Source organism: Heteronotia binoei, chromosome 5 (genome assembly GCF_032191835.1).
Source record: "Heteronotia binoei isolate CCM8104 ecotype False Entrance Well chromosome 5, APGP_CSIRO_Hbin_v1, whole genome shotgun sequence".
Taxonomy (NCBI): Eukaryota; Metazoa; Chordata; class Lepidosauria; order Squamata; family Gekkonidae; genus Heteronotia; species Heteronotia binoei.
Window position 1 is genome coordinate 22,886,000 of NC_083227.1, and position 141,575 is coordinate 23,027,574.

Consider the following 141,575-nt stretch of genomic DNA (forward strand, 5'->3'; position numbering starts at 1 on the left):
CTGAGGCTCCTCTCTCTCCTGGTCCCCTGGGGAAGGAAGGAAAGAGCCAGAGCTTCCTTTGCCCAGTCCCTTGGATCCCATGGGATACATACAAAGAAAACACCTTTGAGATCGAGCGCTGATGTTTTAAGCATGCTTTAAGGATTTTTTTAAAAAATATTTAATTGCATTTGTCTGTCTCCTTTATAAAGTTTATATTTCTGCTACCTAATCTTAAATAGGTACACACATGACCTGGCCCAACATGGCCCAGCCCAGCAAGCCCTCATTTATGTTAGATCCGGCTCTCATAACAAATGAGTTTGACACCCCTGTGTTAATCTGTCTGCAACAGCAAAAAACAGCAAGAGTCCAGCGGCACCTTAAAGATTAACAACATTTGTGGCACTGTACAAGCTTTCATGAGCCACTGCTCACTTTTTCCAATTGAGAATTGACTCGCAAAAGCCCATCAACCGCCTGCCATAGAAGAAGAAGAACTGAAGAAGAATTGCAGATTTATGCCCCGCCCTTCTCTCTGAATCACAGACTCAGAGCGGCTTACAATCTCCTATATCTTCTCCCCACCCCCCGCAACAGACACCCTGTGAGGTGGGTGAGGCTGAGAGGGCTCTCACAGCAGCTGCCCTTTCAAGGACAACTCCTACAAGAGCTACAGCTAACCCGAGGCCATTCCAGCAGGTGCAAGTGGAGGAGTGGGGAATCAAACCTGGTTCTCCAGATAAGAGTCCACACACTTAACCACTACACCAAACTGGCTCTAAATTTAACCACTACACCAAACTGGCCATAAATTTTGTTAGTCTTTAAGGTGCTTCTGGACTCTCACTCTTTTCCACTGCTAATAATTTTAGACTTCAGTAAGTAGATTCAGTATTGCAGATGCAACCATTAGTGAGTAAATAGTCAAAGGAGGACTGCACGGAGAACAGTTAGATTAACCTGAAGCAAAACACTGCCATCCATTCCGATAGATGCTGTGTGTGGAAGTATACATCTGGTGACCACATGGTTGCCAACCTCCAGGTGGGACCTGGAGTCTCCAGACTACAGTGATCCGTTTCCCTCAAAGAAATGGGAACTCTGGAGGGTGGACTCTCTGGCATCGCTCCCTTCTTTCCAAATCTTGCCCTCTCCAGACTCTACTCGGAATTTCCCAATCTGGAGTTGGGAACCGCAAGAGCACAGCAGAAGAACTAAGGAACTGAGCTGTGATCCAGGGAGTTGTACTGGCTCAAACCTCTTCTCTGCTACAAGCTCACCCTTTCTCAGCTTCAATTCTTGCAGAAGCAATATTGATATAATATTGATTTTTTTTAAAAAAAAGATAAATGTTTATAAGCTACATAGAAGATTACCATATACTGGAGAAAAAATAGAAAACGGAAGATCCAGTTTTGAGAGTTCATTGTGCCAATGCACATTACGCCATTCTGTCAACAAACTACGTGAATTCTTTTGTCTTTCAAGAGTCTATATAAAGAATGTCAAACAAAGCAATCGCCCAAAGCGATTGAACTGAACAGAAACAACATGGGAAGAAGCCTCTTTTCAATGGGCAGCGATACTCCTTGCAACCATTAAGGAGTTTAGAATCAGTTCAATAACTATGCCGCAGCATTCTGACCACATAACAAAATTGCTTGGATCTGAAGGGATAGGATCTTCCGTCATTTCTCAAAATGAAACTCAGAACTTGCAACGAAAATGCTTGAACAAGAGTCACAGATCAAAATTTACAGAATGCCTTGGGGGGGGGGGCTTTAATACCTTCAGCAAACACTGGACTATACAATATGAATTATATATGAGATACACACACACACTATGTATAATATATACAGTATGGTTCTTTCACACATATTGTGTGGCTCTCGAAGCCCCCACTACCCCGTCGGCTGGCTTGGAGAAGGCATCTGTCTCCAAGCCAGCCAGCAGCTTGGAGAATACATTTAAAGTTGCTTTCTTTCCACCTCTCCCTCCCTGTCTTGAGTTTCTCAAATATCTGATGTTAATTCTATGTGGTTCTTACATTAAGCAAATTTGGCCACCTCTGATATACAATATATGTTATACACAATGTGAATATTATGTTGGTCTATTTTACAGGGCTGTTGTTGGGATTTCAGTAAGATAACTGTCTATGAATCACTCCAGAATCAGTAAATGTTACCATTTTCTTCTATTTTTTTAAAGCTATGACCAGATAGCAGTCAGTGAACTGCAGATGGACAACTGGCCAATTTCTGACAGCAAAAATTGGGATGTGGGAAAGCAAACTAATTAAGATGATAGCTTAAAAAACTTTATGAAACTCTCTAAAAACCCCAAATTGTGAACCTTTGGAGCAGGTACTCTTTCTTAGTTAGAATCACAGAGCTGGAAGGGGCCACACAGGCCATCTAGTCCAACCCCCTGCTCAATGCAGGATCAGCCTAGAGCAGGCGTGTCAAACTCATTTGTTATGAGGGCCAGATCTAACATAAATGAGACCTTGCCAGGCAAGGCTGTGTCAGGCTGGGCCACGTGTGTACTTATTTAAGATTAGACAACAGAGATATAAACTTTATAAAGGACACAGACAAACACAATTTTTTTTTAAAAAAACCTTAAAATAAAACATGTTTAAAACATTAACACTCATTGGTCTTAAAGGAGCTTTCTTTATGGATAGTGCCAGCTGAAGTAATAAAAATAACACCTGAGACAGGTGAAGAAAAGTGGTTGTCATACAATCAACTATTAAAAATTCAAAGTGGCAAAATAGAACTGAAAACTGCTGAAGAGTTGAATCATAAATATGATTGGTTTCAAATGCAACAAATAAAGAGCTTGGTGGAGAATGACATTAAAACTGAAGGAATAAGAAAAGAGCAAACAGAAATGGAAAAAGTTCTGCATGGAGACAATGATAAATTAATTTCAAAAGTATATAAATTACTTCTACAAGGGTCTACAGAAGATGAAGTAGTGAAATCTCAAATGGTTAAATGGGCAATTAATGTAAACAAAGAAATACAGATGGAAACTTGGGAATATTTGTGAAAGAACTCTATGAAACTTTCAACATGTCAGAGTATTAAAGAAAATTGTTTTAAGATGATGTATAGATGGTATAATAATAAGATGCAGGACAGGTGTTGGAAATGCAGAAAGCATGAAGGTTTTTTCTACCATATGTGGTGGACTTGTGAAAAAGCTAAAATGTTTTGGCAGATGATTCAGCAAGAAATTTCTAAGATTTTGGGATATGAATTTAACAAAGTTGCAGAGACTTTTCTGTTGGGATTACAAATGGAAAAATTTCCAAAAGAAGATAGAACTTTAATCTGGTACTTGCTCTCAGCTGCTAGGACATTGTATGTGCAGTTGTGGAAGCAAGAAAAAATACCAGAGAAATGGCACTGGATTGTAAAAGTTATGACATGGAGTGAAATGGATAAGTTAACAAGAACTTTAAGAGACTATGATTTAGAAGTATTTAAGATGGAGTGGAAGAAGTTCAGAAGATATGTAGAAAAAGAATGGAAGATAAAAGGACATTGGACAATCTTTGATCATGATTAAGTATAAGTGGGAGGAGGTTATGAATTTTGGTTCTTATTAATTAGGGGTACCTTTTATAATGATATTTTGATTACAGTACACCGGCGGGGGTCAAGTAATGGGGGGAGGGGTAGGTAGAAAGTAATATATGGGATAGAGAAAAAAGTAATTATTAATGATATAAGAAATTGAATATATTGCCATATGTTACTAATAAAAATTGTTTGGAAAAAAAAGGAGCTTTCTTTGTATCTCCCCTTTGCGATCCAGGGAACTGGGCAAAGGAAGCTCTAGTTTTTTCCTTCCTTCCCCAGGGGAGCAGGAGGGGAAGGAGCCTCAGCCAAGAGAAAGAAGAGAGGCTACCAGCTCTGCTATGCAACTGAGAGCGCCTGGCAAAGCAAGCTCTGCCTCCCTCCCTTCCTCCCCAAGGGAGGCGCCTCAGCCAATGAAGAAGATAGAGGTTTTGCTCTGTAGCTCTTGTGCGATTGAGCAAGCCTGGCAAAACAAGCTGTGATGCAGAAGGAAGCAAGAGAGAGGGAGAAGGAAGCAGACGGCAGCCAGTTGCTCGGAGGCCTGATAGGAGCCCTCCTGATTCGGCCCCTGGGCTGCATGTTTGACAACCCTGGCCTAAAGCATCCCTGGCAAGTGTTCATCCAGTAGCTGCTTGAAGGCTGCCAGTGAGGGGGAGCTCCCCACCTCCCTAGGTTCTCTACGGCAAAATCAGTAGAAAAGGGCAAGAGTCCAGGAGCACCGTAAAGACAAGCAAAATTGGGGACAAGGTAAGAGCTTTCGTGAGTCATTGCTCATTTCTTCAGAATCAGCGCTTCAGTGAGCAGTGACTCACAAAAGCTCCTCTTCTGCCACAGATGTTGTTAGTCTTTAAGGTGCTCCTTGACTCTTTGCTCTTTTCTACTGCTACATACAGACTAACATGGCGACCCATCTTGATCTAGTACCTAAATTGCTACTCATATTAAGTATACCTTTAGTTGTTTATTTTACCTCATTTAGAAACCACAAACCAAAGCAGCTTGCTTCGTTCTCCTCTCCTCCCATTTTATCCTCACAACAGCCCTTTGAGGCAGGTTAGGCTGAGCGTTTGTGACTGACTCAAAGCCAGAGCTTCCATGTCAGAGCAGGGATTCAAACCAGGGTCTCCCAGGTCCTAGTTTGACACTTTAATCCAGGGGTGGCTGAACTATGGTTCAGGAGCCGCATGACGCTCTTTCACACATATTGTGTGGCTCTCAAAGTCCCCATCGCCTGGCTTGCAGAAGGTATTTGTCTTTTTAAATTACCTACTTCTCCAAGCCAAGGCCAGCTAGTGGCTTGGAGAAGTAACTGAAAGTTGCTTTCTTTTCACCTCTCTCTCTGTCCTCCCTCTCCCTATTCTATTTGTTTTCCTTCCTTCCTATTTTGCGACTCTCAAACATCTGATGTTCATGCCTTGCGGCTCTAAAGCATCTGACGTTTATTCTGCTTGGCTCTTATGTTAAGCTCTTTTTTAAAAAAAATAGGGAGAGAGACAATGTGAAATTCCTGGGACGCCTGCCTGACATTACAGCTTGAAGACACGCAGAGAGATAAACTGTTTATTGCTGGTGCTACAACTGCTGCCTTGAACACGCAGGGAAAACTTTATTCAACAAAATCAGCCCTTCGTCTCTGGAGGTCAGCCCGGTCTCTTGTGACGGACAGTGGCTCTCCAAAGCCCCTGTTTCCACAAGGCTACGTGAGCCTTTTAACTGGAGATGCTGGGACTGAACTGGGGGAACTTCTGCATGCAGCACGCCAGCTCTTACACTGAAGCCTTTGCCGGTGATTCCTGATCTGCCCGGGAGGGAGGGAGGCGGCTCGAAACATTTACACACTGAATATTTAAAGAAGAAACTGCATCTTTGCAGACCGTCTCTTTTCACTGCCTGCTAGGATTCAGCCCTGTTCTTTGCAGACTACCTGGCACCTGCTGACGGCAAAGATTTGTGCAAGATCGACAGTCTCAGATCTAGAAAAACAACATCCTGTCCCTTTAAAAGAGGCTTAATGGAATCTCTTTTACCAGGTGATGCTATTAATCTCCGTGCCAGCAAAAGCTTCAGCTACCCATTTCCACACATTAAGCTTCTATTAAAGGGACATTTTTCCTCTCCAGGTTGTTGGCAACCCACAGGTCCCCATCCTTGTCTTGTTATGCCTTTGACTTATAATATGTCAAAGACCAGACCCCTTACATTTTAACGTTTAAATACATAGGGTTGCCAATCCCCAGGTGGGGGCAGGGGAACCCCGGTTTGAAGGCCCTCACTTTGATCAGGGTCATCAGAAAGCAGGGGGAGGGAAAATGTCTCCTGGGCACTCCATTATTCCCTGTGGAGACCAATTCCCATAAGTATAATGGAGAATTGATCTGTGGGCATCTAAGGCTCAGAATGGGGGGGGGCTAGTTTTTGAGGTAGAGGCACCACATTTGCAGCATAGTATCTGATGCCTCTCCTCAAAACACCCTCCAAGTTTCGACAGGATTGGGCCAGAAGTTCCAATTTTATGAGACCCAAAAGAAGGTGCCCCTATCCTTCATTATTTCCAAAGTAGGGAAGGTGTTTAAAAGGTGTGTGGTCCCCTTAAATGTGATGGCCAGAACTCCCTTTGGAGTTCAATTATGCTTGTCACAACCTTGCTTCTGCCTCCACCCCCAAAGTCCCCAGATATTTCTTGAATTGGACCTGGCAACCCTTTTGTTGCTCAGTTGCACAGTCGAGTCCGATGCTTTGTGACCCCATGGACCAAGTCATGCAAGGCCATCCTGTCTTTCGCCATCCTCCGAAGTCTGCTATAAATACACAATTTGGGGGTGCACATACACTTGTGTGTACATCTGCTGCCTGAGGATTCCTTCACGCATGGGATGAAGCTTAGAAAACGTAGAAAACAAGGAATCAGCTTTCAGGATAGCTCAAGACCCCTTTTGTGCAGTGCTGTGCCCGACTCCATAGCTAGGACTGTCAGCCTTGGAAATTCTAGGAGGTCTGAGAGTAAACTAGAGAGGGACCTCAGCCATGTATATAATGACATAGAGGTCTCTCTTCAAAGCTGCCGTTTTCTTCAGGGGAACCAATCTCTTCATAAGAACATAAGAGAACATAAGAGAAGCCATGTTAGATCAGGCCAATGGCCCATCCAGTCCAACATTCTGTGTCACACAGCGGCCAAATATATATATATATATATATATATATATACACACACACACACACACTGTGGCTAATAGCCACTGATGGACCTCTGCTCCATATTTTTATCTAACCCCTTCTTGAAGGTGGCTATGCTTGTGGACGCCACCACCTCCTGTGGCAGTGAATTCCACATGTTAATCACCCTTTGGGTGAAGAAGTACTTCAAGGAGATCGGTTGTGATTCCAGGCTCTACCTAGAGCAGGAGTGGCCAACGGTAGCTCTCCAGATGTTTTTTGCCTACAACTCCCATCAGCCCCAGCCATTGGCCACGCTGGCTGGGGCTGATGGGAGTTGTAGGCAAAAAACCATCTGGAGAGCTACCATTGGTGCTCCTACCCGCTGCTAATCTGCTGGAATCTGCAAAGCCCAGATAACCTTTGGTCTGATCGGGCAAGGCTTTCAGCATCCACGCAGAACCACAGGAGAGCTTCAATTGCAATGAATTCCCCAGTGTGCACTTTTAGGGTCACTATAAATCAGAAACCACGCACACAATCTTAAAACAGCAAGGTGGGCTAGAGCTATAGGCAAGGCCACAGTGATAGACAGACAGACAGACAGATAGATATTAAAATGTGGAATTGGCTGCCAGAGGATGTAGTGATGGCCACAGGAGTAAACAGTTTTTAAAAGTGATGAAACATTAATGGAGGATAAGTCTGTCAAGGGCTGCTAGCCATGGTGGACTGAGGGGAGCCTCCATATTCAGAGGCAGTAATCCTCTGAATCCCAGAGCCAGGAGGTCACATCAGGGGAAGACCTGTTGTTGGCTGTCCAGAGGAACTGGTTGGCTACTGTGTGAGACAGGATGCTGGTTTGGATAGACCATTGGTCTGGTCCAGCAGAGCTCTTCTTAAATTCTTATAAAAGGAGATTACATAGATTCACGGAGGATAAATCCATCAAGGGCTTATGGTGGCTGAGGGGAACCCCCCCATTCAGAGACACTAAGCCTCTGAAGCCAAGAGCCAGGAAGCCACATCAGGGGAAGGCCTTGGCCTCTCTCTGGCCTGTTGTTGGCTGTCCAGAGGAACTGGCTGGCCACTGTGTGAGACAGGATGCTGGACTAGATGGACCACTGGTCTGCTCCAACAAGGCTCTTCTTCTATGTTTACAACCCATCCCAAACTCCAAAGCTTTTCAGGGAGGGGGGGGGGGAGAGAGACAGACAGACACACACACACACGATCTTCTCTTCATTCTAACTCTGTTTTTAATTCATTTCAACGCTCCGGTTTTCTTGGGGGAAAGGGAGTTTTTTTCCCCAGTGCCTTTAAAACATTACTTTAAAAAAAAGTCACGCCTGTTTCAAACGGTACCACTGCAAGCATTCTTTGCAGCCCACCCTCTGGACTCCGAGATCTCCATTTCTACGTGTCTGACGAAGCAGGGAGCTTCGACTCTCGGAAGCTCGAACCGGTTTTGGTCCCTAAGGAGCTCCTGGATTCGAAATATCGATCTGTTCGTCTGATTAAGCCGCCTGGAGCGGCCCCACGGAGGGGCAGAAAGGCGGGATCTATAGGGTTTTTTTTGCAAATAAATAAATAATAGGCAATAATGGTGCTTTGTTTTATATTTTTTGCAAAGCCCTCTGCCAATCTGCACGACCAGGCAGGGCCCCTCCTGGGGCTGGGACTGGCTGTCAGGTCCCCTTTCCCTCCACCAACTCTGCCCTCCCTCCCTGCCTGCCTGGAGCCTCGCAGTCCCAAATAACAAAGCCAAAGCGAGGGATTAAAGCAATCGCCTCCGCAGTCTCTTCCACTCACCACGCCTCCGGGAAGCCACAGCCCGAGCTACGCTGCAGATCCAGGATGCCCCCCGAGCGCAAATTCCTCAATGGGCATGGAGATTTGGTTCAAGGGGGGGCGGAGGGAGAGCGATAGCAGGTCCTCCCAGGCTTCTAGGGCGAGGAGCAGGAAGGGGCCTCGGACTGTTTATTGCTTTCCTTTCTCCTCCATGCCAGTCGGCCGCTCTTTCAGGGACTGGGTGGCTCTATGGTTTTAACCCTCCCAAGGCAAAGCCGCCGTGCAAAGTCGGCGCCTCTCGGAGGACTCCCAGTGGATGCCACCCACTTTACTAGGTATTCACTGACTAAATTTCTTTGGCTCACTACTCAGCCCACTTTCATACCAGTGTCTAGTTGGAGACAATTGGATGGGCCAGTTCTCTCCTCCCTCCCTTTTTAGAAGACCTATGTTGAAGAAGACTGTAGATTTATACCCTGCCCTTCTCTCTAAGACTCTAATTCAGAGAGAAGGAAAGGAAAAGGCCTCCGTGCCAGCACCAGTCGTTTCTGACTCTGGGGTGACGTTGCTTTCATTTTTTCATGGCAGAATTTTTATGGGGTGGTTTGCCATTGCCTTCCCCAGTCATCTACGCTTTCCCCCCAGCGAGCTGGGTACTCATTTTACTGACCTTGGAAGGATGGGTCAATCTCGAGCCAGCTACCTGAAAACCCAGCTTCCGCTGGGGATCGAACTCATGTTGTGAGCAGAGCTTAGGACTGCAGTACTGCAGCTTTAACACACTGCACCACGGGGCTGTTTCAGAGAGGGCAGGGTATAAATCTAGTCTTCTTCAACATAGGTCTTCTAAAAATCTGCACAGCCAATCAAATCTTCAATGACCAATCAGAAGCCTTGCTGGCCAAAGCCCCGCCCACTTTTAAAGTCCACTTTGTGGGTTCCAGGAAAGGTGTTATTGGGCACCACCTTGGAAACCCCTGGGCTAATCTAACACTTCTGTGTTGAAGAAAGGTCATCAAACCCCTGGAACTTTCTGCCAAGGCACCTGGGTTTGGCCCCTGCGTGACAGAGTGTTGGACTGGATAGCTTTTCTTGTGCTCTTAAGGTAGCAGTAGGCAGGGCTTTTTTGGTAGCAGGGATTTCTTTGCATAATAGGTCACACCCCTCTGATATAGCCAATCCTCCAAGAGCTTACTGGGCTCTTAGTATAGGGCCTACTGTAAACTCTTGAAGGACTGGCTACATCAGGGGTATGTGGCCTAATATGCAAAGTTGTCGCTGCTACAAAAAAAGCCCTGGCAGTAGGAATGCTGAGACTCAGATCCAAACCCCTACCCAGCTGTGATGCTCTGCGGGTGACCTCACGCCAGGCACTCTCTCTCGACCCTAACTTACCTCACAAGATGGTTGTGGAGAATCAGGTATGTTCTCTGAATTCCTTGGAGGAAAATGATTAAAAAATGAACAATAAAGGGAAGGGCCTGTTAACTTCCACTGAATTTGGGTAGGTCCTCATTAGGATGCTATAGAATCAGGGCTTTTTTTAATAGCAGGAACTCCTTTGCATATCAGGCCACACACCCCTGGAACCAACTGCCTGAGGAAGTCAGAGCCTTGCAGGACCTTGCTCAGTTCTGCAAGGCTTGCAAGACATTATTTCAGTTAGCTTTTAACGGAATGATGACGACCACCACGATATTTGATCCAATTGGATGTCCAAGAACACTGAATGCCATCCTAAATCATTTGGAATTAGCACCAAATTGTTTAAACTGTTTTAAATTGTTTATTTAATGTTTAATTTAACTGTTTTTATTGCTATTCTGTTTGTGAGCCGCCCGGAGCCTGCTTCTGCGAGGAGGGCAGGATATAAATAAACTAAACTAAACTATGTAGCCAATCTTCCTGGAGCTTGCAGTAGGTCCTGTACTAAGAGCCCTGTAAGCTCTTGGAGGATTGGCTGCATCAGGGGTGTGTGGCCTAATATGCAAATAAGTTAGTTACCAAAAAAGTCCTGTACAGAACCATGATCCTAGTTCTGCTTTGTATGGGCTTCTGTCTGTTACTGGAACCATTACATCTCAGACTTTGTCTATTACTTCTCTGATCCACGTGAACAATGTTCAAAGTGCTTTTCTATCTGCTCCAGAGGACGACAGATTTCCTTTGAACCATAATATCTAATGGATGTCACAGAACAGGGGTGGCCAAACTTGCTTAATGTAAGAGACACATAGAATAAACAGCAGACATTCAAGAGCCACAAGACAAAGATGAGGAGGAGGAGGAAGAAATTGGATTTATATCCTGCCGTCCACTCCAAATCTCAGAGCGGCTCACAATCTCCTTTACCTTCCTCCCCCACTGCAGACACCCTGTGAGGTAGGTGGGGCTGAGAGGGCTCACAGCAGCTGCCCTTTCAAGGACAACTCCTGCGATAGTTATGGCTGACCCACGGCCATCCCAGCAGCTGCAAGGGGAGGAGTGGGGAATCAAACCCGGTTCTCCCAGATAAGAGTCCGCACACTTAACCACTACACCAAACTGACTCAGACCTATGAACATCATAGGTCTGAGAAAAGGGAGGGAGCGAGGGAGGGAGGAAGGCAGGAAAATAGATCATAGAATCATAGAGTTGGAAGGGACCCCCAGGGTCCAACCCCCTGCACAATACAGGAAACTCACAAATACCTCCCCCTAAATCCACAGGATCTTCACTGCTGTCAGATGGCCATCAAGCCTCTTTTTAAAAACTTCCAAGGAAGGAGAGCCCATCACCTCCCGAGGAAGCCTGTTCCACTGAGATGGGGGGAGGTAGAAAGAAAGCAACTTTAACTTTAAATGCATTTTCCAATCCACCTGTTGATTTGGTTTGGAGAAGTGATTTAAAGAGACAACTGCCTTTTCCAAGCTGGCCAATGGGGTGGTGGGGGCTTCAAGAGCCACACAATATGTGTTAAAGAGCCACAGTTTGGCCCCCCTGTCATAGACTGACAACCGGGTAATAAAATGCAATGGGAAAAAATGTAAACTAGTACCACAGCTAAAGTATATTGATTTATTTTTAACAGCACCCCTCTGTGGGGGGGGGATTCTTTAATGCTGAGAAAGGTCCTGCAGAGTAGGCAATATTCAATGCAACAGAGTTTTGTCCATGTGTATCCTCATGTGTCTAATAAGATTCTCGCGCCGATTGAAGCGTTCCCCGCATTTTGAGCAGTCATAGGGCTGCTCCCCCGTGTGGATTCTCTGATGGCGGAGGAGGTCTGGGCTCCAATTGAAACTTTTCCCGCATTCTAAGCATTTGTACTGTTTCTCTCCTGTGTGGACTCTTTGATGGCTGATCAGGTTCTGACTCCGGTTGAAGCTTTTCCCGCAGTGGGAGCACATATATGGCTTCTCTCCAGTGTGGATTTTCTGATGGCTAATCAGGGACTGGCTCAGACGGAAGCTTTTCCCGCACTCGTAGCATTCATACAGTTTGTCCTCCGTGTGGCTGCTCTGGTGTCGCGTGAGGTTCTGGCTTCTGCTGAAGCTCTTCCCGCATTCGGAGCATTTGTACAGCTTCTCCCCTGTGTGGATTCTCTGGTGGCTAAGGAGGTTTTGGCGGCGATTGAACGTTTTCCCACATTCGGAGCATTTATACGGTTTCTCTCCCGTGTGGGTCCTCTGGTGGCTGATCAACGATTGGCTCAAATCAAAGCTTTTCCCACACTCGTAGCACTCGTACGGTCTTTCCCCGGAGTGGATTCTCTCGTGCCGATTCAGGCTGGATTTGTCACCAAAGGTCTTGCTACAAACCGAGCACATGTAGGGCTTCTCTCCCGTGTGGATTCTCTGGTGGGAAGCAAGGTTCGCGTTCCGACTGAAGCTCTTCCCGCAGTACAAACACTGGTACGGTTTTTCTCCCGTGTGGGTTCTCTGGTGTCGCTTAAGGTTCGAGTCGTCTCTGAATATTTTCCCACACACTGTGCACGTATTTTTATTTTCACCTATGTGTATTGTTTCTTGTATTTCTGGGAAGTCAGGTTTTTTGAAAGAAAAGGATTCTTTTCTCCAGGTCTCCATTATGCCCCCTGCTTGATCTTCCAGCTTTTCTTCCATCTCCTGACACACAGCTCTTTCTGGCAAGGCACCAGTTTGCTTTCCCTGATTCTCACTCTCCTGCCTGCTACCTGGTGGAGTAAAAGAGAGAAATACTTAAAGACATCCAAGGAACAGACCAAATTAACTGAATGCCAAACAACAGAGCTGGGTTTAATACCATACCCTTTCACTGCAGAAGCCACTGACCTTCATACATCTGACAAAGTGGGCTTTCGGCTCACAAAAATCCATGCCACAATAAATTCCATGACGTGTCAACGATTTGTTGTTCCTTCTGCTACAGCACAAATGCTCCTGACGAATGCAAGAAGCCGATTTATAGGGACTGAGACTAAGTGGTCTATCCAGGTCCGTATGATATTTGAGAGCCAGTTTGGTGTAGTGGTTAAGTGTGCGGACTCTTATTTGGGAGAACCAGTTATGATTCCCTACTCCTCCACTTGCAGCTGCTGGAATAGCCATGGGTTAGCCATAGCTATCTCAGAGCTGTTCTTGAAAGGGCAGCGTCTGCGAAAGCTCTCTCAGCCCCACCCACCTCATAGGGTATCTGTTGTGGTGGAAGAAGATAATTGAGATTGTAAGCCACTCCGAGACTCTGATTCAGAGAGAAGGGCAGGGTATAAATCTGCAGTCTTCTTCTTCTAATGTCCCCTTCTCCAGAAATCTGTAAACTGCTGTACTTGTGACCAATGTTCCCTCTAAGCTACAGAGTCTTGTGAGCAAAAATTCTACTTTGTGAGCTATTGGTATTCAAGTTGTGAGCATAAATTATTGTGCTCTGGGGTTATCCTTCCTGAGCTAAGACAAAAATGCGTGCGCTGTCTACGAGCTAGCTCATGCTAACTCCGCTTAGAGGGAACACTGCTTGTGGCACACGTCACTCATTCTGAAAGAAAACATTTTTGTAGTCTTTTTGTGCTCCCTGAAATGTTCCTGTTCTAATTTTCAGTGAGTAGGATAGCTTAAAAGACATTTTTTTTCCTTTCACCATCGCTGCAGTCAACTTAGGGTGACCCTTTAGGTTTTTCAAAGCAAGAGACATTCAGAGGTGGTTTTCCACTACATTCCAAAAAGGGGGAAGAAACCCTAACCAGACTTTTTTTTTAAAAGGACTTTCCAAAATTCTCCAATTTTTTCATCGGGAGCATACATTTTCCAAAAATGTGGAGGGCAGGAAGCTTTAAAAATCTGAATGTTTCCTCCCCGCCAGACTTTCAGAGACATTTTACATTGCTACTGAAGGGGAAATGGGGGGAAAGGAGCAAAGGTGACTAAACCAAGGGTGATTTTTTGTTTGTTTGTTTGTTTTAAAGAAGACATGGCTCACTGTACCTTTTAGTCAAACTGCTACCCATCCAACACATCACTACGAAATTACGGGAGTTTTGTACTGTGCAACCTGATAGAGAACATAAGAATGTACAAAGAGCCCTGCTGGATCAGGACCTGTTAAAGACATCCACTGGAAAACCGGGCTTATTCTAACCACGGTCAGCTTGTGGATCTAGGGTTTGGCTCCCAAGCAATAATTCAAATCCTAGCTTGCCTTGACAAACCCTGATTCCATCCCTTTCACACTGGCCTGGAAGTGGGCAAGGACAGATTCAGAGAACAGATGCCTGCATTCATATGTCGTATGCACAGAGGCCGTGGCTCAGAGGCAGAGCATCTGCCTGGCGCGCAGAAGGTCACAGGTTCAGTCCCTGATTTCTCCAGCTAACAAACCTGGCAGGAGAGTGACGTGAAAGACTTCTGCCTAAGACCCTGGAGAGCTGCTGCCAGTCTGAGTAGACAATACCAAAGGATAAATGTAATTTAATTTGGACCATGTGATTTAAAATATAAAAAGGACAAGATCTTTTGCTGTGGAGATGTAGGGGATTTGCCAAGAGAAGAAAACAAGCTCCTGATGTGGGCACCGTGAAAGGAAGCATGATGTGGGATACTTTCCTGGGGTTTTAGCAGAGAGTTAAAGAAAAACACCAAAACCATTAAGCTGCCTTATAAATTAAATCAGCTCAGCTCCTCTGATTCACAGCCACTTTCTAGAGCCCTAAGGCTAAGGTGTTTATTTTTAAAAAAAATATTTTCAGACCAAAGCACTCAAATCTGATTTAAGATCTACCAATAAAAATCCCCCTTAAGAAGAAGACAAAGAATTGCAGAATCAGAGATTCAGAGCAGTTTGCAATCTCCTTTATCTTCTTCCCCCACAACAGACACCCTGTGAGATGGGTGGGGCTGAGAGAGCTCTCCCAGAAGCTGCCCTTTCAAGGACAACTCTGCGAGAGCTATGGCTGACCCAAGGCCATTCCAGCAGGTGCAAGTGGAGGAGTGGGGAATCAAACCCGGTTCTCCCAGATAAGAGTCCGCGCACTTAACCACTGCATCAAACGTTAAGACCAAATGCAGCTACCAGAGATTCTCCTTCTGGGGAACTGATCCCGGGACCTTATGGTTGCAATGCCAGGACTCAGATCAAAACTGATACAGAACTGCTTTAATCAAAGCCATCTTCCTTAATGTTGTCTGTTCGATACCTCGAGCAGAAAAAGATCTTTCCCCAGACTTGCTACCAGAGATCTAATTGATTTTTTACCCTGCCTTTTGCCCAAAGCAGTTCACATCATTCTCCTTTCCTCGGTTTCATCCCCTCAGCAACCCTGCAAGATAGGTTAGGCCAGGGGTGGCCAAACTGCAGCTTGGGAGCCACATGTGGCTCTTTCACACATTTTGTGTGGCTCTTAAAGCCCCCCGCCCCATCGGCTGGCATGCAGAAGGCATCTCTCTTTAAATCACTTTGCCAAGCCAGCCAGCAGAATGCAATTAAAGTTGCTTTCTTTTTACCTCTCCCTCCTCCATCTATTTTCCTTCCTTTCTTCAAACACCTGATGCTCATGTCCTGAAGCTCTCAAACATCTGACGTTTATTCTATGCGGCTCTTATGTTAAGCAAGTTTGGCCACCCCTGGTTTGGGTTGAAGTGTCACTTAGTGTTTGTAGAATCTTTCGGCTCAAGTGCCGTGTTCTACTGGAGAAAGTTTTCCTTCCAGACGTTTCGTTCTCAGCTGCGGAGAACATCCTCAGAACAATCTCAATGCACAGCAGCCAAGAAGGTCAGAGCGCCTGCTCCGGCTGCAACGCCACTGAGGATGTTCTCCGCAGCTGAGAACGAAACGTCTGGAAGGAAAACTTTCTCCAGTAGAACACGGCACTTGAGCCCGAAAGATTCTACAAACCCTAATGATGTTACCAGCCGTGAAAACCTGAAATCTTTGATAGTGTCACTTAGCCCAATGTCCCCCAGCAAGCGTCCTTGGCACAAATGGAGATTCTAACCTGGATCTCCCAGATACTAGTATGACTCTCTTAACTACAACACCATGCTGTCTCTCTTTGCACTGGGGGTGCCAGAGACCTGAACTGTGACTTCCTGTATGCAAAGGACTTTTCTATCATAAGTTGAGGCCCAGTCCAATTCACTGAAAGAGCTTCCCCTTTTTTGGGTACATAGCATAACAACCAACAGACATTTGGTTTTGTACACCAAATCTTTAACTGACCAGGCATGAAACTAGCTGTCTAGATACAGCAAAAATGAAGATTCCCACCCCCCCCCCCCCCCCGCATTTGAGACTGGAGTTTTTACTAACCTTCCATGGCAGCTCCTGTCTAGTTCTTAAGTCTGGGTTATACATGCAGCAGAGAAATAGGATAGGACCAGCTCAATGAAATGGGTAGTGCCAATCAGTGTTCCTTCTAGTCTGAGTGAGTGTGAGCTAGCTCACAGTTCTTTTTAGCCTCCAGCTCACGCATTTTTGTCTTAGCTCAGGAAAAATGGCTCCAAAGCAAACTAATTTATGCTGTAATATAATAATAATAATACTTTTTATTTGTATCCTGCCCTCCCCGCCAGGGCAGGCTCAGGGCGGCTCACAGCATACGAATATAAAAATACAATAAAACCATACATAGTAATTACAGTTACAATTATAAAATCATCATTAAATCATTAACAACTTACATTAAAATTAACATTGTGGTGCTATAACTTAGGTCTTTAATAAAATTCAGTGGCTAAAACACGTCCAGCGAGACTTTCTTGACTCGGTATTAGGTGAAGGCTATTTTGAAGAGGTAGGTCTTACAGGCCCTGCGGAATTGGTCTAAACATTGCAGGGCCCGTACCTCCTCCGGGAGTTGATTCCACAGCAGTGGGGCTGCAATGGAGAAGGCCCAATCCCGGGTGGTCTTCAATCTGGCCTCCCTTGGCCCAGGGATATTCAGCTGGTTCTTTCCAGCTGACCTCAGTGCTCTCTGGGGTTCATATGGGGAGAGACGGTCCCTCAAGTAGGCAGGTCCTCGGCCATATAGGGCTTTAAAGGTGATAACCAGCACTTTGTAACGGACTCGGTACACCACTGGCAGCCAGTGCAGTCCGCGTAGACCCGGCTGTATGTGCTCCCATCTTGGGAGCCCCAACAGCAGCCTAGCCGCCGCGTTCTGCACCAGCTGCAGCCGCCGAGTTTGGCACAAGGGCAGCCCCATGTAGAGGCCGTTACAGTAGTCCAGTCTCGAGGTGACCGTAGCATGGATCACCGTTGCTAGGTCCCGGCGCTCCAGGAAGGGGGCCAACTGCTTCGCCTGTCGAAGGTGAAAGAATGCGGACTTGGCAGTGGCCGATATCTGTGCCTCCATTGATAATGAAGGCTCCAGAAGAACCCCCAAGCTCTTGACCCTGTAGCTTGCAACTATAAAGCCACTAGCTCACAAAGTAGAATTTTTGCTCACAAGACTCCGCAGCTTAGAGGGAACATGGGTGCCAATGTTTTTAAAATGTCCCCCATGTAGAAAAAATAGCAGCTTCCCTGCAAGCAGGATGCTAGAACAGCAGGGAATAGGCAGCTCTAATACCCTTCTCCCTTATGAGTTAGCTCTTTACTCACAGGGAGATTTTCATTGGGGGAGACTTCAGGCACTCTCAGCTGCTTTATACCAACTCAAATCTTTGGTCTCTCGAGGTCAGTTTTGTCTACTCAAACTGAGCATGGCTCTCTGTGATTTCAGGCAGAGGTCTTTCATATCACCTGCTACCTGACCTTTTTAACTTGAGACCCAGGAGATTAAACATGGAGTGTCCTGTATACAAGGTGAGTGCTCTGCCTTTGAACCACACATAGGGTTGCCATTCCCCAGGCAGGGGGTCCCCCGGTTTGGAGGCCCTCCCCCCCACTTCAGGGTCATCAGTAAGCAGGGGCAGGGAGGGAAATTTCTGCTGGGCACTCCATTATTCCCTATGGAAACCGATTCCCACAGGGTATAATGGAGACTTGATCTGCAAGTATCGGGGGCTCTGAGTGGAGGCTGTTTTTTGAGGAAGAGGCACCATATTTGCAGCATAGCGTCCAGTGCCTCTCCCCAAAATATCCTCCAAGTTTCAAAAGGATTGGACCAGGAGGTCCAATTTTATGAGCCCAAGAGAAGGTGCCCCTCTCCTTCATTATCTCCAGTGGAGGGAAGGCATTTAAAAGGTGTGCTGTCCTTTTAAATGTGATGGCCAGAACTCCCTTTGGAGTTCAATTATGCTTGTCACAACCTTGCTCCTGGCCCCACCCCCAAAGTCCGCAGATATTTCTTGAATTGGATTTGGCAACCCTAATTCACACCCCTGTCCCATTTAATCCACTCGCTCACAGTCTGATGCGGTGTCCAGCAAGGCTCGCCAACGACAGAGGAGGTGGCAAACCCTTAACCGGGATAGAAAAGTTTGAGTCCAGTGGCACCTGTATCGCTTCAGTCCAACACGGCTACCCACCAGAACCTTATCTGGGATGTACCGTTTCAGGTGCAAATCTGGATTCACGGAAATCAACGCGCCTCCCTGCAAGCCGATTCCCCGCATGCAGAACACTAACACAGACACCACTGCAAAGGATTTATAGTCTAGCCTGAAATGTTTGGTTTCCTATATGCAGGGACACTTTTATTGAGGTACAACCAGTCCTATATTGGCTCCCCTCCTTAAAGCCTAGATGCAATTTCACCAGCTCTGTGTCATCTACACTTTCCCGCACAGCACTCACCGCTCATCCTGACTCCGTGGGAAATACAAGGCCCACTTTCCCACGGTGCTGGGCGGGCCAGGAAGTAGCTTAAACAACTTCCTTTCCTCTCCTTATTGGCCTCTCTAGGATGGCCACTCTGTCAGTTTAACCCTATAGGGCGAATCGCGATTACCTCCCAACTGAGATGAAAACCAACCCGCGCCAGCCGGGACATCAGAGCCCGGCTCGTTTATATTGGCAGGTCTAGCTCCGGAATAAGTAATGTGCGCTAATCAGTCCCTCCTGTGCTGGGAATCGTTTAGGAGGGTACAACCCCCCCCCCCCCCACGCATTTTAACATCCAGAGAAAGCAATAAAATGGGAAATCAACACCGAGGCACTCATTCTCAAAAAGATTCCCTCCCTCCTTAGAAAAAATGGCCAGTGTGGCGTTCTGTGGGAAACTGAGACTTTCCATACGGGTAAACTTAGAGCGCCCATCCACAGAGGAGGCTGTCTGTTGTATCTCTCCGTGAGTTACTGCCCTGGCTTGGCTTTCTTCCAATCAGCCTGTGCTGATTTTGCATTGGCTGCAATGCGGTTAATGAGGCCCAGGAGAAGTAACAGCCCTCGCAGGAGGCTGCATGTTGCATCTCTGTTTGAACCTTGCCTGTAATAGGAGTGGGGTTATTCTAGGACTTCTTTGTGTTGGCTCCAAATGAATGAATTGCTTGTTCCCGTTAGAACAGGGGTGGGGAACCTCCGTCCCAAGGATCATATGCAGCCCTCGAGGTCACTTGGTGTGGCCCTCGGGGATTGCTGGGCCATGTGGCAGCCTCTCTGGGGCCTGGCTGGCCAGTGAGGATCGTGGGGCCCAGCCACGCTGTGCAGCAGCCTCCCCAGGGCCAGGCAGGAATCACAGGGCCCAGATGTACAGTGTGGCAGCCTCCCTGGGGCCTGGCCGGCTGGCCAGAATTGCTGCAGGGCCTGGAAAAGTTACTGTCACGGTTCAGTTTATACGTGATTATCCCAGATGGTGTGGCCTAATATGCTAATGAATGTGTGACCTAATATGCTAATATTAGGGGATGTGGTCTAATATGCTACTGCGTTCCTGCTGGGCTTTTTCTACATTTGCCTAGGGCGATGGGCCGTGTGTGTGTGTGTGTGCCAGATAAGGCTCTTCCCACATGACTTCAAATAGAAAATTAGTTATTTGCATTAATTTTGCTGGCCTGAATCATTCTCCCTCGGCGGAGCACTGTTTTTTAAGTTGATAATTTTTTATGGCCCGCAAATGATGTTATAAATATCCATATGGCCCTTGGCAGAAAAAAGGTTCCCCACCTCTGCACTAGAACAATCTGCTGCCCAAGGTGCCTGTTGCATCCCTGCATGAATTACTACTCTTGCCCTACCACCCAGCTGGGATGGTCTAATTGTGCTCCACTGCTACATTGGGTGCCATTGAACCATTCCTGATGCCCAGACACAGCAAGTTACCCACCAACAGTGCATCTCTGCATGAGTTACTGTTCCAGGCAGGAGGTGTTCTTGGAGCAGTGATGCAGAATTGCTAGGTGCGGATTCCTCAAAGATGGGTCTTGAAGGAAGAGCAATCTCCATTTTTAAATCTGAAAAAAGGCTATTCTGCAGCTACCATAAATTTGGAAGCAGGGTTCTAATGATCAATGTTTATTTAGAAATCTCAGACTTGAGTTAAATTTCTTTGGGGGGGGGGGAACCTTGTTTTCTTTTGCTTCTGGGTGGACTGTAGTGTCATCTAGTGGCTAGAATTTGTCATTATGGATACAATAATGTGACTTTTCTCTTGTGAAGGAATAATTCCAAAAGGGTGGCTGCAATAGTCTGTTGCAGCGAAATAAAACAGGGATTTTAAAGACCAACAAAAATGTAAACTGTTGTGAATGAGAGCTCATGGGTGGAAAAAGTATTTATAATTTTTTTCTGAGAACTTAAAGAGACCTTTTCCAGAGGCTGAGGACTGCTAAAGATATGCAAAAGACCAGTTTTACAGTCTGCTGGATCCCTATACCTTTCATAGCTGTCTAACAGGCAGAAATATAACAGGTGTTATTTTGGCTGGCATAGAAAGGCAGGGATGCTGGAGGCTGTACCCTATGAATATATGCTTGTCAGGCAGCTGTAAAAAGTACTACAGAAAAGGTGGCAAAGCTAAGACTGAATCCCCATTTACAGAAGAAGTTGAAGGCCAGACTAAGATCTGGGAGTGAGGGCCCACTTAAATACCCCTGCCAGGCCATTCCAGAGCATGGGGGCTGCCACCAAAAAGGCTCTGGCCTGATCAGCTGCCATCCAGCCAACCGGTAAAATGAGCACTTGGGGCTCTTTAGCTTGGAGAAACGTTGACTGCAGGGTGACATGATAGAGGTTTACAAGATTATGCATGGGATAGAGAAGGTAGAGAAAGAAGTATTTTTCTCCCTTTCTCACAATACAAGAACTCATGGGCATTCAATGAAATTGCTGAGCCATCGGGTTAGAACTGATAAAAGGAAGTACTTCTTCACCCAAAGGGTGATTAACATGTGGAATTCACTGCCGCAGGAGGTGGTGGTGGCTACAAGCATAGCCAGCTTCAAGAGGGGAATAGATAAGTATATGGAGCAGAGGTCCATCAGTGGCAATTAACCACAGCTTATTGCTGGAACTTTCTGTCTGGGGCAGTGATGCTCTGTATTCTTGTGCTTAGGGGGGGGGGGCACAGTGGAAGAGTTTCTAGTCACTCCGGTGGACCTCTTGATGGCACTTGGCTTTTTTGGCCGCTGTGTGACACAGAGTGTTGGACTGGATGGGCTATTGGCCTGATCCAACATTGGATCTTATGTTCTTAATGCCCAATCCAAAGAACATAGCTGCCTCAGGGAAGTAAATTGAGAGAGGCATGTGCCCCTGCATTCACAGCAGCAATAAAAGCAACGTGGAGAATCCTTGCTTTGTGGAAGCAACCAGCACCTGACAAAGTTGGATGGAGTTGTGAAAATTTATGTTCAAATAAAATTTGGTTAGTCTTTAAGGTGCCCCAAGACTCTTGTTTCTTTTTGCAGCAACATGCTCACAAGGCTACCCCCTCTGGAATGATATATAAACCTTTGTTCTCTGCATAACCTTCATAACAACCTTACTCTGCAGCCTTACCTTCAGACTTGATTTGACTCACTAGAAATTCCATCTGATAATCTGAAAAGCCAGAGTGTGCCAGGTTTTCCTAGCACCACATCCAATCGGCTTGGTGTTCTGTGTAATGCACCAATTAGAGTAGCCCGATTCGGGGGATTTGCAGGGCTGGCCCTGCCACTAGGCAAACTAGGCGATTGGCTAGGGCGCCAGCTTTCTGGGGGTGCCAAATTGGGCGCCCCCTATGTGACTGGGTGACATTCTCAGTGCAGAGGGGGGCACCAGAAGTCAGCCTTGCCTAGAGTGCCAGACAGTCTAGGACTGGCCTTGGGGACTTGAATATGACAAACTTGGGATTAGGGTTGCCAAGTCCAATTCAAGAAATATCTGGGGACTTTGGGGGTGGAGCCAGGAGAAAGGTTGTGACAAGCATAACTGAATTCCAAAGGGAGTTCTGGCCATCACATTTAAAGGGACCGCACACCTTTTAAATGCCTTCCCTCCATTGGAAGTAATGGATAGGGGCCCCTTCTTTGGGCGCTCATAGAATTGGACCCCCTGGTCCAATCTTTTGAAACTTGGGGAGAATTTTGGGGAGGGGCACTAGATGCTGTACTGAAAATGTAGTGTCCCTGCCTCAAAAAACAGCCCTCCCAGAACCCCAGATACCTGCTGATCAATTCTCCATTATTTCCTATGGAAATGTCTCCATATGGAATAATGGAGTGCCCAGCAGGCATTTCCCTCCCCTCCCCCTGCTTTCTGATTACCCTGAAGGGGGGGAGGGCCTCCACCTGGGGATTGGCAACACTAATGTTGAGCTACTGGCATTAAAGTTGTGAGCTACTGCATAAATTCATTTGCAGCCATCCTTCCTGAGCTGAGACAAAAATGTGTGATCTGGAGGCTAAAAATCTGTGAGCTAGCTCACGCTAACTCAGCTTAGAGGGAACACTGCCTGTGAGGCAGGTTAGGCTGAGCATGTGTGACCAACCTAAAGTCACCCACAGAATTTCTGTGGAAGTTTGGAAATTGATAGAAAGAGGCAGGGCTTTTTTTATAGCAGGAATGCAGTTCTGGCTGGCTTAGCATCAGGGGGTGTGGCCTAATATGCAAATGAGTCTCTGCAAGGCTTTTTCCTACAAAAAACCCCATGTGACACAAAGGTGATGCCAAGGGGTGTGGCCTAGTATGCAAATAAGTTCCGGCGGGGCTTTTTCTACCAAAAAAAGCCCTGGAAAGAGGGATGGGGATTGACTGGGAAAACTCAGGGAGGGAATTGGGACAGGTGGACTAGATCAAGATAGGTAGCCATGCTTGTCTATTGCAGTAGAAAAGAGCAAGAGACCAAGAGCACCTTAAAGATTAACCAGGTTTACGGCAGGGGGTGATCTACTGCACACTTGAAGCAGTGACTCATGAAAGCTCACTCTTTGCCACAAATCTGGTTAGTATCTGAAGAAGTGAGCAGTGACTCACAAAAGCTCATCCCCTGTCACTAATTTGGTTAGTCTTCAAGGTGCTCCTGGACTCTTGCGCCTTTCTACTGCTGCAGACTAACATGGCTACCCATCCTGATCTACCCCCTTCTCCCAGTTGCCAGCATCAGACTGACAGGTCCTTGCTGTTGCTTTTCCACACTACAGAAATAACAAACTCTCTCAAAGATCCCCATCTCCCTCCCCACATTTTACCTCACAACCACCCTGTGAGCAGTGTTCCCTCTAAGATGAGTTATGTGTGAACTAGTGCACAGTTATTTGGCCTCCGGCTCACACATTTTTGTCTTAGCTGAGGGAACATGGCCCCAGAGCAAACTATTTTATGCAGTACCTCACAACTTTAATGCCAGTAGCTCATGAATTTTTGCTCCTCGTCTTAGAGGGAGTATTGCCTGTGAGGTGGGTCTTTGGCTGAAATGTCTGATAAAGCCAACAAAACACCCACTGATTCTAGATGAAGAATAATACAACTACATATAAACCATATAAAGGACTTTATATGGTTTGTATTAAGAGTTTATTTATACAGATGCAAAGTGACAAAAATACTATTGAATGTTCCCACCTGGCAAGTAACATTTCCCTTCGTAGGGTTGCCAGCTCCTAGGTGGGAAATTCCTGGAGATTTGGAGGTAAAGCTTGGGAAGATCAGGGTATAGGAAGAGGAGAAAGCTCAGCAAGGTATGATGCTACAGAATCTGCCTTCCAAAGCAGCCGTTTTCTTCAGGGGAACTGATCTCTGTAGCCTGGAAATCAGTCGCAATTCTGGGGTTCTCCAGCATCCCTACAAGCCTCTGTCAAGGAGGGATAGCACACTTCTCTCTCTTGTTATAGGTCACTTCTAGGGTTGCCAACTCCAGCTTGACAAATTCCTGGTGCTCTAGGGGTTGTGCCTGGAGAGGGAGGGAGCTCAGTGGTGTGGTGCCATAAAACCCATTCTCCAAAGCTGCTATTTTCTCCAGGAAAACATATCTCTGTAGTCAGAAAAGCAGTGGCAATTCCAAAAAACTGGGCCCCGTCTAGTTGCCACATGTGCAGCTTTGAGTTCCTGTGTGGAAAAGCAAGGCGGGACGTCCATTTACGTAAAACAAATTAAAATAAGACATCTGGACTGTGATCACACACACACACACATAATAATGCACTTTCAAATCCACTTTCAATGCACTTTCCAACTGGATTTTGCCAGTTCACTCAATTTCGCATGTGAGGGTGATCTGGCTGCGACATCTGTCACCCCATCGATTGCCAGGGTTGATTCGGCTGATCTGGCTGGCTAGGCAAGTGTCCCCTCTCCCTCACCGCTTCATGTGCATCCCTCCCAAAGCTGGGCGCTCGGTGGAAGAGGACGACCATCCCAGATAGAAGGCGTGTACCATTCTTCTGTCAAGGGCATACGATAGCTGCGCTCCCCTGCCAGAACCTCCAGTTTCGCACTAGACCTTTAATCCTGGTTTAATTCTGTCCCCAAACTGACACTCCACGCTAGAATCAGAGAAAGCAACTCTATGATTTTAGTGCAGAATGTCACCTTGGGGACGAGGCTAAACCAGGATTAGAAGTCTAGTGCGAAATAAAATCCAGTTGGGAAAGTGCACTGAAAATGGATTGAAAGTGCATTGTTTAGTGCAGCCGCTGAACCATTTTGTCGACAGAATCCTCCTCCAACAATCTGCTTGGTCTTTCAGTGTCAGCAGAAACACCCCTTCTTGGTTTGAAGCATCTAACTCTGCCCCTTCGAGAGGGTTAAAACCGGCGGCGAGGCTGGCAGATTCCTAGAAAAGCCCATGGAGAGTTGAGCAGGAGAGGAGGCGTGCGAGGGAAGGACCTTCCTGTGTTGTTCTCCTGCTCTCCCCGTTCCCCGCCTCTGGAAGGGAAGCCCGCCCGGGTCTTGGCTTTCCGCGGGTCTCTTCGGCTCTGCCGGATTCCCACGAGACATTGAGGTGCGGCTTGCAAGGTGAGCGGCGAGGATCTGGGCGTCGTTTGGAAACGGGAGGAGGGGAGAGAGACAGACAAGAGCAGGGCAGGCATCTTCCTGGCCTCGCCCCCCGTCACCCCCCACGCTTACCCAACGTATTATTTTGGAAGGATGTTATTCGAAAGACCCTCCGTTTAGACTTAATTGTTTTAATATGCAAGGAGATACTGGTGTGTGCAAAACAAGTCAATAGGCAAAGCTTTGTGGCTAATTTCTTTCTGTTCCTCCATCCACTTTTTTCTCTGGATCATCCCCTCCCCTGGCTTACATGGATGTATTGTGCATATTTTGGGGCACGTTTATATTTTAGATTTTTTAAGTGTTATAATATTTGTCAGACTGTGCCATGATTTACAAGAGCCTATGGAAGTGACCAGCCCATGAAATTGTGGTTAAACTCATCATTTAAAAAAAAAATCCTAAAACTAAAGCAGGGTTTGCAGCAGGGGTGGCCAAACTGTGGCTCAGGAGCCACATGTGGCTCTTTCACACATATTGCGTGGCTCTCGAAACCCTCACCATCCCATTGGCTGGCTTGGAGAAGGCATTTGTTTCTTTAAATCACTTCTCCAAGCTAAGCCAGGTGGTGGCTTGGAGAATGCATTTAAAGTTAAAGTTGCTTTCTTTCCGCCTCTCCTTCACTCCATCTAGTTGCCTTTCTTCCTGTCTTGCAGCTCTCAAACATCTGACATCCATGTCTTGCGGCTCTCAAACATCTGACATTTCTTCTATGTGGCTCTTACGTTAAGCAAGTCTGGCCACCCCTGGGGCAGGCAGTCATGTTGATTTGTAGTAGAACAACTAGATTTGAGTCCAATGTTGCATGAAGGAAGATTTGGCCCTCGAAAGCTTAGACCCTGAAAAACTTGTTGCAGACTAAAGTGGTGTAAAAAATGGGCTGAATGGCACAACCTAGCATGAAATATGAGTAGCACAAATCAAACTTGCTCTTAAAAGGTTTCTCTTTCTATTTACGAGAGTGCTTTGGGAAATGGACAAATTTGTGCTCCATCTGCAGCTAGTAGCCATTATAGTGAAATGGAATTTCTCTGTGGGCTTGTTTGGCTGCTACAGGATTAGATGGATTTTCAGATTAGATGGATTTTCAGCCTTATTCCAGTGTGGTTCTTACATTCTTAGGTTTGTCTCTAGATCAGGGGTGGGGAACCTTTTTCTGCCAAGGGCCATTTGAATATTTATAACACCATTCGTGGACCATAAAAAATTATCAACTCAAAAAACAGTGCTCCGCCGAGGGAGAACGATTCAGGCCAGCAAAATTAATGCAAATAATTGTTTTTTTATTTGAAGTCATGTGGGGAGAGCCTAATCTGGTGCGCATACACATACACCCACCTCACTGCCCTAGGCAAATGCCCAGCAGAAACTCAGTAGCACATTAGACCACATCCCTAATATTAACATATTAGGTCACACACTCATTAGCATATTAGGCCACGCCATCTGGGATAATCAAGTGCAAACTTAACTGTGACAGTAACTTTTCCAGGCCCTGCAACAATTCTGGCTGCCCAGCCAGGCCCCAGGAAAGCTGCCGCACAGTACATCTGGGCCCTGTGATCCCTGCCTGACCCTGGGGAGGCTGCAGCACAGCAAGGCTGGGCCCCACGATCCTCGCTGGCCAGCCAGGCCCCAGGGAGGCTGCCACATGGCTCAGTTCAGCCCAGTAATCCCCGAGGGCCACACCAAGTGACCTTGAGGGCTGTATATGGCCCTCGGGACAGAGGTTCCCCACCCCTGCTCTAGATTGTAATGGCATTGGCTCTTATTAGCAGGGCCGGATCTAGGAGAGGCAGGGGGGGTATTTGCCCTGGGCGCCGATGTAGGGGTGTGTGCCAAATTGGGTATGGAGTCCGTTGTATTCTATGGACCCATAAGATAGAATGGACCAAAAGGAGGTGTCATTTTTTAATTTTGCCCCTCCTCAAAAAACATGTAGATCCAGTCCTGCTTATTAGTAGTGGGAGACTCAGAAATGAACTAGCTAACATTTTTCCTAATAGGAAAAGAAAATGATGGGGGGGGGGAATGTTTTGAGTTAACATCTGGGTTCAAATTGCTACTCTGCCTAGAATAGGGTTACCATATTTTGAAAAGCAAAAGAGAAGACCTTACTGACTATTTCAAAGAAAAGGAAGAGTCCAGGAGCACCCTGAAGACTAACGGAATTTGTGACAGGATATGAGCTTTTCTGAGTCACTGCTCACTTCTTCATGAAATGTCTTCAGATACCTGAAGAAATGAGCAGTGACTCATGAAAAGCTCCTCCACGGCCACAATTTTGGTTAGCCTTTAAGGAGCTCCAGATCTCTTGGTCTTTTCTACTGCTACCGACAGACTAACATGGCGACCAATGCTCCCTCTAATCTTGTGAGCAAAAATTCTACTTAGTGAACTACTGACTTCAAAGTTGTGAGCGACTGCATGAATTAGTTTGATATGGGGGCATTTTTCCTGAGCTGAGACAAAAATGTGTGAGTTGGAGGCTAAAAAACTATGATGATTCGATGAAATTGCTGAGCAGACAGGTTAAAACGGATAAAAGGAAGTACTTCTTCACCCAAAGGGTGATTAACATGTGGAATTCACTGCCACAGGAGGTGGTGGCGGCCACAAGTATAGCCACCTTCAAGAGGGGTTTAGATAAAAATATGGAGCACAGGCCCATCAGTGGCTGTTAGCCACAGTGTGTGTGTATATATAAAATTTTTTGCCACTGTGTGACACAGAGTGTTGGACTGGACGGGCCGTTGGCCTGATTCAACATGGCTTCTCTTATGTTCTTATGAGCTAGCTCACACTAACTCATCTAAGAGGGAACACTGCTGACGACCCATCGTGATCTACTTCAAACACGTGATGGTCACTGTGACAAATCTCATTTTAAATACTTTTACTATTTAAACTCTGGCATTTGCTATTAACTAGGAATATTCCTTAGTAGCCCCGTGGTGCAGACTGGTAAAGCTGCAGTACTGCAGATGAAGGTCTCTGCTCACGTCCTTAGTTCGATCCTGGCGGACCAGTCTGTAAAGGGCAAACTGAAGAGAGCACTCTTTTAGATCACAGGACAATGTATCTATAGGTTGTTGTGGCAAATTGCCCTCTGTAAATTTGTCAATAATTTTTTTCATTTTAATTCTTTCGCAGTATTTATGAGGCATTTTATAAGTTCCCCCTTCCCTGAGCTCCGTTTAGGCTGTTTTATTTATGGCTCACCTCATGGAAGATCATACAGGCTATTTAAAAACCTGCAGATAATTTTTAAAAGGAAATATTTAAAACTAGTTCATACCATTAAAACTGAAAAGTTCCAATAGCTCTTGGTGGTAGGTTCCAGACTGGGTCACCTGCTCTGGGTTTAGGGTTGCCAATCCCCAGGTGGGGGCAGGGGTTCCCCCGGTTTGGAGGCCTTCCCCCTGCTTCAGGGTCACCAGAAAGCGAGGGGGGAGGAAATGTCTGTTAGAAAGGAAAGGTCTCCTGTGCAGAGTCGTTTCCGACTCTGGGGTGACGTTGCTTTCACAATGTTTTCACGGCGGACTTTTTACGGGGTGGTTTGCCATTGCCTTCTCCAGTCATCTACACTTTCCCCCCAGCAAGCTGGGTACTCGTTTTACTGACCTCGGAAGGCTGGAAGGCTGAGTCAACCTTGAGCTGGCTACCTGAAAACCTAGCTTCCGCTGGGGATCAAACTCAGGTCATGAGCAGAGCTTAGGACTGCAGCACTGCAGCTTTAACACTCTGTGCCACGGGGCTCTCTAATGTCTGTTGGGGGCTCCATTATTCCCTATGCAGACCAATTCCCATAGGGCATAATGGAAAATTGATATGTGGGTATCTGGGGCTCTGGGGGGGGCTGTTTTTTGAGGTAGAGACACCACATTTTCAGCATAGCATCTAGTGACTCTCCTCAAAATATCCCCCAAGTTTCGAAAAGATTGGACTGGGGGGTCCAATTCTATGAGCCCCAAAAGAAGGTGCCTCTATCCATTATTCCAAATAGAGGGAAGGCATTTAAAAGGAGTGTGGCCCCTTTAAATGTGATGGCCAGAACTAATTTCAGAGTTCAGTTGTGCTTGCCACACCCTTGCTCCTGGCCCCACCCCCAAAGTCCCCAGATATTTCTTGAGTCAGACTTGGCAACCCTATCTGGGGTGGGAAATTCTTGGACATTTGGGGGTGGAGCCTGAGGAGGGAGGGGCTTCAGTGAGGTATAATGTTGTAGAATCCACCTGCCAAAGTAGCCATTTTCCCCAGGGGAACTGATCTGTGTAGTGTGAAGATCAATTTTATTTCTGGGAGATGTCTGGATCCCACTTGGAGTTTGGCAATCATTCTAGTGATTAAGCATTTTAAAGGGAGACTTTTAGCAAGTATTTTCAGGAAATAAGTGAATGGTTGTGTTTCTTTTCCTTCAGGGAGAAGCCCTTCCCGTAGCTCCCGAAAACACCCAGCACCTGTCTTAATGACTTCCAGTATAATCTTTTGCACCTGAGCCTTCTTGTGAATGAGCTAAGCTTTTGGGCCTGAAGCCAAATAAGCTGCATCTTTTCCCTGCAAAAAGAGACCCAAAACGAATCCAGCCCCTTCAAGATGGAAGTCGTGCCTGAAGAAGGAGGCACGGTGGCTGCTGCGGCCCCCTTGTTTCAAAATATGTTCACTTGCGGGTTGCCTGTGGGAATTAAGATGGAAGAGGCTGCTCTCGTGAGTGAGGAAGAAGGGGAAACATTGGCAAAGGCCCCGAATTTTGACCAGGCTGGGGACACCAGAGGGGTAGGGCCTCAGCTAATTAAACAGGAACCAGAAGAAAGGTTGGCTCAGCGTTGGGAAGCCCAGTGGCAGGAATTCCTGAAGACGCTGCAGCCCCCTCACACAGGAGGGGGTGACCCACAGGGGCTGTGGGGTGATAAGACTGCCGACGAGTTATCCTTGGCCGCCTCAGAGAACGGGACTGACATTGGCCAACCTCCCAATGTGGAGGGGGCACCCCAAACCTCCCTGGCCCATGAGAGAGTCCTGGGTGATGGAGATGGCAGGAAAGCGAAGGACGGCGTGTCGGGCAATGCGAACGTCAGCGCAGAGATCCAGCGCAAGCGGTTCAGGCATTTCTGCTACCGGGAGACCGAGGGGCCTCGAGAGGTTTGCAGCCGACTCCAGGAGCTCTGCCACCACTGGCTGAGGCCAGAGAGATGCACCAAGGAGCAGATCTTAGAGCTGCTGATCTTGGAGCAGTTCTTGACCATCCTGCCTCAGGAAATGCAGAGCTGGGTCAGGGAAGGCGGGCCAGAGACCTGCGGCCAGGCTGTGGCCTTGGCGGAAGATTTCCTCCTGAGTCGGGAGGAGCGGTGGGAAGAGGGGGTGAGGGCATTAACTCTCTAAGGCTCTAATAGGGGGTGACACTAGAGGGTCTGGGCCCTCCACGGTAGCTGGAGACCTCGCAAACTGGACCCCCCATTCCCCATTGTTGCTTCAGAGGCTGGTGGAAGAAAATGAGGGGGGGGGGTTCCTTTGGCCAATGTGTGACATCACTTCCAGCACAAACCCGGAAGTGACATCATCGTGTTGGCAAGTTGCTTAAGGATTCACTCAGAACTTTGTGGTTTAAGCATCCTCTCGCCAAGGTGATGCGCTAGAGTTCACCCAAATTCTGGATTCCCCCCAAACTCTGTGGTTAAACAACAGAGCTTAGATGAACCCTAGAGTGTCATCCCAGCACAATAACGTCACTTCTGGTTTTGGGTCAGAAGTGATTTCCCTGATCCCCAGGTTCTCTTGCTGGGCTGCCAGCTATCACTGGCAACCTTCAGTGACACCAAGTTAGAAGGGAGTCCTTTAAATGCTTGCTGTGTGCTCTGGAGAGACATTTCTGTCATGACAGACCAGACCCTTGGAATTATAATCTGTCACAGATTTCTCATGGCTGCAATCAGGGGTGGAATTCTAGCAGGAGCTCCTTTGCATATTAGGCCACACACCCCTGACGTAGCCAATCCTCCGTGAGCTTACAAAGTTCTATTTTGTAAGCTCTTGGAGGATTGGCTATGTCAGAGGTGTGTGGCCTAATATGCAAAGGAGCTCCTGTTAGAATTCCACCCCTGGCTGCAATAGCTCTGGGCTTGGGTGTATGGCCAGAAGCTGCCTTGCCACATCACGTGGTTGGTCGATCTAGCTCAGTATTGTCTCAACTGATTGGTGGCAGCAAATGAAGAAATATCTTTCCTAACACTTGAGCGCTTTTAATGATGGGGAGTGAAGCCGAATATTCTGCATGCAAAGCCGTTGAAGCAGTGTGGGGTCTGCAGGAGCTGGTTCCCCTTAGCCACCACATGAAGACTGTCAGCTGTAGAACAAGGAGGAGGAGGGGATTGAATCCTTGGAGGTTTTTAAACAGGCTGGATGGCCATCTGACAGCATGAAGATCCTGTGAATTTAGGGGGAGGTATTTGTGAGTTTCCTGTGTTGTGCAGGGGGTTGTGCATATTAGGCGGGCAAGGCAGTTGGCCCCTTTCCTGGAGGGCGACGACCTGGCAACAGTGATCCATGCAACGGTCACCTTGAGGCTGGATTACTGCAATGCCCTCTACATGGGGCTGCCCTTGTGCCGAACCCGGAAGTTGCAGCTAGTGCAGAATGCCGCTGCCCGGCTGTTGTTAGGGCTCCCTAGACGGGAGCACATCCAGCCGGGACTTCGGGGACTGCACTGGCTGCCGATAACATACCGAGTTCGGTACAAGGTGCTGGTTATGACCTTTAAAGCCCTTTATGGTCTGGGACCTGCCTACCTTAGGGACCGTCTCTCCCCACATGTCCCCCAGAGAGTGCTGAGGTCGGGGTCTCAGAACCTCCTTACAATCCCTGGGCCAAAGGAGGCCCGTCTGAAAGCGACCAGGGACAGGGCCTTCTCGATTGCAGCTCCCTGTTGGTGGAATCAGCTCCCGGAGGAGGTGAGGGCCCTGCGGAACCTTGAACAGTTCCGCAGGGCCTGTAAAACAACCCTCTTCCGGTTGGCCTGTAAAACAACCCTCTTCCGGTTGGCATATAATTTGGGGGATGGGACGGTGGCTCAGTGGTAGAGCATCTGCTTGGGAAGCAGAAGGTCCCAGGTTCAGTCCCTGGCATCTCCAAAAAGGGTCCAGGCAAATAGGTGTGAAAAACCTCAGCTTGAGACCCTGGAGAGCCGCTGCCAGTCTGAGAAGACAATACTGACTTTGATGGACCGAGGATCTGATTCAGTATAAGGCAGCTTCATATGTTCATGTTCACAATATGTTCAACTGTGAGCAGAATGCCTGAATATTAAATCTTAAACATCAGATTACTGAATATTGGAAATTTGAAGGACTGATTTAAGGAATAGTAGCATAGTGTATATCGATGTGAGTTTTATGTATTTTTAGGTTTTTATGTATTTTATTGTATAATTTTAATCGTATTTAAATCGACCTCTGTTAGCTTTTATTGTTGTAAGCCGCCCTGAGCCCACCTCGGTGGGGTAGGGCGGGATATAAATCGAATAAAGTAAAGTAAAGTAAAGTTGGACTAGATGACCCTGGAGGTCCCTTCCAACTCTATGATTTATACCTTGCCCTTCACTCAGAGTGGCTTCCAATCGCCTTCCCTTCCCCTCCCTACAACAGACATCCTGTGAGGTAGGAGGGACTGAGAGAGCTCTGAGAGAACTGCGACTGACCCAGGGTCACCCACCTGGCTGCATGTGGAGGAGTGGGGAATCAAGCCCAGTTCTCCAGATTAGAGTCCAGCGCTCATAACCACTACACCACGCTGGTTCTCCGGTTATGTTGGCCGAGCTTTCAGGAAGATGTCATACAGCCTCAGATTCAGCAGGAGCTCACAGGAGCACAGCTCCTGAACCTTTCTGATGGTTTCCCCTCTCCCTGCCCACCTACCTTGTCCATTGAATAGTAGGTGCAGCTGCATAACAATCCTTGGATTAGGAGAGCAGCCAGCCAGCCAGCCACCAGCAGCTTTGCCACACCCCCAGCAGCCCTCCTTAACCCCTGGAGAAGCCTGCACTACCTTTTCTCCACTTCTTATGTGATTTTGGGCGGTGGGTGGCTTGCTGGCCCTTTGACTGGGGGGAGGGGTGGCTCAGGAGAGCCCCAGGCGAGCAAGGCCTGTTTGGGCTGGCTGGATCTCTAGCCAGCCCAAGGAGGCCTCGCTCGCCTGAGGCTCTCCTTTCTTGTATCAGCTTGCTTTTGGCTGGGGGAGGGGGCGGCATATGCTAATGACTTATGCTAATGAGCTCCACCAGCTATTTTTCTACAAAACGACCCCTGATGTCATATCAGTCTTTGAATGATCAACTTCCTTAATTCCCAGGGAGAGTAGACAGAATGAGGCTTTTCCCTTTGGGTCTGCCCTCTGCAGCCAGACCCTCTCTGCTGTTTTAGGTGCTTCTTGGGTCTCCGGAGGAGGAGCAGAGTGGAGCTGCTATGGATCCGCTGTCCTTTTCAGACATCAAGCTGGGTCAAGTCTGCAAAGGAGTCAAGGAAGAAGAGCACGAGGAGGATCCCAGCTCGGTTGGTAAGCGTCTGCGTTGGGCGGGACATGCTGGTGTTTCCTGCTGCACCCTTACTACGCTTTCTTCTGGGACTAGCTTCAATTCCAGCAGACCTCCAGATTTCAAAGAAGGTTGACTTTATTGAGAGACAGAAACAGTCGCAGGACAATTCTGCGTCAGATCTGGTGTCCCTGGGGAGGGACTGGATCTTTATACCCGATTTAGGGCCGTTAATGAGCCCGCCAGATGTTAGCATGGTTAGTATTTGGATGGGAGACCTCCGAGGAAGATAAGGCTGGGATTGCTACCCAGAGGAAGGCAACAGCAAACCACCTCTGTTCATCTCTTGTTTTGACCCCCCCCCCTCCCCGAGATGGGGGTCTTCATGAGTTGGTTGCAATTTGACGGCACACTATTCATTTAGCGAGGTCAGCTGGCCCTGAGGTGTTTCGTGACCTCCTCCGTTCCTATTATTTTGTGAATTGCAGCCTGTATTCGGATGGCGTTGGGATCATTTTTACCCCTATTGCCTTAAAAATAGAACAAAAACGAAATTAGTGGGAAACTGACAAAGTTATATTTTTCACTGTCTTTCCTGCTGTTCCCTTCTTTTAATGCAGTGTTTGCTAAGCAATTGTTCCCTCATATTGTCTGGTGTCTGGCACAATCCAACCTAACCAAGATTTTTAATTCTGCGTCTTGCCTTGAGGTCAGCTTGATCCCCATATTGATTTAGTGAAATAGGGTTTTTTTTTGGGGGGGGTAGGTTGTTCAGGGGAAGGGCTAACTTCATAATTGTTGATAGATTCCAGTGGCTAGCTATGTTGGTCTGATGCAATAGAACAAAGTTTGAGTCCAATGGCACCTTTAAGACCAACCAAGCTTAGATCAGAAGCTTCTACCCAGAATTAAACTTTGGAGGTCTTCAAGGTACCAATGATCTCAAGCTTCATATTTGTTGGGTATTGTAATTCTGCATGCAAGAGGATTTGGGAGGGAAAGGGTTAAGAGCATTCTTTCAGTCGGGTACGCTTGGCAGTTGGTCCCCCTTTTTCACCTGTTAGATGTTGCTTCTGTCTTTCATCTTATATTGGGCCTTTCTTCTCCTCCTCGTTCTCCTCCTCCTCCTCCTCCTCCTCCTTCCCCCTGGGCTTGGAGCTGTAGTAAGTTAACCTTTCTGAAATGAACCTGTTCACAACAAATTAAAGATACCTACATGAATGTGTCATGTAAGCAGTGTTCCCTCTAAGCTATGGAGTCTTGTGAGCAAAAATTCTACTTTGTGAGCTACTGGAATAAAATTGTGAGCTACTGCATAAATTACTTTGCTTGGGGGCCATTTTTCCTGAGCTAAGACAAAAATGTGTGAGCCAGAGGCTGCTAAACTGTGAGCTAGCTCACACTAACTCAGCTTAGAGGGAACACTGCATGGAAGATGTGCTTCTGTTTTTGTGAGTAAAAATTCTTTCTCTTGTTACCACCGGATTCAGATCATCTTTGTAATTTCTTTGAACAGCATTTTCCTCTTAACCGGGGAGCATGGAGAATTGGGGATAATGAGTAAAACTTCTGTGCTTCCAGGGCAAATGATTTCTTTTTAACATTCAATCCAATAATAATAGCCATTTCTGTCTTCTTTTTCTTCTTGATAGTCGATGGAACAACAACCCTGACGCTAGATTCTAATCCGTCTCCTCTCTGCACCTCTTTGGATCCAGCTCAGGTAAGGGTGGTGCAGGGGAGCAGAGAGGAGGTTACAATGGAGACATAGGCGGGATGGCTTGTGATGAGGACTAAAGTCACTGGATGATGGCGAGGGATATCCCCAGTTTGGAACCCCTCCCCCTGCTTCAGTGCTATCAGAAAGTGTGTGTGTGTGGCGGAGTGGCTGCAGGGCACTCCTCTCCACCAGAAAATGATCTCCCCCCCCCACCCGCCGACAACATGCCTACCTTGCCTGGAAGTGACATTGGCACGATGGCGATGTTGGGGGGCTATGCTCTGGTTTGGGGGCAAAACTCTAGCTTCAAACTGTAGAGTTTTGCCCAAAAACCAGAGTATCCCCCCCGATGTCACCTATGTGCCTATGTTACTTCCGGGTGATGTAGGCACATTGTACCTGACATCCTTGGTGTGGGTACATCACCTGGAGGGAACATGGGAATGTTGCATTTCTTCTCTTCCCTTCTTTCGGAACCTCCTGGTAAGTCCCTTGCCAGCTTGTCAGCCAGACCTGGTAACCCAAATGGGGGGCTACTCCTTCAGTGTTCTAGGACAGTGGCCTTCATCCTGTGGTATGTGGTGTCCTACTTGTTGGATTATGAGCTGCTGTAGAGACAGCCGGAGGTGGAATTCTAGCAGGAGCTCCTTTGCATATTAGGCCACACACCCCTGATGTAGCCAATCCTTCAAGAGCTTACAAGGCTCTTTTTTGTAAGCTCTTGGAGGATTGGCTACATCAGGGGTGTGTGGCCTAATAGGCAAAGGAGCTCCTGCTAGAATTCCACCCCTGGAAACAGCTGTTTTATTTTGCTGCTTTTGGGACCCTGCATCCCACGCATGCTGGGAGTAGAGGCAGGACAACAGGGTGAAGTTGCTTGGGGGCTGAGAGGATTTTCCCTTTGGCTTGTTTCTCACTATGGTTCCAGATCTCTGGGTCTGCTGCTCCCAGTCCTGGCCTTGACACCAGGGAGTTCGTTTTCTGCCTCTCCTGACTTCCTGTCATGTGACCGAGATGTCACCTGTCTTCCTGATACACGTTTGCAGCTCAGTAGATCTTACGCATCTGCTTGCTGTTTAAAGGTGGATTCCTGGGTCTGGAAAGATTTGAATACCATTGCCTTGGGAGATGAGAGAGTTCTGCCTGAAAAGATAATCACCGCTTAGCAGTTATTTATTTACTTATTTTTAAAATTTAGTTACTTATACTCTGCCTTTCTCCCAAGGGAAAATGGATCTGGAGGGTGGGGTCTTAAGCCCCCTTTCATACTGCGCTTCTGATCTGAATAATTAAAAAACCAAGCAGATGGGAGCAGAACTCCAGGGTTATCACCTGGCTAGGTTCTGGGCAGAGACTGGAACCCAGCATCTAATTGGCTTTGCTTTTGTTTTTACCTGTGGCTTTTTGAATCAGGATGCTGGGCTACAGGGACCATCAGCATGCTCTAGCCACAGTGCCTGAGGGGGAAGGAAACTCCTTGCTTGTATTCTTCACAACAGAGCTCTATCACCATCACACCCCAAGTCAGGGGTGTCAAGTGTGTGGCCCATGGGCCAGAACAGGCCCCCCAGAGGGCTCCTATCAGGCCTGCAAGCGAGGCTGCTTCCTTCTCCCTCTCTCTTGCTTCTTTCAGAATCACAGCCTGCTTTGCCAGGATTTCTCAATCACACAAGCGCTAGAGAACAAAACCTCTATTTTCTCCATTGACTGAGTCTCCTCTCTTACAGAGGAATGGGGGGTAGGGGGTGGGGAGAGTTTGCTTTGATACTGACCACGATATTGTAAGAGTGCTAATACTTTAAGCATGTGTTATTTCAGGTTTGTTTGTTTTTTAAAAATCTTCTATTGTTTTTGTGTCCTTTATAAGGTTTATATTTCTGCTACCTGCCATTACATTTTATAGCACACATTGCCCGACCCGACAGACCAGCCCTCATAACAAATGAGTTCGACACCCCAGCCCTAAGTCATAGCACATTACTACTGAAGGAGGTGGATTCTCCCATCCTGGCTGGGAGGACATAACAGTTTCTCTGCTTTCAGGACCGGGTGACTTTTGAGGAGGTGGCCGTTTGTTTCTTTGAGGAGGAATGGGCCCTGCTGGATCGAGACCAGAGAGCTTTGTACAGGGAAGTTATGATGGAGAACTATGAAAATGTGGCTGCTTTGGGTAAGAACATAAGAAGAGTCCTGCTGGATCAAGCGAGCAGTCCATCTAGTCCAGCATCCTGTCCAGCACAGTGGCCAACTGGTTCTTGGTGTGAACCAGTTTGGTGAGGAGAGAGCCAGTTTGGTGTAGTGGTTAAGTGCGCGGACACTGATCTGGGAGAACCGGGTTTGATTCCCCACTCCTCCACTTGCACCTGCTGGAATGGCCTTGGGTCAGCCATAGCTCTGGCAGAGGTTGTCCTTGAAAGGACAGCCGCTGTGAGAGTCCTCTCAGCCCCACCCACCTCACAGGGTGTCTGTTGTGGGGGAGGGAGATAAAGGAGATTGTAAGCTGCTCTGAGTATCTGATTCAGAGAGAAGGGCGGGGTATAAATCTGCGGTTGTCGTCGTCGTCTTCTGGACAGCCAGTAACAGGCCATAGAGACTGAGACCTTCCGCTAATGTTGTCCTCTGGTGGCCAGAACTGTACACAGTATTCCAAATGAGGCTGCACCATAAATCTCTACAGGGGCATTACAATATCAGCAGTTGTATTCTCAATCCCTTCCTTAATGATCTCTAACATAGGCTGCAATCACACGCACTAAATAATGCACTTTCAATCCACTTTCAGTCCACTTTACAACTGGATTTTACTGTGTGAACTGGCAAAATCCAGTTGCAAAGTGCTTTGAAAGTGGATTGAAAGTGCATTATTTAGTGTGTGTGATCGCAGCCTCTGCAGCCTTTTTCACTGCTGCAGTACACTGGCTTGACCATTCCATTGAGCTATCTACAGGGCCGGATTAACAATTAGGCAAATGAGGCACTTGCCTGTGGGCCTCCATGCCTTTAGGGGTCCCAGACCAGCTTTCCCCCACCCCAGTTTCCCCCTGCGGCCCTCGGCTAGTTTGCCTCTTCCTCCGTCGGCCCCTTCCCCTTAGCTTGCCTGCCTCGCCTCCTCCCCATCGCTTCCCCCTTTGTCCACCCGCCCCCTCCCTCCATGTTGCTTCCCTCTTCACCTGACCCCTCCCCCTTGTTTCTTTCTTTGTCCGCCTGCCCTGCCTCCTCCCCATCTGCCGGCCCAGCCCCAGGGAAACCCATCTCTGGAGCGAGAAAACTGCTTCTGCGCTTGCCGGGCTTGCAAGGCACTTTCGGCTGAGTCAGGCGGGAAGGAAAGGGAAGCCGTTGCAAAACTAAGTCTGGGCTCCGGTTGAATGGTGGGCAGCGGGCACAGGACGCTTCCGCCCCCCCCCCCAAGCAGAAATCTGAATTGCCTGCAGCAAAAAAAAGTAGGAAAACGAGCCAGGCAAGCTGGCTCCGTCAGGCTCGCCTGCTCTTCAGCAGCTCCGCAGCCCCTCTTCTGCATTTGGCAGCGCCAGGCCAGCCAACACTGGCTCTCGTAGAGCAATGGGACAGGGAGAGAGAAGGATTTTGGCGGCAAAATTGCTGCAAAGCTTCCTGCCTTGGGAGCTTGCTTCCCCACCCCCCTCGGGAACTTGCAGGCTGCCTCTGTCAGTAGCAGAGGACAGATTTTTTTTTAAGTTCCCTTTGCTCTTTTGGCTGCCTCCGCTCTTTCTATCAAGTGCAAATGAGGGGGGGGGAAGCAACAACTTCCCTTCGTTCCCTGGGGAGGGAGAAGGGAAAGAGACAGCGGAAAGACCAAGTTGTGCCGGAGTGCCTTGAGAAGCTCAGCAAAGTTTCCCTCCAGGTTTTGTGTGCAGTGCTTCTCTGGGATGGCTGCTCCAGAGCCTCCAGTCAGTTCAGCAAGAAAGAGTCCTGTTTGTTTCTGTGAGTCAGACTGGTTTGCAGGTTCTCTCTCTCTCTCTCTCTCTTTCTCAGTAGAAGAGGCAGGCCCTGTGCTAAGGGTGAAGTGTGTTTGGGGGGAGACGGCGGGAAGGCAGCGGCAGCTGCGGGGAGGCGGCGGAAGGTGGCAGGAAGTTGGCAGTGGGGAGGCGGCTGCGGGGAGGCGGCAGAAGGTGGCGGGAAGACAGCGGCAGCAGCAGGAAGGCAGCGGCGGCTGCGTAGAGGAGGCGGCTGCGGCTCTCTCACTGGTCTCTCCAGTAATCCTGACTTTATTTTCCTGCTCTTCCCTGTGTGAGGGTCTGCTTGCTTTAGCCGTTCCAGACAGTTCAGCAGACGCAATATAGACTCCATCAAGGCTGGCCCCGCCTGGCAGCCAACTATAATCAACGCTTCACATGAACACAGACATGAAACTGCCTGATATAAATGAAGGGGAAATATAAGGGGCACCATTTTTTACTCTCCTCCCTTAAAAATATGTAGATCCGGCCCTGCCCCCACAGCTTTGTCAAAGGGGCTTTTGAGGTTGCCGGCAGGCTGCAGTGGGGCAGCCCCCCCCCCCCCCCGGAAGAGTTTGACTGCCTAGGGGCCTCCACAGGGTTTAATCCAGCACTGGCTATCTACTACAACCCCAAGTCTTTTTCTCTCTCACCCTCAGCAAGTTCAGACCCCATCAGCCTAAACTTGAAGTAAGGATGTGTTTGTCCCAGTGTGCGTCGCCTTACACTCCCCAGCACTAAACTTCATTTACCACATTGTCACCCACTCACTTGGTTTGTGGAAGTCCTCTTGGAGCTCTTCAGTGTCAGCCTGAATAATTTTGTGTCATCTGTGAACTTGGCCACTACACTACTCACCCTTAGTTCCAGATGATTGATGTTTTAGCATAGCCTTCTCCCTGATACCCTAGTTTTTTATATGCGGGGAATGGGTTTGAGGGGGGATATGGAAGAATATTCAGTTATCTGATGATATTGGATTTATATCCCACCCTCCACTCTGAATCTCAGAGTCTCAGAGCGGCTCACAATCTCCCTTTATCTTCCTCCCCCACAACTAGGGTTGCCAAGTCCAATTTAAGAAATATTTGGGGACTTTGGGGGTGAAGCCAGGATACTTTGGGGGTGGAGCCAGGAGACATTACGGGTGGAGCCAAGATCAAGGCTGTGACAAGCATCGAACTCCAAAGGGAGTTCTGGCCATCACATTGAAAGGGCCAACACCTTTTCAATGCCTTCCTTCCATAGGAAATGATGAAGGATAGGGGCACCTTCTTTTGGGGCTCCTAGAATTGGACCCCCTGATCCAATCGTTTTGCAACTTGGGGGGATATTTTGGGGAGAGGCACTAGATGCTGTACTGAAAATCTGGTGCCTCTACTTCAACAAACATCCCCCCCAGAGCCCCAGATACCCACGGATCAATTCTCTATTATTTTCTATGGGAATAAATCTCCATAGGGAAGAACAGAGTTCCCAGCAGACATTTCCCTCCCCTCCCCCTGCTTTCTGACGACTCTGAAGCGGGGAGAGGGCCTCCAAACCGGGGGATCCCCTGCCCCCACCTGGGGATTGGCAAACCTACCCACAACACACACCCTGTGAGGTGGGTGGGGCTGAGAGAACTCTCACTGCGGCTGCCCTTTCAAGGACAGCTCCTGCGATAGCTATGGCTGACCCAAGGCCATTCCAGCAGCTGCAAGTGGGGGAGTGGGGAATCAAACCCGTTTCCCGCAGATAAGAGTCCGCACACTTAACCACTACACCAAACTGGCTCTCTAAACTGTTGCCTAAAGCTAAATGGCAAAGGCTTACTACCTCTTTACAAGGTCTAACCCCATATTATTTATCGATCTGCCCTGTGAATCAGATGTGTATTTAAAATTCCATGCTCTGGACTTGATTCTCAGGTATAAGTGGGCCTCATCTGGATCTACACCATATCACATGGAGAGAATGGGTTTAAGTCTCTCTTCTTCGCTGCTTTCCAGGCCTGACTTGGGCCTCTGCAGGCCTGGGAATCAAGTATTGAACAATGAACTCTCAGCATAAGTCTGACTGGCAGGGCTTGAGGTGAACCCATGTGGATAGACTTCGATTTTTATCCCATTCTTGTATTTGAAAGTGCCAGGATTATCTCCTTGTTTTTGTTTCCTCCTATAAAGGATTATGGATCCCCAAACCGGATCACATCTCTTGGCTGGAAGGAGGAGAAGATGCGTTCATCCGTGATTTCAAGGAAACGGAAAGTTTGACAGGTGGGTCGATTCTAAGAAACCTGGTATCTGCTCTGAGGGCTGGTAAGTTTTTGGTTCATGCTTACGACAAACTGAGCTATTCAGTTTTGGGGAGAGCTTTTCTACTGACCTGTCAAAATGCACATTTGTACATGCACTGTTTTGGCAGTTTTTCAGCGATTAATTTCAAATGCCTTCAGAAGAGTTTGTCTGTTCATGAAGTATTGCCCTTGCTGAAGCAACACCGTTTATTCGCAGCACAGAGTCCAATCTGGCTGTGCAGTATTAGAACATCATCTTATGTTCCGTGCTCTCTGATTGGTCAGAATCACTCATGTGACTGACCCAGGACTCTGTGCCCTCGCTCTGAATTGGCTTAATGTGTTTATGTAGCATCAAAAATGACATCACGGCTACTACTTTATGTCTGATTGGTTAGGAAAATCTAAAGAAAGGTGTTTCTTTATGCTATGCATGGGGAAGACCAGGGAGCTCATTTTCCCCGCAAGCTCCTGAGATGTTCCAGCAGTCAGTGCAGTGTGGCATTGCTGCTGTTGTAAGGCCCTTTATATACCTGTTTCTCTTCTAGCTGTTTGTCCACACCGTTTTTTTTCAGGCTTGCTTCTGCAGCCATGAAGACTAGAAACATCTCTGTTGCTTTTCAAAGAAAGAAAACTCAAGGGTTTTGTTCTTTTCTTGCATTTAGCACCTGGTATCGCAATCTCTGATGGTATGATTTAATGACAGTCATGGACTGCCTACTCATGGGAGAGAGGCCATTAGTTTTTCTGGTTTATCCCTCTATATCTTGACAGCTGATATAACTGTGAGTGAGATCAAAGAGGAGGATCTGAGGCTAGAAATCACTTGGCCAGAAGAATCGCTGGAGATTTTCCCAGGAGGATTTCAAGAGGACGTTTCCTTACCATCTCTACTGCACTGTGAGAGTGAGTGGCCCATTCCAGAGAGGGACCACAGTGGTAAAGTCCCTGTTTTAATAAGAGCCCTGTTGAATCAAACCAGTAGCCCTGTCTCAACACAGCAGCTGACACAGTTCCTCTGGCGGGCCAACAACAGGGCATAGAAGCCAAGACCTTCCTCTGGAGGTCTTTTGCCTTCCTTTGGACATACAGCAGGGGTAACTGGAGGACTGGGCAAGGAGAGGTAGTTGTGAATTTCCTCCACTGTGGACAGGGTTGGATTAGATGATCCTTGGGGACACTTCCAGCTCTGTGTTTCAGTGATGTTACCTCTTGGTGCTGGGATTCAGACATTGACTGTCTATGTACCCCTTTAGCAGGAGTGCAGCCCCCCAACAAAACCTGGTATTTTCAGGTTAGGTTATATCGAACCTGAAAAATATTGGTATTTTCTTATGTTCTTGGATCCTTATACTGGTATGGTATTGGGATTCAGTAAATATTTAGGAAACCCAAATTTTTCAGCTCTGTTAACCTGATGGAGGCCATTATAGTCAATGGTCCCCATAGGATATAATGAACAATTGATCTGGGACTCTGGGTGGGGTTATTTTCTTGAGATACAGTCACCAAATTTACAGCATAGCTGCTGGTGCCTCTTTTTTAAAAAAAGAAATCCCCAGGTTTCAAAAAAGTTGGACCAGGGAGTCCAATTTTGTGGGTCCAAGAAGAAAATGTCCCCATCCTCTGTTGTTTCCAGTGAAGGGGGGGAAAGGCATTTAAAGGAATCACAGTCCCTTTAAATGCCTTCTCCAAGGTGCGTAACTCCAAAGGCATTTAAAGGGCTCACTGTCCCTTTAAACACCTTCAAGCAGCGAGTTCACCCAGAAGGTATTTAAATATTCTGTCACATGACCTACTGTCCAGACTTTGAACTGGAGATCTCAGTGGCTGAATTAGGGGCCTTCCTTATGCTAAGCTAGGGTTGCCAGTTCAGGGTTAGGAAATACCTGGAGATTGTGTGTATGAAGCCAGGGGAGGGGAGGTTGGGTTTGAGGTGAGGAGGGACCTTAGCAGGGAATAAGGCCCTACAGTCCACTCTCCAAAGCAGCCATTTTCTCCAGGAGAACTGATTTTGGTTGTCGAAAGATCTACTGTAATAGCAGGAGATCTCCAGGTGCCAGCTGAAGGTAGGCAGCCCTATGCCAAGCAAATACTCTAGCACTTCACAGAGGGGTAGACTTCTCAATGAGTTTTAGTCATGAGAGCTAAGTGGAGGTTCAAAAGCAGAATATCTAAATATTGCAACAGAGGAAATGGGTGGATTGGCCTTTATAGTAACTGGGACTTTTCCTAATGGGCTGAGGGCGTCCCCCCACCCTGAGCTGGGTTAGCCCAGTGGTACAGAGGAGCTGTGCAGGGCTAGCTAGGTAGCTAAAGAGCTGGCTTTTTCTCCTTTCCTCCTCTCGGAGGGTGGGACTGGAACATGTCAGGGCAAGGCCCTTTTGAGAGCCTGTTTGGTGTAGTGCTTAAGTGTGCGGACTCTTATCTGGGAGAACAGTTTGATTCCCCACTCCTCCACTTGCAGCTGCTGGAATGGCCTTGGGTCAGCCATAGCTCTGGCAGAGGTTGTCCTTGAAAGGGCAGCTGCTGTGAGAGCCCTCTTAGCCCCACCCACCTCACAGGGTGTCTGTTGTGGGGGGAGAAGATATAGGAGATGGTAAGCTGCTCTGTGTTTCTGATTCAGAGAGAAGGATGGGGTATAAATCTGCAGTCTTCTTCTTCAAGGCCCTTTTCCAGGGCTCATATTTTCTCTCCCAGGATGCACCTGGCTGCAAAAAACCTAACCACCACAGCCAGATTGAAAGAAGAGAGGGTCTTCTAATGTCTCCGTGATTATTTCTGCTAACCAGGGCTTTTTTTTGTTGCAGGAACTCCTTTTCCTATTAGGCCACACCTCCCTGATGTAGCCAATCCTCCAAGAACTTACAGTAGGCCCTGTACTAAGAGCTCTGTAGTCTCCAGGAGGATTTGCTACATAAGAGGGGTGTGGCCCAATATGCAAAGGAGTTCCTGCTACAAAAAAATGCCCTGCTGCTGTTTCCCTTCTTTCTCTCCATCATGTGACATGACCCCTGTCTGTTTCTCCTTTGCATCCCAACAAGGTGATGGCACAGTCAGTGAGAACGAGGAAGAGGTGACTCATCAGGATGGCTCTGAGTTGGCAGGATCACTGAGAACATTTCCCGGAGGATCCCTCAGGGATGCTTTCATGAAGTCGGAGCCTTGCGATCAAGGCCACGACTCAGACAGGCAGCAGTGGCACCAGGCTGTAAATATGTGGGGCATCTCCATCCAGAAAGTGGAGAATGTCACGGCGGATCACTTGGGCGTCATGCCCACAGGGGAGGAGAGCCACATGTGCCGCAAGTGTGGGCAGACGTTCGAACACCAGTCAGGGCTTATCGTACACCAAATGATCCACACGGCGGAGAGGCCCTATGAGTGTCTCGAGTGCGGGAAGAGCTTCTGCCAGAGGGAGAATCTGCTCGCCCACCAGAAAATCCACTTGGGGGAGAGGCCCTACGAATGCCTGCAGTGCGGGAAACATTTCAGCACCAGGTCCCATCTCATCACCCACCAGCGGATCCACACCGGTGAGAAGCCTTACAAATGCCTCCATTGCGCCAAAAGCTTCAGCAACAAGTCATCCCTTGTCACCCACCAGAGGATCCACACAGGGGAGAAGCCCTACGAATGCCTTGAGTGCGGGAAAAGCTTTTGTCAGAGCGGCCAGCTGATCCGGCACCAGAGGATCCACACAGGAGAGAAGCCCTACGCCTGCCCTCAGTGTGGGAAAGGCTTCTGCCAGAGGGGGCAGCTGATCAGGCACCAGCGAATGCACACGGGGGAGAAACCTTTTGAATGCCTCCAGTGTGGGAAGAACTTCAGCAGGAAATCGTACCTAGACATTCACCTCCGCATGCACACGGGAGAGAAGCCCTACGGGTGCTTGGAGTGCGGGAAAAACTTCTGCCAGAGTGCCCAGCTGATCCGCCATCAAAGAATCCACACAGGGGAAAAGCCCTTTGAGTGCCCAGAGTGTGGGAAAAGCTTCTTTCAGAAAGAAAAGCTGGTAAGGCATCAGAGGACCCACACAGAGGTAAAACCATATGAATGCTCTGTGTGCCAGAAAACCTTTGTGCGCCAAGATAAACTCTTTAATCACCAGAAGTCTCATGTAGGGTATGAAATGTTTTGAATGATTTTTTTTTTTAAAAGTCTTGTGAATCTGGCAACATGTATCTCATTCCTCATCTGGGATGCGTTAAAAGATCCTTCCTGTAGCTTGGTCCCCTTCCCAAATATGAGCAAAATTATACCAGATTGAAGTTTAAGATCACTGGGTCCAGGAAGAGAAGGAAAAACAGGCGCCGTGGGGAAATATATTTTATTTCTAGTTCTATATTCCTGTGTTTTGCACACTGCTTCATCAGGGGACTCTGTAAAGTAGTTTCTCTGTATGTTCCTGCTGTGATAAGATACTGGACAGCTGCCTCCAGATGTTTACAAGCAGAGCAGAAAGCAATGGATTTCACTTTTAATTTGCCGGTGAATATTCCGGTCCAACCTGGACTTCACCTGTTCAGTAATCCACATGGACGAGGAAATCTTGTCATTGTTCGTGTCTGAATCAGCGTGGGATTAGTGCTGTTGTTCCGTCTCAAACCAGACGATATGAAGCCATCTCGCAATTCTTTCTTGTGACTGCCTGAACAGTTGTGGAATGACATCCAAAGATTTTAACGCGGACAACCTGCAGGTTGGATATAAAAACCAGAGCTCTCTTTCCATTCTGCCACAGCCTATGGGTCTGTCTAAATGCCATTCGTGTATATAAAAATCCATTCTGACACATTATTTATGCCCACTTTCAGACATGGGAATAAACTTCCTAGAGCGCTTCCATGTCTTTAAGCTGTAACCAGTGCTGCAACGAAACTTCGGTCGTCATAGAAGGTCGTGGATGGAAAATACATGTTTTGTGGAAATGATTTGTTAGCTCCCATTCTGGAATGTTCCGTTTGAAGCCATTTGGTCATTTCACCACTGCTAGCCTCCGCTTCCGCGCCTGGCACTGATCATACAGTTGACACCGTCCCCTCCTCTTCTGCTGACGTCATCGCATCCCGTGATTCCGTGGCTGCACCTTCAAGCATGGGCGGCCCCCGGTGCTTTCAGAACGGACTGGCAATTTGGAGAGGGAAAGCAGGATGCGAACAGACCAGAGGCTTGTTTTGACAAAGAAATTAATATCAGAAGCTGTAGCTTTTGACTCAGAACTCAGTTGGTGCAAGAGAAGAGTTTAACAATCTGGAACGATTACTCACTTCGGGTTCCCGTGTCCCCGCAACCAGGGTGGAATTCTAGCAGGAGTTCCTTTGCATATTAGGCCACACACCCCTGATGTAGCCAATCCTCCAAGAGCCTACAAGGCTCTTTTTTTTGTAAGCTCTTGGAGGACTGGCTACATCAGGGGTGTGTGACCTAATATGCAAAGGAGCTCCTGCTAGAACTCCACCTTGACCCGCAACTATTCTCTTAGTCCTAAAACTGATAGAAGAGAATAGGTGGCTGTTGTGTGTGTAGCCCTAGAATCCGGTATCAGAAATTTGAGAAAACTGTAGCCAGTTGTAATAAGCCTCCCTTTAGAATTGCAGAACACATGGATTGACTTCCTGCCTATATAGTATCCTTTTTCTTGTGGTTGTTTTTATTTTCAGGAGGGGGGGAGGTAGCATTTGTCATAATCTCTGAAAATTGGGAATAGCAGGAAATGGTAAGATTTCCCACCCATCCCTGTCCTTGACTTCTTTGGTGAAGCAACTGGGACCTTGGCCACATGAGCTGATAACCATCCAGGGTTTTTTTTTTGAAGCAGAAACTCCTTTGCATATTAGGCCACACACCCCTGATGTAGCCAATCCTCCTGGAGCTTACAATAGGCCCTGTGCTACAAGCCCTGTAAGCTCTTGGAGGACTGGCCATATCAAAGGGGTGTGGCCTGATATGCAAATGAGTTCCTGCACATGAAGAAGAAGACTGCAGATTTATACCCCGCCCTTCTCTCTGAATCAGAGACTCAGAGCGGTTTACAATCTCCTATATTTTCTCCCTCGACAACAGACACCCTGTGAGGTGGGTGGGGCTGAGAGGGCTGTCACAGCAGCTGCCCTTTCAAGAGAGCTAAGGCTAACCCAAGGCCATTCCAGCAGCTGCAAGTGGAGGAGTGGGGAGTCAGACCCGGTTCTCGCAGATAAGAGTCCGCACACTTAACCACTACACCAGACTGGCTGCCTTGTAGTCAGAGCTTTGGTCCATCAAAGTCAGTATTGTTCTACTGACAGTGGCTCCCTGGGGTTTCAGGCTGCAGTCTTTCCCATCAGCTACAGCCTGGTCCTTCACTTGGAGATGCTGGGGATGACTGAACTTGCAAACTTCTGAACGCCAAGCAGATGCTTTACCACTGAGTCATGGCCCCTCCCATAAGCTGCTCCTCCTACAGGTGCCTGGTTGCAGACCCTTTGAATTAAGGTCGAGGAGCATCTGATCCTGGCGGGCTTCGATGTAAAACTAGAAGGAAGCTCCAGAATCGAAGGTTCAACATAGTACCAGAGGCCAGCATGGCTCGGGTTTTTGTAGGTGTTGGCTGAGCAGATATTTGGAGGAGCCACATCTGGAGCAATGCTCCCTCTAAGCTGTGGAGTCTTGCAAGCAAAAACTCTACTTTGTGAGCTACTGGCATTAAAATGGTGAGCTACTGCATAAATTAGTTTGCCTTGAGATCCAGTGTGGTGTAGTGGTTAAGTGCACAGACTCTTACCTGGGAGAACCAGGTTTGATTTCCCACTCCTCCACTTGCAGCTGCTGGAATGGCCTTGGGTAGGCCAACATGCTTCAGAATACAACACTCCCTCCTCATCTGTTTAATTTCTAGGTTTCAGCCTCTTTTCATATGCGCTACGGACCGGGCTTTTTTGGTAGAAAAAGCCCAGCAGGAACTCATTTGCATATTAGACCACACTTCTTTGATGTCACCATTGTTTCACATAGGGCTTTTTGGTAGAAAAAGCCCAGCAGGAATTCATTTGCATATTAGCACCCCCCCTCCCCGATGCCAAGCCAGCATATTAGGCCACACCCCCTGGCTCCAAGCCAGCCGGAACTGCGTTCCTGTGCGCTCCTGCTCAAATGATTACAGATATCAGAAGCAGGGAATGATTTCCTTATTGCCTGAGCTGTAACCTTTATTGTCAAGATTGGTTTGGTTTAGTTTAGTCCACTGGAGAGCCAGTTTGGTGTAGTGGTCAAGTGTGCGGACTCTTATCTGGGAGAACCGGGTTTGATTCCCCACTCCTCCACTTGCACCTGCTGAGATGGCCTTGGGTCAGCCATAGCTCTGGCAGAGGTTGTCCTTGAAAGGGCAGCTGCTGTGAGAGCCCTCTCCAGCCCCACCCACCTCACAGGGTGTCTGTTGTGGGGGAAGAAGGTAAAGGAGATTGTGAGCCACTCTGAGACTCTTCGGAGTGGAGGGCAGGATATAAATCCAATATCTTCTTCTTCTTCTTCTTCTTCACTCTCCCCTGCAAGCAAGCTCAGGGGGCTTGACAATAACAAATAAAACACTTAAAACAAGTTAATACGTCCCAAGAGGGTTTTGTATCAGGTGCAACTGTGGACGCTGAAGTGATATAAGAACAAAACGAGTGAGCAACAAAGAGAACCCGGGGGGGAGGCCAGTTGAGCCCCTATCACGTGTGCTTGCTTTGCCAACATTCTTCCAGGAGAACAAAGTTTTAATAATAATAATAAATTTTATTTATATCCCGCCCTCCCCGCCTAGGCAGGCTCAGGTTTTATTCCAGTGGCACCTTTAAGACCAACAAAGTTTAATTCTGGGTATGAACTTTCGTGTGCATGTACACTGAAGAAGTGTGCGTGCCTAGGAAAACTTACACCCAGAATTAAAATCTTGGTCTTAAAAGGTGCCACTGGGCTCAAACTTTGTTCTGCTGCTTCCAACCAACACGGTGACGCACCCGAATCTATTCTTCCAAGAGGTTAGCATAAAGAAACAGTTGCTGCTCATTGAGCAAAAGCTGGTTGTCTGAATCTGCCTGCTTTGTGCCCTTAGTAAAAGCCAGTCCAATAGCAAGGGGTCTGTGGAGCAGGACACAAGATCCTGTACTCGAGGTAATCTAAGGGTTTTCTAGGTGAATCATCTCCTCTACAATGTTCCCTCTAAACTGCAGAGTCTCGAGAGCAAAAATTCTATTTTGTGAGCTACTGGCATTGAAGCGGTGAGCTACTGCACAAATTAGTGTGCTTTGGGATCATCCTTCCTGAGCTAAGATGAAAAATGTGTGAGCTGGAGGCTAAAAATCTGTGAGCTAGCTCAGGCTAACTCAGTTTAGAGGGAACACTGCTCCTCTATCCTTTCTTCAGGACGCAACAGCTCTGCTCTGAGCACACAGTAATCAACACAAGTATTTTTCAGCCACATGTGAAAGGGGCCGTCCACAAAAACAGGCCTCTCTTGGTTGTGATGGAAATCCGCTGGTTTCCATTGCCTGAGAACGGGGTGGGGCTGGGCAGCTGCTTTTTATGCAATTTTACAGCTGCCCCAAATTTGCTACAACCCACTGACCTTGCCCTGTGAATCAGCTCACAGCGGACTGGTGGAAAGTGGGTCTTGAATTGAATCGGGGAGCTCAACTGAGGGGAAAGCATTCTGCCTCTGAGGAACTATGTTCCAAGGGGAAAGGGCATTGGCTATCTCAACATGATGGCAAGCTTTTTTTCCCTACTGAAGCAAAAAAGACTAAACCTTCCAGTGTGATTGTCGAAAGATTGTTTTGAGTCTAAGGTGGGATTGGGGCTCTTGTCGAAGTTACTGCCTCCTTGCTTGTCAAACTGGGCCTGTCGTTACTGGTTCCTTGGTGTTGTTTGGCCGTTCCTGTCCATGTCAACCAGCCACGATGACTAGTTCTTTTGCAAAAAAGGACCTATAATGTTTTACTTACTTCATTGATACCTTTTTTCTCAGTGAAGATCCTTAATAGGTGACAGCATTCTCCTGTCCTCCATTTTATAATCACAACGACCTGTGAGGTAACTTAAGCTGAGCAGGTGTGATGGGACCAAGGTCAAAGTGGGCATTCAAACTTTGGTCTCCTGGGTCCTTGTCTAATACCCTAACCACTGAACTACCCTGTGCTAGTTCATTGATAAAACTGGGCCTGTAGCCATCTTGAATAGCTTTGGATCCCACAAACCTAAAGTTCTATATCAGTAGAAAAAAGCAAGAGTCCAGTAGCACCTTAAAGACTAACAAAAATCTGTGGCAAGGAGGAGTTTTCTTAAGAAGTGAACAGTGACTTGTTAGTCTACTTGCTCTTTTCTGCTGCTACAGACTAACATGGCTACTCATCTTGAACTAAAGTTCTATCTTCTTGTGTGCCACCAGCATCTGTACAAGTTTTGCAAATCTGGAGGGGGGGGGGGGAGACAAGGATACCATAAACAGACCAAGGGTGGTGGTGATGTTGCCTGAGGTGGATAAATCAAATGACACTGCTCTTTTGTGCTGATTAGCAGGTGATAAGAGTCCTTCTTCACCAGCCCCACTGGCTCCCCCGTTTTTCTCTGAAGCTTGTATAGAAGAGCTTCCCCCTGGCTTGCATCTCATAGAGTACGCCTTTTGGTCACTTGCTGTCTCTCCCCCCCCCACCCCCAAACAAAAAAAATCAACAACACTTTGCTTTTAATGCCTGAGGCAACTGCTTTCTCTTATATTTCGGCAGGGCCATCTTTGCTTCTGGCACATCTCCATTTTACTGAAGGGAAAGCTGTGCCCCATCTCTGTGTTAGTGGTTTCTGGTTTTTCATTAGAATTTTGTTTCCTTAATAGAAGTTGATTAGCGATGTGCCTTGCTCTTAATTCTGCATTTGATTCGGTGCACATTCTGATTCCAGCTAAGAATGGATTTCCCACACACACAAATACACCTGTAGAAAAAAGAAATCCCATGTCATTCCATGTTTCTCCCCTCGCCCCATTGTGGGAAGCCCACAGATGAACATATCAGATGTGCGCATTGTAATGAAGTAAAATGTTATTCTGCTTAACCAGTGTTTGTATGTGACGTCTGTTTAGTGGCCCATCGCTGTGATAGTGTTTGATGATCTTGGTGTTATTTTCTTCAATAAATGATCTGAGCTTTAACAGCGGTCCAGTGTTGAAATATGGGTACTTTTCCTCATTATCTGACTGGAGAAAGGTTGAATTTTCGATTGAAAAGCAAAAGGAAGTCTAGCATCAGGGCTTTTTTCCCCCCTGGAAAATGTGGTGGAACAGAGCTCTGAAACCTCTTCATGGAAACAGGATTCTCAAAAAATGTTTAAAAGTTCCTGAGGGGCACCTGTGTGTTTCTCCTGTATTTCCCTCTTGAGAGTTCCAGCACCTCTTTTTCCTTCATTTATACCCTGCCTTTCTCCTCAGGGGGGTCCCAAAACAGCTCACATTCGCTCCTCCATTTTATCCTATGAGGTAAATTAGGTGGACACCCAGTGAGCTTCCACGGCAGAGTAGGGATCGGGATTCAGGTCTGCCAGATGCTAGTCCAACACTGTAATCCCGGGGTCCCCAACCTTTTTGAGCCTGCAGGCAAATTTGGAGGGCATGGGGGGCACAGCAACAAAATGGCTGCCGCAAGAGGTCAAGACAGCTACAAAATGGCTGCTGCAGCTTAACTTCAGTAACACTGTAGATCCCTTGTGCTGCAGTGGCAGCTGCGGCCAAAGCAACATTTTTAAAGATCTGCACAGGCAATCAAATCTCCCAGTAGTCAGTCAGAAGCCCTGCTGGGCAAAAGCCCTGGGCACCACCCACTCCCTAAAAACACTTGATAGGCACCAGAAAAAGCATCAGTGGGCATTATAGCACATCTACAGGCACCCCGTTGGGGCCGCCTGCTGTAGCTAGGGTGGCCAATCCCCAGGTGGGGGCAGAGGATCCCCTGGTTCGGAGGCCCTCCCCCCGCTTCAGGCTCATCAGAAAGCAGTGGGGGGGGGGGAGGGAAATGTCTGCTGGGCATTATTCCCTATGGAGACCAATTTTCATAGGGTATAATGGAGAATTGATCCGTGGGTATCTGGGGCGGGGCTGTTTTTTGAGGCAGAGGCACCACATTTGCAGCATAGCATCCAATGCCACTCCCCAAAATACCCTCCAAGTTTCCAAAGGATTGGACCAGGGGCTCTAATTCTATGAGCCCCTAAATAAGGTGTCCATATTCATTATTTCCAATGGAGGGAAGGCATTTTAAAAGGTTTGCGGTCCCTTTAAATGTGAAGGCCAGAACTCCCTTGAGTTCAATCGTGCTTGTCACACCCTTGCTCCTGGCTCCACCCCCAAAGTCTCCTGGCTCCACCCCAAAGTCTCCAGATATTTCTTGAATTGGACTTGACAACCCTAACTGTAACCCATATCCGGTGCATGAGAAGAGTGCCTTTTCATCAAGAAAAATAAGGGGAGGGGAGCTGCTGGCATTTTGCTTGGGAGAGAATCATTTTTTTACACACAGCATGTTGCTATTATGGGAGAAGCTATCGCTTAGACACAGAAGATCTATTTCAGTCACTGGCACCTTCAGCTAGAAAGTACATGTTAGGACAAAGCTCTCTGCTCAAAAGCTGCGAGTCAGAGCTATTGAGTCATGTGCATACATGAATGCAGAACGGCTGTGGCATGACTGGGTGGACTGACTTGCCTTTGAGGTGAACTGGGAGTTTGTCCTTAAGATGCTGGGAGTAGCGAGGGCCTGTTCATACAGGAAGGCCGTTGCTTGATCAGCAGAGAAACGTTAACATGTGAACCAGCCCTGGGGCTTCAGTAAGAGAAACAAAATGCTGAAGATAGAGGGGGCTGGGGCTCAGTGGAAGAGCACCTGTTAAGTATGCAGAAGTTCCCAGGTTCAGTCCCTGGCATTTCCAGTTAAACAGGATCAAGTTGCAGGTGAAGCAAGACACCTTCAAGGCCCGGGAGAGCTGGTACCTGTCAGAGCAGACAGTAGTGAGCTTAACAGATCAGGTGTCCGACTCCGTATAAGGTAGCCTTAAACATGTTCTCTTTTCTCCTGAACCCAATACCCAGAGCAGTGGCGGAAGACAGTGCTGCCGAACAGCAGCCAAATATGGCGACCAGGGCTTTTTTTTGAGCGGGAAGGCACAGCAATGCAGTTCTGGCTGGCTCAGTGTCAAGGAGTGTGGCCTAACATGCAAATGAGTTCCTGCTGGACCTCTTCTACAAAAAAGCCCTGTGTGAAACAATGGTGACATCTGGGGTGTGTGGCCTAATATGTAAATGAGTTCCTGCTGGACCTCTTCTACAAAAAAGCCCTGCGCAAAACAATGGTGATGTCAGGGGGTACAGCCCAATATACAAATGAGTCTGTGCTGGGCTTTTTCTACAAAAAAAGCCCTGATGGCGACTCCATGGGAGTTTCAAGGCAAGAGGCAAACAAGAGGCGGTTCGCCACGGCCAAACTCTGCGTAGCAACCCCAGCCATCCTGGTAGCTTCCTAGCCAACCAGGGGTGGAATTCTAGCAGGAGCTCCTTTGCATATTAGGCCACACACCCCTGATGTAGCCAATCCTCCAAGAGCTTACAAGGCTCTTTTCTGTAAGCTCTTGGAGGATTGGCTATATCAGGGCCTAATATGCAAAGGAGCTCCTGCTAGAATATGTGTGGCCTAATATCAAAGGAGCTCCTGCTAGAATTCCACCCCTGCAGCCAACTACTAACTGGGGCCAATCCTGCTTAGCTTCCGAGATGTGATGAGGTCGGGCTAGCCATCCAAGTGAGGACAAACATCATCTTAACCATCTCTAATGTATGAATGCCCAATCTATGCCCCTGGCTAGGTCACCCCCTCCCTAGTTACTGCCCTGCACATTACCCACACAGAGGTGCAGCTGCAAACCTGTACTGTGTGGACCAGTCTTTCTCCTCCGTCAAAGCAGAAGAAAAGTGAAGTGGTCTGTCAGGAGCTTGTTCATGAGGGACAAAGTTCATTGTTTCCCTCAAAGCTACAGTTCATGCCCGGGCACATATACACATATCGCTGTTCGTGACCAAAACGGGTTTATTCAAGACAAGAAAGGGATTTGTAGTGGGAGGGGAATCAAGTGAAGGTCTCCCCTATCAAGTGCTACTGTCTGTAATAATAATAATAAATTTAATAATAATATTTATATAAACTATTTTCAATAATTAGGAATCTTTATCTGTGTTATTTCCAGAAGACTAAACTGGAGACAAAAATTTTGCCAGCTGTTTTGAATGGGCATGTCCAACCGTCAAAGAACCTGCTTATCCCTTGGCTACCCCTAATGTTTCTCCCCATTCACCCAAGGGGTTAAAGACACCTGCCCCTCAGCTCCCTGACCCATTTTCATCGGGACCTTCTGTAAGGTCGTTTCACCCGTGGACGAAGTGGCCGCCTCCAGGTTGGGTGGCCTGTGGATTATCCGATGCTTGTATAACGACGAGGTGGTGCTGAACCGCCTCCTGCAGTCTGGGCACGCAAAGGGTTTTTCACCAGTGTGGACTCGCTGGTGCCGAACTACGTCCGCTTTGTCCCGAAAGCCTTTCCCGCATGTGACACACCAGTGGTTCTTTTGTCCCCGGCGGTTCAGTTTTTTTTTCAAGGGTTTGTTGCCTTCTGGCCTTGGCATGAGGTCCCTGTGAAATTTCTTCATAGGCTGAGGCACTGCTTCATGACTGCTTGTAAAGGTACTGGAGGCATTCTCTTGGAATGTTCCGGACAGCCTCTGTGCTGATCCCACTGGATTAAACCAAGTGCTTTCTTGACACACACGCAGTTCCCCATTGCCTGCTGGAAAAAAAAGGGAATTTTCAGCAGAAATCACACTGTATATTATGGGTTATCAGCAAAAGCAAAACTGCCAGGGGAGAGCAAAGTTTGAATCCAGTGGCACTTTTAAGACCAACCAAGTTTAATTCTGGGTAGAAGCTTTCGTGCACATGCACACTTCATCATAAGAGTGCACACAAAAGCTTCTACCCAGAAAAAAACTTCGTTGGTCTTTAAGGTGCCACTGGACTCTAACTTTGTTGAGAGCCAGTTTAGTGTAGTGGTTAAGCGCACAGACTCTTATCTGGGAAAACCGGGTTTGATTCCCCACTCCTCCACATAAACCTGCTGGTGTGACCTTAGGTCAGCCACGAGTTGTCTCAAAAGCTGTTCTGTTGAAGAGCAGTTCTGAGAGAGCTCTCTCAGCCTCGCCTACCTCATGGGTAGTGCGGAGGGGAAGGGAAAGGAGATTGTAAACTGCTCTGAGAGTCCCTTGGGTAGCGAAGGGCAGGATATAAATCCAATCTCTTCTTTTTCTTCTGTTGCTTCAGACAAACATGGTTACCCACCTGTATCTGCCAGGGGGAGAGTTTCATAGCTGATCAGTTTTATGGCTAGGATAATATCCACTGTATTTTGTATCGTGTTTTCACAAGGAGTAAGATAATTGTGCCCTTTACTTGCCTTCCTGAGTCCTCCTCCTTTGATGCCTGTCTTCAGAGAGCTTCTGACTGCAGCTAATGACAGCCATGCCTTAGAGTGGTGATTCATGCAGAGACACAACAGGCAACCCCCTTCAACAATTGGGAATTCCACTCTGCCTTGGAATAAAGGCTCCAGTCATGCTCCGTGCAAAGATGGAGCAGAATTAACAGATATAGATCGTTCAGATTGAAAGAGGCAAGGCAAGAGTTCTGTGTCATGTAGAGACAAACTGTGGGTGGGGAACAGGAATAAGTATTTTAACTGCTCTGGATGGGTTTAAACTCCCCCTAAAGAATCAGGTTCACAGAACAGGAGTACATTTGGACAGGAAGGGGTCTGAATCTGCCCAGAGGCCCTTTTCTTAGCTATGGCTAGTTCGCCAATAGTTGCCATTCCTGGAGAAGGACAAAAATGACTCAGTGACGCAGAATCTTAGTTACAGCCAGACTTGACTCCTGCAATGCACCCCATGCGGGACTGTCCTCGAAGACAGTTTTGAAACGTAAACTGGTGTGACCCTGTAAAGCCAAGAGCACAAGCTGCAAATTTGTTTCTGAGCTCAATTCAAGGTGCTTAATTTAATTTTCATGAGGGAGCCTAAATGGTTTAGAATCTCTAAAAGATGGGCAACCCAAATCAACTCGCCCTGGCACTGAGATCCATATGTAAACTGGTCTGCTGTGAGAACTGGTTTGAATAGAAGCTGGGTCGGCTGGGACTCATCAGAGGGCTTTATACCCCCATAAGAACAAAAGAGAAACCATGTTGGATCAGGCCAATGGCCCATCCAGTCCAACACTGTTTCACACAGTGGTCAAAAAATTTATATATATACATACTGTGGCTAATAGCCACTGATGGACCTCTGCTCCATATTTTTATCCAATTCCCTCTTGAAGCTGGCTATGCTTGTAGCTGCTGCCACCTCCTGTGACAGTGAATTCCACATGTTAATCACCCTTTGGGTGAAGAAGTACTTCCTTTTATCCGTTTTAACCTGACTGCTCAGCAATTTCATTGAATACCCACGAGTTCTTGTATTGTGAGAAAGGGAGAAAAGTACTTCTTTCTCTACTTTCTCCATCCCATGCATCCCAACCTCTATCATGTCACCCCACAGTCGACATTTCTCCAAGCTAAAGAGCCCCAAGCATATAAAAACACACACACTCCAGAAGCAGAAGCAGAAAACTTATTGCTATCAGCCATCATCCCTGAAAGATGACGTGACAATCAAAGCCGGGACCACAGAGGTTACTGTAAAAGAAAACACCTCAAAGCCTCTGCGTGTAACAAAAATAATACATTATTCCTACTTTTCCAGTATGTACTAGTAACAAACACAGTGCTTACAGTGATAGCCAAACATAATATAAACAAACATATTTATACAACACAAAATCCCTCCGGAACCGAAAGCACACCCTGCTCCTACTGTATGATGGATCAATGTCCTATAGAAAAAATATGGAGCTGTAATACAAGTCCACTCACCCCCCACCTGACAATATCCAAGACCAGTCCAATATTGTTTCGAGTGCAGAGACTCTTCTTCTTGGGACCGTCTTCTTTATTGTTGATTCAGTAGGTAAGCGGTGCTTCTTTTAATTTTTGTCTCACTTTCATGGCTTTGTTTTCATTTCTCCTTGGAACGCCTGCAAATTATCTTCATATCCACTACACCAAACTGGATGAGGAATTCTGTCCCCCCAAGATGATGATGATGATACTGGATTTATATCCCGTCCTTCACTCTGAATTTCAAAGCGGTCACAATCTCCTTTACCTTCCATCCCCATAACAAACACCCTGTGAGGCAGGTGGGGCTGAGAAAGCTCTTCCAGAAGCTGCCTCAAGGACAGCTCTGCGAGAACTGTGGCTGACCCAAGGCCATTCCAGCAGCTGCAAGTGGAGGAGTGGGGAATTAAACCCGGTTCTCCCAGATAAGAGTCCGCGCTCTTAACCACTACACCAAACTGGCTCGCCAAACTGAGATGAAGATGTGCTGTCCCTTCTAGGATGAGCCAACAACTTTCACTGTCCAGAATGGCTTTGAACCGGATTAAGGAGGAGTCAGTGAATGTCCACAGACCAGCGCCAGCCCAAGGGTGTGTGGCACTCCAGGCAGAAGCCCCCCCTGCTGCCACACCCCTCCCCTTCCTTGTGCCCCCTCCTGCGGTACTGCAAAGCAGTGCCATGCTCCATCGCACCCCCCATCCTCCCCTGTGCTGTGTGGCGAGGCGGCAGCACCTCCTTCCCTTCTTTCACCCCACCTGCACATTCACAGCCCGACGCAGCGTGGATTTTATCTTTAGAACGACAGGGCTGAAATGGCTTGGCTCCCCCCTCCTTTCCGGAACTGAAAGGGAGGGGAAGCCAAACCTTCATTTCAGCACAGTCGTTCTAAAGATAAGATTCACTCATGTTGGGCTATGAATGCACAGGGTGGGGGGAGGGACGGGAAGGGGGTGCCACAGCCTCGTGCTGTGATCACAATGGCAGGGCAGGGCAGGGAAAAGAGGGGCGGGTGTCAGCAGGGGGGAGGCGAAGGGAAGGGGGCGGGCGGCGGCAGTGGTAGTGGCAGGCGACAGTGGCAGCCAGTGGAGGCAAGCAAACTAGGTGCTTGCCTGGGGCACCGGGAGGGGGTGGGGAGTGCAATTTGGCGCCCCCCCTCCTGGCACCCTAGGCAACCGCCTAGTTTGCCTAGTGGGCGAGCCAGCCCTGCCACAGATACCACAATGGGGATTTCTGTTTTAAACCAACAGCCCCCAAATCTTCCACCATTTCTACCAAAGTTTACCCCGCTCCATTCATACCTGTATAGGGCTTGGATTCCAGATGTTTTTGCAGATGCCTGTTGAGGGCTGGTTTTTGTGTAAACCCTTGCCCGCACTCCGTGCACTTGTGCGGTTTCTCACCCGTATGGACCGTCTGGTGCCGGAGGACATGAGAAAAGTCTCGGAAGCTCTTCCCGCACTCCTGACACTGAGAGCACTTGCCAGTGGCGGGGCTCCTCTGGCGGGGAGTGTTGCTCTCAAAACCTGTTTGGATGGAGGCAAAAGTGGGTGAGCGTCCACCCCATCTGGGTAAGGGGAGCAAATCAGGACTGTAGTGCCAAACTGGTGAGATGAATCTGTTCAGTCCACTAACAAGCTGCAACTCATTCATCAAGAACCATTTCTTAAAAAGTTTTTAACCTTTTCAATGTGCACATGAATACACCCAGGGGTGGAATTCTAGCAGGAGCTCCTTTGCCTATTAGGCCACACACCCCTGTTGTAGCCAATTCTCCAAGAGCTTACAAAAGAGAGCCTTGTAAGCTCTTGGAGGATTGGCCACATCAGGGGTGTGTGGCCTAATATGCAAAGGACTCCCGCTAGAATTCCACCCCTAAACACACCCATATGAAGCTGCCTTATACTGAATCAGACCCTTGGTCCATCAAAGTCTGTGAACTCAGACTGGCAGAGGCTCTCTATGGTCTCACCAAGAAGATATTTGACGTCACCAGCTACCTGATCCCTTTATCTGGGGATGCTGGGAATGAACCTGGAACCTTCTGTAGGCCAAGCAGATGCTCTACCTCTGAGCTATGGCTTCTCATAAGAACATAAGAGAAGTCGTGTTGGATCAGGATAATGGCCCATCCAGTCCAACACTTTTGTGTCACACAGTGGCAAAAACTCAGGTGCCATCAGGAGGTCCACCAGTGGGGCCAGAACTCCACAAGGCTTCCCACTATTGTCCCCCCAAGCACCAAGAATACAGAGCATCCCTGCCCCAGACAGAGCGTTTCCTCTATAACTTGAGGCTAATAGCTACTGATGGACCTCTGTTCCAGATGTTTATCCTTTTGTAGGTGTCTGTGCTTAAAGCCACAACCACACAGCTTCTCTCCCTCTCTCTTAGCTTCCTATATTCTCTTATGACACCCGGCTTGACCCATACCCCAGTATGGCTCACCTCCCTGATGTTTCTGCAGGTGTCTACTGAGAGCTGGTTTCTGGGTGAAGCTTTGCCCACACTCGAGACAGCTGTACGGCTTCTCTCCCGTGTGTACGGTCTGGTGTCGAATGACATGCGAAAGGTCTCGGAAGCTCTTCCCGCATTTTGGGCACTCTGGGCGCTTGGGACGCGGGTGCGTCTTCTGGTGCTCAACGAGTTGCCAGGCGTCTGGGAAGGTTTCACCGCATTCAAGGCACCAGTGCTTGTACTCTTCCAAGCACACCTCGGTTTCGTACACCCCTTCACTGCAGCGAGTGATTTCCTCCCATGTCAGAGGCGGCTCTGTCCTGTGATCCTGCTGAGGCCCGCAACGGCCTTCAAGCCACCCAGATTGTCCTGAGAGTACCTCAACTGGCACCGGCAGCTCAGAACTTCCCTGCTGAGAAGGACTCAAATTATTCCCATTCAGAGTTCCCTCGCCTGGTGAAATGGGATAAACATGCAGGCATCTGTCTTTCCCTGGACCGGAGAAAGAGAGAGAATGAGGTTGGCTTCCAGTGGCCAAGATAAGAACATCAGAAGAGTCCTCCAGGGTCAGACTGAGGGTCTCTACCTAGTCCAGTATCTTGTTCCCCAGAGTGGTCAGACAGAAAATTCTGGGAAGTCCCAAGTGGAGAAGGAAAGCAACAGTTCTCCCCTGAAGTTTCGCTCCAGCAACTACTATTCAAAGGTATAGTGCAGGGGGGTCCCCAACCTTTTTGAGCCTGTAAGCACCTTTGGAATTCTGACAACAGGTGGGGGGGGAGCAATCACAAAATGGCTGCCATAGGAGGCAGAGCCAGTCCCAAAATTGGAATTCTGACAAAGGGCAATGGGTGAAATCACTAAACTGAGTATACTTGGTCCATCTAGTTTAGTACCATCTGCACTGACCTTCAGTGTCTTGGGCAGAGAGAGATCTTTCCCAAGTTCTGAGGTTCATTTAGGTGAGGCTGCCAAGTACTGAACCTAGAACCTTCTTCCTGTAAACCATGGGCTCTAGTCTTCAGCTACACAGTCATTCTTGACAAACAGAGCAAATACATACCTGATAAGTTTGAATCCTGCCTGTCCTCCAGCTGAGTTTCCCCACATAAATATCTTGCTCCAGAGCCCAGTTGAGACCACTCTGTGTCAGAGGAGGCTATAATCACATCCTCCTCACAAGGTGCCATCATCTGTAAGAGCAAGAACAATTCCCAGCAAGGTGATATAACAAATCTGGTTGGGTCAGTGCTTCAGGTAAAGCTGCCCCTCCTTGGCCTCAGCATGGATCTTCTTGTCAATCTCGCACCATTAAGGTCTCACACCATTAAGGTCAAGGAGGGAATCTCACCTTGTGTTGACCCCCCCCCCTCAAAAACAAGTGACTAATTAGCCCTGATTCAAAGGGGTCTCTCTCAAAATTATGACATTTCTCTGAAGGCCTACCTCAGAGTCAATGTGTTGGATATTTGATGTAGGGCCTTTTCCTTAGAGGCGTGGTCTCCAGACTTTTTGGGTCTGCAGGCACCTTTGGAATTTTGACACAGGGTGGCAGGCACAACCACAAATGGCTGCCAGAGGAGCCAGAACAAACCACAAAATGGCTGCCACAGGAGCCAGAACTAACCACAAAATGGCTGCCACAGGAGGTGGAGCCAATTACAAAATGTCAGAGGAGCAAGTTTATCCATAACTACAAAGGCTACTCTTCAACGTATCATTCAAAAGCTGTTTAACAGGGTGGGATTTGATCTGCACAGCTGATGTGATCTCCAGTGGCTATTCAGAAACTCTGCTAAACAGCCCCACTTTCTAAAAAATAGGCACCAGGATAAATGGTGGCAAGTGCTGGGGTGCCTACAAGCACGTTGGTGGGGGGGGTCTGTCTTAGAAGCACCCTGTACTTGGAACACTTTGCTCACTACTGCATGCTTCTGAGTTTGTGAGGAGGGTGTTTTGTCCTCTTTTTAACACTGCTTACTTGTTTTTATGGGGTTTCAGAGTGACAACAGAGTTATATGATATTTAGTTATTGGCTTTATTTGTGTTTTTATTGGAAGCTACATCAGAAACCTAAAAGCTAAGGGATTTAACTATACAGGTCCATCCTGTGTCAGGCCCAGGCTTTCTTGAACAACACACACTGGAAGTTCCATGTTTATATTGAATTCTCATGAATTCTTGTGCTGGGGCGGGGGCTGACAGTGATTGACTGTGAGGGGGGCTTTGGAGGGTGGACTCTGTGGCATTGTACTCCACTGAGGTCCCTGTCCTCCCCAAGCACCACCCCCAAATCTTCAGGAGTTTCCCAACCTGGATCTGACAACCCTACCCCCAACCTTAACCCACAGTCTCAGTGGGCCAATGGGGACAGGAACATCCTAGCCCTTTCTGGGAAATCCTGTCAGGTCCAGTGAGGACAGGAGAAGAACTTGGGTCAGAGCTAGAGAGCTGGGGGAGGAGTCAAGGTCCATGGAGGCAACATGGCCTGTTTGTTGGGGCTATCCCACTGGGTCAGAAGATGCCCACACAGGCTGGGTCTAGCCCCAATAGGTGTGGCCTTCTGCTGGCAGAGCCGCAGGAGCTCCTATTAGGCCACACACCCCTGATGTAGCCAGTTCTCCAAGAGCTTACAAGGTCCTTTTCTGTAAGCTCTTGGAGGATTGGCTACATCAGGGGTGTGTGACCTAATATTCAAAGGAGCTCCTGCTAGAATTCCACTCCTGGGCAAAGGGATGTAAGGAAGTACCTTAGGCAGGCTGAGAAAGAGGAGGTTGGCTTGGTTACAGGCAGGGGTGGAATTCTAGCAGGAGCTCCTTTGCATATTAGGCTACACACCCCTGATGTAGCCAATTCCTCAAAACGGCCTTGTAAGCTCTTGGAGGATTGGCTACATCAGGGGTGTGTGGCCTAATATGCAATGACCTTCTGCTAGAATTCCACCCCTGGCTACAGGAGTGAAAAAGCTGGACACAACAGAGCTGTAGATGGGTAGGTAGAAGGCCTATGGCCTCTTTCTCTCGCCCTCTTTGCTCTTTTTCAGGTTATCCTCAAACTTCTCTGAGTCTAAAAGCATGCTGATGTAAAATCTCTGTCTGAAAATTCTTTCGCCATATTGCTCTCCCAAAATTATGGTAGATTACCATCATCTGTATTCTAGTATTGTGAAGAGTTAGCACAGAGGTCAAAAGTGTTAGGAGTTTATTGAGATTTTTGTTTTGAGGAATTGTCCTCCTGGGCTGTGAGTAACTAGTGGAGAATTTCTGTTTGGGGGAAATTTGTCTTCTTCACTTGAGAGGAACAATGGAGAATTTAACTTATAGAATTTCGTGTTTTCTTTAGAGAATTTTTGTTACAGGTTTCTTCTGGAGAATTTATCCTCTTGGGTTGAGGAATATACGAACATATGAAGCTGTCTTATACTGATTCAGACCCTGGGTCCATCACAGTCAGTACTGTCTACTCAGACTGGCAGCAGCTCTCCAGGCTGAGGTCTTTCATATCACCTCCTACTTAATCCTTTTAACTGGAGAAGTCAGGGACTGAACCTGGGACTTTCTGCATGCCAAGCAGATGCCCTACCATTGAGCCACAGTCCCTCCCCTATAATCTATAATAAGAAGCTGAAATGGAGGAATAAACCTTGTTGCCTTAAAATGTTCACTGAAATAAAACTTCTCCCTATTCTGAGGCCTCTTCTCCCTACTGTATTCTGAGGCCTAGTAAGCCTTCTGGGAAGTGAGAACATCCTTGCAAAGACCACTGCTAGAACCAGAGCATCAGAATGTTCACATTAACATATTGCTAGTTTCGCAGGGTTCAGGTAGAAAATAAGCGAAACTAAATTGATCCTTCAGCCCTCTCTCACCTTGGTCTCTTGTTGCTGGCTCCTCAGGAAATCCTCCACTAGGACTACCGCATGAGAACAAGCCTGAGGGCAACAGTCCCGGAGCCAGCTCTGGATATCCTGAGGCAGAATTGCCAGGAACTGCTCCAGGATGACCAGCTCCAGGATCTGTTCCTTGGTGTGCCTCTCGGGCCTCAGCCACCGGTGGCAAAGCTCCTGGAGTCGCCCACAAATCTTGCGGGGTCCCTCAGTCTCCCGATAGTTCAGTTGCCGGAAGCGTCGCCGCTGCATCTCTGCATCAAGGGCCTCCTTTCTCATTGTGTCTTCCCTTCCCGTCCCATCACCTCCATTGTCTGGATTGCTCAAAGTCTGCAGAGCGTTTCTGTCATCCTCCATTAGGAGCTGAGTACTTCCTTCTCCTCCAGCCCACTGGCCAGTATCAGAGATTACCTCAGATGAGGCTGTTGTATTGTCCCATGCCAAAGTTTTCAACTGCTGTTGGGTTTCCTGTCCAAAAGTAAGGGGCTGCACAGCCTTCAAGACCTCCTGCCACTGAGTTTCCCAGCACTGGGACAATGCTTCCTCGGGTCCCTGAGTCACCTTTTGGGGCGCCACACAGCCTAGAAACTCCCCAATAGTTCCCACCTGGACAACACGAGGAATCACATTTTCCTCTTCTGGGGGCCTTGCTTGGGGTGTCCCCACAATTTTCATGCCAGGGTTTGCTCCCTGCTGTAGAACAGTCTGGAAAGGCCAATTCAAGGCGGCCATTTTGTCCGCTGACACTTAATGGGAGGCTACTTCACACAGGGAGGAGGAGGAGGAGATGCCCTTCGTTTTAGGTTCACAAGTCCATGAGAGCAAAGATTCTTAAATATTAATTGTAGCGAGTCCCTCAAGATTAACAGCAAAAACAAAAACAGAGACCAGGTTTTGAACTCTCTTATCCAAGGTGCGAAGACTTGGGTCTTCAAGGGTTTACCACTGTAGGGCACCAGAGAGGAACATGTGCATTGCCTAGCAACCAATCACACTTCTCTATACGGGCATGTCTCACACTTTAACAAGCTGGTTTGACAGACACAGCAGGTTCCGAAGGTATTCAGGCACGAAGTAGTTTCTACAGAAACGGAACAAATATCTGAGAAAGGAGCTTCTTTTTCCCTGAAAGAAAGAAATACAAATTGGAGATACCAAAAGAAAAGGAGCCTTGATTCTCCAAAGCTTACCCTCATCTTTAAGGTGCTGTTGGAGTCAAATTAGCTCTTCCAAGCAGGACTCTTTTTTTGGGTAGAAAAAGCCCAGCAGCAACTCATTTGCATATTAAGCCACACCCCTGACACGAAGCCAGTCAAAACTGTGTTCCTGTGCATTCCTGCTCAAAAAAAGCCCTGCTTCCACGGCAGACGAACATAGCTACCCTCCTGCAACTATCACACTGAAACTGTTTCAAAGCTTTTCACAAAAATTCTCTTTAACAATAACAAATAAAAAAACACATGGAAAAACCCCCACAAACCAGCACATCAGGGCAGAGGCTGAACTAGAACTCATATCCCAACTCTAACATTCTAGTTTTCTACAAGCAGAGAATCCTTTTTGTATGGAGAAACCTTTGGTCATATCAGCATACATGAAGCAACCTGACTGGTCTTTCCAGGTCAGTCTTGTCTACTCTGTTTTAGGGGGAGGTGTTTGTGAGTTTCCTGCATTATGCAGGGGGGTGGACTAGGTGACCCTGGAGGTCCCTTTCAACTCTATGATTCTGTCTGGTAGCTGCTCTCCAGGGTCTCCGTTGGAGAGCTTTCTTGCCTCCTACAAAATTGGAGATGCTGGGGCTGAACCTGGGACCTTCCGCACAGCCCAAGCAGATGCTCTGCCTCTCAACAAGATTCCTAGCTGCCTTCTACTGAGACTCTTGAACTATCAAGGTCATGTCTTCTCTGCTCTGACTGGCAGCTGCTCTAGAGTCTCAGGCTTTCACATTCCTTATTATCTAATCATTTTCAGTGGGTATTACAGCAACTGAAGACCTTCTGAGTCCAAGCAGGTTGTCTCTCACTGATGTGATCCCTTCAGGGTAGAGACATCTACAAATGCCATGTATGTTTGTAGCAGTATAAAAGGACAGGAGCCGAGTAGCACCTCAAAAGCTAACAAAATTTGTGGCAGGGAAGGAGCTTTCCTGAGTCACTGCTCACTTCTTCAGAACAGTGACTCACAAAAGCTCACTCTTCTCTACAAATTGTGCTAGTCTTTAAAGCACTATCCAACCCTTGCTCTCTTCTACTACAGACACGTATATAGATCCAGGTGGGCAGCCATGTTGGTCTGAAGCAACAGAACAAAGCAGGAGTCAAGTTGCACCTTTAAGACCAACAAAGGTTACATTCCGAATAAAACTTTGTTGGTCTTAAAGGTGCAACTTGACTCCTGCTTTGTCCTACAGAAAGGTATGTTTGTGTTTGAGCAGGGTATTCAAACTCCCTAGCCACAGAACCATGCTCTGCTGGTATGAGAAATATTAATTCCACACTGATACTAACACAGGCTAACAATTAAGTGTGACTCACTCTTGACTCCATTACTCCAGATCTGCCTTAAGTCTCTGGGTTTTCCTAACTGGATCTGCTTTTATTGTTTTTCAGGGAACTTTCCTTTATATTTTTTTTCCTTCTGGCTTCAGACTACTCCCCACCGTCTCTGAATATATTTAGGTTCCATAAATACACTAAACAATTCCATTTTGTAAGGCAACTAAGCTATAAATTATGCATTCTGTGTTGCTAAAGGAGCAAAAGAATTTTAACTTTGGGAGGAAAGTGTTACCATCAGTGTTCCCTCTAAGCTGAGTTGGCGTGAGCTAGCTCACAGATTTTCAGCCACCAGCTCATACATTTTTGTCTTAGGAAGGATGGCCCCAGAGCACACTCATACAGTAGCTCACAAAGTAGAATTTTTACTCACAAGACTGCAGCTTAGAGGGAACATTGGTTACAATATATTTCAGTCCCTCCCTCAATTTCTGGCCCCCCTCTAAAAAAAAAAAACAACCCAGGAAAAAGCTGGGTATCCATGGACTCCAAATTTCTGGGACGTGGGCATTTTTGGTTTCTGCATACTGCGAAGCTGGTTTTCAGTAAGGGGAGGGAGGCTGGGTTATTTCAATCGTTGCAACTTCGCCAGAACCTCTCGGGTCCCTCCCCCCTTGCCTAGGCCGGTGCATGGCGTTGGATGCGCGGCGCCTGCCAATCCGAGCCGAAAGGCATGCGCGCACATGACAGTGACACTGGTACATACAGGAAGTGCGCCGGGATCAGCCCGGGGAGAGGCGCCTGGGTCAGAAACGCGCTGATCTGGGGGGTTATCCACCTGGAAGCCTCCCCCGGTTTCCAAAACGGAGCGTCTCTCTCCGACTCTTGCGCTCTTTCTCCGACGGATCTTCCAAATCCTTCTGCTGGCGGCCAACTGCGCATTCCCGGCGCGCCGGACCGGCCGCGCAGCAGCAGCAGCAGCCAGCCAGCCGAAGACACTTCTTAGCAGCCGCTTCCTACAAGGGAGGGAGGCGGGACCAAAACAGGAAGAGGCCATGCCGTATTTACATCTTCTTCTACCCTCCACCCCCACCCCGCGGACACCCACATTATCTCATAAGCTTAACCCTTGGGGTGGTTCTTCTGCGCGCCTCTGTAAAATCTCCGGGTAACCAAACTCGCTGCTAGAGGCAGAAAGAGATCATCAGACCCGTTGCACTTTCAGACTGGATTATCGCGGAATGGGGCGGGGAAAACTCAGGGAGAGACTAAACCAGGGGTATCGAACTCATTTGTCATGAGGGCCGGATCTGACATAAACTACACCAGGGGTGGCCAAACTTGCTTTACATAAGACCCACGTAGAATAAACGCCAGATGTCTGAGAGTCAAAAGACATGAACATCAGATGTCTGAGAGCTGCTAGACAGATGTTTTGAGAGCCACAAGACAGGAAGGAAGAGAGGGAGGAAAGCAAATAGATGGAGTGAGAGAGGTAGAAAGAAAGCAACTTTAATTTTAAATGCATTATCCAGGCTGCCAGCAAGGGATTTAAAGGGACAAATACCTTCTTCCCAGCTGGCCTTCAGGGTAGTGGGGGCTTCAAGAGTCACACAATATGTGTGAAAGAGCCACATATGGCTCCCGAGCCACAGTTCCCATAGTTGGGCTGGGCCATGTCAGGCCAGGCCATGTGTATACTTATTTAAGATTAGGTAGAAGAGATATAAACTTTATAAAGGACACAGACAAACACAATTAAAATTAAAAAAAAAACTTAAAAAACTTAAAAATGCATAAAACATTATCACTGGTTGGACTTATACTTGTTCTCCCATACAATCCAGGGAATTAGGCAAAGAAAGCTCTGGCTCTTTCCTTTTTTCCCCATGGGACTGGTGGGGGTGGAGCCTCAACCAATAGAAGGAAGAGAGGCTTGGCTCTGTAGCTCTGCTGTGTGATTGAGAAAGCCTGGAAAAACAAGCTCTGCCTTCCCTCCCCAAGGGAGGAATCTCAGCCAATGGAGAAAATAGAGGCTTTGCTCTGTAGCTCCTGTACAATTGAGCAAGCCTTGCAACGCAAGCTGTGAGACAGAAGGAAGCAAGAGATATGGAGAAGGAAGCAGATGACAGCTTGGAGCCTGATTTGGCCCGTGGGCTGCGAGTTTGACACTCCTGGACTAAAAGAACAACAACATTGGGGTCCAGCGGCACCTTTAAGACCAACGAAGTTTAATTCTGGGGATAAGCTTTTGTGCGTGCATGCACACTTCACTTCTTCAGTTACATGCACATGGAAGCTTATATACCCAGAAATTAGGGTGCTGCCAATCCCCAGGTGAGGGGGAATGGGATCCCCAGGTTTGGAGGCCTTCCCTCCCCCCACTTCAGGGTCATCAGAAAGTGGGAGGGAAATGTTTGCTGGGCCCTCCATTATTCCCTATGGAGACTGATTCCCATAGGATATAACGGAGAATTGATCTGTGGGTATCTGGGGCTCTGAGGGGGTTGTTTTTGAGGTAGAGGCTCCAAGGATAGAGATAAGCTGGAACGGGTCCAGAGGAGGGCGACGAAGATGGTGAGGGGTCTGGAGACCAAGTCCTATGAAGAAAGGTTGAAGGAGCTGGGCATGTTTAGCCTGGAGAGGAGGCAGCTGAGAGGTGATATGATAATTTTTTTAGGTGCCATTACAGCAAATGTTAATTTTCATGTTCTGTGAGCTGTAATCTTTAAAAGACCCACCTGGAGGTTGGCAACCATACACACCACCTTAACTCCTTGGGCTTATACTGCAGATGGTGCTGTAGATGCGGAAGGGATCTCAGTGACAAAATCCTGAGCCGGGACAGTCTGGTCACTCCAGGGACCCAAAGAAGTTGGCAAGTCATGTGATTTACAAAGTCATTCCAGGTGGGTTGCTGTGTTGGTCTGCTGAGAGGCAAGTCTGGGAACACCTTAGAGCAGAGGTGTCAAACTCATTTGTTATGAGGGCCGGATCTGACATAGATGAGACCTTGTTGGGCCAGGCCATGTCAGGCTAGGCCAGGACATGTGCATACGTATTTAAGATTAGGTAGCAGAGATATAAATCTTACAAAGGACATAGACAAATACAATTAAATATTTTTTTTTACAAAAATTTAAAACATCCTTAAAACATTAGCACTTATTGGTTTTAAAGGTGCTTTCCTTGTATCTCTCCCATGGGATCCAGGGAACTGGGCAAAGGAAGCTCTGGCTCTTTCCTTCCTTTCCCAGGGGACCAGGAGGGGGAGGAGCCTCAGCCAATAGAAGGAAGAGAGACTTGGCTCAGTAGCTCTGTTGCATGATTGAGAGAGCCTGGAAAAACAAGCTCTGCCTTTCCCTTTCTCCCCAATGAAGGAGCTTCAGCCAATGGAGAAAATAGAGGTTTTACTTTTTAGCTTCTGTGTGATTGAGCAAGCCCTTCAAAGCAAACTGTTATGCAGAAGGAAGCAAAAGACAGACAGAAGGAAGCTGATGACAGCCAGTTGCTTGGGGACCGGATAGGAGCCCTCCAGTGGGCGGGGGTGGGGTGGGTGGGTTTCTGATTCGGCCCCTGGGCCTCATGTTTGACACCTTTGCCTTAGAGACTGATGAGATCTCCAGGGTGTGAGCTTTCAAGAGTCAAAGCTCCCTTCATCAGATACAAGTAGGAATTGTGAGCCCTGATCACATATCCCAGTTTGAAGGCGGGAGGGGTGTTGCAAAGAAGGGAGTCAGGATGCAGAGGTACAATGCAAAGCAGCTGGGTTAGAGCACAGGAGAAATGCTTAGGGGTAGAAACTTAGCATCTGTAGTGAGCATCACAGCCCTGACCTGGATGCCCCAGGCTAACTCGATCTTGTCCAGTTTCAGAGCCAAGCAGGGCCTAACCAGGGGTAGGCTCTGCTTAGTGCTTGGATGGGATGGCCTGCAGAGTGTGTAAATGGGGGCCCAGGGGGCCTTTTGGGGGGCATGGCGTCTCTCTGCAGTCCTGTCAAAGAACTCCTCACACCTGTGGCAGTTTTGCCTTGGTGAAAGCACAGGAGCTCTGCCACCAAACATAGCTGGCAACCCTATGGCCCAAACTGTGGAGGCAACTTGCCTGGCTGTTTCCATCATCCCTGCCATCAGGTACGGGGTGCTAAGGGTTAAGCCATCAGAGCACTCCTTCCTAGAGAGGCCCAGAAATGAGAGATGCATGGGGGAATCCAAATACAGTCCTCCTCTCCACCTTCAGACTTTGCTTTCCAAGGAATGGTATGCTTTGTGTTTGTTTTGAGGAGGGCAATGCTTGACATGGTCCCCATAATGCTAAATCAGGGATGTCAAACTCATTTGTTATGAGGTCTGGATCTGATATAAATGAGAGCTTGTTGGGCCGGGCCAGGCTGTGCCAGACCAGGCCATGTGTGTACCTATTAAGATCAGGTAGTAGAGATATAAATTTTTTAAAGGACACAGACAAACGTGACTTTAAAAAAAACCCTTAAAATGAAACACACTTAAAACATTAGGACTTGTTGGTCTGAAAGGTGCTTTCTTTGTATTTCTCCCAAGGGATGCAGGGAACTGGGCAAAGGAAGCTCTGGCTCTTTCCCTTCCACCCCAGGGGACCAGAAAGGGAAGGAGCCTCAACCAATGGAGAAAATCAAGATTTTGCTCTGTAGCTCCTGTTCGATTGAGCAAGCCTTGCAAAGCAAGCTGAGATGCAGAAGGTAGCAAGAGAGGGAGAAGGAAGCAGAAGAGCCAGTTGCTTGGGGGCCTGATAGGAGCCCTCTAGGGGCCTGATTTGGCCCCCAGGCTGCATGTTTGACACCCCATGCTAAATGGAGGCTGAGGCTCCATCTAGTCCAGCATCCTGTTTCCAACGAGGGACAGTCATGAGAAGAGCAGCAAGGCAGCAGCCTCCCCCTTGTGGTTTGTCTGGGTGTTGGTACTGAGCGATATTTATGGTCTCTGAATAGGGAAGTTAAGGGACATAGGCTGCCGGTGTGGTGTAGTGGCTTCTCCCCTTTTCTCCAATAGCCGCTTACATCACCCTCAAGCTATGGACTACTAGGAGCTAAAAATGAGTCGTGGCTTATTCTCAGGGGGGTCCCGAGGTCAGGAGGGAGGGAGGGTATTACAAATGATCACAGTTGTGTTTCGGGAATGGGTGGGTGGGGGCACTATGGCTGTTTGAAGTAAATAAACACACTTCTTTTAATTGTGCATCAAGTAAATTTATTGCAATGTCAGAAAATCAGAAGCTCCCTGTGACAATCAGGGCTCAAGATAAGCCCGTTTCCTGCCAACGCGGGAACGCCTCTTGCCCCTGACCTTGCTTCGTGTGGCAAGCAGCCCAGAGGGTGCCTGGGTCACAGACTGAGGCTCTTCCCTCAGAGTGTTGCTGCCTCTGTTTTCACAAGATGACCTGAATTGCTCCAGGGCTGCTGGTGCCTGTGAGGGACAGGGTAGGCCACGTTCCTGGGCCGGAGTAAAGCGCTGCGTGTTCTGAAACCAACTGACTAGGTTTCTCTGGAGCTCCACAGCAACCTCCATGACCGCAGTGGTCTTCTGCATGCATTCCTGAAAAGCCTTCCTGTCACGCTCCCGCTCCTCACGCATCATTTGAAATTTCCGCTCCTCCCATTGTATCTCTGCGTCCATCTGTCTCATAGCCTCAGCATACTGTGACTTTTCCTGCTCCAGAATTTTCTTTGCAACATCACTCAAACTGGCTACCTGCCGTCGCCTGTTTCTGAAACTGGCAAGCGGAGTTGTAGCCGGTAACTTCGCTGGCGGCACCATGGGCCCTTTGTCTGCTGGACCCCCTGGAAGAAATCAAAGCAACCATTAGCTCAGACATCACACACAGACATTCAAAACCTCAGAACTGGGACCCAATGTCGGCCGGCTCCATTCGATGGTACCTTAAATCGGTCAGGTTGTTTCATTACTACAGTGGGCCAAGAGAGGCCTCCTTACTAGGTGTTCTTCAGGCCTAATCAGTCACTGTTACCTTTGATTTGAAGGGGGAGGGATGTTCCGATTCCTGACCAATCGAAACCTGGAATTTGCAGTTCTAGAGGCCTCACTTCAATAAGGATATGGACAGAATGGAACGGGTGCAAAGAAGAGTGACAAGGATGATTGGGGGCCTGGAGACGAAGCCCTAAGAGGAAAAGCTAAGGAATGTTCAGTCTAGAGAAGAGGAGGTTGAGGGGGGACGTGATTATCCTGGGAACCGGAAAAAACCTCACAGAAAAAACCCACGGTCATAAATGCTCACAGGAAAAATGCCCACATGGAAAAAACCCATACAGAAAAAAGCCCACATGGGAAGATACCATGTAAAACACCATAGATATTTATAATTGTGGATAACCAAAATAAAACCAACGTGCTTTATGATGTTATTTTAAGATTGAAATATGTCACATTCACATGCAACAATTTATAATTTTATCAAGTATAATAATTAAATAATAATTTTGCTAAGTTATCGGTATATTAATTCATTACTATACAAAAGTAGCCTGTATGAAGAGGACTTTAATGCTCTTGAATGTAAAGGTCTGGAAGGAAAAATACAGGAAATAAAACTGACTATTTTGTTATCAATGAAATTTATTAAGAAAGAAAAAGAATAACAACAGAAATTAAACCATATAAAGAAATATTTTTAAATAAAATTAAATACTTTAAATTTATTAATTTACAATTTGTCAAGCTTTTAAATGTTGGTATGAAGTAATTTCTGAAGTAAAGACCAAAAGATGTTAAATGAAATTATGTATAGACTGCATAGCATATGCAGTTCTTGAACAACTATATGGCTTTAAATTCTTCCGATAATTAATATTATTTATTTGTTTTGTTGTTAAAAATTAAAACCATAAGACAACAAAACCATAAGATAATATTAAAATAAGTCAATTTGCTAGCTCGGTTTCTCTACTTGCATTTTAACAAATATATTGTGGTACTCCCAGCGACCACGGCAAAAGACTTCCTAACCCTTATAGTAAAAGCAACAATTATTTAAGAATAGCAATAACTCAGATATAATTCTTCATTGCATATTAGCCAATGTCCTTAAGTAATTAAGTTTATCTTCCATTTGCTCATACCGCTGCACAAAAGTGGCAACCATGTCATGCAGTGCCTCGTGTTCCCTCTTTTTCACCTCTAGGTGTGCATTAGCCAGTGTTAGCTTGTGGCAAGCCAGATCCACCTGCAGTCCATCAAACAGAGACCATACACTGGGATGACTGCAGTGGAAAAGGGAATTAAGAGCATTGTGAAATCCCTCACAACAGTTTGCAGTTTTTGGTGACCGTTCCAGGGCTGCGCCATGGTGATTCCATATTCTTATAGGAAACAGAGGCTCTCTGCCTGCTGCACCCTCAATGTATGTTGAAAAGAAGTACGTGAGCACCTCATTGTAGCTGTCTTCATCTGGAACCGTGGCAGCAAGCTCATCAAAAACCATTCTCACGTCATTGACTGGGACAAAGGCTAATGCAGCAAGAGATTTCAGCATCATTTTAATGTCCATATTAGTTTCATATTCGGTCTTCAAGCCAACACTGTTGATTTTCCTAATGAGACTCTGACACAGGTGAAAATAACACCCTTTGACCTCAGCGCGTGGAAAGGCAGTCCTTAGCGCATTCATACAAGCCTTCTCAAAATCAACCAAAACCTTTTGAGGTGCCAAATCTGGAATCAACAGCTTCATTATTTCAAACATTCTGTGATAGGTGTCCACGGTCTTTTTTTTAAGTAAAATGTAAATACAGGGCGGATATGAATTCCCCACCTTGGCGTGCCATGTGTACAGCTGGCAAAACATATCTGGCACTTTATCAAAGGTGCCATCTCCACAGATGGTGTCTTTGTTTAATTCGAGCATGAGAGCTCTATCACCTAAAACAAGAATTCTGTCCGGATCTTCCATACCGGAATCGTGAAGTATCAGTTGCCTATACGTCTCAGGAATGTCATAATTTATGAGTTTCGGGTTAGGCAAATTACTGCCTTTTTTGTGATAGTGAAGACTTCTTGCAAGAGATGACTGTCTGGGCATGTGGGCCAATATATCATTATTTAACCCCGCCAACACATTTCCCATCACATTGCGAGGAGTAGCGCTTCCTGCTCTCATGACTTGCCTCATTTTGCTTCTGGCGACATTAGCTGCTGCTTTCTGAGGACAGGAGTCATGACAATGTTCCGTTGGCTCCTGAACTATGTTGCCGTCTTTGGTTTTCATAATCGCATGGCACTTTATAGAGCGATTTTGTCTGCACCTCCAAGTCACCACTCCGTTGACAGTGCGAAAAGAGAGATATTCAAACCCCAAGTAAATCATAACTTGGTTGTTCTTCTGGCTTCTTGAAAACTCCATTGTCTGCACTATGAGGAAAAAATAAAGCTATAAGGTAACCGAGGAGTTGGAAATAAGGGAAAGTTCAATGTTCAGGGCCTACTTTATAAACCCCCTCCCCTCACATACCTCTCTGGTCCCATCCTGCACCTAAAAGATAAGCCCCTCCCAACCGCGGAGATTGGTCTGATGATCCAGGAGGGTTCTTCTTATGTTAATTATGTTATTCAGCCCCCTCACTGCTGCCACTGTCAGCAGCCTCCTTCTCCTTCTTAAATAGCAGTAGTAGTTAAGGCCTCATAGATCTATGAAGCAAACAGGGCTGACTCTGGCAAGTATTTGGAAGGGAGAAATCAATAAAGAAGAAGAGTGTAGATTTATCCCCCGCCCTTCTCTCTGAATAGGAGTCTCAGAGTGGCTCTCAATCTCTTTTACCTTCCTCCCCCACAACAGACACCCTGTAAGGATGGGGTTGAGAGAGCTCTCACAGCAGCTGCCCTTTCAAGGACAACTCTTGAGAGAGCTACGGCTGACCCAAGGCCATTCCAGCAGCTACAAGTGGAGGAAATTACAACAAACTTAGTTGTAATTAATACAAAGTAGTATTTGTAACTTTAATTAATAAAAAATTGTGGTTTTCCATGTGGGCATTTTACTGTGTGGGCTTTCTTCTTGTGAGCATTTACAGCCGTGGGTATTTTTTTTCCTGTGAGCTTTTTTCATAGAACCAATTGCTCTCTGTAAGTGTCTGAAGGGCTGTCACTGAGAGGAGGGCAGGGAGCTATTCCTGTTGGCGGCAAGGAGGGGACTTGCAACCATGGGTATAAATCAACATCTTTTGGCTATCCCTGGCCCAAAGGACGTCCAACTTGGCTCGACCAGGGCCAGGGATTTCTCGGCCCTGGCCCCGACCTGGTGGAATCAGCTCCCCATGGAGATTCGGGCTCTACTGGATTGACTACCATTCTGTAGGGCCTGCAAGATGGAGCTATTCCACCAGGCTTGTGATTGAGTCAAGTGGGCTTCCTTACGTCACTGCTATACCATCTATTTGCCCTCCCCTACAATAACCTATCAATTTACCATCTCGACCAGGGGTGGAATTCTAGCAGGAGCTGCAGTGCATATTAGACCACACACCCCTGATGTAGCCAATCCTCTGAGAACTTACAAAAAAAGAGCCTTGTAAGCTCTCGGAGGATTGGCTACATCAGGGGTGTGTGGCCTAATATGCAAAGAAGCTCCTGCTAGAATTCCACCCCTGTGAAAGACTATTATATTTTGGGCCAATATCTACATTTTAATCTGTGAAATGTGCCCGCACCGCCTATGTTGTATTTGATCTTGTTGTGCTTGTTTTGATTGTTTTATTATTATTGGTTTATGGCTGGGTTTTAACTGTTATTTATTATGTCTGTAATCTGTCCTGAGTCCACTATGGGAAAGGGCGAAATATAAATCTATTAAATAAAGGGTGGAAAAGTACTGGCTGGATACTAGGAAAAACCTTTTTTACAGTAAGAGTTGTTCAACAGTGGAATCAATCAGCTACGGAGGGAGGTGGGGAGCTCCCCCTCACTGGCAGTCTTTAAGCAGCGACTGGACAAACACTGGTTAGGGATGTTCTAGGCTGAAGCTGCCTTGAGCAGGGGGTTTGGACTAGATGGCCTGTCTGGGCCCTTCCAACTCTGTGATTCCATTCTGTGAAACGGAGAACCTTGGCCTAATACCACCTCAAAGGGAACTGCCACCATCAATAATCAGCACCTTTTTTTTGTTAATAATGGTTACTTCCAACAGCGCAAGCCAATGCCCAAGATAAAATCTATATCTGAACATTGAAACAAGGTTGGCCACAAACTTTAGGCCACTGTCTCCACTGAGAATTGCAAATGATGGTTCATTCTCAGCAGGAACTCATTTGCATATTAGGCCGCAACCCTCGACACCAAGCCAACCAGCTCCCTCCTCCAAAAAAGTCCTGCTTCCTCCTGTCCTAAGAAGCAGGGAGGAATGCAGTGACAGCCACCCTTAGGCCAACATTGTTTTGTCTTGCTCAGGGCTTTTTTTGTAGCAGGAACTCCTTTGCCTATTAGGCCACACCCCTCTTATGCAGCCAATCCTTCAGGACCTTACAGGGCTCTTATAGTAAGCTCTTGGGGCATTGGCTACATCAGCGAGTGTGGCCTAATAGGCAAAGGAGTTCCTGCTACAGAAAAAGCGCTGAGCAAGACATAAATCTAGACTTCAGACAAAGACGCCAACAGGCACATGCTTTAGTTGCAATCATAGCAATGGCCAACCTGGCTGCTGAGCTGTCGGAATGGCGGGTGTGAAGTCAGGATGAACCTGGGAGCCCTCTTCAGGGTGTGCTGCTTGTGGTCCCTCTGCTGCAGGGAAAGGCAGAAAGGCAACATGTCATGACTGCAATTATTGGTTGGGTGCTGACAACTTGGTCACACTTACCTTCCTCCACCAGCATGGAGATTTGTGTCTTGTCAAGGTTCTGCCCCCGGCCATGTTCTTCCCCCACCAGTGTTGCCCAGATACTTTCCCAGATACCCTGAAGAGGTGAGCAGTGACTCTCAAAAGCTCATACCCACAAAAGTGAGCAGAGACTCTAGAAACCTCATGCCCTGCCACAAGTTTTGTTCATCTAAAGTGCTCCTGGACTTTGGCTCTTTTTGGCTGCCGCAGACAGACTAACATGGCTATCCATCTGGATTTACCTCCATGCAGATCCAGGTTTGTGACACAAAAGAGGTACTTGTATCAACAGACTATCTAAGGGCTCTAAGACTACCTGGGAACTGCACTGCACTTCATGGTACCTAAAAGATATCAAATGAAATTACTTAGGCCATTTCCACACAGGTTACTTGCCCTGGGTTCGGTGTTGGGAAAGCCCCCCCCCACCCCATTTTCCCCACAGCACTGTGGTGCGTTTTCTCTGGCATTTCCCTGCATTTTCTTTCCCTTGATCTTTCTCAAATCTGCTTTCTTCCAAAGTTTGGGGAAAGACCTCAGCAAAGGCTGAAAAGCTGCTATATGGGAGGGAAAGATTGGATTTTCCACACACACTCCATCCATGACAGCCTTTTTCTCCATGGCAGCCATTATGGGAGGATTTCTGGATGTAAAAATCAGCAACTGACTACGATGATATCAACATAATTTAATAACTCTATGTGCAACAAGTACTTATCACCTTTCATTGCAGAGATGTAAGGAGTAGGGCTGCCAGCTCTGAACTGGGAAATCTCTGGAGATTTGGGGAATGGAGCCTGAGAAGGGTAGAGTTTGAAGAAAAGAAAGACCTCACTGTGGAGCAATGGCCTGCCTCCCCAGCGACCATTTTCTTCAGGGGAACTGATCTGTATAGCCTGGAGATCTGTTGTCATAACAAGGGATCTCCAGGCCCAACCTGCAGGCTGGCAACCCTAGAAGGACAAAGGCACCTTTTTGGAACAAAAGGCCCTTCATGTAAGATCCTTTTGGCTGGAAGTAGAACGCAGGACATTGGACGTGCAAAGCATAAGTTCTGCCACTGAGCTCTGTCTCTTCCTTTGATAAATTTTGCGCCAACCCACTGTCAATAACGTCTTCTCAAGGACTCCCATTTTATGGCCACTTCAAGGAAATGGGCAGCCTTTCCTGATCTTTGGGGCCATTCAGACCTTTTGCCCTCTAAAGGTCATCACGTCATCTGAATATCCTCCAGGCTTCCAGTAGGAGTCAGTCACCAGAGGTTACCATGACTTCCAGGTACACACAAACACACATGCACGCACATAAAAATACAAAAATACCATCTCCCCCCCCCCCCCAAAAAAAAAAAAAAACTAGTTTGGAAGTCTCTACATGATATTGGCCACTATTTATGCCAACCCTTTCAAGACATGACCCAGAAGTGAATTAACACGTGTAGGAAGTACCAAGATGGCTTGGTCTCACACAGCATTTGGGACACATTTCTGCACAAACCCAAGAAGATATACAGATTGTTCTGCTCAGTCATACTCACGTCTGTAAAAGATTCCACTGAACTTGTTTGCTCCAGACTTCTGTGGATCTTGGTCGTATATTTCATCTCCTAGCTTGATCTGAACTATCTGTTGTTCTTGCTTGACCTGTAAAGACTGTCCTTCTTCTACCTTAATTTGAGCAAATGGTTCTTCTTCTGTTTTAATTTGAATATACAATCCATCCTCTTCTTTAATGCGAATGGGCGACCGGTCCTCTACTCCACCTGTTAAGAATGGTTCTTCCTCCAGTTTTATTTGGATGAATGGTTCCTCTTCTAGCATGGCCATGACAAATGTTCTTCTTGCTCTTGTTCAAGATGAATGGAAAGCTATTCTAATTTGGACTGGACAGATTTCTCTTGGGGGGATGGTGTTTCTTCCAAACTGGAGATAAAAACAGGTTTGGGAGGCAAAGTCCTGAGTTTGGAGGAAACTGTTAAAATAAATTACAGAACAGGGAGACATCAAAACAGATTTTTCAAAAGATTATTGAAAACCAAAATCGTATCAAGTACAGGACAGGGACAGTCATTTCAACAATCACTAATGACGTCCCAGGAAATGGCCAATAGGTACTCATTAAACTCCAACAATCACATTCCAGTAACAATAAACAAAGAAACAAATGTGCATTGTAAGGAAACAATAGCATCTTCCAGTGTATAAAATACAAGCACTAACTGCATAGAAAATTGCAAGATGATGATCCTGCAGTTTTGTGGGAAGACGTTTTGACAGCAAATGGGAAACAACAGCCTGTTTACTGCACGGCAATTGCACAGGGTAGAAAGAAGAGCGAAGACATTTTCGTGAGTCAGACACTGGAATAAGCTGACCCCACTGAAATGTTCTGGCTGGTAGCAACTCTCCATGGTTTCAGGCAGAGAAGCGTCTACTAAATCCAACTATTGGTTTATCATGGTCTGAGACTCTACTCCAGGGGTGGCCAAACTTGTTTAATGTAAGAGCCACACAGAATAAACGCCAGATGTTTGTGAGAAGGAAGGATGGAAGGAAGGAGAGGTGGAAAGAAAGCAACTTTAACTTTAAATGGATTCTCCAAGCTGCTGGTCAATGGGGCAGTGGGGGCTTCAAGAGTCACACAATATGTGTGAAAGAGCCACATGTGGCTCCTGAGCCACAGTTTGGCCACCCCTGCTCTACTCAGATTGGCAGCAGATTCCCAGGGTCTCGGGAAGCAGTGTTTTGCATCATCTACAACCTTTAACCTTTTCCTTGGAGTTGAGCCTTGTATCTTTTGCATACAAGGGATGTTTCACACCCTTTCTGAGTGAACAGACTGCCCTTTGGATGGAAGCTCTTTCTGAACTACTCTCTTTTTGTAACACTCCCCCTCCCTTCAGAATATAAAAACAGCTCTGGATTTACATGCCAATGCATCTGAAGCTCTGATTCATGAAAGCTCACGCTGCAATACATTTTGGATAACCACAGAACTCGTCTTATTTTGCCCCAAGGAAACTGCCTTTTGCACATGCTCAGATGCACACCTTTCTATGTATCCCAGGGTTGACATATAGTCTATGGGCAGGGGGAAAATATTTCTAGCGCTAATTCCTGACTAAGTAGAAAAGAGTCCAGGAGCACCCTAAAGACTAACAAATTTGGAGATCCCCAAGTAATACCTCTAAGATTTTTTAGCATACAATTTTATTCATTTAAAATTATACATAGATGGCATTTGCTGCCAATTAGATTACATTGTCTATATCCCTCAAGTAGTAAAAAACGTTGGAAAAACTGGCCATGATAAAAATTTCCTACACTGCTGGTGGTATTGCTCGGTCATCAAAAAATTTTGGAATTTAATCCTGGTACAAATTCAAAAAATTACAGGAGTTAACTTACCTTCTATGCCAGAGATGGTCTTGCTATGCAACTGGTCAGAACCTGTAGAAAACAATGGCAAAATAAGTTTAACTTCCACTCTTTTAGCAATAGGCAGAATGGTGATCATGATGAAATGGAGAGATAAAACCAGACCCTCTCTAGATTGTTGGCAAAATAAATTACGGGAGCATTTTATTTACAGTAAAATTGCAAGCCAATTCTTGATGCCCAACTTGCAAAGCTACCAAAAACCCATTTCAAACGATCTTGTTCCAAGTAGTAGAATACCTGGCTTGGGAAAAGGTAGTACCAAAGAATTGGTATTATCATGACTTGTTATTCTTTTAAGCTTGTCTACAAGATATGGCACTGGAAGATGAGCCCCCTCAGGTCAGAAGGTGCCCAATATGCTACTGGGGAAGAGCGGAGTGCTAGTACTAGTAACCACAGAAAGAATGAAGCGGCTGGGCCAATGCCGAAAGGACGCTCAGCCGTGGATGTGTCTGATGGTGAATGAACAGTCCGATGCTGCAAAGAACAATACTGCATTGGACAGTAGAAGACACGAGGGCCTGGTGTAACTGCCCACGGGGTTGCAAAGAGTCGGACTTGACTGTGCAACTGAACAACAACCAAAAAATTATTAGAATGGACTAGTGGTATTGAGGTAACGCTCCTTGAATGTAATAGCTTGCTTGGTACGTACAACAAATTTTTAAACCTGAGAAGCTCTCAAAACTATTTTGAAGGCTACTATATAAAATAATATATATAAATTTGTATAAATGTATTTTTTTAAAAATATGTTTAAAAAGATTTTAAAAGATTAAAAAGATAAAATACATTTAAAAGATGAGACAGCTGGACAGCGTTACTGATGTAACAAACACGAATTTGAGCAGACTTGGAGGATGGTGGAAGACAGGAGGGCCTGGCGTGACTTGGTCCATGGGGTCGCAGAGTCGGACTCGACTGTGCGACTGAACAACATCAATTTTTTTTTAAAAGACTAACAAAATTTGTAACAAGGGATGAGCTTTCTGAAGAAGTGAGCAGTGACTCATGGAAGTTTTGTTCGTCTTTAAGGAGCTCCTGCTTTTTTTCTGTTGCTACAGACAAACTAACATGGCTACCCATCTTGATCTATTCCTGACTCAATTTTGCCTGCCTCCTCTTTGTGCAGGTTTTGGGGGACAGAGCTGGAGCAATTCTTCTCAATGAATTATCCCGCAGTTTACATTTTGAATCGTGGATGAACCGATACAAAGTGCCCTGAAGGCTATTTGATGAAAAAGGAAAGTAGATGTTTAAACCCCCCCACCCCCCAAACCTCTTGGTTTGCACCTAGCCTCCTCTTGAACGTCCAGATTTTCTTTTTTGGTGCTTCCTTTCCCACCCCCACCGCTTGAACTCACCCCCAGCCCCGGTTCCTTGCAGCTTTGTGGTTGCAACCCCGAGGATTTGGCTTGCTCCAAAGTGTGGCAACGTCTCTCCAAACCAGACTGAGACATTCAAAAGCCGGAAGAGAGAGGGGAAGGGGAAACGGAAGGGGCTTCACTGTTTGCAACCGCCCCCCCCCCTTAACCCCACACTTCCTGCCTTTTCTAGGTACCCAGACTCTTTCTCCTTGCCGCTTATAGGCAGCCTCTCGCGCTTGTTTCAGATTTATCCATGAGAAGGGCAAGAGCTGCCCTGTAGGGGCAGGAAAAGGGCCCTGACTCGGGGGCAGAGCAAGGGGGATGGCATGCAGAAAGACCCAGCATCTCCAGTTGGAGGGATGAGGGCATTAAGGGGGGCGAAAGACCGCCACTGGAGATCCTGAAGGATCGTATGCTACTGGGAATAGTGGGTAGTATTTTCCACATGGAGGCAGGCATGTGCCGTTGGGACCATGGGGCTTCCTGCCACATTGCAGGTTTCTCTCCCCCACCCCCCATCTCTCATATGACTAATATTTGCCAACAGTGTTCCCTCGAAGCCAGGGGTGTCGGACTCCTTTGTTATGAGGGCCTGATTTGACATAAATGAGACCTTGGTGGGCTGGGCCATGTTGGGTGGAGTCGGGCCATGTGTTTATCTTCATCTTAATGTTTAAGATTAGGTAGCAGCGATATAAATTTTATAAACTTTATAAAGGAGAGAGCCTGGAAACACAAGTTCTGCCTCCCCCCTTTTCCCCCAAGGGAGGAGCCTCAGCCAATGGGGAAAACAGAGGTTTTGCTCTGTAGCTCCTTTGCAATTGAGCAAGCCTTGCAAAGCAAGCTGGGATGCAGAAGGAAGCAGATGACCGCCAGTTGCTCAGGGGCCTGATAGGCCCCTGAGCTGCATGTTTGACACCCCTGCTCTAAGCTGTGGAAGCTTGTGAGCAAAAATTGTACTTTGTGAGCTACCTGGCATTAAAGCTGTGAGCTACTGCATAAATTTGTTTGCTCTGGGGTCATTTTTCCTGAGCTGAGGCAAGAATGTGTGGGCTGGAGGCTAAACAATTGTGAGCTAGCTCACACTCAGCTTAGAGGGAACACTGCTTGCCAACCTTTTGAGTATTGGGTTTGATTATATTTAACATATTTTGATGGTGGTGGGCTCTCCTTCCTTGGAAGTTTTTAAGCAGAGGCTAGATGGCCATCTGACAGCAATGAGGATCCTGTGAATTTAGGGAGAAGTATTTGTGAGTTTCCTGCATTGTGCAGGGGGTTGGGCTAGATGACCCTGGAGGTCCCTTCCAACTCTACGATTCTATAATTTTTAGGAATTGTTTCCCATAAAATATGGTTTGTGCAACTGCGAGCATTGAATTGTGTTTATGTGCTACATGGTTCTGTTTTGTATTAGTAACTATAATGAATAAGATCCTTGGTCCATCAATGTCAGTATTGTCTAAACAGCAGCTCTCCAGGATTCTAGTCTTTCAAATCATTCGCTGCCTGGTCCTTTTTTTGGGAGGGGGAAGCATTTTTCTATTTTGTGTGTGTGCATGCACATCTGGAAGTCATGGCAACTTCTGGTGACTGACCCTTTCTGGGGGCCTGGAGGATATTCAGAGAGGTGGCTGAATTACCTCCATTTCCCAGTAGGGGTCACCAGAAGTTGGGGTCCAGAACTGCACATGATACAACAGGTACGGCCTGTACACTGCATTGGTCGGGCCGCATCTGAAGTATTATGTGCAATTCTGGAGGCCTCACTTCAAAAAGGAAGTGGACAGAAAGGAGTGGGTGCTGAGGAGAGCAACCAGGATGATCGGGCCTGGAGACCAAGCCCTATGAGGAAAGGCTGAGAGATATGGGAATGTTCAGTCTGGAGGAGAGGAGGCTGAGGGGGTGAAATGATGGCTCTTTTGAAGTATTTGAAGGGCTGTCATTTGGAGGGCAGGGAGCTGTTCCTGTCGGCAGCAGAAGAGAGGACTGGCAATCATGGGTTTAAATTAAGGGTGGGAAGGCACCGGCTGGATATTAGAAAAAACTTTTTTTGCAATCAGAGTTGTTCAAAAGTGGAATCAGCCCCACTTACTGGCAATCTTTAAGCAGCAGCTGGACATACACTTGTCAGGGATGCTCTAGGCCAGGGGTATCAAACATGCGGCCTAGGGGCCGAATTAGCCCCCTGGAGGGCTCCTATCAGGCCCCCAAGAAACTGGCTGTCATCTGCTTCCTTCTCCTTCTCTCTTGCTTCCTTCTGCATCACAACTTGCTTTGCAGTGCTTGCTCAATCTCACAGGAGCTACAGAGTAAAACCACTATTTTCTCCATTGGCTGAGGCTCCTCTCTTGCAGAAGAAGGGGGGACGGAGAGCTTGCTTTGCCAGGCTCTCTCAATCGCACAACAGTGCTACTGAGCCAATCCTCTCTTCTGTTGGCTGAAGCTCCTGCCCCTCCTGGTTTCCCGAGGAAGGAAGGAAAGAGGCAGAGCTTCCTTTGCTTAGTTCCCTGGATCCAATGGAAGAGATACAAAGAAAGCACACTTAAGACCAACGAATGCTAATGCTTTAGGCATGTTTTATTATTTTTTGAAACCTTTAATTGTGTTTGTCTGTGTCCTTTGTAACGTTTATATCTCTGCTACCTAATCTTAAATAGGAACACACATGGCCAGCCTGACATGGCCCGGCCCAACAAAGTCATTTATGTCAGATCTGGCCCTCATAACAAATGAGTTCAACACCCCTGCTCTAGGCTGATCCTGCACTGAGCAGGGGGTTGGACTAGATGGCCTGTATGGTGCCTTCCGACTCTGGGATTCTATCATTCTATTATTCTAAGTCAGCCATGACTTCCAGGTGTGCACATGCACACATACACAAATACAAAAGTGCTACCCCCAAAAAATATTTTCACATGCAGACCTGCTCTTAGCTGTCATTCTAATCACAGCATGTGCCCATGTGTCAACTGAAAGTGAAGGGAATTTATGTGGGAGTCCTAGGAGGCCTAATATTAAGAACATAAGAGAAGCCATGTTGGATCAGGCCAACGGCCCATCCAGTCCAACACTCTGTGTCACACAGTGGCAAAAAATTTTATACATACACACACACTGTGGCTAATAGCCACTGATGGACCTCAGCTCCATATTTTTATCTAAACCCCTCTTGAAGGTGGCTATGCTTGTGGCCGCCACCACCTCCTGTGGCAGTGAATTCCACATGTTAATCACCCTTTGGGTGAAGAAGTACTTCCTTTTATCCGTTTTAACCTGGCTGCTCAGCAATTTCATCGAATGCCCACGAATTCTTGTATTGTGAGAAAGGGAGAAAAGTACTTCTTTCTCTACTTTCTCCATCCCATGCATTATCTTGTAAACCTCTATCTTGTCACCCCACAGTCGACGTTTCTCCAAGCTAAAGAGTCCCAAGCGTTTCAACCTTTCTTCATAGGGAAAGTGTTCCAGCCCTTCAATCATTCTAGTTGCCCTTTTCTGGACTTTCTCCAATGCTATAATATCCATTTTGAGGTGTGGCGACCAGAACTGCACACAGTACTCCAAATGAGACCACAACATCGATTTATACAGGGGCATTATGATACTGGCTGATTTGTTTTCAATTCCCTTCCTAATAATTCCCAGCATGGCGTTGGCCTTTTTTATTGCAAACGTACACTGTCTTGACATTTTCAGTGAGTTATCTACCACGACCCCAAGATCTCTCTCTTGGTCAGTCTCTGCCAGTTCGCACCCCATCAACTTGTATTTGTAGCTGGGATTCTTGGCCCCAATGTGCATTACTTTGCACTTGGCCACATTGAACCGCATCTGCCATGTTGACGCCCACTCATATTGATGCTGGAGGGCAGGAAAGATAACGTAGCCCCACTGATGAATGTGAAAACCAGCTGAAAATTCTAGAAGGGAGGGGTAGGGAAGAAGGGGAGAGAGGGGAAAGAAATACAACAAATTTTGAACAATGAAACATACAGGGCACATCAATACATACAGAACCAGTCAATATCTTCATTCAGGCTATGTGATAAATTGCCCAAAGTGAACATCCAGGAAGTCTCTCTTCTCCTCAGCTGGTTATGAAGGGTGGTATACAGCAAGAAAGATTTGATAATTTTTAAAAAGTAGCTTGACTCCTTCCCCTGTCCTGACTTCCTCTAAGGCAGGGCTTAGAAAAGAGACACGCACGCAGGTGTTTGACTGTGTCCAAGTTGGGAAACTTCTGGAGGACAGGGCCCACACTGGTGAAAATATAAGGCCCTCTGAATCCCCCATTTTCTAGAACTGACCTCTGGGAAATCTCTAGGTCCCACCTGAAGGCCAGCATCATTTTGAGAGTCCCACATAGCTTAGGCTTGCCAAAAGTGCTTCTTTTTTCCTGCTCCGTTTGACTTTCATGCATTTTGCCTCAACAACTCACCTCATCACAAAATAAAACAAAAACACACAAGGCACTATCTGAGATAGAGAAAGCACAAACGTTCCGTTTTACCAGCTCTCGCCTCTTGTCTGTTTGCAAAAAAACCAAGAGCACGGTGTACGTAAAGACTCTCAGAGTTTAAAGGTTAAACACAGAGGTCCATGCATGCCAAGATTACACGTTTGGGGGGTGGGGAGATGTGGGGGTCAGTGCTGGAGTAGATAAGGCGGGGAAGCACATGGTACTTTTTTGGGGTGCAGGAAGTTGGGCTTTGTATCAACCGGGGTGGAATTCTAGCAGGAGCTCCTTTGCATATTAGGGCACACCCCTCTGATGTAGCCAATCCTCCCAGAGTTTACAAAAAAGAGCCTTGTAAGCTCTTGGAGCATAGGCTACATTAGGGGTGTGTGGCCTAATATGCAAAGGAGCTCCTGCTAGAATTCTACCCCTGCCCAAGAGAGCCAGTTTGGTGTAGTGGTCAAGCGCACTGACTTTTACCTGGGAGAATCAGGTTTGGTTCCCCACTCCTTCTCCACATGCAGCTGCTGTAGTGACCTTGGGTCGGTCACAGTTCTTGCAGAGCTATCCTCTTAAGAGCAGTTCTTTCAGAGGTCTCTCACTCCCATCTACCTCACAGAATGTCTGTTCTGGGGAGAAGAAGGCAAGGAGATTGTCAACTGCTCTGAGACTCCAAGTGAAGGATGGGGTATAAATCCAATCTCCAGGGAATAATGGGAAATTGATCCGTGGGTATCGGGTGCTCTGGGGGGGGCCCTGTTTTTTGAGGTATAGGCACTGGATTTTCAGTATAGCATCTAGTACCTCTCCCCAAAATACCCAAGTTTCAAAACGATTGGACCAGGGAGTCCAATTCTATGAGCCCCAAAAGAATGTGCCCCTATCCTTCATTATTTCCTAAGGAAGGAAGGCATTTAAAAAGGTGTGCTGTCCCTTTACATGTGATGGTCAGAACTCCCTTGGAGTTCAATTATGCTTGTCACACCCTTGCTCCTGGCTCCACCCCAATGTCTCCTAGCTCCACCCCCAACGTCCCCAGATGTTTCTTGAACTGGGTTTGGCAACCTTACTTTCTTGCCTAAACATGCTTCAACAACAGCATCTTAAAAGCACGTTTATTTTTCTCTCTCTGACTTTCAGCAACCTGTTAAAAAATAAAACAGGAAGTAAACACACAGGGAGAGTAAGAACAAACTCCACTTTACCAGCTCTCAGCTCTTATCTGTTTACAAGAGAGTGTGGCACCTCATCTCCGCAGGTGGAGGGGAAATGACAACTCTCAGCCTGGTGTCTGAAGCTGGGTGGGTGGGTGGAGGTGAGGCTGGCTGGAATTCTGCTTTGTCACTGAGCAGCCCCACCTGCTTGCAAAGGCCCCCACCCCTCCACATGTAAAAGCACCCCACTTCCCCCTCCATCCCTCTACACACTCTTATCCAATAAGCTGGGGTGGCCAACGGTAGCTCTCCAGATGTTTTTTTGCCTACAACTCCCATCAGCCCCGGCCACTGGTCATGCTGGCTGGGGCTGATGGGAGTTGTAGGCAAAAACATCTGGAGAGCTACCGTTGGCCACCCCTGCAATAAAGCAATCAAGGGAGGGATTGAAATAAACCCTAAGAACAGCTGTGGGTCCAGATACCTAATGCAAAAAACCACCGTTGCAGTATGGACCATTGTGCAGACATACACTGGAGGAGTGCTCTGTTTTTTCCTGAAATAATTAAAGAAACCACAACCTTTTGTGTTTGCAGAAAAAAGTCAAAGCCAATAATAAAGGTTAAACACGGATATCCATGTGGGTTTTTTTTTTAGCAGGAACACACAAGAACACAGTTCCAGCTGGCTTGGCATCAGAGGATGTGACTTAATATGCAACTAAGCTCCTGCTGAGCTTTTTTGTAGAAAAACAATGTGTGAAACAATGCTGATGTGGCCTAATATGCAAATAGTTCCTGCTGGGCTTTGTCTACCAAAAAAACCCTGGATCCATGCATACCAAAAGTACACATTCAAGGAGGCTGAGGTGTGTGGGTGTGAGTGCTGGAGTAGATTTAACGTAATGCAGTTCTGCAGGGCCTGTCAAACATAGATGTTCCCCCAGGCTGATGGTTTAGGCAGTGGAAGGCTGGGGGGGGGGGGCTATGTTTTGAGGTAGAGGCACCATTTTTTTAGTGTAGCATCTAGTGCCTCTCCTCAAAATACCCCCCAAGTTTCAAAACAATTGGACCAGGGGGTCCAATTCTGTGAGCCCCAAAATATGGTGCCCCTATCCTTCATTATTTCCTATGGAAGAAAGGCATTTAAAAAGGTGTGCTGTCCCTTTAAATGTGATGGCCAGAACTCCCTTGGAGTTCAATTATTCTTGTCACATCCTTGTTCCTGGCTCCACCCCCAAAGTCTCCTGGCTCCGCCCCCAAAGTCCCCAGATATTTCTTGAATTGGACTTGGCAACCCTATTCCTGTACAGTTCTATTAGATGAATAATAAAGTGTGTTGATGGAATATGATCCTATCTGTCTGTTTCTTAGATGCTGGGCCACGAACGTCCTCTTCTGCACTGTGGAGGCAGGGCGGCAGCACCCCTCAGAAACACCCAGCAATACCCAATTTCCAGGGAGGCCTGAACTCAAAAAAGAGACAGGCAGACCTGGTGACAGCTGGTGAAGACAGTGGGAGCACTACATGGGGGTTTGGAAGCTCTTTAAGCAAATAAAGGAGAATAAAATGATCTTAGAAGAAGCCCGCAAAGCTCTTGAGGAGGATTATGCACAATTCTGCAAGATGATTGACAAATATGAGCATAAGATTAAAACTGGGCCCGGGTCTTCTGAGGACCACAGCGTGCAAGGTATGTGTGTGTGTGTGGGGGCACTGCCTGGGAATCTCTTGGCAGCTTTTCTCAGAGATGCAAGAGGACCAACAAAGAGCTGTTCCGGGCAACCAGCTGATAGCCCTGATGCCAGGGGCAGAGGAGGGGAGGGGGAGGAGGAGGAAGGAGGGGAGGGGGAGGAAGAGGAAGACTGATTATCCTTATGTGGAAGGTGACAGATTTTGTTGCTCTAGGCCTTCTGGTGTTCCTTTTTATAAACACTGTTTTTCAGGTGTTTGCAGTGATATTTTCTGTGCTGTTTGCCTAATATTTCCTATGTAGTAGACATAAGACCATAATGTAAGTTTGGGGTATTTAGCACTGGAGAAACTACTTTCAGTGTGCTGTGATGTTTACTGTGTGAATGTATTTCACTGTGATTAAAGTGAATTTTTTACTTCAGTTTCTCCGTGGCTACCTTTTTGCAGCTTATTTCCTCATATTTTTTAACCAGGGGGTCCAATTCAATGAGCCCCCAAAGAAGGTGCCCCTATCCTTCATTATTTCCAATGGAGGGCAGTCCCTTTATATGTGATAGCCAGAACACCCTTTGGAGATCAACTATGCTTGTCACAACCTTGCTCCTGGCTCCACCTCCCAGGTTTCCTGGCTCCACCCCCAAAGTTCCCAGATATTTCTTGAACTGGACCTGGCAACCCTAGGTCTCACCCCAGGCTCCCCCCCCCCCCCCAAAAAAAAAATAATCTCCAGGAATTGACATAATCCAGAACCTGCCTGGAATGAAAAACCTGGGCCGGGGATGTAGCATTGCAGGCTGTGGCCAGGCCTTATCCCTCCAGACTGGGGGTCCCAAACCTTTTTGAGCTTGTGGGCACCTTTGGAATTCTGACATGGGGTGGTGGGGGCACCCACAGAGTGCGTGCTGGAGGAACTGGAGCCCAGGGGAAAGGGGTATAATTGTAAGCAATGCACTGGGAAAGACAACTCAGAGAATAAAATCAACATTGTGGCAGCAGCTGCCACTGGAAAAAAACCCATTGTTTTGATCTGCCCAGAGAAAGAAAAACAGAGAGGGGAAAGAAACCCCCCAAATGGGATCAATGAACCTGAAGGTTAATATATAAAAAGGGCCAAGAATTAAAAGCAAAATTTTAAATGAAATCATAACCAAAAGCACATGTATTTATTACAGAAAGTTAAAAGCATTTAGGGGCCATCATTACTTAATAAAATAATACAACAACAATAGGGAACCACTTCAACCTAAAATGGTCTTTTTCAGAGGTCAAACAAATACACACACATACAGGCTCATATCACACAATACAATAAATCAATCAATGCTGGACCAAAAATAAAGTTTCTGTAATAAAGAGAGAAACAATACATTGGTACAAATTATTGCTACCACATTATTAAATAATGATATTACAGAATTGACTAGTTACAATAAGGTGACAAAGGCTAAGAGATGTAATTGTGGCCTCTTAGAATACATCCTTATGTCCTGGTCAAGGGCATACATGTAGCATCACGTATTTTATCATAGGCCGAGAGAGAGAGAGAAAGAGCACAATATTACACAAATATTAAAAATAAACTATGTTGAAAAAATGATACAGAGCAAGGACAGATTAGGTTACCTCACCAAAATTGTCCAAAATGGATCGCAGCCAGCGTGCCAAGAGGAATGTGTAGTGCACTGTAGCTGGTGCTCAGCTTTAAAGTACCAAGGATTTGATTATGCAGTCATGGCCCAATCAAGGTGCATGGTGTGTTAATTAGAGCAAAGGGCATGAGGGAACAGTTTAACAATTACAGGTACATGGGGAATCATAACAAACTGCAAAAATTGTTTCACAGATCCCCCAAAGAAACATAAGACATAACCAATCGATTTTGTCATTTAAAGTTTTAAAACCTCTGGGTTTGAATGATGAAATCGATTGGTTCTGTGTGAAGTCATGTGTTTCTTTGGAGGATCTGTGAAACAATTTTTGTAGCTTGTTATGATTCCCCATGTACCTGTAATTGTTAAACTGTTCCCTCATGCCCTTTGCTCTAATTACACACCATGCACCTTGATTGGGCCACGATTGCATAATCGGATCCTTGGTATTTTAAAGCTGAGCACCAGCTACAGTGCGCTACACATTCCTCTTGGCACGCTGGCTGCGATCCATTTTGGACAATTTTGGTGAGGTAACTCTTTAAATTTAATCTGTGTCCTTGCTCAGTATCATTTAAAAACATAGTTTAATTTTAATATTTGTGTAATATTTTGCTCTTAGGCATACGATGAGATACATGATGCTACACATATGCCAACGGACAAGGTAGGTGGCGAGGAAGAGGGGGAACCCTCAGATAGGTTCAGGAGCTGTGCTCCTGTGAGCTCCTGCTGAATCTGAGGCCTGAGTACAAGCATACGATATAATGAAATGTTTTAACAGATGCAAACAGAAATAACAAACTAAGTTTATAAGGTCATTGTAGTTTAGATTTATTTCCAGGAGAAAAGAGGTGAATAAATGCCTCAGAGTGTTAAGAACGTTGCGTGATTATATGATCCTGGTGTCATGTCTCCTCTCAAGTGTGGAGGTAACGGATGACATCTTTTCCTTAGCTGTGATGTTGTTTCCTCTGCCAGACCAGAGGAGCGCCATTCAAAATGCCATTCTGATTCATTGCATTACAATTACAGGCAGTATTCTGCTGTTTCAGATAAGAAATACACTGAAATAAAGCAGCTGTATAGCCCTGCTTGGTGAGAATGCAGATCTAAGGACTGTGAATGAGTTTAGTATATGAAGTGAGATTAAAAAACCCCCAACAGGTAGTTATTTATACATACCCTGTTCTTTATTTATTTTTATTTATACCCTGCTTTGATCCCCAATAGCAACCCAAAGCAGCTTGTTTTTCTTTTATCCATACCCATTAGAAGCCTTTCTCTCAGTGGGGACCCAAAGCAATTTATGCCGTTCTCTTTTTTCCTCCTTAAAATGACCCTGTGAGTGACTGGCCCCAGGTCACCCTGCGAGCTTCCTGGATTTGAACTTGGTTCTCTTGTGGCTCACGAGCCGAACCGGATAGGACAGCTGCCATATGCATTCACTTGCTTGTCTGTCTTCTTCTTCAAGGCCTGGCTTGGAAGTTGGATGAATTAGGCCTCCTTCTGCAGCAGAAGGGGAACAGAAACTGGTGGGCAGAGCGAACTGCCTAGGACGCGAGCCATGGAAGTTCCCTTTTGCTGCTGTGCAGATTTGCTGTCTCTCATAGTACTTGCTACAACTCTGCATAGGGCTGCCAGGCACCTGGTCCAGGCAGGGTTCTTCCAACTGGGAGGCTCCCAACCCGCTGGCCCACACTGGGCTGGCGGGGGGGGGGGGAACCTCCACTGATACCATGATGATGTCACCCACAAGTAATGTCATCGCACCAACCACTCTAGGCGTTTCCAGGAAAAAACCTCTATGGTTTTCCGGGACACTCTAGCAATTTGGAAGAGAAAACTCTACCATAGAGTTTTTCCCTCCCAAAATGCTAGAGCCTCCAGGAAAACCATGGAGTTTCCCCAGAAATGCCTAGAGGGGCCAGCGTGCAACGGAAGCTGGGGAGAACTTGGCAACCCTAACTGCAAGGTAGGCCAACCTTTTTGTAGGATGGTGGCAGGAACTCTGCGGGGTGGGGGGGCAGTCCTATTTTGGGGTCAGGGGCTGGCTGGGTCATGTCCGGGATCACTCTTATTCCCTAGCCTCTCCTCAACAGTTTTTGAAAAACAACAAAAAGGAGAAAAAAGGCCAACAATCCCTAATTTTCATCCTAACCTAACAAAAAGGAGCTCCTCTCTCTATCCCTATCAACAATAACCAAATGCCCCCACCTGCAATAAGGCTGGGTTACAGGAAACCACTTTCCCAACCCAGCCACCCCCCCGCTGCTATAAGATTGGACTACACTGCAGGATGGTTGCAAACTTTTCTTGAATTCACCACTCTCCACTCCGTCTCAAGCACGTGCCAGTGTGGTGTAGTGATTATAAGCATCAGATTCGTAACTGGAAGACCAGGGTTTGAATCATCACTCTAGCCATGGAAGCTTGTTGGGTGGCCTTGGACCAGTCACATTCTCTCAACCAACCAAACCTACTTCACAGGATTGTTGTGCGGATAAAATGGAGGAGAGGAGAATGATGTTTTGGACCCCCCACTGGGGAGAAAGGCAGAGTACAAATGAATTAAATATAAACCATTACATATATAATATCCGGTACTTTATGCCCCCTTCACCCAAGAAGTATTGGCAATTTAATAATAAAAAACTGAATATGATATATGTTATGTATATGATGCCCCGAGTTTTGAAGACTATCAAAGTTATTGCTTTTTGAAGACTACCCTGTTATTGCTTTTCGTTTTACGGGGCACGGGGGCGATCTTTCTAATCGAGTTTAAAACAGAATCCCAGATTTCTCCTTTTGTTTTCTATAGCTGCTGTTCCTTGCCACTCTTAGGCAAGGGAGCCTAGCCGAGACGCTTCTAAATTGACCCGGAAGACGGAGGTACAGTCGAAATAACTGATTCCCTAGGTCGTTGTAGACATTTTAAAAAGCCCTAGAGAAACGGCTCTTTTGACTGCACACTTACGCTTTGGGTTATTTTTGGAGAGTCGGCTACGGTCTCTTTGCTCGAGGGGCGGAAACGGCGCCTCAGAGGAGACAATCAGCTCCCAACATGGCTGTCCGTTTAATTTATTCCCGCTTCTCCCGCCCCTTCCCTTTTTCCAATAGAGCGACCTACAAACATGGCCAGCTATCGCCCCGCCACTCACCCAACATGGCAGGCCGCTTATCCGGCAGCGGACGTCGCCACTTCCAGCATGACGGATGGTGTGGCTTTTTAAACAACGGCCACTCCTAATATGGCGCCCGCCAAGTCCCGCCCGTTCCGATGTCGTCATCGAGGCCGCCTGTCCATCCCCGGCATCCAAGCCGGCGGCCTTTTCGCCTCTGCTTGTCGCCTTTTCCGGAACCAGCTGTCAGGAGACGCAAGATGGCGGCCGCCGTGACCGTGGGGAGGGCGGGATCCGTGTCCTTCAGGGGCGGCCCTCTGCGGGCGGCCGTACAGGTGAGGCGGGGAGGAAGGGAGAAATCCTATAAGCCTAATAATGAGACTATGAATTCATGTTTGCTTAGGGAGGACACTCGCATCCATCAAGGAGCCGGGTGGCTTGCATGACTTTCCCCTTCTCCAGGGAGTGCGCACAACTAGGGATGTCAGCCTCCAGGTGGGGCCGGGGGATCCCCTGGTATTATGGCTCATCTCTGCACTACAGAGGTCATTTCCTAGGGTTGTCAATCCCCAGGTGGGGCAGGAACAAAGCCCAAAGGCATCCACGAGCAACCCACCTTACTATGGAAAACTTTATATAAATAAATTGCTTATTAAAGAGACAATAGTTGTAATACGTAATTACAAAACCATAAACTAAGACAAGAACATGATCCCCGAAGACAAAGTCTTATCTTTCAATCAAAAGTTCCTTTCTTGTTGACAGAAGTCCAGGGAAAGCCTTGAAAAGCCGTGAAGTACAATTCCAAGAAGATAATAATGTGTGTATAGAAGAATTCACAGCATTATTCCGCTAAGGCGACACAGCGCAACTTCGCATTTTTTAAAGCTGGGAAGATGTACAAGCGAAAAGCAGTACACTGCTGTTTCGCATGAGCAGCAGAGTGCAATTGAGCGACAGGGAAGCGCATATAGCCCTGTTTCATCTGACGCTTTAACAAGCTTCACTAATCCTGAATCAAAGTGATAGCTAAACTTCTTTTCTGCAGATTAAAGCAGCCGCTTTGTATGAATGGTTATGTATTGCAACTATTGTCTCTTTAATAAGTAATTTATTTATGTAAAGTTTTCCATAGTAAGGTGGGTTGTTCGTGGATGCCTTTGGACTTTGTTCCTGCTTTACTTTTCCACATTGCTCTTTGGGTTACCCAGTCCCCAGGTGGGGGCAGAGGATTCCCTGGTTTGGACCCCCTGCTTCAGGGTCATCAGAAAGCAAGAGTGGGGAGGGAAATGCCTGCTGGGCACTCCTATGGAGACTGACTCCTATAAACTACAATGGAGAATTGATCCACAGGTATCTGGGGTTCTGGAGGGGCTGTTTTTTGAGATAGCATAGTATCTGGCGCCTCTTCCCAAAACACCCTCCAAGTTTCAAAAAGAATTGTACCCGGGGGTCCAATTCTATGAGACCCAAAAGAAGGTGCCCCTATCCTTCATTATTTCCAATGGAAGGAAGGAATTGAAAAGGTGTGCCGTCCCTTTAAATCTGATGGCCAGAACTCCCTTTGGAGTTCAGTTATGCTTGTCACAACCTTGCTCCTGGCTCCACCCCAAAGTCTTCTGGCTCCACCCCCAAAGTCCCCAGATATTTCTTTGATTGGACTTGGCAAGCCTATCATTTCCCCTGGAGAAAATGGGTGCTTTGCAGGGTGGACTGTATGGCATTGTAGCCCACTGAGTTTCCTGCCCTCGCTAGATGCCAGCCCCAAATCTCCAGGAGTTTCCCAACCTAGATTTGGCAACCCTGTCCGCCCCCCCATCCTTAACTGGTGGCCACAGAGGACCAGAGGACCTCTAACAACAGCCCTGTGAGGTGGGCTGGGCTGCCCAAAGTCACTTAAGAAGAAGAAGAAGATGATATTGGATTTATATCCCGCCCTCCACTCCGAAGAGTCTCAGAGCGGCTCACAATCTCCTTTACCTTCCTCCCCCACAACAGACACCCTGTGAGGTGGGTGGGGCTGGAGAGGGCTCTCACAGCAGCTGCCCTTTCAAGGACAACCTCTGCCAGAGCTATGGCTGACCCAAGGCCATTCCAGCAGGTGCAAGTGGAGGACTGGGGAATCAAACCTGGTTCTCCCAGATAAGAGTCCGCACACTTAACCACTACACCAAACTGGCAGAGAAACTTCCTGGCAGAGGGGGGATTTGAACTCAGATCCCTGATAGGGTTGCCATCTTCCAGGTGGGGCTTGCAAATCCCTAGGAATTACAAACGGTCACAGAGATCAGTTCCCCTGCAGGAAACGGCTGCTTAGGAGGGTGGACTCTATGGCATTGTACCCTGATGTTCTTCTCTTCCCTAAACTCCATTCTCCCCTTACTCTAACCTGCCAAATCTCCAGGAATTCCCCAACTGAGAGTTGGCAACCCTTCTCCTCAGTCCTAGTTTAACTGCTATCAGATTGACCCCATCCAGATCAGGATACCGGTTATACACCTGAATGGGGGGAATTGTTACGTTTATTATTACTATATTATTAATGAAAATGCCAGTGAATGCTTACTGGATCAAAACACAGTGAGAGAAGGCACGGTAGAGTGGTTAGAGCAGGTGCTCTACAGGCACTTTATTTTGCTTTATTTAACTTAATTAAGATTGCATAATGCACTGGGAAGAATTTTTGAGATAACATGCCAATGAAATCTTTCACTTACTTACATCTGTTGAGCAACAAAAAAAATTTTTGTGGGTGTGCTCACGCACACTTGGAAGTCATGGTAACCTCTGGTGACTGCTCCATACTGGGGCCTGGAGAATATTCAGGGAGGTGGCTGAATAAAACCTGCCCATACCTCCCGACAGCTGGTATTCCACAGAGGTCTCCCGTCCCATTTTTTGTCAAGAGTCGAACCTACTTAGCTTCCAAGATCTGATGACATTGGGCTTGCCTAGCCTATTTAAGATCAGGGTTCCATTGAGCAACTCTTGAAAGTTTGCCAAATTGTATTCAGTTGAGAGCTATCCTTGCCTCTTTTTAAGGACGCCAGTTGGATTGCCAAAAAGGCTTAACATGTCATAATCCATTCGTCCATTGGCAGAATAGTATCTGACTTCTAATATCTTCCAAAGGTGATTCCAGCTGCTGTTATCATATGAAAAATCGTGTTTTGAAATTCTTTTGGAAACATAGCTACCTAGCTCAGCAAGATAGCCTCCGGAGAATAAGTCCACAACTGGTAGTCAGTATTTTTTATTTTTTTTTTACATGTCAGGAGGTCCACCAGCGGGTCCAGAACTCCAGAAGCCCTCTCAATGTTGCCCGGCTTCCTCCAAGCACCTATAATATTATACAGAGCATCACTGCCCCAGAGCTTCTAGAGTTCTGACCTAGCTGGTGGACCTCCTGATGGCACTTGGGTCTTGGCCACTGTGTGACACAAAGTGTTGGGCTGGGTGGGCCATCGGCCTGATCCAACAGGGCTTCTGTTATGGTCTTAAGTCACCCAGCGAGCTTCCATGGTAGAAGCAGGGATTTGAACTCAGGTTGCCCAGGGTCTTCTACTCTGTCCAGTGCACCATGGCTGTGCTGGATGATGGGATGAGGAAGCAGAGGTTGAAACGTGTAGCTTTCAGGAAACCTCACTGCCACTGAATTCAATACCCTTCCCACGCCCCCTGTCATCAGAATGAGAAAGGAACCTTTCAGTTGTGGAATGGGAACAGCCAAGATCCCGCTTGCTGTCTCTCCTCTGACTCCTGCTGTCTCTCAGTCTCTTTGTCTGGGAGAGGTTTGTGGAACTATCTTTCCATTTGCACGCTTTCAGATCTGTCGCAGAGCGCATGCAGCGGCCGCAGAGGCATCCCCGCGCATCAAGAAGTTTGGCATCTACCGGTGGAACCCGGACAGCCCCGGAGAGAAGCCCCACATGCAGACTTACGAGGTGGACCTGAACAAGTGAGTCGGCTCCAGTTTCTTCTTTCCAGGGAGGGCTTTGTACGCCGGGCGGGGAATCCCCTGCTCCCAGGAGACCCAGTTCCAAAGTCTGTGATTTCTTCCACTGCCAGAAAGAAGGTGACGGGGCCTTGGCTTCCTTGTGGCTGTTTTCATCACAGGCCTGATAACCCAGGGAGGAGGGCTGGGCCTTTTTGGTTCTGATGCCAACCCTGTGGAATTTCTTCCCCCACTGGGGCTTCAGATTGACAATCTTTGAAGCGTCACACAAAGACTCTTGTTTGGAGGTGTGTTTGTGTTCATGTGGAGATACTCAGATTCAGGGCTTTTTCTTGTAGCAGGGACTCCTTTATATATTAGGCCACACCCCTCTGAGGTAGCCAATTCTCCTGGAGCTTACTGGGCTCTTATACAGGGCTTACTGTATGCACCAGAAGGATTGACTACATCAGAGGGTGTGGCCTAATATGCAAAGGATTTCTTGCTACAAAAAAAAGCCCTGCTCAAATTTTTAATTAGGTCTTTCTCTTTTTGATTCATTTCCCCCCCTTTACTATTTTTATTTGAACAACGTATTCCATTTTTAGCACCTTAAGTGGCCCAGGAGACTGTTTTAAAGTTCATATTTGATGAAGGGAGAGCTTAGTTTGGTGTAGTGGTTAAGTGTGCGGACTCTTATCTGGGAGAACCGGGTTTGATTCTCCACTTGCAGCTGCTGGAATGGCCTTGGGTCAGCCATAGCTCTGGCAGAGGTTGTCCTTGAAAGGGCAGCTGCTGTGAGAGTCCTCTCAGCCCCACCCACCTCACAGGGTGTCTGTTGTGGGGGAGAAAGATAAAGGCGATTGTGAGCTGCTCTGAGATTCGGAGTGGAGGGCAGGATATAAATGCAATATCATCATCTTCTTATACTCCTCCCCCAAATCTTCCATGAGGATAGATTTGGGTGGGTAGCTCTGTTGATCTGAAGCAATAGAACAAAGTCGGAGTCCAGTGGCACCTTTAAGCCCAACAAAATTTGATTCTAGGTGTACATTCTTGTGTCCTCAGAATTAAACTTTTTTGGTCATAAAGGTGCTACAGGATTCCCTTCCCTCCCCCCAATCTTGTTGGTCTCTAAGGTGAAGAAGTGAAGAGATTGGAGTCTCAGAGTGGCTTACAATCTCCTTTCCCTTCCTCTCCCCACAACAGATATCCTGTGAGGTAGGTGGGGCTGAGAGAGCTCTCAGAGAACTGCTCTTGAGAGAACAGTGACTGACTCAAGGTCACACAGCTGGCTGCATGTGGAAGAGTGGGTAATCAAACCCAGTTTTCCAGATTAGACTGCACCGCTTTTAACCACTACGCCAAACAGGCTCTCAGGTTCGGTTGGTCTTGAATCTTGTTCTCTTACTGCAGACGAACATGGCTGCCCTCTGAAACTGTTCGAAACAGCTGTGATCATTTTGGTGGGATTTACGGAATATAATTAAATGAATCTGTCAACTTTTATCCTGCCTTTCCTCTATGGTGCTTGGGGGCAGCCAGCTTCCGTTCTCCACTTTATCCCTGAACATATGAACATATGAAGAAGCCTTTTACTGAATCAGACCCTCAGTCCATCAAAGTCAGTCTTGTCTCCTCAGACTGGCAGCAGCTCTCCAGGGTCTCAAGCTGAGATTTTTCACACCTATTTGCCTGGACCCTTTTTTGGAGATGCCAGGGATTGAACCTGGGACCTTCTGCTTACCAAGCAGATGCTCTACCACTGAGCCACCATCCCTCCCCTAAGCAGAATCCCGGACCTGGATAGCCCAAGCTAGCCTGATCTCGTCAGATCTCGGGAGCTAAGCAGAATCGGCTTTGGCTAGTATTTGGAAGGGCGATCTCCAAAGAATACCACGGCTGTGATTGATACGGAAGCTGGCAATGACAATCCACCTCTGAAACGTCTCTTGCCTAAAAAAAAAGGTTTAGCTCACCACCTAGTACTGCGTAAAGCTAAAAAAAGCTAGAACTTTTGCCTGCCAGACAACCTTAGGATCTTCTGGCTATTCTACACACAATGCATTACGATAATTATTGTCCTTAAGAAGAGCCACCCGTAGGGCATGCTGGATTGTAGAAGCACACCGGATTAGGCCCCTGCGCCCTGCAGAGCTCTGTGCTTCCCCAAAGAAGCCATCACACCATGAAATCTTCCAGCCAGGTGATCAACTGGTGGCTTGGAATGTAAAGAAGCGATCGCATGTGTGCCCTTCCTTCCTTGAGACGAGGAATGTGCAAGCTTGCTGCTAGTGACGTGCTTCTTGTTGCAGTTGTTTGTTTTTACAAAATTTATATTGGCTTTGCCAGTTGTCGATTATAGAAACTGGGGGAGGGGGGAATGAGAGAGAAGTCTCAAGGCGCATAGCGAGCACCGATCGGCCGGGTGTTTTCTCTTTTCAGATGCGGGCCTATGGTTCTCGATGCCTTAATCAAAATCAAAAATGAGATGGACTCCACGTTGACTTTCCGTAGGTCCTGTCGAGAAGGTGAGCTGCTGGGTTGTCACCAGTGTTCCCTCTAAGCTGCAGAGTCTTGTGAACAAAAATTCTACTTTGTGAGCTACTGGCATTAAAGTTGTGAGCCGCTGCGGAAATTAGTTTGCTCTGCAGTTATCCTTCTTGAGCTAAGACAAAAATCTTTTGAGCTGGAGGCTAAAAATCTGTGAGCTAGCTCACACTAGCTCAGCTTAGAGGGAACACTGGTTGTTGCCCTCTGTTTCTGGGGAGCTGTCAGCCCAGGTTGGTTGGGAGAGATTGTGGGGAGGGGTGGAGGCTAAAAGCGAGCTCAGTTTCAGGGCAAGTTTGGGGAAGAAGACCGTAGATTTATACCCTGCCTTTCTCTCTGAATCAGAGTCTCAGAGCAGCTTACAATCTCCTTTACTTTCCTCGCCCACAACAGATGCCCTGTGGGGTGGGTGGGGCTGGAGAGGGCTCTCCCAGCAGCTGCCCTTTCAAGGACAACCTCTGCCAGAGCTATGGCTGACCCAAGGCCATCCCAGCAGCTGCAAGTGAAGGAGTTGGGAATCAAATCCAGTTCTCCCAGATAAGGCTCCTCACATTCAACCACTACACCAAACTGGCTACACCAAACAGAGACAAGGTTTGAACTGGGGATCCTAGCTTCTTCTCTTGGCTGCTACACCACATGGGCTGGTGAAACCATTTGTGCTCTCCTCTTAAATTTAATTGAGCTGAGGGATGTTTCAAGTAGTGTTCCCAGAAAGGAAATGTCTCTTACTTTTTTTTCTGCAAAGCTTTGACCTGACAGGGAGAGCCAGCGTCATGTGGTGGGAAGTGTCAGACTGGGCTCCCGGAGACCTGGGTTCCAATCCCCACACATGCCATAGAAACTCATTGGATGGCTGTAGCCGTCCACTGTTTCTTTCAAGCTGGCCTACCTCACAGGATTGTTGTGATGCTTAAAAGGAAGCTAGAAAAGCCTCTGCCGCCCCTGAGCACCTTGGAGGAAAGGCAGAATAGAAACGGAATAAGATGAGGCTTCCTTTGGCTGGTGTGAAGGCAATCAGAAGGAGAGGCACTGAGCGCCCTTCTGAACTCCAGTCGCCCCGACTCTGTTCCCACAAGCCGGTCTGCTTCTCCCTCCTGCAGGCATTTGCGGCTCCTGCGCCATGAATATTAACGGAGGGAACACCTTGGCCTGCACCAGGAGAATCGACACCAACCTCAGCAAGGTCTCCAAAATCTACCCTCTCCCCCACATGTACGTGGTGAAAGACCTCGTCCCGGTACGTTTCTGGCTTTGGCGTTGTGGCTTCGGGAAAGGGCTATAGGGAGGGACCCTGACCTGGAAGGCCTAGGCGGGCCCAGTCTCCTCAAGTTGGGGATTGGATAAAGAAGAAGAAGACTGCAGGTTTATACCCCGCCCTTCTCTCAGAGTGGCTTACAATCTCCTGTACTTTCCTCCCCTACAACAGACACCCCGTGAGGTGGCTGGGTTCAGAGAGCTCTCCCAGAAGCTGCCCTTTCAAGGACAACTCCTGTGAAAGCTATGGCTGACTCAAGGCCATTCCAGCAGCTGCAAGGGGAGGAGTGGGGAATCAAACCCCGGTTCTCCCAGATAAGAGTCTGCACACTTAACCACTACACCAAACTGGCTCTCCTGTGGAGCAGAAGTCCATCAGTGGCTATTAGCCACAGGGTATTGCTGGAACTCTCTGTCTGGGGCAGTGATGCTCTGTATTTTTTTGTGCTGGGGGGGGGGGGGGGGGCAACAGTGGGAGGGCTTCTCGTGTCCTGGCCCCACTGATGGGCCTCCTGACGGTGCCTGGTTTTTTTGGCCCCTGTGTGACACAAAGTTGGCCTGATCCAACATAGCTTCTCTTATGTTCTTAAGCTAAGCAGGGTCAGCCCTGGTTAATGCTTGGATGGGAGACCACCGAAATCCAGAGTCACTGTGAAGAGGCAGGCAATGGCAAGCCACCTCTGTTGGTTTCCTGCCTTGACGATCCTACGGGGCCCACCTAGGCCTTCCGGGTCAGGGTCCCTCCCTAAGTCGAAGAAGAAGAAACAAAATGGTGCAGAGGGTGATGGAAATTTAATAGTTATACAACCCATAGGCATTTGCATGCAGTTTTGTCAGGAGCAATCTAATGGAAAAAAAATACATTTAATGCGCAACTTTAAAAATTGATAAAACACAGGGCATTTTCACAGAGCATGTACAGGAGTGCAAGTCATAACAAGTTGTTATTGAGAAAACCAAAGCAGCATGAACATATACTACGTATGATGTGTCTTTATAAAGAATTCACAATTTAGATTGTTTGTTAATTTGGACATTTAAAGATCCTACTGATCTTTCAGTTTGTACAGAAAACCAACTGACAGAAATGCCCTTCTTGGATATGACAGCCGCCACCCACCACGTGTGAGAAATATGCATTAAATATATTTTCATTTTTAAATTATTATCGCTGTTGGCTTATGGCGCCCTCTGGTGGGGTTTTCAAGGAAGAGAGCCGAGAGCTGGTTTGCCATTGTCTGACTCCGCCTGGATTCAAGGCCTCAACAGGGCCCACCCTGCTCAGCTTCTGAGATCTGATGAGATTGGGCAGGCCCCGGCCAGAAAGGCTAGGCCTTGAGGTAACTTACAAAATGAAAAAATAGTGGAAACAAAACATTAAAAATTATTAAGTAAAAACAAACATCAGAAGCCTAGCCCACTATAACATACATAGACCGTAAGTACAGATCACGGACTGCTTTAAATAACAGTTTCCAGACTATTTGTTTTAAAGCGACTCCCTGATTAAAAGCCTGTGTGAAAAGAAACGTTTCCCTGGTACCTAAAAGAAAGCAATGGAGGAAAGGCATTCTGAAGGCCAGAACCAGCAGGTTGAAATTAAATCAAAAGAGTTTCCGGCTCAACATTAGGAAGAACTTCCTGACCGTTAGAGCGATTCCTCAGTAGAACAGGCTTCCTCGGGAGGTGGTGGGCTCTCCTTCCCCGGAGGTTTTAAAACAGAGGCTGGATGGCCATCTGATGACAATGAAGATCCTGTGAATTTAGGCAGAGGTATTTGTGAGTTTCTTGCATTGTGCAGGGGGTTGGACTAGATGACTGTGGAGGTCCCTTCCTACTCTATGATTCTAAGGTGAGGTGCCACTACTAAAAAAGCACTATCTCTTTTATTTTTAAATTTATTTTTAGACTTGTACCTTACCTGTCCTCTTGGTCATAGGGCTCACAGCTTTCAATAAAACAATCTGTAAATTGAGATAAACATACTTGCAAACCATTAAATTACAATCTATAAAAGAGCATCCTATCCAGGGCTTTTTTTTGTAGCAGGAACTCCTTTGCATATTAGGCCACACACCCTTGATGTAGCCAATCCTCCTGGAGCTTACAGTGCCCTTTTTAGAGGGCCTACTGTAAACTCAAGGGTTTCCATGGATATCAGCCTCAATCAAATAACCAGGGCTTTTTTGGTAGGAGGAACTCCTTTGCATATTAAGCCTAACGCCCCTGATGTAGCCAATCCTCCAAGAGCTTACAGGGCTCAGTACAGGACCTACTGTAAGCCCCCGGAGGATTGGCTACATCAGGAGGGTGTGGCCTAATATGCAAAGGAGTTCTTGCTACAAAAGAAGCCCTGATCCTAGCTCTCTGATTACCATCAGCCTCACCTCCAAAGATGGGGGCGCAGGGAGCAGGGCTTGTGAGGCATATCTCTGCTGCAGGTCCTTGCACTGGATACTTGAATCTGCCCATCTAGGGACTGACTGTTTGCAACGTGGACAAGCTTTTGTTCTAAAGTCAAACAGCAGCCCATTTAGGACACTTGTTCCAAGCAAGAGGGGGTTTTGTGACCTGGCATTAGCTGGCTCTGACCACATAGTTTATTTCTGGGCTGTCTCTGCCCCCATCCCCGAAGTATTGATCTGTTTTTGAGACCTCTTCAGTCACAGCCAGTCAATTTTCATGTCGTTATTCCTCCGGAATCGTGAGGATTAGAGAGACACACCCCCACCCCACCCCGGGATGCTGAATTGCTGATGTCAGGAAAATTCTTAGGGTACAAGAATATATGAGAACATAAGAAGAACACCCCTGGATCAGACCAGTGGGTCCATCTAGTCCAGCATCCTGTCTCACACAGTGGCCAACCAGTTCCTCTGAATGGCCAACAACAGGGCACAGAGGCTGATGCCTTCCGCTGAGGTTGCCTCCTGGCTCTGGGATTCCAAGGTTTAGTGCCTCTGAATGTGGAGGTTCCCCTCAGTTACTATGGCTAGCAGCCAGTGATAGACTTCTCCTCTATGAATCTATCCAATCCCCTTTTAAATCTTTTGACTCCTGTGGCCATCAGTATATCCTGTGGGAGTGAATGCCACATTTTAATCACTCTCTGGATTGAACAAAATATATCATGAATGATGCTGTGCATTACAAACAAGGCAGGATACTATTAGCAGCACTGCTTGGAAACAAAAAATTAATGAAATCAAACCAGACTCATTTTAGCCAAAAAGGTAGTCTCAGTTTTGGGGGGGGATGAATTATTTTAAGTGCACAGTTTTGCTAAAGATATATTTTATTTAATTCTTTTTAACTTTCAACTTTTCAGGTATCAAATTCCAGTTTTGGGTAGGGTGTTTGCCCCTTCTCTTGTGCTGTCAAGAGAATCTTGTACTGCAGAACAGCAATGATCCTTTGGAGGCTGGGATCTGTCTTTCTGGTGTATCTGTGTTCATTTCACTAATCCCATATGTCTAAATCCCACAAGACAGTTACTTTTGGAGCAGAGATGCGTTTCCTCTTGATTAATCCCTTTTGGTCTCTCTTTCTCTCCTTTTAAAAAAGGATTTGAGCAACTTCTATGCCCAGTACAAAGCGATCCAGCCTTATTTGAAAAAGAAGGACGAGTCCAAACAGGGCAAAGAGCAATACCTCCAGTCCATAGAAGAGCGGGAAAAGCTGGTAATTTTCTCTCATTTCTTCCAATTCTGTTTCCCCCCCATCCCCAGTTATTTTATTGTCCTCTGGGCTCAGCACCAGTGTTCTCTCTAAGCTGCAGAGTCTTGGTGAGCAAAAATTCTACTTTGTGAGCTACTGGCATGAAAGTTGTGAGCTGCTGCATGAATTAGTGTGCTCTGGGGTCATCCTTCCTGAGCTAAGACAAAAATGTGTGAGCCGGAGGCTAAAAATCTGTGAGCTAGCTCACACTAACTCAGTTTAGAGGGAACACTGATCGGCACATGTCTGTGGGAGGGGATACCAGTATCCAGGGGTGGAATTCTAGCAGGAGCTCCTTTGCATAATAGGCCACCCCCCCTCATGTAGCCAATCCTCCAAGAGCTTACAAAAAACAGCCTCGTAAGCTCTTGGAGGATTGGCTACATCAGGGGCGTGTGGCCTAATATGCAAAGGAGCTTCTGCTAGAATTCCACCCCTGCCAGTATCCCAAAATTGCTGTTGCTTCTTCTCTCTGGTCAATTCAGAACACCTCCGCTAAACTCCTGACCCTCGCAGCTGTCTTCCAAAGTCCTGAAAACAAAAATTAGGCGAGTTGCAGACAGAGAATAAAGCAACACACCAAAGCCGTGACTAATCAAAAATACCACCCATATAGTGTAACAATGACTCTTATATTTAATTAATTATTTATTTTATTTCCATAGATTTATAGGCCCCCCCCCCCTTTCCCCACAGTGGGCATAGGGCGGCTTCCAACATAATAAAACAATCAAAACAGTTTAAGAACAATTAAAATTTAGACTTCCACCTCTTAGAACCACAACCTCAACCCACAACTTCAACATTTCAATTCATAAACACATATAAGAACGGAATGAAGTCCTTAAAGTGCATCCAAATTCCAGACTCGAAAGACAGAAAGTGCGTGTAGTGCTGACATGTCCATTCTTCCTATGGGCAAGGAACCTCTCATGCCTCCTCCTACGGAGATGCAGCCTCAGTAATCCTCCGTTTCAAAGAGACTTTATCAAGGAGGGGTTGAGAAGAAATCCCAAACTCCGGCATAATACATGGTTTCTGCTTGACCTGCAGAAGGTCCCAGGTTCAGTCCCTGGCATCTCCACTTAACACAATCGGGCAGGAGATGAGATGATGTGATGTGAAAGGATCTCCTCCCTGCCCCCCTCAACTGGCTTCCCTGTTCTCCTGACAGAATGCCTCACAACTTGCCCCGTGCTGACAGCCAGGGCCAGTGCTCGGGTTCTTGCCGCCCCAGACAAGGCTCCGCTCCCCACCCTCTGGGGGGGGGGGGGGGGGGAGGGCCTTCAGCGCCGCCGAAATTGAGCCCTGTTTGCATGAAGGGCTCCTCTTGAGGAGCAAACGCCCCCCCCGCTTGACCCTCCAAGCAGGGCCAGATCACTTGGCCCTTCCCTTCACCCTCGAAGGGTGCTGGGGAAGGGAAATGCCGTTCCTTCTCAGCTCTGAGGGATCAGGGGAGCTCCTCCGGTCCCTCAGAGCTGAGAAAAAACAAGCTGGGAGGCTCAGGGATGGCGTGAGCGGGAAGGGGGTGCCCGCTCGCCGCCCCCGCCAGGAGCTGGCGCCCTAGGCAATTGCCTAGTTTGCTGACTCCCACACACCCGCCCTGCTGACAGCTAATTGCTTATCCGCTGAGGAGCAAAACCAGTCTTGAAACGGCTTCCTGGTTCCTTTTGACCAAGTATCCCCTTCTCTGCCGTCCCCTGACAGGACGGGCTGTACGAATGCATCCTGTGTGCCTGCTGTAGCACCAGCTGCCCCAGTTACTGGTGGAACGCAGACAAGTACCTGGGCCCCGCCGTGCTCATGCAGGTAAGAAGAACTGGGGGGGGGGGGGAGGAATGGATGCCTGTTCTCCTGTTTCTGCAGTCCTCACTCACATTCTGCAGCATTCAGCTTTGAGAAGAGGGAACAACGAAATCGAATTTTATTTATTCTTTTACAACACCACTTTCCTTCTGCCATAGGACTCTGGGCAGTGACTTTGAAAAAGATGATATTGGATTTATGTCCCGTCCTTCACTCAGAGTCTCAGAGCAGTTGCAATCTCCTTTACCTCCCCCCACCCCCATAACAGACACCCCGTGAGCAGCGTGGCCTCTAAGCTGAGTTAGCGTGAGCTAGCTCACAGATTTTTAGCCTCCAGCTCACACATTTTTGTCTCAGCTCAGGAAGGATGACCCCAGAGCACAATAATTTATGCAGGAGCTCACAGCTTTAACGCCAGGAGTTCACAAAGTGGAATTTTTGCTCACAAGACTGCAGCTTAGAGGGAACATTGCCTGTGAGGTAGATGCAGCTGAGAGAGCTCTTACAGTAGCTGCCCTTTCAAGGACAACTCTTGAGAGAGCTATGGCTGACCCAATGCCATTCCAGCAGCTGCAAGTGGAGGAGTGGGAATCAAACCCAGTGCTCCCAGATAAGAGTCTACGCACTTAACCACTGCACCAAACTGGCTCTCAGGGGGAGTCCCTTGTTGGGAGATGTGGCCAAGCCTGTCCGGCTTAGTTTCTGAAGGGCGGCTGCATCAGCTGCCTTCTGATCAAATCCTGGAAGGGTCTGGCACTCAGCTGCCTTGGCCCACGCCCAGTTTATACGGTGCTGGTGATGTGCCGGCCTTTGCAGACGGGAGGTGGGGGGAGGCGAAAGGGAGGCACACTCTGCCTGAACACTTATTGCCATCCCATGGAAATCACGTCGTTCGTTGCTTAAAGCGGGGATTTTTTTGTAAGCCACCTCGAAAGTGGGACTAAGAACATCCCTGCTGCACCAGACCAGTGGTCCATCTGCGGCCGCATCCAGTGGTCAACCAGTTAGATTAGAGGTCCACCAACAGGGCATAGAAGCCAAGGCTTTCCCCTGATGTTTCCTCCTGGCTCTGGGATTCAGAGGATTTGAATATGGAGGTTCCCTCAGTCCCCATGGCTAGGAGCCGCTGATAGACATCCTCCATGAACCGCACTGTTTGGCAAAGTGCACATGTACACAAAAGCTCACAGCTGGAGTAAAACTTTGTTGGTCTTAAAGGTGCTGTTGAGTTCTAACTTTGTCACATTGCTTCAGACCCACATGGCTACCCTCTTGGATCTACATAAACCCTGTTTTGGGCTACATTTTATCTTTAAGACAAACAGATTATAAAAGAAGATACAGGGAATAAAAAGTAATTCTGTATCATAAAAAATAGAAAATGTTGTCTCTGCAATATCCCCCTTCATTACATAAGAGAGTTTTTAAAGCATTGTCTATGAAATACAATAAAAATAACTTTTGTTGGGATAAATTTTATTCAGTCTTTAACATTTAGAACTACTTCTCATTGTCCTTCAGCGTAGTGCATTTACATACAATTTTTTAAACTACTTCTCGTTCTAGATTTGTCTCCTGTTTCCAAACTAATAACACACACTCCATCTGTCTTCAGATTTTGTAACTGGTCTGTTTCTCAGATAAGATGCTAGTTCTGCCATCTCTGCATACTCCAAATTTTTTTCTAAATGTGGGCAAATATCTTCTTTCCATTTTGCTGTATAAATAATTCTAGCTGCTATCTAAATATCTCTTCCAAAATTATTGACAAATTGTTAGGCAGCATGCCTAATAGCATATTCTTAGCCTCCATGGGAAATTTAATCTTTAAAATATTCTGCATTTTTTGATGGATTTTTTTCCCAATACCTTTTTGCTTTATTGCATGTCCATCACATATGAAAAAAAGTTCCATCCAACATTTTACTCTGTCTCACCCTCTCCGAAAGCTGTTCATTCAGTTTGGTGTAGTGGTTCACTGCGTGGATTCAACCGTGTTTGATTCCCCACTCCTCCACGTACACCTGCTGATGTGACCTTGGGTCAGCCACAAATTCTCAGGGCTGTTCTGCTCAAGAGCAGTTTCTGTCAGAGCTCTCTCAGCCCCACCTACCTCATAGCCAGGGTGTCTGTTGTGGGGAGGGGGAGGGAAAGGAGATTTGTAAGCCACTCTGAGACTCCTTTGGCTAGCGAAGGGTGGGGTATAAATCCAATTTCTTCTTCCTCTTCCTCCTCTTCTTCCTCCTCCTCCTCCTCTTCCTCCTCCCTCCTTCTTCTTTCTTCTTCCTCTTTCTCTTCTGACAGCAAATTCCACATTTCAGTCACTCGCTACATAAAGAAGCGTTCCTTTTTTCTGTCCTGAATCTGCCGCCTATTGCTTCCACTGGACCCCCTCAAGTTCTAGTATTTTGGGAGAGTGAGGAAATGGGGAGTTCTTTGTATTCATCCCTTAAGCTCATCTGTGTCCCGTTTCCCCAGGCCTACCGCTGGATGATTGACTCCCGGGACGACTACACGGAAGAGCGGCTGGCGCAGCTGGAAGATCCCTTCTCTCTTTACCGCTGCCACACCATCATGAACTGTACAAGGACCTGCCCCAAGGTGAGTACCCCATTCTCTGCCTTCTGGCTCCTGGGGTGCTGTCCTGGTACCCTCTTGTTTCCCCTTCACGGGCAGAGCTGTGTCAAACTGCAGCCTCCAGCAGTTTAATTCAGACAGAAGTGACGTTCCCTCGCCCCCCCCCCACCCCTTCCCTGGGGTCAGCAAATGCATCAGGCAGGTTTCTTTCTTGCTGTTTCAGCTCAGAGAAACTTTTTTCTGTCAGTTCATTTTTTTATCTTGCCCTTCCGCCTCTGAGCCCAGGATAGTTCATGTGATTCTCTTCTTCTCTGTTTTACCCTCTCAGTAACCTTGTCGGGAAGAGTCCAGTAGTACTTTAAAGACGAACAACATTTGTGGCAGGGGATGAGCTTTTGTGAGCCGTGGCTCCCTTCCTCAGATAGCTGAAGGCGCCTGAAGAAGTGAGCGTTGACTCGCGGAAGCTCCTCCCCTGCCACGAATTTTGTTAGCCTTTAAGGTGCGACTAGACCACGGGTGGTCAAACTTGCTTAACGTACGAGCCACATGGAATAGATGTCAGATATTTGAGAGCCACTAGACATGAACGTCAGATATTTGAGAGCTGCAACATGGAAGCAAGGAAGGAAGGAAAATAGATGGGGGACGGAGAGAGAAGTGGAAAGAAAGCAACTTTAACTTTTAAGTGCTCCAAGTCGCTGCCTGGCTTAGCTTGGAGAAGTGATTTTAAAAGCGAAAGGCCTTCTCCAAGCCAGCTGATGGGGCAGTGGGGGCTTCGAGACAATATGACTAAAAGAGCCACATGTGGCTCCCGAGCCGCAGTTTGGCCACCCCTATGCTAGGCTCTCGCTCTTTGATTCTGCTACAGACTAATATGGCTGTCCTTCTCGTGAGGTAGGCTGGTGGTGTGTGTCCTTAGGCAAGGTGCTCCAACCTCATGAACGTATCCAGTATCCTAAGAGCCCTGCTGGATCAGACCAGTGGTCCCTCTAGTCCAGCATTCTGTGTCTCACAGTGGTCAGCCAGTTCCTCTGGACAGCCAGCAATAGGGGAAAGAGGCCGAGGCCTTCCCCTGAGGTTGCCTCCTGGCTCTGGGATTCAGAGGACTGATGCCTCTGAATGCGGAGGTTCCCCTCCGTCACCATAGCTAGTAGCCACTGATAGACCTCTCCTCCATGAATCTGTCTTTTAAAGCTGTTTATTCCTGTGGCCATTGCTCTATCTTCTGGCAATGAATGCCACATTTTAATCGCTCTTTGTGTAAAGAAGTATTAACTTCTGTCCATCCTGAATCTGTCCTTTTTTCAGATGAGCGAGCAGAATCGTACGCAGCCTTCGAAAGTGACCTCACTAGAGATCTGTTTTAGGGCATTATGTTACAAACAATGTGGTTATACTCAGGGCTTTTTTTTTTGTAGCAGAAACCCCTTTGCATTTTAGGCCACACACCCCTGATGTAGCCAATCCTCCTGGAGCTTACAGTAGGCCCTGTACGAAGAGTCCTGTAAGCTCTTGGAGGATTGGCTACATCAGGGAGGTGTGGCCTATTATGCAAAGGAGTTCCCACTACAACAAAAAAGCCCTGGTTATACTAGTTACGAGTGTCAGACTAAGATCTGGGAGACCCAGGTTAGACTCCCTATTTTGCCACAGAGAACTTGCTGTGGGTGACCTTGGGCCAGTCACCCAGACTCAGTTTAACCTACCTCACAGGATAAAACTGAGGGGGGAACAACGTTAGCCACTTTGGGTCCCTGTCGTGGAGAAAGGTGGGGCATCAGCGAAGCAAATACAGCTTTTATTTCCCAGTCTCTTCGTGAATCGTCCCCGCCACAGAATTTGTTCCATGTCTCTCACCTGCCAAGCGAAGCTGCTGTGATTTCCCCACCGTTGGCAGCTCCGAAACCTGCTTTTCTCTTCCAGGGGCTGAACCCCGGAAAAGCCATTGCTGAAATCAAGAAGATGATGGCCACCTACAAGGAGAAGGCAGCCAGAGCATAAGTCGGCACGGGGGCCTCCGCTTCGTCATACGCACATACCCCTTTGCTGGGAATAACTTATATCTGAAGCCTTGGTGGGGTTTGGAGGGAGAGACCCTGCCATTCTCGTGTGATTTGTTTCTTTTCTCCATAGACAGGCTTGCATGTTGGACATTGTAACTAATTAATTAAAACGCTACTTTGATTAGAAGGATTGGACCAATATCTCTGCCTCGCTCTGTTTCTCTCCCCTAGCCCTAGGCTAGTACTCTGTTTCTCTCCCCTAGACAGCCAGTTTGGTGTAGCGGTTAAGTGTGCGGACTCTCATCTGGGAGAACCGGGTTTGATTCCCCACTCCTCCACTTGCAACTGCTGGAATGGCCTTGGGTCAGCCATATCTCTGGCAGAGGTTGTCCTTGAAAGGGCAGCTGCTGTGAGAGCCCTCTCCAGCCCCACCCACCTCACAGGGTGTCTGTTGTGGGGGAGGAAGGGAAAGGAGACTGTGAGCCGCTGAGACTCTTCGGAGTGGAGGGCGGGATATAAATGCAATATCTTCTTCAAAGAGGTCTCCCATCCGAGTACTTGCCAGAGTCGGCCCTGCTTAGCTTCCACGATCTGACGAGATTGGGCTATCCAGGTTAGGGTTGCTTTTGAGGAGGTTTTGGAGGGGAGGAGGTTATCATTCATCCGTACAAAACTCAGATCTCCTCGTGGTGCCTTAGGCCTGATCTCTTTTTTCATTTACTTCCTGCACACATACCTGTCTATTTCCTTCCCCATGTAATAAAATGTGTACTTGGCGTTCTGCAGTCCCCTTTCATTTCGGATGGTTATAAGCCCCATCAGGATGTTCTCGAACCCATTGTTTTGCTCATTTACACTGTCGTTTAATCTCAGGTTGCAGCTCAGGTGTCTCGTTCATGGATATATAATCATAGAATCAGAGAGGTGGAAGGAAACGTGTAAGCCATGCTTCTGGTCACTGCCGGAAACCTCCAGGAAGGAAAAACTTCCCCTCTTCACAGATACTCGGTTGTCAAGGAGTCCCAGGGTAGGGACGGTGGCTCAGTGGCAGAGCATCTGCTTGGGAAGCGGAAGGTCCCAGGTTCAATCCCCGGCATCTCCAAAAAAGGATCCAGGCAAATAGGTGTGAAAAACCTCAGCTTGAGACCCTGGAGAGCCGCTGCCAGTCTGAGAAGACAATACTGACTTTGATGGACCAAGGGTCTGATTCAGTAGAAGGCAGCTTCATATGTTCAGGGTGAACCCTGTGGGTTCCCAACGCTGTTGAAAGCCCTTGATTGCAACTTGCAAGTCTTCTCAGCTTCCAACAGGAACAGCTGCCTGCCCTCCTGTAAGTGACAGCCCCTCCAATACTTAAAGAGAGCAGTCCTGTCCCCCCGTCAACCTCCTCTTCTCCAGACTGAACATTCCCAAATCTCTCAGCCTTTCCTCACAGGATGTGATCACTTTGATTCAGGCTCTTTCTAATATTTGCTGGCCTACACTGTGATATACACATGTACAAAATGGAGTAACAAGCCATGACAAAAATGTGAGTCCCTGTAGGGTGAGGGTCTTGGGGGCATCACTGAGGAAGAAGTGGGCATTTTATTTGCCTCAGGGATGGTTATCCTTTCTGGCCTAGGGAAGGGGCCTCTCAAACCACACATCTCTCGAGGTGCCATTTTTGTGAGGTTTTTCCTCACTGTGAATGTGAGAGGGTTCAGGGGCTGGAGTGGTTTCAGCAGGCAGTTTCATAACCTGGGACAGGAAACATCCTAAATAAGTCCCAGAGAGGATTTTGCTAGGTTCAGGTGTGACTGAGATTGTGCTGAAGACTAGTTGTTTTAGAACCTACACTCCCAGAATCTTGTTGATATCCAAGATGCTACTGGACTCAAATAGGGCTGTTCTACTGCAGATCAAAATGGTGTACCTCTGAAACTTAAATAATTTTACTTAAATCCCAAAATGGTTTTGGAAAATTACTTTGTATCTAATTAAGTACTACAAGATTTTGTCTCCTAAAAAAAAAGGTATTGTTAAATACACCTGTGAAGAAATTATTTTTTTCTTTGGAGGATTGAAATGAGCAAAACCTTCACTCTATGTTTTAATTTTTTTTTTTAGTCTGGGCAGAAAGCAGTCAGGAAGGGGGGAGGTCAGTTCAGTTGCTTTCCTTCCAGACATACCTCAGCCCACCTTCATACACATGCTAATAGATCTAGCAGGCAAGATAAAGGGGTGGCCCAAGCTCTATCCCCCAAGCAGGGAACAGAGATTTGGAGGAATTAAATACTAGAAAGACATCAGGAAGGAAATTTTTGGAACCATCAAGAAAAACTTATTTGACCAGGTCAGTGGGTGGGGAAAAGGGGGAGATAAAACTCAGGGAGCGAGGAGGAAGTGCTCTTTGGAACTCAGTCTTCTACTGTGCTAAAAGTATGCTTGTGAACATTTTAACTTTTGGTGTTGAGAGTAGGTCTCCGTATCACGTAGGCCTCCACTGCCTTGGACACACTGTTTTAAAAGGAACACCAGGAGGAAGACAGTCTGTTGGCAAGTGGCTATTCCTCCAGAGGCGTATAAGGCAGTAAACAGTCCCCGTGATGACCATGCACTGGGAGACAGAGAGGCAAGGCCTCAGAACTTGGAAGAGAAGCTGGGAGTACTGACCCTCCCAGCAGGCAATTCCTACAAAGGTCAGGTTGTGGCATCAAGTTACCAGAAAGAGAGAGAAAGCCTCTCCAAGTGTTGGGAAAACCTTGGAGGGCAGGGTGGAACAAGGCCTGCAAGCTGGAGAAGTCCCATTCCACCACAAGTCCAAAGGAAGTCTTTGTGTTATTCAAGATAACTGATTTGTGTAAAGTGTTGGTTATCAAAGAGATAGTCATCCAGTGGAATCTAGTTCTGAATAGAATAGAAATGGCTACATTTGATATTTAATTTCAAGGTGAAGGTGAAGGTGGCATATGCTTTGGAGGTGTTGTGGTCTTTAAAGATCTGACAAGTATTCTTGTATCTTAATGTTTTGTAAATCATTTATTCGTTCTGTTACCCAAACTGGACCTAGAGAGAGAAGAATTAGCTGTTAAAGCTAATTCTTCTCTCTGCCTCTAGAAGGGTAAACGAGGCATGCCCAGTAATAGCTTCTTCAGCTTCTTCTCAGGGTTTTTCTGCTAGATTTACCAAGTTCATAGAGGACCTGAAAGGAAGATGAGGGAAAAGCAGAATGAAAATTTCGTCTACCAAGATGCGCTCCTGCAGGTGTGGGGAGGTGTATGATTCATTGCAGCAAACTCAAATATCCTTGTGGGTCCAGAAGCCCAATTGCTGTCTTTATTTATATCTGGAATGTACACCTACTTATCACCTGCTCCCTATAATAGAATGTGCACTTGGCATCCTGTAGTCCCTTTTCATTTCAGATGATTATAAGGCTTCTGGGGATGCTATAAGACACATTGCTTGTCCGTTTACACTGTTGTTTAATCTGAGACTGCAGCCAAGGTGTCCTGCTCAAACACATAGTACCCTCCCCACAGGGTACTCAGATCTGGATCGCAGAATTTATTGTCAATCCCCAGGCCGAGGGAGGCGAGACTGAAGGCTACCAGAGAAAGAGCCTTCTCAATTGCCGCCCCCACTGGTGGAACCAACTTCCAGAAGAAGTAAGGGCCTTGCGGGACCTTGCTCAGTTCCGCAAGGCCTATAAAACAACTCTATTTCGACTTGCCTTTAGTTGAATTACAGTATAAGTAGATGCCCAACATCGCTGAATTTAATGGAATCAACACTAGCACCAAAATTGTTTTAAATCATTTTAAACTGTTTTAAAATTATTTAATCGGTATTGATTATTGTTAATTTGAATTGTTTGCTAACTGTTTTATTGTTTTAGCCGCCGTGAGCCTGCTTCAGTGGGGAGGGTGGGATATAAATCCGAGAAATAAATAAATAAATAAATGATGGAAGGAAAATTCATAAACCATATTCCCAGCCGCTTACTGTGCCCCTTACAGATGGCTCCCATCTTCTGCCAAAAATCTCCAGAGTGGGAGATCTTTGGCCCAGTCCTGTGGGCCGATAATGATTAAATAAAATATAATGAAGCTTCAAAGAAGAAGAGGAGGAGACTGGATTTATACCGTCCTTCACTAGGAATCTCACAGTGGCTTACAATCTCCTTCACTTCCCACCCTGTGAGGTAGGTGAGGATGAGAGAGCTCTGAGAGCTCTGCTCTTGAGGGAAGAGCTCTGAGAGAACCGTGGCTGACCCAAGCTGGCTGCATGTGAAAGAGGAGTGGGAAATCAAACCCAGTTTTCCAGATTAGAATCCATGCTTTTAACCACTGAACCAAACTGGGCAGGATCCAAAGCAGGAGCTGAAGGGGGAGACTGAAGATCTCAACAGGAGGCAACCTCCTGAGAGCTCACAATTATCAACAGGCTACTCTCTAGACCAGGGGTGTTGAACTCATTTGTTAGGAGGGCTGGATCTGACACTTTGTGGGGCTGGGTCATGTGTCACAAAATGTAATGTGAGGTAGCCGAGATATAACCTGTCCGGTACCTGGGGTTCAGGCTTGGTGGATGGAGGCAACGGAGGCTCCGGGATGCGCTTTTAGGCCAGAACGCTGCAACTCAGGCTGCAGTCGCAGGGAGGTTAACATTACCTTGGAGTCTTTCTCCTTTTTGTCTCTAGACTTCAGTTCCTTCAAACTGAGCTCTTCCTCCCTGGTGCATGGGTGAAACTGTCTTTAAAGTGCTGTCCCACCTGTCCTCCACTTCCTCCCTTCACCAATCCCCAGACTTTATTTACAGCATGAGGAGGTGATCCAGAAGGGAGTTTGTTAACACTGGGTTGGGGCTGAAGGAGCTCCAGCTCTTTCTTCTTGGCTGGAGTCGCCCGCATGGAGGCTTCTTTGGGGTTCTGTGCTTGGGCCAGGATACCGGGTGGGATTCTCTCTGAGCAGGAAGGTGTGGTGGGTGACTCACCAGCGTGCAAGAAGCCAATGGGGGGGGGCCTCTCTCAGCCCGGAGGGGTTGGGTAGAGGGCGGCGTCTGGGGCTGGGATGTGGGCTCTGGGCAAAACTTTTTAAAGGATACTGACAAAAGCAGTTAAAGATATTATTTTTAAAGTTAAAATACAAACATGCTTGAAACTCTTCCAATATTTTGTTGAAAATGGAAATGGGGGGTATAGTGAGATTTTGCAATGCAATTTTAAAAATAAAACATCAAGAAAAAACACAAGGATCACAGCAGAAACTAAAAATATAAAATGCTCTGAGCCTGGGAAAACAATTAAATGGCATTACAAGCTTCTCTCCCCAACCCCCCTCCTCCAGTCTACGGGTCTACTCAGATTGGCTATAGTTCTCCAGTGCAATATACCCCTTTGGCTATGGTTCCCAGGTTAGAGTGCTCACTAAGTCAGGTCCATTAAGTGAGACAAGCTAGTTCAAAGCATCAACCTTTTATTTGCAAGGATGCAACTCCAGGAAGCCTGAGCTTCAGCTATCTATAAAGGAACACTGAAAGGAAACTGATCTTCACTCCACTGAAGCACATTGCAGCACAAAGCTGCAAGGAAGACGTGGAATGGATCTTCCATAAAGGTCCCTGGGCCATATATATCTGGGCACAAAGATAACAGAAAATCCACCCCATGTTCTCCCCACAGCTTTGATGGAGAGTCCATTCCATGTTTTCCTTGCAGCTTTGTCTGTGCTGCAGCCTGCAAAGACAAGGCAGAAAAGGCAGCCTTGGAGCTTCAAAGGTGAGGACAAGAGGGGAGGGGGGAATAGAGCCTCGGGGGCCTGATAAAGCTCTGGGCAGGCCAGTTCTGGCCCATGGTACGGACGTTTGACACCTGTGTTCTAGACTTAAAAAAAAGCTGTTTAAAGAGGATGTGGAATAAACTGAAATGTAATGGGATATTCTGAAAAGATTTAGGGAAGAATGCTGCTGGATGCAACATCAGAGATTTTGTTGTAGCAGGAACTCCCTTGCATATTAGACCACACATCCCTGATGTAGCCAATCCTCCAAGAGCTTACAGGGCTCTTAGTTCAGGGCCTACTAAGCTCCAGGAGGATTGGCTACATCAGGAGTGTATGGCCTAATATGCAAAGGAGTTCCTGCTACAAAAAGCTCTGAACATACTCATTCTACTCTCGCATATTAACATATCAATTGTCAACACAGACTGCTGTGTGGATTGTGCACAAATTCTGCCATTGTGGTGTTGAATCACAAACTGCCCTTCCTCTGATATTGTCTAGAAGCATGCTGAGTATAGAAGTGAATATGTAGGACACCCAGGAATGTAGGATGTTAACAAGAGGGATCCTTTCTTTTCAACTATTGACCTAATTTCATTACTAATAACAACAACAACATGAGCAACAACAATCACAGTTGTAGTCTTCATCGATAGTCATTAAGATTTAAGGAAGATTAGGAATTATGAAACCCAATTAGATCAAATAACGAACACATCTATCAAAAATGGAACTGCTCAAGGATTAAAGAAATGGAAAACTGTCTAAGACATCAAATTACCAGTGAAGGGGAAAGAATGTCTGAGGGAACAAAAAGTACAATGGTTGAGACACCATACTAAAGAAAGGATTACAAATGTAGAAGATACCTGCAGTCACCAGCAGGAGGAGACTCAGGAATCCACACACAGACATCCAGATATGAAATCATACACCAAATTGTTTTTTTTAATTATATTCTTTATTTAAAAAAAATTAGATGTCAAGGTAGATAGATGATTGTTTGGGAATATGTAGAACATCTTGTGGAATAGCCTGTCTGGAGGTATCATAGAGTTGCCAGTCTCCAGGTCCCACTTTTGGGGGCTTTGAAACCACACCCCGTCATTGTGGCAAGCATGTCACTCAGGGACACTCTAGTATTTGGCCAAGCTTTATGATTTTGAAGTGGAAAAAATTAGTTTTACGCAAATATCAGAGCATCCCTATGTGAGATCCCCATCCACCTCTGGAATACCCCTCCCAAATCCCCCCATTGGATGGGCAAGGAGACCTGGCAACCCTAGGGGATCAGGAAGACGCCCCTAGTTATTATTTTGCATATGTGCAAGGAAGGAATTTGTATGAAGGGACAAGAACTATAATAGAGAAAGAAGGAGAAACAAGTCAAAAGGTTGCCTTCTTCAGGAAACAGGGTTGCAGTCTGTTGCAGACAGTGTTGAGTGAATGGATCATTTCACTTTTACTGCATTGTCTTCTGCCTTTATCTCATTTCTGCATTATGTTACAGTAAGCTCTTAAAATTAAAAAATATAAATTTATTCAATAGAATAAAAAGATATCCATAATACAAAGAATATACACAAAAGCTACAAATCCAACATGTGTACCTAATCTAGAAAGACCATCTGAAATTAAGGACTCTAATTGCTCATGTTATTGTAAGATCCATTCTTTACATGAGTCTCATTTGGATAATTAGTTATTGTAGAGTATATAAAACAGAAAATATTTCTCCTCAACATCCCCTTCATTATAATTTTTAAGGCATTATCTTTACAACGGTTATTACTTCTGTTGGGGTACATTTAATCAACATTTTAAATTTCAAATGTGATAACTGATCTATTTTGCAACTACATTACTAGTTTCATCATTCTCTCTCTCTCGGCTTTACTTCGCGAACAAAGATTTAAGAAAGGTGCAGTAGTCCACGTCTGCTGCAGGCTCGCTGGTGGCTGACAAGACCAATGTGGGACAGGCAGGTCCGGCCACAGTGGCTGCAGGGAAAAGTCTGATTTGGGGATGGTGCTGTAGCAGTGCGATTCTTCCTCAATCACCTTTTGTCCTCAAGGCCAGCTATGCGTGCGTTCTCAAAGGAAGAGACAGCCTGGTGGATGGTGTGCCTCCATGCTTTGCGATCTGAGGCTAGGTCAGACCACTGGTGATGGTTGATGCAACAGGTACCAAGGGATTTCTTCAAGGAGTCCTTGTACCTCTTCTTTGGTGCCCCTCTATTTCGATGGCCGGTGGAAAGTTCGCCATACAGGGCAATCTTGGGAAGGCGGTGGTTTTCCATCCTGGAAATATTCCCTGCCCAGCCCAGCTGCATCTTCAACAGCAGTGCCTCGATGCTTGTAACCTCCACCCACTTGAGGACTTCAGTGTTGGTCACAAAGTCACTCCAGTGGATGTTGAGGATGGTGCGAAGGCAGCACTGATGAAAGCGCTCAAGGAGTCGCAGGTGATGACGGTATAAAACCCACGATTCGGAGCCGTAAATGAGGGTTGTCATCACAACCGCTTTGTAAACATTGATCTTTGTGCCTTTTTTGAGATGCTTGTTGCTCCACACTCTTTTGTGCAGTCGGCCAAATGCACGGTTTGCCTTTGCCAGCCTACTGTCAATCTCCTTGTCGATCTTGGCGTCTGAGGAGATGATGCACCCCAGGTAGCTGAACTGCTGGACTGTCTTCAAAACTGATTCACCCACAGTGATGCAAGGAGAGTGATAATCTTCCTGGGGTGCAGGCTGGTGGAGAACTTCTGTCTTCTTCAGACTAACTTCTAGGCCGAATAGCTTGGCAGCCTCTGCAAAGCAGGACGTCATATGCTGCAGAGCTGATACTGAGTGGGAGACGAGTGCAGCATCATCAGCAAACAGTAGCTCTCGGATAAGTTTTTCCATTGTCTTGGAGTGGGCCTTTAGTTGCCTCAGGTTGAACAGGCTGCCATCGGTGCAATAGTGGATGTAGACACCATCGTCATCATCTAGATCTACTGCGGCTCTTTGAAGCATCATGCTAAAGAAGATCATAAAGAGAGTTGGCGCGAGAACACAGCCTTGCTTTACACCTGTGCCTATTGGGAAGGGCTCCGAGAGATCGTTGCAGTGTCTGACTTGGCCTCGCTGGTCTTCATGTAGCTGGATGATCATGCTGAGGAACCTTGGGGGACATCCTAAACGTTCCAAGATTTGCCACAGGCCTTTCCTGCTAACGGTATCAAAAGCTTTGGTAAGGTCGACAAAAGTCACATATAGACCCTTGTTCTGTTCCCTGCATTTCTCTTGGAGCTGCCTGAGAACAAATACCATGTCGGTGGTGCTCCTGTTAGCTCTGAAACCACACTGGCTCTCTGGGAGGAGTTTTTCTGCAATGGTGGGCACCAGTCTGTTCAGGAGTATTCTAGCAAGGATTTTGCCTGCGATGGAGAGCAGGGTTATCCCCCGGTAGTTGGAGCAGTCTGACTTTTCCCCTTTGTTCTTGTGTAGAGTAATGATGATTGCATCATGAAAGTCCTGTGGTAGTTTGGTAGCAAACTACCACATCATTAGTACGTATTCAATATTACATATTTTACCACTTCTACATATTCACTATAATTTTTAACAGGTAATATATCAGAGTACAAAGGAAAATCTATATCTAATAATAAAAAAGTTTTTGCTCAAAATATACTTCCTTATATATTTATATTCAGGATGTTACACTTAAAATTTGTTCTCATTATGTTTCTACATTGCAATACATTTATGTAAAATTTTGAACTATTTCTCATTCTGCATTTGTCTTCTGCTTGCATAATACACACTCCATCTCTCCTCAGATTTTGTAATTGATCTGTTTCTCAAATAGCTTGTTAATTTCACCATTATTGCATAGTTGGCAAGTTTATTTTCTCATTCTTCTAAACTTGCAGAAATCTAATTTCCATTTTTCTGCATAGGTAGTTCTAGCTGCTGTCGACATGTATTTGAAGATCTCTTCCAAAATTATTGGCCATTGATTAGGCAGTACACCTAATAGCATATTTTTTGCTTCCATAGAGAGTTTAAAGTTTAATATGTTCTGGATTTTTCTATGTATTGCCTTCCGATATCTTTTTGCTTTTTTTATAAGTCCACCACATATGGTAAAAGGTTCAATTTTCCTTTGTAGTTTTTGTCTCCTTAATATCCTTTGGGGTTATATAGCATCTAAACATTTTTTGTTTCAGTTTTCTCTTAACATCTGTCTGGCTGTAAACTTAATTTCTTTCCCCCACAACTGCTTCCATTGATGCATAGATATCTGCTTCCATTTAATCATACATTTTACTTATTCTTTTGTTTCTAACTAGAGTAATAATGTAAAATATACATTGTAGCAAATGATCTTTTTGTTTTATAATCAGCAGTTGAAACTCAGTCACCTCTCTTCTTGATAATCTTTTTTAGTCTTGATGCTGATTAATAATATTTTGTTGTTCAGTCTCACAGTCGAGTCTGACTCTTTGTGACCCCATGGGAGAAGTCACACCAGGTCCTCCTGTCTTCCACCATCCTCCGAAGTCTGCTCAAATTCATGTTAGTTACATCAGTAACGCTGTCCAGCTACCTCATCTTTTGCTGTCCCCTTCTTCTTTTGCCTTCTGTCTTTCCCAGCATCAGGATCTTCTCCAGTGAGTGCTCCCTTCTCATTTGGTGGCCGAAGTATTGATATATATTGATCTCTCTCTCTCTCGGCTTGGCTTCGCGAACGAAGATTTAAGAAGGGTGCAATAGTCCACGTCTGCTGCAGGCTCGCTGGTGGCTGACAAGATATATATTGATAATATATATATAAGATATATATTGATAATATATATATAAGATATATATTGATAATATAAAGGTAATGGTAAAGGTGCAAGCACCAGTTGTTTTCGACTCTGGGGTGACGTTGCCTTCACACTGTTTTCATGGCAGACTTTTAATGGGGTGGTTTGTGGATTCCTTCATCTCTAATATCTTGCCAGGACTTGATTTTCCCCTAAGCATTTTCCATATTGTATGTTAAAAAACCACTTTTTATTTATTGGGTTCTTATTATGATAAGCTTATTTTGGGAATGTGAGCAAAGAATTGGAAGGGCTCAATAAATCCCAGCATGTAAACCATATTCTCAAAAGTTCATCTCTGATTATATGACTCCTTCCTTGTGTTATAATCATTTTAATTGTTTTCTTATCTATAAATAATTGTAGATCCTGGTTTTCCCTTTCCCCTGTCCTGGCTTCCTCCATGGCAAGACCCCACCGTGCTGCTCCCCACCCTGCTGTGCCACCACCCTCCTCCACGTCACCCTCAGCACCCCATCTGCACCCTTCCACCCCGCCCCCCCGGGGTGCACATGGTGGAGGAGAGTGGAGTGCTGCATGGTGGTAAGTGCTGCAGAATCTGTGCTATCCGGGAACTGTTGCTCCGCCTCTCTTTCGGAAGGGAGGTGGAGTGACAGCAGCCAGACAGTATACATGCCCTCCCCAGACTCTTCTGGCTTTGCCCACAGCCCACAGGGGGTGGAAGGGTGCAGGCGGTGGGGCAGTGAGGTGGTGAGGGTGCACAGTGGAGGGTGACAGGCAGCAAGCGGCTCTATCAATTGCCCAGGAGACCGGGAGGGGGGGGGGTCCAATTCAGTACCCCTTGTGGCCTATGTCCTAGGCAAATGTTTAATTTGCCTAGCAGGCTGGCCAGCACTGGATGCTGCCATTTAGGAGGAGACTTTTTGCTTCCATTTATGAAATGTGGTTCTGAATTCGTTTTATTATATGGATATTGATGTTCCACCTGGAAAATGGCAACTCATGTAAAGTTGCTTATTTGAAATTCAAGCTACTATTAAAAATTGCAAGGGAAGGAAGAGGGGACACTTCTGTTAAAGTAATAAATGGGATCTTTGTTCGTTTTCTGCCTTCCCCAGCCTCTTTCTCTCTAGAAGGGAGCCGCCTCTCTCACTGCAGCCCTCTGTACTAATAAATTCTTTACATTTTTTGTTTTACTATTTTCTGTTGGGTGCTCTTCTAATAATAGCAACTCCCATGTTGGATATGAACTGGGAATCTGTCTCCAGGGTATATAAACAATCTATTTTGGCAGAGTCATCATTGTTGCTACTTTGAATGAACAAGAAAAAAGAAGTTCAAACCACAAGAGATATTATGATGCAAGGAGAGTTGGTTTAATAGAGGTAAATAATGGCACAGTTCATTTCATTTCATTTATTGTAATTAGCCATTGGCTGTTACAAGTGTACAAGAATCTCAACAGACACCCTGTGAGGTGGGTGGGGCTGAAAGGACTCTCACAGCAGCTGCCCTTTCAAGGACGACCTCTGCCAGAGTTATGGCTGACCCAAGGCCATTCCAGCAGGTGCAAGTGGAGGAGTGGGGAATCAAACCTGGATCTCCCAGATAAGAGTTTGCACACTTAACCACTACACCAATCTGATACATATATTGGTCACTGTATGGCACAGAGTGTTGGACTGGATGGGCCACTGGCCTGATCAAAAGGTAATGAGAACTGTTTGGCAAGTGCTTTGGCATTCTGGTGAAAATAGCTGTGACTGAGAAAGGGATCAGTAAATAGAAAGGTAACACCTTTCAAGCCTTATCAGCAAATGCATTGCCCTGAGCAATCACACCAGGAAGATTAGAATGGCTTTGAATAGCAGTAAAACAAAAAAGGGTAACACACCACAAGAAATTAGACTGCACGGTTAAAAATACAGCCAACAAATCAGAGTTAATTTGAGAAGTGATACATGCAGCAGGAAGTTGATGAATCAAATTAAATGCATATAATGCGTCAACTATTAAGTTGAAAGGCCTTTGTTAGAGACCATTTTTATAGCAGCAATTTCAGCCTGCTGCACTGAGCGCTGTTGCAAAGTAAAGTGTGTCTTTTACACTTTCCCCCCAGCAAACTGGGTACTCATTTGACCAACATAGGAAGGTTTAAGCCTGAGTAACCTTGAGACAGCTACTTGAAATCAGCTTCCGCCAGGATCGAACTCAGGCCGTGAGCAGAGCTTAAGACTGCAGTACTGCAGCTTTAACACTCTGCACCACGGGACTCTTTCTGAATCCAAATTAGCATTTTCCTTGGCCAATTTCATCATCAATTCTTCTGCATCAGGATTATCGACCTGTCTTCTGATCGCTGCCTGAAGACTGTTGATAAGGTCTAAATAGAGTTCTTGTGGCTTTTGACAGACAGTTGCAAAACTATGGGCTGGCCGCCCTTCTGTAAGTACCTTGGCAAAGGCCCGTAAAGCACATTTAGATACAATAGCAAGGGTTAAGAACATAAGAACAGCCATGTTGGATCAGGCCAATAGCCCATCCAGTCCAACACTCTGTGTCACACAGTGGCCAAAATACACACACACACACACTGTGGCTAATAGCCACTGAATCACTGCCACTGGTTGCCACTGGCTGCCACTGGTTGCAACAGGGAGTACAGATTGAGCTTCAATAGTGCTGAACTGTTCAGATCCATATAGTTGTTCAGCAGTAAAAGCCCCATTGGAGCCACGCCCTTGAGCATCAGCCAAATTACGATATTCACTGTCCCATACTACATACTGTCCAGGAGTTAACATCATCCTCATCATATTTTTCCAATCTTGAGGCATCATAGTGTATCCATTAGAGAGTCCTTCTAAAAGACCTTGCACATCAGTTCCCCCTATGCCCGTGTCTCTGATAACCTTTTGAATTTCACTCAGAGGGTGGTGGTGGCCACAAGCATAGCCACCTTCAAGAGGGGTTAGATAAAAATATGGAGCAGAAGTCCATCAGTGGCTATTAGCCACAGTGTGTATATGTGTGTGTGTATATACACACACACAATTTTTTTTGGGCCACTGTGTGACACAGAGTGTTGGACTGGATGGGCCATTGGCCTGATCTAACATGGCTTCTCTTATGTGTCTGTTGTGGGGGGGAGAAGATAAAGGAGATTGTAAGCCACTCTGAGTCCCTGATTCAGAGAGAAGGACAGGGTATAAATCTGGAGTCTTCTAAAATGCATTATTCTAATGGAAAGGCCTTCTCCAAAGCAGTACCCAGGCAATGTAGCCACTGATCACCCACTAAGGAATCCATGTTCCTTCTTCTTCGAAATTACTTTGCTTCTCTAGGATTCTGAGCAAAGTGTGACATCAGACTGTGTGTGTTTTGCAAACATGTATTTGCCAGCTGCGCCTGAGGCCACAAAGAGAATCCAGGACTGGGGATGTCATTATTTCCCCTATAGTTTGCAAAATCATTGGTTTTCTTCCTTCTGCTTATGAATACCCATTTGGCTCACTTTGGAAATCCATAACAACTCTGGTGGAAGTGCAGGTCATGATTGCTAATTTCTTGCATCATTTGAAAGAATAAAAGTCATGCCATGAAAACAAGCTGTGGGGGAGATTCTGAAATGTAGACTAGATGGGAGGCTCTGCTCACATAATGCCTGAGAATATTTCCTCCTGCCCAGAATCCAGAGTCAGGCTTGTGGTAAAGCTAACCAAGACAGATGCCTCGAGATTGCAGCCACTTTGCTGTAGCTAAGCAGAGAGATTTGAATCTGGTCATTGCCTGGCTGTGAAACCACTAGAGAGCTCTGAGCTTGCAGGCTGTTTAGGGCCAAGGAAGGAAAATGAGAACAAAACATAGTTTGTAAATTGGGTTGTTGTAAGTTGTGAAGCTGATTGGAGGAGGGTGGCCAAGATGACGCCGTTGCTGGTGCTGCTCCTACTGTTGCTTTTGCCTCACTTGACTTTTGGGAGCATAAAGTGTGATGGTATATACACCTGCTATCCAAATAATTATTACAAGCCAGGGGACTATCTTCTAGCGGCAGTTATCCCTTCGAAGACTGTTCTTTTCCTGAGTCACAGATTCAAACGGCATCCAGTCCATGACTTTCCCCCGTAAGTGTGGCTTCACTGCGTGATCAAACTGTACTCAGCCCAGTTCATGATACAGTTACTGCAAATGCTCTGTATCATTCTGGATAGCAGGTGACTCTGATTTCATCAGATCAAGCAAATGGCTGGAAAGGGAACAACTGTCTATCAAAGGGAATGTTATAGCCATCTGAAGGCAGAGAATGGTGATACGACAGATTCATCACTGAGCAAGTTGCATGCGCTTTTTTTCTTGTCTCTTGTGAACTGGTTTCTTGGGTTTCTTTTTACATTGATTATTATATTTAAATCCCATTTAACTGATGGCTGTGTCCCAGAGCAGCTTACACCAGTAGAGATCCACTGGACCCTGAGTGTAGAGTGGGGGAAAGAGAGGAGGAAGATCAGTCTGGTCACATCAGGGCTCATAGTAAGTTGACTTGGCAGTGCTCTTCCTACAAGGGAGGACAAACACAGTAGACTGGGCTGTGAGTGTAGAGGGGGGAAGGCAGGGAAAGATCAGTCTGGTCACGCCAAAGCCGATAGTAAGGTGACTTCAAGATACCACTTGGTGGCATTTTTCCTGAGAGAGAAGACAAACACAGTGCCATCCTAAGCAGAATTATGTCCTTCTAGGCCTCTCCAGTCTGGACCACTGGTGGCTTCCTACTGGCTTTCGGACCTCCGGCAGGTGTTTGAATTTGGAGGGAGAGAATATTCCCTAATGGACCATCAGAAAGGCTATCAATAGAGAGGCTGGGTTGTAAAATGATTTAAACACTTTATAATACTATCATACAACATGTACAGTTGCTGTCCCAATGCAGGCTTAAGCTCAGCATCTAATCTTATCAAGGAAAACAGCTGTTCCCAAAGAAAATATCAAACCATGAATTAAATGTTGCCTTTGCATACCAAACTAAAATTCCAAAGAATCGGCTGCTATTTTGAACTAAAAGGTTCCCCTGCCAAATGTTTTAAAACAAAATATTCCTGAAGACGTTCATCTCAGACTTTCCAATAAAGAGTGATGATTTCATGTAATAAATCCCAGGGGTGGAATTCTAGCAGGTGCTCCTTTGCATATTAGGCCATGCCCCCATGATGTAGCCAATCCTCCAAGAGCTTACAAAAAAGAGTCTTGTAAGCTCTTGGAGGATTGGCTACATCAGGGGTGTGTGGCCTAATATGCAAAGGAGCTCCTGCTAGAATTCCACACCTGGTAAATCCTAAAAGAAGCCCAAGCAGAGCAGGGCTGTTGTGGACCCTGAAAGACGAGCAGCTGTATTGCAGCAGAAACTTTTGTAGACTAGATTCCTATTTCATCAGATGCATGAAGTATGCTGGCGAATATACACATGAAGAAGAGTTGGTTTTTTACCCTGCTCTTTACTACCTGAAGGTCTTGGAGTGGATTACAATTGCCTCCCCTTCCTCTCCCCACAACAGACACACTGTGAGGTAGATGGGACTGAGAAAACTCTGAGAGAACTGAGACTGAACCAAGGTCACCCAGTTGGGTGCATGTGGAAGAGGAGTTAGAAATCAACGGTTCTCCAGATTAGAATCCACCTCTCTTAACCACCACACCACAGCTGGCTCTCATGACCAGATACTGAAAGCACATTGTAAATAATTGGTTCTCAAATGACAGTGAAGTGTAAGAAGTAGAGCCTGCGGCACTCTAAAGGTACATTGCTTTAGATAACCTCTTTTTGCTGTTTACAAAAAATTTATATTGGCAATAAATTCATAATATAATTTATGTATGATAAACCACAGCTTTATCAAAGACGGCAAACTATAAAATTTAGTCTGAAAGGAAACAAGTTGCTACCTGTGCATTGTGCCCTACAGGACAAATAGCATTTTTTTTTGTGGGGGGGAGGAGTGAGTGGGACAAAATTAAGAATACAGTGGAGGGGGAACAAATTAACCCCCCCCCCATAACATTGAGGCCTCCATCCACACCCTGGGTAATTCCTCAGAGCCAGTCAGTTGTCATAAATGTCAAGGCTCATCTGCCCCTCATGTATCACATGGGAGAAAAACAATTCAAGGAACAGATTACAGTGAGGTAAAATGGCAGGGGGGTCCTCTCCTGTTTACCCTGTTTCCTATAAAACATGTCCATTCCACCCCCCTCCACTTGATACATGAATGAGTGGGCACATTTCAGGATTCAAGCATATTCGTAGATTGGACTGAGACAGGGACTCAGTACATTCCATTGTGGTACAAATGTCTGGTAGAGGCTGTAAGCCTATCACCATTATAATATGGACAAGTGATGTCCCTCCAGAAACAGAATTTGTACTCATGACTCATACAAGTGAGGGAATCTTATCTGGGCAAGTTTGTATTGTATTCGGAGTTGAATTGTACTTGGGGAAGTGAAGCTTGAATCCAACGCCTGAGTGAACATGTGGATCTGCTGTCATATCCAACTTGGCTTTCTGTACTTGCGCCAGGAGTCCATTTTGAAATCGTATTCATCCTGATGCATATCTGAACTCTCAAACGTATGAGAAGCAAACACATCGAATAACTGATAAGAAGGATAATTGTTTGTTACTTGTACAATTTATGATTAGTACAGTACCATTGGTGTACATGACAGTTTACACAGTAACATTGCTCCCCCCACAAGCCCCTGATGAATTTACAATCTAAAATTTGACATGAGGAAGCAGGGCCAGTTCCATGTTTGCATGGGTTCTGAGCAACAGAGCATAAAGAGGCTCCCTCTCGCTTTGGGACAGCCCTTTTTGCCTCTAATTGCACCCATTCCATTTGCAGGGAGGACTCAGGGGCTGCTAGGGTTGCCAATCCCCAGGTGGGGGCAGGGGATCCCCCGGTTTGGAGACCCTCCCCCCACTTCAGGGTCATCAGAAAGCGGGGGGAGGGGAGGGAAGTGTCTGCTGGGAATCTCTTATGGAGATTTATTCCCATAGAAAATCATGGAGAATTGATCCGCGGGTATCTGGGGCTCTGGGGGGGCTGTTTTTTGGGGTAGAGGCACCAAATTTTCAGTATAGTATCTAGTGCCTCTCCCCAAAATACCCCCCAAAGTCCAATTCTATGAGCCCCAAAAGAAGGTGCCCCTATTCTTCATTATTTCCTATGGAAGGAAGGAATTGAAAAGGTGTACCATCCTTTTAACTTTGATGGCCAGAACTCCCTTTGGAGTTCAATTATGCTTGTCACAGCCTTGATCTTGGCTCCACCCCTAATGTCTCCTGGCTCCACCCCCAAAGTCTCCTGACTCCACCCCCAAAGTCCCCAGATATTTCTTGAATTGGACTTAGCAACCCTAGGGGTTGCACCAGTGTTTCATAGAAAAGATGGATTTTGAGGAGGAAGTAGGAGAAGAGACAGAGAGAGACCAGGAGAACCACCGCCTGGCTCGGGAACTTGGCAGCCCTTTGAGGGACCCTCTTGGATGCCTGCCTCTACCCTCCCTTAAAAAAAAAAATAGAAAAAACAACTGCACCTGAAAACAAAACTATTGAATCACTTATAATAATATTTCTATTAGATTTACACTACAAATATAAAAGACATATACAAAATTCAAACAGATACTTCCAAAGGTCCAGTGTCTCTTAAAGCAACATGAAGTTCTTTCTGTTTGACTCCTCAACATTTTTCCTTCTTTAGTAAAAGTCACAAAAGGTCCAAAGTTCAATCCATAAAGAAGAGTCAATATCCAGAGTTCAGATACAAAGGTTAATTTTCCTTCACGCGGTTGCTGGCTAGAAGATCCACGTTCTGCTTCGCAAAGCTTTTTTGCAAGCCGAATAACATTCTTACTATCTGCTCTCCAAGCATTACTTTTACATGCCCATTTCTTTAGGCATTTTCTTCCAAAAGACGGCTTCGCTCGAGAACTGATTATTTTAATTTTTACCATTTTATAAGCCTTTAAGCCAAAGGAGCCATTGCTAGAAGCTGATGTATAAAGGAGTACTAACCTGAAATATATATGAATGCTTGAAAGCTAGAAAATTAACTTTAGTTTAAATAGTATTGTTAGCTAAGTTATAGCAGCCCCGTGGCACAGAGTGGTAAAGCTGCAGTACTGCAGTCCAAGCTCTCTGCTCACGACCTGAGTTTGATCCCGCCGGAAGCTGGGTTCAGGTAGCCGGCTCAAGGTTGACTCAGCCTTCCATCCTTCTGAGGTTGGTCGAATGAGTACCCAGCTTGCTGGGGTGAAAGTGTAGATGACTGGGGAAGGCAATGGCAAACCACCCCGTAAAAAGTCTGCCGTGAAAACGTTGTGATGTGACGTCACCCCAGAGTTGGAAACAACTGGTGCTTGCACAGGGAACTACCTTTACCTTTTTAAGCTAATTTAGAAATAACATATCTTGCCTATAAACACAATATTGTCTTCTACAGGATATTGATGGAACTCTGTCTGGGGCAGTTGTGTTCTGTATTCTTGGTGCTTGGGGGGGGCAACATAAGAGAAGCCATGTTGGATCAGGCCAACTGCCCATCCAGTCCAATACTCTGTGTCACACAGTGGCAAAAAATTTTATATATACACACACACTGTGGCTAATAGCCACTGATGGACCTGTGCTCCATATTTTTATCTAAACCGCTCTTGGTGGCTATACTTGTGGCCGCCACCACCTCCTGTGGCAGTGAATTCCACATGTTAATCACCCTTTGCGTGAAGAAGTACTTCCTTTTATCTGTTTTAACCTGTCTGCTCAGCAATTTCATCGAATGCCCACGAGTTCTTGTATTGTGAGAAAGGGAGAAAAGTACTTCTTTCTCTACTTTCTCCATCCCATGCATTATCTTGTAAACCTCTATCATGTCACCCCGCAGTCGACGTTTCTCCAAGCTAAACAGTCCCAAGCGTTTCAATTTTTCTTCATAGGGAAAGTGCTCCAGCCCTTTAATCATTCTAGTTGCCCTTTTCTGGACTTTCTCCAATGCTATAATATCCTTTTTGAGGTGCGGTGACCAGAACTGCACACAGTACTCCAAATGAGACCGCACCATCGATTTATACAGGGGCATTATGATACTGGCTGATTTGTTTTCAATTCCCTTCCTAATAATTCCCAGCATGGTGTTGGCCTTTTTTATTGCAAACGCACACTGTCTTGACATTTTCAGTGAGTTATCTACCATGACCCCAAGATCTCTCTCTTGGTCAGTCTCTGCCAGTTCACACCCCATCAACTTGTATTTGTAGCTGGGATTCTTGGCCCCAATGTGCATTACTTTGCACTTGGCCACATTGAACCACATCTGCCACGTTGACGCCCACTCACCCAGCCTCAACAGATTCCTTTGGAGTTCCTCACAATCCTCTCTGGTTCTCACCACCCTGAACAATTTAGTGTCATCCTCAAACTTGGCCACTTCACTGCTCACTCCCAACTCTAAATCATTTATGAACAAGTTAAAGAGCATGGGACCCAGTACCGAGCCCAGTACAGTGGAAGGGCTTTTAGTATTCTGGTGCCACTGGTGGACCTCCTGATGGTGCCTGTTTTTTTTGGCCACTGTGTGACACAGAGTGTTGGACTGGATGGGCCATTGGTCTGATCCAACATGGCTTCTCTTATGTTCTTATCAACTCACTGCCATATCAAGATGTTATGAAAAGGACAGAGAAATAATGGTTTTTTTGAAAGGGAGCCAGGTGCTTCTATTAGATGTAACTCATGAGAACATTTCCAAAATGTTCCAAAATGTTTTTAGATATCTGTTGTATATGTGATCTAAAATGTGTATGATGTATGGTGTTCTTGCCTGGCTCATTGGAGCCTGAAGGACTGAGCTTGGGGACTCAGGAACAATGGGCAGTAGGATCCAAATTCCTGCTGTCCTGCTCCAATCATGGGCCTCCTGTTGGTTTGAATGGCCCAATAGCATGCTAGCACGAGAACTTTGAGTGTATATATAGTTGGCCCTGTGGGCCCAGTAGTGAGTCTTAGAGCACAGCCCTATACTATGCTGTGATAATAAAAAGAGATATGAACACTACTACCTCATTGCATTGAGCCCACTATATTATAATATGCTAAGCATATTAATTGATGGCATCTGCTTTATTTATGAGAAGGTACCGAACAACAACAACAATGTAGGTGCTAGCCAAAATTTCCACAGACTTAAAGGTGGCCAATCCAATAGAAGTTTTCAGAAACTTTTTGTGTAGTTTAATTTAGCTACCGATCACCCACTGGGAATCCATGTTCCTCCTTCTTTGAATTACGTTGGATTCTGAGCAGAGTGTGACATCAGACTGTGTACTTTTTGCAAACATGTATTTGCCAGCTGTGCCTACGGCCGCAAAGGGAGTCCGGGACTTCGGGGGTGTCGTTATTTTCCCTGTAGTTTGCAAAATCATTGGTTTTCTTCCTTCTGATTATAAACCCCCATTGATCTCACTTGGAAATCCATAACAACACTGGCGGAAGCCCATGTCATGATGGCTGATTTCTTGCATCATCTGAAGGAATAAAAGCCATGCCATGAAAATAAGCTGTGGGGGGGATGCTGAAATGTAAAATAGATGGGAGGCTCTGCTCACATAATGCCTGAGAGCATTTCCTCCTGTCCAGAATCCAGAGTCAGGTTGTGGTAAAGCTAGTCAAGGCAGATGTCCCGAGATGCAGCCATTTGCTGAAGCTAAGCAGAGAGATCAAAGTCCAGTCATTGCCCAGCTGTGAAACCACTAGAGAGCTCTGAGCTTGCAGGATATTTATGGCCAAGGAAGGAAAATGATGTCTAAGCATAGTTAGCAAATTGTGTTGTAAGTGGTTGTGAAGCTGATCGGAGGAAGGTGGGTACTTTGAGCCAGGATGATATGGTTGCTGGTGCTGCTCTTACTGATGTTTTTGCCTCACTTGACTTGTGGGAATACAAACCAGGATGATACGTACACCTACTACCCAAATAATTATTACAAGCCAGGGGACTATCTTCTAGCAGCAGTCGTCCCTTCAAAGCGCAATCTCATCTTGTTTCACACCTTTAAATGGCATCCGGTACATGACTTTCCCCTGTAAGTGTGGGTTCACTAAATGATCAAGCTGTACTCAGCCCAGTTCATGAGAGCCAGTTTGGTGTAGTGGTTATGTATGCGGACTCTTATCTAGGGTAACTGGGTTTGATTCCCCACTCCTCCACTGGAATGGCCTTGGGTTAGCCATAGCTATTGCAGGAGTTGTCCTTGAAAGGGCAGCTGCTGTGAAAGCCCTCTCATCCCCACCCACCTCACAGGGTGTCTGTTGTGGGGGGAGAAGATATAGGAGATTGTAAGCCGGACTGATTCAGAGAGAAGGGCAGGGTATAAATCTGCATTCTTCTTCTTCATGACACAGTTACTGCAAATGCTCCATAACCTTCTGGATAACAGTTGACTCTAATTTCCCTAGACCAAGCAGGTGACTGAGAAGGAACAACTAATCTATCAAGGCAAATGTTATAGCCATCTGGAGGCAGATAATGGTGTGACACGACAGATCCATCACTGAGCAAGTTGCATGCACTTTTTTTCCATGTCTCTTGTGAACTGGTTTCTTTTTGGAAAGATTATTATGTTTAAATCCCATTTAACTGATGGCTGCATCCCAGAGCAGCTCATAGCAGTCAAGGTAGACTGGGCCCTGAGTGTGAAGGGGGGAAACAGAGGAAGAAGTTCAGTCTGGTCATGTCAAGGCTGATAGTGAGGTGACTTCAAGATACTGCTTGGTGGCATTTTTCCTGGGAGACAGAACAAGCGCAGTGCCATCCTAAACAGAGTCATGCCCTTCTAGGCCTATTGAAGTCAGGACCACTGACGGCTTCCTACTGGCTTTTGGACCTGTGGCTGGTATTTGAGAATAGAGGGAGAGAATATTCCCTAACAGACTGCCAGAATGGCTACCTATACAGAGAGGCAGGGTGTAAAAAGAACACTTTATAATACTCTCAAACATTATGTTCTATTGCCATCCAAATGCAGTTCCCAAGCAGGTTTTGTTGGAAATTTTATGAGGGAAATTATTTAAACTTCCCCAGATAGTTCAGTGGACTGCTGGATCACAAAAGAGTTGAGAGCTTTTTAATATTGAAATATTTCTAAAGGGGTAGGGGCATTGGGATGAAAATAATAACAGTATAGACTACATTCTCTAAGCTATCACTAGCAAGCTGTCACTCAGTCAGCTCACTCCAGATTCTAACACAGAACCGTCAACTGCTCTTCTTTAAATGTCGTTTTTCAAGCCTCTGCTTAACATTCCATCAGCTCTAGTCTGATTGACAGGTAACCATAGCTAACACTATACTGACTGAACTTTAGACATTGCCTAGACATACGATATAAATATTCAAAATTCTAACAGGTTTAAGCTCAACATCTAATCTTACCTTTGAAAATAACTGTTCCCAAAGAAAGTATCAAACCATGAATTAAATGGTGCCGCTGCATGTCAAGACTAAAATCCCGAAGAGTTGGCTGATATTTTGAACTAAAAAGGTTCCCCTGCCAACTGTTTTAAATTGAATTATTCCTGAACAAACTCATCTCAGACTTTCCCATAAAGAGGGGTAATTTCCTGTAGTAAATCTTAAAAGAAGCCCAAGCAGAGCAAGGCTGTTGTGGATTCTGAATGACTAACAGCTGTATTGGAGCAGAAGCTTTTGTAGACTAGATTCCTATTTCATCAGATGCAAGAAGTGTGCCCTGAGTATGGAGACACAAGACCAGATACAGGGTGCATACCCACTACACTAAATAATGATTCCACAACTGGACATGTGAACATGTGGGTCTGCCATCATCTTGAGTTTGTCCTTCTGTACTTGCACTAGGAGTCCATTCTGAAATGGTATTCAGCCCAGTACTGATCTGAGCCCTGAGTTTGGCGTAGTGGTTAAGCATGCAGACGCTTATCTGAGAGAACTGGGTTTGATTCCTCATTCTTCCACATGCACCTGCTGGAGTGACCTTGGGTTAATCATAACTCTCTCAGAGCTGTTCTACTCAAGAGCAGTTTCTGTCAGAGCTCTCTCAGCCCTACCTACCTCACAGGGTCTCTGTTGTGGGGAGGGAAGGGAAATGAGATTGTAAGCCACTCTGAGGCTCCTTCAGGTAGTGAAGGGTGGGCTATAAATCCAGTCTCCTCTTCCTCCTCCTATTCTTCTCCTCTTCTTTGAAGGAAGGAAGAGGAAGGAAAGGAAACACATCAAATAACTTCTTCAATGAAGAAAAAATGGAAAGCAAACACATTAAAACTGATAAGAAGGATAATTGTTATGTATGATTTATGATCAGTACAGTACTATTGGTGTACATGACAGTTTGCGCAGTAACATTGCTCCCTCCAAAGCCCCTGATGATTTTACAATCTAAAATTTGACATGGGGAAGCAGGACCAGTTCCAAGTTTGATTGGGCTATGGGCAACAGAGTATAAAAGGGCCCCCTTTCCCTTTTGGGACAGCCCATTTTGCCTCTAATTACACTCATTCCATTTGCGGAGAAAACTCAGGGGCTGCCCCAATGCTTCACAGAAAAGGTGGGTTTTGAGGAGGAAGTAGGAGGAGAGACAGGGAAAGACTAAGTCATATAACTGTCTCTTGTCTCAAATGTCTCTTGAACAAGCAAAACTGTGATACCATCTTCAGTTAGCCAGATAGGGTTGTTAAGTCCAATTCAAGAAATATCTGGGGACTTTGGGGGTGGAGCCAGGAGACATTAGGGGTGGAACCAAGATCAAGGCTGTGACAAGCATAATTGAACTCCAAAGGGAGTTCTGGCCATCACATTTAAAGGGACAGCACACCTTTTCAATGCCTTCCTTCCATAGGAAATCATGAAGGATAGGGGCACCTTCTTTTGGGGCTCATAGAATTGGACCCCCTGGTCCAATTGTTTTGAAACTTGGGGGGTGTTTTGGGGAGAGGCACTAGATGCTATACTGAAAATTTGGTGCCTCTACCCCCAAAAACAGCCCCCCCAGAGCCCCAGATACCCGCAGATCAATTCTCCATGATTTTCTATGGGAATAAATCTCCATAGGGAATAACAGAGTTCCCAGCAGACATTTCCCTCCCCTCCCCCTGCTTTCTGATGACCCTGAAACGGGGGGAGGGCCTCCAAATCGAGGGATCCCCTGCCCCCACCTGGGGATTGGCAACCCTATAGCCAAATGGTAACCATATGCTGTCCTGATGAATTGACATTGCAGATACTTTGAAAGGAACTACCAGCACACGTTGGCCATATTGTCTGCCGTTAATGAGATCAACGAGAATCCCGGCCTCTTACCTAACATCACTCTGGGCTACAATATCTATGAAAACTACCAAAGCTCAAGGGTAGCTTGCGAGACCACCGTAGACCTCCTCTGCACAGGGCAAGAGCATTTGGTTTTCCCTAACTTTGTGTGCGGAAGGCAGAAGAAGCCTCAGGCTGTCATTCAGGGAGGTGACAACCAAGTCTTCTTTCACTTGGCATCCATCTTGAGCCTGTACAAAATTCCTCAGGTATGTGCAAGCTTGGGGAGAAGGCAGAGCAAGTCTGAGGCCAAAATGTTTTGTAACTGCTGTCACTTTGGGATGGTCAGGGGTCAGTGAGAATGCACTGTTGTGGGGAGGTCCCCAGTTCAGTCTTTAGCATGAAAATCTAACCAGTATCAGAGAGCAGACCCTCACAGCAAATTTAGCTCCTTGATCCTAAACTGAGAGAAATGTCTCTTTGAAGGGGCCACAGCTCAGTGGTAGAAATACATCTACAGAAGGCTATTAGTTCTCTCCCCAGCATGTCCAGTAGAAAGGAACAAGGACAGTTGATAAGATATGATACGCTTTTTTTTTGAGCAAGAACGCAGTCCCAGCTGGCTTGGTACAAGGGGTATGGCCTAATATGCAAATGAGTTCCTGCTGGGCTTTTTTCTACAAAAGAGCCCTGTGTGAAATGATGGTGATACCAGGGGGTGCGGCCTAAAATGCAAAGGAGTTCCTGGTGGGCTTTTTTTTTTAAACAAAAAAAGCCCTGTGAAAGAGACACTGGAGAGCCACTGCCAGTCAGAATAGACACAGGGAAGCTAGATGGACCAGTGGTTTCCTGTCTTCATGGGGTGGAAAGAATGGAAGACAAATGCTTCATGGGGTGGAAAGAATGGAAGACAGATAAATTATTAGAATAGTATCTTGCATGTACATGGCACTCTACAGAGTAACAGCTACAGGTTTTCATAACCAACTCTTTCTGTCCTCTTGCTCTGACTCTTCCATATGCAAACTCCTTTCTGGTTCTTTACACTCACATGTGCATCCATGGCTGCCCCAAGGCATTTTGCTGCTCTTAACTGCGCATTTATCCACTCAAGTGAGTGCCAGACAGAACACCTCTGAAGCCTGTTGCTGACGCCAGTGTTGGAAGCCGCAGCACAAGTGAGATGCTTGTCAGCTGCTATAGGCCAGAGTGTAGTCCCAATGGCTGAATTATTGGAATGAATTCTAGGCTGGAGAGAATTTCTCCACAGCCACCATCCAGAGATGAAAGGCAAGCAGTGCCAGTTCAAGGAGTTTGTTGCACCTTTTTAAAGCCTATGGGCACCTTTGGAATTCTGAGATGGGGCAGTGGGTGTAAGCATAACATGGCTGCCACAGAAGGTGGAACCAACCCCAAAATGGCTGCCACAGGAGGCTGCAAAATGCCAAGGAATGAGGTTATTAACTCTAATAGTAATTCTTCAATGTTTCAGGCAGAAACTGTGTTTAAAAGGATCCCTTTGAAAAAAATGTATTGTTTTTAAATATTCCTGTAGGAAGTCCTGCTGGGCAAAAGCCCTCTCTGGTCCCACTCACTTTCTAAAAATACTTGCAGTGCCAGAACAGGTTGCACACCAGGGCACTCAGAGATGCCACACTGGAGTCCCCTGCCCAAACAAACCTGCTGCCATCTTCCATACCACTGTCAATCATGAGTAATCCAGGACCTGGCATCATGGGCACTATCACGGGTGATCGTCATGGACCAGACCAATGGCAATGTGGATGGAGAAGGAGATGATGCACATAGATTACCCTGTTGTCTCTTATCTGGGAGAACCGGGTTTGATTCCCCACTTCTCCACTTGCAGTTGCTGGAATGGGTCAGCCATAGCTCTCGCAGGAGTTGTCCTTGAAGGGCAGCTGCTGTAAGAGCTCTCTCAGCCCCACCTACCTCACAGGGTGTCTGTTGTGTGTGTTGGGCGGGGGAGGTAAAGGAGATTGTGACCACTCTGAGACTCTAAGATTCAGAATTTAGGGCAGGATATAAATCCCAAATCCAATATCTTCCTCTCGGAAGTGTCTCAGCCACACTCCTTATTGTGCCATCCCAAGCACCTGTTTTGATCATATCACAGGAAACTGCTTTCTATTGTTCTACCAAGGTCAACATTATCTTCTCAAATTGATGGCAGCTCCTCAGGAACTTTGGTAGATGTCTTTTACATAATTGTCTACCTGGTCCTTTAAAAAAAAAATCCCAGTTATTGAATCTGGGACCTTCTTCTACAAAGCAGATGTTCACCTTCTCTGCTATGGAAACAGCTCTTTTGCCTTGGACAAAGAACTGTTCCTGAAAGCAGGAAGAAGGCACTGATCCTGTACAAAAGTGCACCCTCCCCAAGCCATGGGCCTTTGTAACTCTCCCGCTGTAATGGCAGCCCTGCATTTAATACTTGCAATTTCCGAGCATTCTTTCCACACTGAAACATCACTTCCTTTCTTTCCCAGCTCATCTATGGTTCAGCAAATAATATGATTAGCGATAAAGCTCATTTCCCTTCTTCGTACTGGATGAGCCCAAAGGAAGAGTCCCAGTACGTGGGGATAGTCAAGCTACTCCAGCACTTCAGATGGACGTGGGTCAGCCTTGTGGCTCCAGTTAATGAAGATGGAGATCAGTTTGTGAACACCTTGTCGACGATGATCACTAGAAGTGGAAATTGCGTTGCCTTTGTGTGGAGGATTCCGAACGCGGACACTGTTATCCTAATGAGCATATCTGAGATGATGCAAAATTATGTGGCAGTACTAATGCAGAGGAAAGCTAATGTGTTCATTTATGATGGGGACCCTCATTCCATCTTTGTTGTGACATACATCCACATACGATTTGATAGCCAAAAGAGTGCCCCTGTGGGGAAAGTCTGGGTCACAACCACTCTGTGGGGCTTCAGCTTGAGCACAACCTTTGTCCACTGGGATTTCAGGCCCTTTCACGGTGCCTTGACTTTCCTGATCAGAGCGAGTGACAGCTTAGAAACCCAGAAACTTTTCTTGATTCAAGATGAAGCTCCCCTTATACGTATTTGGTCAGAAATCTTTCACTGCTATGACTTGGTATCTTATAGTCTTCCAGTCCCAAGATGGCCACGGAAGATATGGAACAGATGCATGGGAAAAGGCTCCCCTCCGGCTTGGCTTGAAAAGCAAATCTATGCAGAAAGCTATGTTGTCTATAATGCTGTCTATATCATGGCATATACCCTACATACGATGCTTTTGTTTGGAAACAAACATAAGACACTTACAGGCCAAAGGGATCATCACAATACAAAGCCTTGGCAGGTAAGAGGAGCTTCCTCTAAATGAGGAATTTTTCAGATGAGGTACCATTTTCCTCCACCCTATGCCTTATGGAGTGTTTGTGAAGAATCTGTTTATCCTCCTCTTCCAACCAGAAGCTCAGTGCGTTGTAACTGATTCTTCCCTACTCTGTTTCTCCTCATACCAATGCTGTTGATGGTCAGTCAGGCTGAGAGAGAGAGAGAGAGAGAGAGAGAGAGAGAGAGAGAGAGAGAGAGAGAGAGAGAGAGAGAAGACTCACCCAAGGTTACCCACTGAGCTTCACCTGCCTTATCTCTAGGGTTGGGACCAGGCCTTTTGCTGCCCTAGGCAAGGCCCCCCAATCCCACCTGTATCCGCCTCTATAAACAGCCTCCTGCCCCAACTTCTTGCTCTGCTGCCCTGCCTTCACTGCAGAAGGCAAAGAGTGGGCGGGGCCGCTGCTTCCCAAGGAAGTGGATTTGCTGATCGCGGTGAGGGAAAAGAAGCCTCCATTAGCCAGCCTGGTCTGGAACAGATCTGCCTGGCACCTGGCAAGGACATTTCTGGCTTATTTTGAACCTTACTGTTCTTTCATCCACAGGCGTTTTATCAAAGCTTCCTTGTTAAAAGTGAAATATAACATCATTCTCTGGACCTTCACGTTATCTTTTGTTGACTATTTTCTCAGACTTTCCACTCCTATTAACTTACAAGCTTAAATTATTGTTACAAGCAAAACTTTTTTTTTGCTATTTAGCATTTTTCCTTTATATTACCACATGCATATAAGTCACACAAATACTTGTTAATTAAGCATTTGTAGTAGATATATAATAATCCCACTTCAGCCATTTCTTAGAAAAATCAAACTTCTTACATAGATTTTCCAATTTCAAAGTAGGTCACGCCATAGAACTTCTTTTTCTTTCTTGAATATATACTTTTATCTAACTCATCTCTTTTTCCCTTTAAAATATTGAAGTTTCATTTTTTGGTAAAAGTTGTACATAAACCATTCTTCTTTGCCACTTGAGGGCCCTCTCTTTATAGAAAATTAT

General features: G+C 46.6%; 5 protein-coding genes across 14 annotated transcripts; 2 read left to right on the forward strand and 3 right to left on the reverse strand.

Annotated features, from left to right (window-relative positions):
- Positions 1 to 11,569: 11,569 nt before the first annotated feature.
- LOC132571201 (zinc finger protein 501-like) lies at positions 11,570 to 18,903 on the reverse strand. Of its 2 annotated transcripts, none has more exons than XM_060237905.1 (2): positions 18,715 to 18,903; positions 11,570 to 12,700 (listed from the first exon to the last, which is right to left on the reverse strand). In XM_060237905.1, the coding sequence occupies exons 1-2, from the start codon at positions 18,719 to 18,721 to the stop codon at positions 11,658 to 11,660; spliced, it is 1,050 nt and encodes a 349-aa protein (XP_060093888.1). In that variant the 5' UTR covers positions 18,722 to 18,903; the 3' UTR covers positions 11,570 to 11,657. The 2 variants fall into 2 exon arrangements, with proteins under 2 accessions (XP_060093888.1, XP_060093887.1); XM_060237904.1 differs by lacking the exon at positions 18,715 to 18,903 and adding an exon at positions 12,819 to 12,927.
- A 6,234-nt stretch (positions 18,904 to 25,137) lies between these two features.
- LOC132571160 (zinc finger protein 383-like) lies at positions 25,138 to 45,955 on the forward strand. The gene is made up of 8 exons (XM_060237837.1): positions 25,138 to 25,293; positions 29,754 to 30,693; positions 33,747 to 33,879; positions 35,509 to 35,579; positions 37,620 to 37,746; positions 41,695 to 41,787; positions 42,582 to 42,713; positions 44,852 to 45,955. Exons 2-8 carry the CDS (start codon positions 29,929 to 29,931, stop codon positions 45,946 to 45,948), a joined length of 2,418 nt encoding a protein of 805 aa, XP_060093820.1. The 5' UTR covers positions 25,138 to 25,293; positions 29,754 to 29,928; the 3' UTR covers positions 45,949 to 45,955.
- An 8,919-nt stretch (positions 45,956 to 54,874) lies between these two features.
- LOC132571168 (zinc finger and SCAN domain-containing protein 30-like) lies at positions 54,875 to 67,718 on the reverse strand. The gene is made up of 6 exons (XM_060237853.1): positions 67,446 to 67,718; positions 64,167 to 65,309; positions 61,362 to 61,491; positions 60,293 to 60,793; positions 59,146 to 59,370; positions 54,875 to 55,645 (listed from the first exon to the last, which is right to left on the reverse strand). The coding sequence occupies exons 2-6, from the start codon at positions 64,914 to 64,916 to the stop codon at positions 55,137 to 55,139; spliced, it is 2,115 nt and encodes a 704-aa protein (XP_060093836.1). The 5' UTR covers positions 64,917 to 65,309; positions 67,446 to 67,718; the 3' UTR covers positions 54,875 to 55,136.
- A 4,163-nt stretch (positions 67,719 to 71,881) lies between these two features.
- On the reverse strand, positions 71,882 to 94,676 carry LOC132571205 (uncharacterized). 9 transcript variants are annotated; one of them, XM_060237918.1, is made up of 5 exons: positions 94,465 to 94,676; positions 80,947 to 80,988; positions 79,077 to 79,510; positions 77,356 to 77,442; positions 71,882 to 72,494 (listed from the first exon to the last, which is right to left on the reverse strand). In XM_060237918.1, exons 3-5 carry the CDS (start codon positions 79,363 to 79,365, stop codon positions 71,944 to 71,946), a joined length of 927 nt encoding a protein of 308 aa, XP_060093901.1. In that variant the 5' UTR covers positions 79,366 to 79,510; positions 80,947 to 80,988; positions 94,465 to 94,676; the 3' UTR covers positions 71,882 to 71,943. The 9 variants fall into 9 exon arrangements, with proteins under 9 accessions (XP_060093901.1, XP_060093905.1, XP_060093900.1 ...); XM_060237922.1 differs by having other exon boundaries at positions 77,356 to 77,439; positions 94,465 to 94,538; XM_060237917.1 differs by lacking the exon at positions 94,465 to 94,676 and adding an exon at positions 91,280 to 91,327 and having other exon boundaries at positions 79,077 to 79,461.
- SDHB (succinate dehydrogenase complex iron sulfur subunit B) lies at positions 94,440 to 112,470 on the forward strand. Its single transcript, XM_060237912.1, has 8 exons — positions 94,440 to 94,760; positions 98,253 to 98,383; positions 100,805 to 100,890; positions 102,013 to 102,149; positions 105,731 to 105,847; positions 107,591 to 107,692; positions 110,168 to 110,290; positions 112,190 to 112,470. Exons 1-8 carry the CDS (start codon positions 94,584 to 94,586, stop codon positions 112,265 to 112,267), a joined length of 951 nt encoding a protein of 316 aa, XP_060093895.1. The 5' UTR covers positions 94,440 to 94,583; the 3' UTR covers positions 112,268 to 112,470.
- Positions 112,471 to 141,575: the final 29,105 nt, after the last annotated feature.

What these genes read in the sequence shown, in the direction of transcription:
- LOC132571205 (XM_060237918.1), bottom strand. Translation starts at nt 79,365, where the DNA reads ATGGCCATGCTAGAAGAGGAACCATTCATCCAAATAAAACTGGAGGAA. An exon ending in CAGTGGAATCTTTTACAGAC is followed by an intron (nt 77,443 to 79,076) that starts GTGAGTATGACT and finishes CTTTCCCTGCAG; the next exon opens with CAGAGGGACCACAAGCAGCA. An exon ending in TCCGACAGCTCAGCAGCCAG is followed by an intron (nt 72,495 to 77,355) that starts GTTGGCCATTGC and finishes GATTTCTTCCAG; the next exon opens with GGGGTCCAGCAGACAAAGGG.
- LOC132571160 (XM_060237837.1), top strand. Translation starts at nt 29,929, where the DNA reads ATGGAAGTCGTGCCTGAAGAAGGAGGCACGGTGGCTGCTGCGGCCCCC. An exon ending in GGAGGATCCCAGCTCGGTTG is followed by an intron (nt 33,880 to 35,508) that starts GTAAGCGTCTGC and finishes TCTTCTTGATAG; the next exon opens with TCGATGGAACAACAACCCTG. An exon ending in GGAAACGGAAAGTTTGACAG is followed by an intron (nt 41,788 to 42,581) that starts GTGGGTCGATTC and finishes ATATCTTGACAG; the next exon opens with CTGATATAACTGTGAGTGAG.
- SDHB (XM_060237912.1), top strand. Translation starts at nt 94,584, where the DNA reads ATGTCGTCATCGAGGCCGCCTGTCCATCCCCGGCATCCAAGCCGGCGG. An exon ending in TACGAGGTGGACCTGAACAA is followed by an intron (nt 98,384 to 100,804) that starts GTGAGTCGGCTC and finishes TTCTCTTTTCAG; the next exon opens with ATGCGGGCCTATGGTTCTCG. An exon ending in TAGAAGAGCGGGAAAAGCTG is followed by an intron (nt 105,848 to 107,590) that starts GTAATTTTCTCT and finishes GTCCCCTGACAG; the next exon opens with GACGGGCTGTACGAATGCAT.
- LOC132571168 (XM_060237853.1), bottom strand. Translation starts at nt 64,916, where the DNA reads ATGGCCGCCTTGAATTGGCCTTTCCAGACTGTTCTACAGCAGGGAGCA. An exon ending in GCAGGATTCAAACTTATCAG is followed by an intron (nt 60,794 to 61,361) that starts GTATGTATTTGC and finishes TCTCCGGTCCAG; the next exon opens with GGAAAGACAGATGCCTGCAT. An exon ending in GGAATCCAAGCCCTATACAG is followed by an intron (nt 55,646 to 59,145) that starts GTATGAATGGAG and finishes TTTTTTTTCCAG; the next exon opens with CAGGCAATGGGGAACTGCGT.